This window comes from Haliotis rubra, unplaced genomic scaffold (assembly GCF_003918875.1).
Source record: "Haliotis rubra isolate DU_JTF1 unplaced genomic scaffold, ASM391887v1 Scf280, whole genome shotgun sequence".
In the NCBI taxonomy this organism is placed as follows: domain Eukaryota; kingdom Metazoa; phylum Mollusca; class Gastropoda; order Lepetellida; family Haliotidae; genus Haliotis; species Haliotis rubra.
In genome coordinates, this window is record NW_025766892.1 from 144,522 (window position 1) to 251,239 (window position 106,718).

Genomic DNA, 106,718 nt, shown 5'->3' on the forward strand with positions numbered 1-106,718 from the left:
AATGAACTCTAGCGATTTGAAACAACATAATGTGTATATACATCTCACAAATCTGAACCCACTATTTGATCTTAGTGCCACGATGACTGTAACTCTCATATGTTCTATATTTGCAGCATAAGATCATTTTCTGTTACCGTTTCCTCACCAGGTGCACATTCCACAAAGAAATCTTAGCACTAAGATCAACACTGGCTTATGTCAGTTTAGTATTAAAATCAGTTTGTGGAATGGGTCTAGATTTTGAAGTTGTACAGATGCTTTACAGAATAGACTTGTTTCCTGCAGCAAGTTTGTTCTCAGGAATGTCTGGAAGTAACACCAGATCTTCGGGTTGATATCTCCGACTGTGCGATCACATCTAGTTTCAGAAGATTGGATCACCATGATCAGATGCACTATCGAAGCCTGTTCTGTGTTGTGTTTGGAGGAAGTCAAGACCACTGAGTGATGTTTATCAAACTTTGTTTCATCATCTGTCATCAATGTATTTATAATACATATTTAAGCAGTTATAGGTCAGTAGTATTTTATTCAAAACCAATATGTTTCTATTTTGACATTGTATATGTGCATCTCATAACTTGGTCATCACCCAGATGGTCATCTCTACTGGGGGAGCTGAATGAACTTCACTTGTCAACATTCACACTATGGCACCAAACTCACAGTGTCAAGGTCATCAAATCATTTAGACTTTTATGCCAAAATGTAAAGCGTTTATACTTGTATTAAGAATAGTAGACAAAAGCTTATGTGATTAATGGACAAATACTGTATTGAGGTTGAAACAGGTAAACCCATATTTAAGAACATGTCTTTTATACAAGGAATATTTAATGATATCTGTCAGTTGAGGTCTCACATATTCTCAGTAAAGTCTGAGGGGCGGTGGGGTAGCCTAGTGGTTAAAGCGTTCGATCGTCACACTGAAGACTCGGGTTTGATTCCCCACATTGGTACAATGTGTGAAGCCCATTTCTGGTGTCCCCCACCATGATATTGCTGGAATATTGCTAAAAGCGGCGTAAAACCCATCTCACTCAGTAATGTCTGATCTTTAGTGCTAAAATGTAAGTAAATATGCTGTACTACACATTTTAACTTCAGACCTCACAGATATTGTAAGGTTACACGATAGTTATATAGACCATTTGTCTCATTCATGTAGTCCCAGGAATGTCTGTAGATCTACTGTGGCGTGTTACACAAAGACACCCTAGTGCAATGACTCTCTGGTATCATAGGCAGTGTTAAAGTATGGGGATTTCCTTAGCCCTAAGATCTTTTTATGGAACAACTCCAATATCTACTTCAGTGTAGATTGTCTGGAGCGATTTTCCCCTTGTCTATGAACAAAACTTCCATTAAGGTGAACAATGTTTTCATTTGACTTAAATGTACAAAATGGAAATGTATTATTGGTTATTCCAGTGACTGTTCAGACCTTACCTTGAATATATACAAGTTGTTGTGAAGTAACTGGAATATATGGATGTGAGTGTAACCATAGTAACTGAAAAGAATGAACAGTATTTCCCACCCTTTCTTGCGTCAGTATGAGATTCTGCTTGGGGTATTGTGAAAGTGTTAGGGATGTACCATCCGTATGTGATGTGGCTGAGTAAATATGCAAATTACTGTGTGTTGCTGCCAAAGAATATGGTTGTGCTCTCATATTTTCATGCTTGAATATACTCAAAAAATAATATATTTAGTTTTATATTATAAGTTTCTATATCAAAATATCTTGGTCAAACCAAAAATGTATTTTATTTGCTATATAAATCATACATTCCTATTTCTACTTATCAAACCCTATTAACTTTGTTTTATATTTATCAATGGAAGTGAAATTATATGTGCTTAATCAGATCCCGATCATTTCCAGACACACATGCAAGGTCTCAAAAATATTTTATGTATTTGAGTGTAACACCAAAAATAGGTATTACGGTATACATCACAGTATATATATTGAGATGTACTTAGTGTACATGAATTTGTAGTGTACTGGAGAGGAGAAATACCTGTGTGACCTGTGATGAGAAGAGAATCACGTGAATCTGAAATGGTTGTGAGATTGAATATATTCCTGAACTATACATATCAGGTCACAATATCATGGAGAAATATTGATTGAACAGGGCTTAAAGTTTTAACTGTTCAACCTTGGAAAGAAGGAGCAGATTGCCTACAAAATAACTTATCATTATATGGAACAATCAGTGGATGATATCATTGGAAGGATTTTGAGCAGACAGTTCTTCAAGAATGTCCCGATACAATTGGTTACTAGTGCTTGCCAACACTGTGTCAATGTAGTCCAGAAACGATACAATTGGTTACTAGTGCTTGCCAACACTGTGTCAATGTAGTCCAGAAACGATACAATTGGTTACTAGTGCTTGCCAACACTGTGTCAATGTAGTCCAGAGAAACATGGTACTAAAGTATTCATGTGATGTGTATAAACCCACCGTACTTACATCTAGTGGCTGTTATGTGTGATATAACCTACTGTACATATGAGATAAGTTCACCACAATGCAGGAGTACTTCCTGTCAATACTTATGGTCAGCTACTCTCAATCTGAAATGCAATATTGGTCAAAGAAGAGGACAAAACGTATCAGTTTTGACAGACCATGTGCCTTTAAAGGTGGATAAGTTTTTTATGCTGGGTAGTTTGAGTCACTGTTAAATGTGTGCAAGCTGAAACATGTTTGCATGTTTCAATTATATACATGTATAAATATTGTCCTTAAGTGATCTAGTAATAAGAAGAGAAATTAAGTTACTAGTACCTGAAATTATGAGCTTTTCATTATTGCTACATTTTGTGGATCCATTGTATTTGGACCCAGACAGGCCATCCATGAGGTCAGCCCTTGATTTGAGAGTGCAGCAGGGTTTCACCAACTTACTGGTTTACCCAACCTGGATCTGATACTACCAACTCTCTATGGTAAGTACACATGCATGCACGTTGTCATATGAACGATGTTCTCAAGTACGACGTTAAGCCCCATTTCACCTCACCTCACCTCTATAGTAAAACAAATGTCACTGCCTCAATGTTTGTTATTCATATCTCTCTAGCAGTGTTCAGTACAACCTCAGTATGGATCTTCATCAGGTATGTGGAATAGGTCACATAAATACATAATCTCACTCTGCCCATCTTAGTATTAAGAGATTCACCAGCATTGACCATTTTGACCAGGGAGGGGTTGTACAAGGCAAACTTAGCACTAAGGTGATCACAACTACCAAACATCAATATAGACTTATGATAGTCTTCAAGTGCTAAGGTCATATTGTACAACGGCACCCAGATCTCTTGATACTGACAGCATTGGTAGGTTTTCTCAAGTATTGTGATCTTCTAATCATCTTTATATATTTATGTTTCTTTTTCAAGAATTACTTCCTAATGTCAGAGTATGAAACTCCCACATTTTTCAGCCAGACCACAGGGCTGGTTATATGTAAATGTTGCCAGCCCTGATCAAAACTTACCTGCCCACAAAATAGCTTCATGTACATATCTAAATTTTAACCCGACTGTCTGGCAGGTGAATTTGAGAATCTGTCAGTCCGTGTTGATAATGAGTTGGGCAGGCAGGACCATTTCAAACGCTGCTAATGTATTTCTCATCAAGCCATGAGGTGCCCTGGTTTAGCCCTAAGGTCCCTGGTCTCATGATGTTGCTGACTAGAACAAGAATAGAAGCTAGCAGTATCTGATAGTTACTGTTGGCATTAACAGCATTAAAACCACTTTGTTACGTCTTTTCTTAAGCTCTCCCATGTATAGGGTGCATGGTGGGTCTGACAGGGCCATAATTGTATTAACCACAAGTTTCCGTGTTGATGATGATGATGATGATGATGATGATGATGATGATGATGATGATGATCATGATGATTGCAGCTGTAAAAGGATTTTAGAGCAGTGAGGCAACTGGCTGCATATTTATGCCTATGCTTACTGTTATTTCCTTTTTGAGCCAATAGGTGAAAATTAACTTGGAGGTAAAATGCTCTTTGTCGTTTTTGCTCATTAAAGAGATTGTAAATAATGTAATTCTGTATGAATTTCCTTCCAATTAGATAGGAAGTAAGTATTAACAATATTTCGTCCTCAGATAATCAATACATGAAGTATGAGTGACCTTGACAGCAAGGTTATGTACAAAAGTAATCAGTGTGTTTTTACATTCCAAACCTTTACAACTGTTTATTTTATTTTTGTTCATATTTTGCAATGTTTTGTATTTTCACTTTTGCAAGATGTTTGTTCATGTATTACATGATGACTTTCTGTGTTACCTTGAAGACACCCCTCATGTAACGGATGTAGAATGTCAGGGGGACCTATTTCTGTCCCACCAGTTTGTGATCGTGTTGTTCTTGTACCGGTATTGTTGTGTGTCATGTCTTATCTGTCCTAGAAATGTTAAAATGTAGGAAAATGTCTGACATGATTGTTGATTAAATGTGTCTCAATACTTACATGGTATTACAGTTTGTGTTGAAACTATTGGTTGTAGTTTGTTGCGTCTCAGATATCTGTTTTTGTGATGTGGAATCCGTCTGACAATATATTTGTACTTAATTTGCCATTCTGACAGATATTTTGTTTGAATGTTGAATAGATAGTTTAATGTCTTTGTTATTTGTTGTTTCTTCTTACAATGCCTGCAGCTCATGTTTACCTTGTTTCTTTTTGAAAAACATCGATATGCCATTTACATTCATTCAGAAAGTGGTTTTGTAATGTTGATTACTGGTCTACATAGCTTTTGCATTTGTCTTCAAATAGCAAGACTGGCATTCAACTTAAATCATGTAAATAATTATTTGTGATGCGATTTTGACACACAGTGTATATGTATTTGTGCAGACTGGTGACATTTTTCAGTATTTGTTGATCACCTTTCCACACTGATTTGAAGCCATGTTTGTTGAAATGAAATTTGTTCACTTGTATATCATATGACCAGAGATGCCAACCACAAAGTGTTGCAATAGTAGTTTCAAGGATCAACATTAGTAGTCAACTAAATACTTCAAATCATGATGGATTCTGAGAAAGATAATATGACACTAATCATGAGTGAATCTTAAATTTCACATACCTCCAACAGCAGATTTCCAAATTATCAGCATTACATTTCTTTTTGTAGTCTCTTTTTGGCGAAAATGTTCTATATCGACGAAAATATATGTTTTTGTCTTTATATCTGAATTTTAATTAATTTTCTTAAAATTTCTTAGAATTTCTAGTGAAATCGTATTGGTGTAGTGTAAGTCCAAAATTTGTAGCGACTACGATAGAATCATAGAAGTTGGCATCTCTGTATGACCTTCACACAAGACAATGTTTCTATATGGTTTCTGCTAGCACCAATGTAATGGAAGCTGGGATGCTGGAGAGATATATGTCTGAAAGAGTCCGTTTTTTGTTTGTATCTGAGTGCAAACTAAGGTGTTCACCACAAAGAGTGCACACACACCAAAACCAAAGAGACACGTTACTGAAACTGCTCACATGAAACAATATTCAGACTTAGAAGGAGCGGAAATATATCTGATTTCTTTTTTTACTTCTGTCTCGCAGGAATTTCCCAAAATTAATGGACCAATAATTCCAAAAGGTCAAAATCCCAATCCACAAAACATTTGCAACATTACAACCTATCGTAACTCTGTACTATATACCTGGCTTACGAATGACGTAGTGCAACAAACACTTTGCGGAACTGGACCCTGAGATTGTTGTCGGGACTTCCATACACACTGTGTTAAACTCTGATTCTGGAGACCCTGTCATAACAATGGTGATGGGCACTTATAACCAAGAACTAACCAATAACCAGACAATTATGTAACTATGTACATGATGTGAGATTTAGTTTCTGTTTGTGTGTAGGACACTGAGTATATAATACATGTGCATTTGTGGACTATGCATCAATATTGCCTATACCAAACAGCTGACTATATTATTATAAATGCTGAGTTTTTGCAAATTATGTGCCAAAATAGCAATCATGCTAATGAAAACATATTGTCTTTCAGGTGTGTTCTTATTGATTTAAATTAGACTGGTATACTTAGCAACCACTTTTTGATATCTTAGAAAAAATGTAATCTTAGAAACTCCTAGACTCATTTAGAACTTAGAGACTTAGGTTTCTACGCCATGACATTCGATTTGTTATGTCTTCTATCTAAATACATTCTCTTGACAATCAATGAAATGTATTTTTCATATATTTCAAGACTGATTATATGCAACATGTAATATGTTGATTTGACTTGCTAAAGTTTCAGCCTAGAAATGCACATTAGGGACCGTTTATGATTCATGGCTAGGGGAGGTGACGATGATTTTGAGGGGGGGTCACCAATTTTTTGTTTTGGGAGGTGGGAGGGTCAGCAATTTTGTACACGTTACTTGGTGGGGAGGGCAGCAATTTTGTATATAAAAAAAATATAAAATCGTGTTTAAAAATTGGGGGGGGGGTCATTGATTTTGTACTTGAAATCATGGGTCACTTACCCTGTACATAAATTTTAGGGAGGGGGGGGTTCATTCACATTGTACATTATTCTCCATTATTCTCCATAAAAAGCATCATTGCACCCCACCCCTAGCCATAGATTATGAACGTTTCTTAGAATGACATTGCACTTAAGAAGTATGTAAAGTATAACAGTCATGTAGGATAAGAAGTTGAGTCTCTAAGGTTTGAGACAATCACCGACCCTATAAACAACATCAATACATACCTACAGACTTTTTGTCAGGCAAACCATCAAGGCAACTATTTGTGGAAGTGTTGGTGGTGGTATGTCAAGCCTGCTTTTTCAGTCAACTAAATTCATGCTTACGAGATGCTTTTAGTTTTCAAAGTAGAGCTGTAATTTATTGACTTCACTTGTATTAATTCCCTGAAAAAGAAATGTAAACCCCAGCATCAAATGCAAATGAAAAGCTTATCAGAGTTTGGTGTGAAGTCCATTTCTGGTGTCCCCCGTCATGATATTGCTGGAATATTGCCAAAAGTGGTATAAAAATTAAACTCCCTCAGTTATCAGACTTTAAATTGTCTTGATCTTCTGCCTTCATCCCTATCCTCAATGCCCCTTACTGCGCACCTGGATATCACCTGTAACGATGTGTAGCTAAAGACAAAGTCTGTTAAGTAGTGTGTAGTGTGTATACATTGTACTTGTTTATTGTTACATATCACTGACTAACCTAGATCACTGTACAGGGGTATGGAGAACCAGCACTTCACTTATTACAAGAGACCTTAGGACTTCTTCTGTGAGAGGCATTTAGAAGCTGGATCAATAAGGAAGGATGACAATATATGGATAAACAACTTCTGTATTACAGTGAGACCGACATTTCGGTGTAGGTTCTAACACGGTTATAAAGCAAGTTCAAGGACTTGTTTGGTTTAAGTCTTTCAAGGTCCACTTTGTCCAATAACTTGGATCAATCAGTTTGTATTTCCAACATAACACACAATGGCTCATTTATATGTTTAGTGTCAGATAGCCTTGTGGTTAAACTGTTAGCTTGCGACGCTGAAGACACGTTTCATTTCCGAGGTGTAATATGTAAAGCTCAATTCTTTTGTGTCCAATTATGCAATCTATAAGAGATTACTCGCTCAATTTTGAGATATCAGTTGTCAAATTTCACCATCTTTTAGTGTATTATTGCATTTAATTATTACAATATTCCATGTAACTGTATTAAGCAGTGTGACAAGTTAAACCAAGCGTGTACCTTTCAGCTAGACATTTCTACAGACCAAACATAGGACCTGAGCTTCATGGAGACGAGTTGGGTTGTCTGTACATTGAAATACTATTTCCCCATCCACTGATGTCCATGTAAACCCTGAAGATCTGTGTTAGAATTGATCTTCTGCAATTCATGGTTTTCTTAATAGGCCACTAACTGGATTGGGTGGTCTGCCTTGGTGACTTGGTTGATACATGTCACCATATCCCAGTTGACTAAATCAATCCTTTTGCTGTCATTCACTGGATTGTTCGGTCCAGATCTGATTGTATACCCACTGCTATCTTAATATTATTACAAAACTATGTCCATGTAGTCATCCAGTTCCTGTACTGTATAATGTGCTGTTCAAGGCTTTAGTGCTAATGCTGTATTGGAAGCTTTCAGCTAGACAGTTGCTAATTTGTTTATTGTGAAATAAAATTTGTTGCAACCATTTTTGTCTTTTAATCTTCTGGTTTAAGTAAGTGGTCCCATCTATTGTTTGTTACTGATCCCATGTACTTAGAAATCATGAGAGACCAAGTACCAGTATATATATATGTTGTTGTTTCAGTAGTTGGCATACAATGTAGGTGACTGGTACAAATATCTATAAGGTTCAAAGTACTGATTAGGAACTGTTCATAATTTATGGCCAGGGGGGTGATGAGTTTTATGGAAGAGCATGTACAATGTGAATGCTGCCTCTTCCCCCAAATTTATGTACAAAGTAAGTGACACCCACTCAACCACCCTACCCTTTAACCCCTCAATTATGAAGTTTTAAGGATCGATCATTTGGTGTTCATTGTATTTGCACTTGATCAGAAATATTGCATGTATACAGTTGAACACAACTACTGCAACTTTGACAACTCATAAGAAGTCTGACACATCCAATGAAAGAATGGGATTGTATGACTTACCAAAAGTCAAATGATAAAAAGACTTGACTTTCTCAGGGCAAAAAGACACAAAAGATTTCTCAGGGCAAATAATTTGACACAAATGAATTGTAGAGTTGGATTTCATCATCTAACAAACCTAAATCAAGAACTATTTTAACAGATACGGCTGTGTATTCATGACTGATGAACCTATCTTATTACCTGTCTTATTGTGTCCGTCAGATACCAATTACCAGATACCATTACCTATCTTTACTCTATCTTATTGTGTGTCAGATACCAATTACCGATCTTATTGTGTCCGTCAGATACCATTTACCTATCTTATTGTGTCCGTCAGATACCAATTACCTATCTTATTGTGTCCGTCAGATACCAATTACCTATCTTATTGTGTCCGTCAGATACCACAATTACCTATCTTATTGTGGCTTGGCCTCCCTGCAGCAACTTCTGTAGCTGATGACAGAAGGAAAGGAAAAGAAACATTTAAACAAATTACTATTTAGTTTTACTTATGTTTAAAACGATTATGATGCAATTGCGAAAATAACAAGTAGATATCCAGGGCCACAAGTTACAGGTCTGCATTTGATTGAAGCACGAGTAACTTATGAATGAATTATTATCAGAAAAGTAGTCTGTCATAGTCTGCCCAAATCTGCCATACAGAGCCTGAAACCATTATATCCAATAAAGTCCATGCAAGTCTAGAATATGTGGAAAGTCTTGAAAATGAAGAATGTATTTTCATTATGTTTTTTTATATTATTATGAACTGGGGTTTTTTCTGTAAAATATGTTCATTTCAGAGACTAGTCAGTCTAAGTCTGACCTATTTCATCACTATGGATTTGCCAATCATGGACCTGGAAGTCTATCTCACACATGTGTCATACCAGTTATCTCCAATGGGTGTGTTATAATAAAGTGTACACAAACTCATGAAGTACTAACGAGACAAAGCTTCATGATCTACCATCATGGTAAACCAGGTGTCTTGTCAGATCGAAGTAGAACCACCCCAAAGAACGACAGAACAAAGCCACAAAATAATAAATTAATTTATTATGAAAATACATTTCATTTTGTAGAGTGTCCATGTACACATCAATCAACACACAGGAAATAATAAATACTAGAACCACAGTAACCATGGAAACAGAAAGTAACAAAAAGCCCATTGTCAAATGGTAAAGCATGTTCTCAAAATCAGGTAGTTGGATTATCAAGATCAACATTATTCAACCACAGACAGCAGGGATAAGAAAAACAGGGAGACCACACACACAAACACTAGCAGCTCGAGAAGCTGTTCCAGTCAATATCTGGCACTGAATGTAGTTCTCCATTTATACACCCGGAAAAAAAGCATAGCATCACCTTTTCTTTATTTACACATTTCCCAAAATTCCAGGTACCTTTAAGAAGAATCAGGTGAAATTGATCTCAGTCGATACCTCCCGGTAAATTGGTACCAGAAAAACAGATGTTTCATTGATGATAAGAAGAAGATGAGGACTTAATTGAAAGAGTAAGGAAGTAACTGTTCCGTTGAAAAGTTCTAAAACATTGGACATCAGTTAATCAGTTTCACATTCTGCACAAATATGGTTCAAATATTGTTGGAGTAATGTTAATTTTTAAATTTTAAATCACTTGTACACAAACTTGTACACATATTATAAGATTTCATAAAATGGCTATTTTATATTGAAATTTACATTATTTATAAGGAAAAACTTACAATAAGCTGTCTTTAACTCTTAACCAGGTGTATAGCAGCTATCAGTATGACAAAGAGCTTATTATCAATGTAATTTGACAAGGATGCACTCTGCAATATTCTAGCTACATGCCGCAGCCTGTAAATAATGAAGTCTGAATCAGACAAACCAGTGATAAATATTGAGAGAAAATGTCTCAGGACACTGAGGTGCCCAAGGTTGGGTTGCCAAACCATGTCGCCTCTAACAACCAGTATAAGTTCTTGCTGACCACTTCTCATATAATGCCCTCAGGGATCCTCCTCAATAACACTGACAGCAAATGCTAATGTGTTTGACCACTGACACAAAACCGTGTATTAGCAAAGGTTAAAAGTGGAATATATATAAATATAAACTACCCATTAATTAACTTCTCTGAGGAAAGTAGACACTTCCCATTGCTTGAGACCATATCAGGTTGCCATGGAAACAGGATGACGATGACAATGGCATGACACATGATTTAGCATCAGGACCGAGCATCATCAAGTCATATGACACTGTATCATTAGACTTCCAGAACTATCACAGATAACACTGTGACAAATCCTTACTTCCTGTCTGGCAGACGCAGTTGGTGATTATCTTTGTAACTGTCCTTTCTAAGAAAAAGACAGCATAGACATAAGAATTTAGTGAGAATGACTGTCTCAAACAAACAAAAACAATGCACTTATGAAAAAAGGAAAGTAAGCCCGTGAAAACTTGAGTATTTGTTCACGCACCACTTTAACATTTTTTTCTAATGATTAGGGAAATATCATGGCCAAAAAATGTGTAAAAAATCCAAAAGTGTCCTCTACATTGTCAAGAAACAAAATTCAAAAATCATAAATCTGGAATGGCCTCCGCACAAATCTGCTGTATGTACAATTTATGTCTGTAATATTTCGTGAATAACTACATAGTAAAAACTTGTAAACATATTAGAATATCATACATAGATTTTCTTCCAAATATGTTCCACAAATCTTGATACAACCAAGAATATGTCACTATGACAGAATGCAACTTTATTAACATCTTCCCGTTTATTTGTTGAACAAATTAGTAGAGGGAAACATCAGTATGTAAACCTGGTGGGAGACATGGTCAATGCTGACCATCTTGCCAGAAATGACATGCAGTCTGTGTGACTATTCAGTCCATGTTATCCAGAGTGAGTGAGTTGGGTTTTACGCCGCTTTTAGTAATATTCCAGCAATATCACGGCAGAAGACACCAGAAATGGGCTTCACACAATGTACCCATGTGGGGAATTGAACCCAGGTCTTCGGCATGATGAGTGAACGCTTTAACCACTGGGCTACCCCACCAACCCTGTCGATCCAGAAGCAACCAAGACATAAATTATTTGTAAAACACTGATTTGGGATATCACTTTCATACTTCAACCAGGAAATAGAATCTTGAGACTTTTTTAATTTTATGGGCTGAATTTCTCATCTAAATCCTGAACTTTTCCACTGTCATGTTTGTGGGTTTTACATTTGAGTTTGAGGTTTAATGCCACATTCTACCATGACATTTAAGTATGTTCTTTTTGATAAGCTGTTACTAACAAATTAGAAGTGAAAAACGTGTTAGGTTTTAAATGACATTTAGCAGCATTCAACCAACTATAATCACTTCCAAAATGTAAACACAATAGGATTATCTCCTAATTGAACAATATTTCAGTTATGGCATAGCATGATTGATAGTTCATGCCTATGTGAGAGGAAAGTCCAGGCTGTTTATACACGATGTTGACCGGGGGAATTCCGATATTAAAAACCATGATCAGGATTCTTGCACACCCAAAGGATCCACATGTTCACTTTGACTAATGTACCAACATGAAAGACAACTACAGACACTGAACCTATTCTACGAACTTCCACACAGTTGGTTTGATGGGATGGGCAGAATAGTAACCATGGTGACATTCTACAACATCCTGACAACATTAATCTGGCTGGATGTCCTATATCACAAAGCAGGAAAGATAAAAATAACAAATGTAAAATGTTAACATTGAAAATTGAAGTATTATTGTAACATTACAGATAAACCCAATATGTTGGCATTGATCAAGCACAGACATGATAGAAAACAAACACATGAATGAAGATTTCATTGTCATTCACGTCACAAACTCACATTAATAATGTTAATTTATAAAAGATGGATATTGTTCTTATAAAGGTGTAAATTGATGTGAAAAAGATGGCCCTTCCATAAGTCTGTGTGATTTATCATCATCACATCAGTATCCATAGAACAGTGTTGTACATCACATCATACAAGAAGCATCATCATTATGTTCAAAGTTGGCTTGAGTCACAATATTCAAATTAACACTATCAGTGTTTGAATTTAATGTAACCTTAATGACGACCAGGATCCCTCAAATTCCTGCTAAGCATCTGACTTGTGAAAGGTCTTTAAAAGGTCGATGCACAGGTAACAGTCTTGTTAAATCTTTTGAGATATTTCTGTGAGATCTTGGAGCAATATACAATGTACACCTTCAGGATCTCTCCGTTCTGACAGCAAACCTTTGCTTACAATTCTGATCAGAGACCTCTAGTTTTGTCCAAAACACTCTGGAACAAACTGCCAACAGAATTGTGACTGTCATCCACTGTTCCCTTTTTTAAGAAAGGACAATAGCATTAACATCTTTTCCAGTAATACTATGGCCAAACATGAATTGTCTTCATCATCTTGACATCTCCACTTAACATCTCTAGTGCTATGAGCATCCACTTGTGAATGGGAGTGAGTGAGATAATTTTTAACGTCACATCGGCAATATCTCAGCCATATCGTGACGAAACTTGTGAATGGAATTAAGCCCAATACAAATGTACTTACTACAATGAAAATTCAAAATGCATCACTTAATCAAATGTCAATCATTCATGAAACCAAATAATTTTGGGTGGAAAATGGATCCCAACACAGCATACTGAATGTGAAAATGTGCAAGTCAAGAACTGTCAGTGACTTCAAATCTGTGACAAAGGTTACAGCAAGAGTCAACTCAGCTGAGTTTAAGCCTGTTTTCAAGAGTACTTCAGCCACTGAGTGACAGCTCATGTGGTCCGACTGCCAAGAAGCAAAAAGCAAGATTCACATGCCTGGATGTGGTGCCGATAGTCTAAGGATCATAATCCTGTTAAAACTGATACATGAAACCCACAACCTGGTGATTTGGCACAACAGATGACTGGAAGCCAGGACGGGAAGGTCTGGCACCTTGGACCACACAACAATCTAAGTAGGAGTCTCTTATGTCTCTGATCACCTATATTTTATTCCTGGCAAACTGTTCTTCCAGATACTCCTAATTTATTTACCAACTCTCTCCCTTAATGTCCCAAACATGTTTTGTTTAGTTTGGTAATAACATAGAACAGTTCTCACACCATAGTTTTCTAGAATAATCACTGATAAAGAGGCTGTTAGGGGCATGAGCAACTATTATTTTGAATTAGGAGTCAGAATGCTGAAGTTTCCTGTGCATGATAGAGAATCTTAAAGGAAATACTGCTTTAATCATATAGATAGAATGCATGTCAAGGGGAAAAAAAGTAGCTGCTGTGCCAGAGAGAAGGTGGGATGGAGAGACTCGGGGAAGGTTAGGCGTGCATCTGGGAATCAACATGGTGAAAAAGAAACATTCAAAATTATGACTTTCTTAAAAAGTCCTTATTTTCATAAATTCATGGGTATTTAATATTTGTTTTAATGTAAAACTACTCTTTAAGCCTTTTCTTGTTTATTGGTCTTGTGATTAATGATTAACTGGTGATTAATGCAAGTCACCCCTGGTAGACCTGACATCAGTTACTACTATAACACCACATGGCTAATTCTTTTAATTCTGTTATTGAATATGTACTGACAATTGCATCAGAACTCTGTCAAATGCTGTCCTCCATGCATGACAGAATGAATCCTTGGCAGGGGCAGCTTCAGAATATTCAAGGGATCTCCAAATCTCCATAGAAGATGGTCAAATACAACAGTAAACCTTGAGCATTGTATAGTGAGTGAGTGAGAAGAACATGACATATCCAGAAATAACCCTGAAGCCTTCCTACTAAAGGAAGCATGTTATTGCTGTTCATTCGACTGTAGCATCATTTAGTTACCATGGTCATCGCAGACAAAAGAATTGTTGGGTGAGTCAGTGAGAGTAGAGGAGTAAGATATGATGGCAGGGAAAACCACAATCATATATTCTATTTGTATGCAGCATCAAACATGAGCGTTGTCCTTAGGAAGTAAACCATACCCACGGTGCAACATGTAGACTGAGGAGGGATATTCTAAACCAACTCTCAATTAATATGGTCCAGTAAATGAATTTCTACTTCATGCAAATGAGGTCAATGCCATAAGGGAATTTCTGAAATCACACTTGTACTTGTAGAACATGCATATTATCAGTTCAATCCAAATCTGACCGTGTCTTCAACAAAACTGCCAACTAACCAGAAAGACTTGGCTTTATGAACTCTTCAGGGAGAGTCACTGACTTTGATATTATCATTGTGTATGAAGCTAATTGAAGACAATAGACAAATTCTATTATGCAGACATGGTTGAGTAAGATGGCTCAGCCATAATGTTGAATCTTGATTGGAATTTGAACATTCAAAGATCACTATACAATAAGTATCACTTTTACAGGAGACTGGCAAATAGATATTCTATATCTACACAACCAACCAGTATACTATCTATACAGAAATGTCACTTGGTATCATTCGTTTACTTGCAAATTCTCCATCTCCCTTGAAACTTGTTCTAAAGCTTGTTTCTCTTCTGGACTTGGCTCGCTTTCAAACAGTTCAACAAGCTTTAATCTAGCACTTTCAAGGTTATCTAAAGACCTGGACCTTGTTAAACATGTACCAGCATTTGGTTTTGTGGGAGACGTAGCGTTTGATTTTGAATGTCGACTTTCACTTCCTTCCTCTAAACTAAAGTCACTTTCCTGCATGGAATGATACAGACGACCAGGAACGTTGTATGGTTTCCGGAAACGTCTTTGTCGTGCAAGTTTAATTCGAGATAATCGATTTTTCCTGGCCTCAACTTCTAAACTGTCCTCGACATCACGATACCCTGAGTTAAACCTAAGACGCTCTTGGTTTTCTTGCCGCTGTATCAAGGAACCGCTTGCAGGTGAGGATGCCACAGGGGAAACTGCAGAAAAACCTGTTACATAGTTGGTGTCAATTTGAAGAATCTGAAACCCGTTTGCAATACTTGGACTACTTCGTGATACATGCACAGATCCCTCACTTTTGGTTCGACTTCGTTCCCGAAGAAATTGTCGGCGGCTCTCTGTGACCGAACTCAGCATGCCCAGTTCATTGAGGGCAGAGTCAATGTCCATCATGTTGCTAGATGTTTGACAACAACAGTAACAACTGTTTTTCATCTCTCCTCTCTTGCAACACGACCTCCTTGTTGACACAGAGAGATCTGCAAAGTGAAAAAAGACAATTTGAAGAAATATATATATAAAAACATATGCCCCTATTGATAGCAAATAACCTTGAAGTGAATTCCACACAAGGTGGTCCACTGACACTGACAGAAAACTTCTTCAAACACACTCTGGATTACTGTTGAATGATTAGAAAATATAGATAACAAAAATCACAGCCTACTTCAGATGTCTGCCCCAAAATAAGCAAAAGGTAATTATGGCAAATAACGGGGCACAATGGGAAACTGAGCCCCAAGGTCCAGTGGCTAATTCCAGATCTAGTCACTTTAACATCTAATTGTGCCAAAGAATTATGACACTGTACATCGAGAATTAGGGTATTGCATGCTCATAAGAATTGTCTTTGCAGGCAAGTAAAATCTTGTTGTTTGTCAAACTTGCACCTTCAATTTCTTTGTAATGAATTAAATAGGTTCATAAAAACTTGAAAAATGGTTTAGAAATGTAAGTGAAAGGCATTCTTTTTAAGCCCAGAAAGTGGCAGTGGAGGATGAAAGCCACTCCTGACTGGGGTAGGCCTAAATGTTAATATCTCAATTCACAAATGAAATGGCTGAAAATATCTCCAAGCGGAATTTATTGTGACATGTATTTCCATATCATTAACTAGTCTTTAAAGTGTGATCTATCACAATCTCTTATCTGTAAAAGTTTATACGGGGATGTACTTCATTATTTTTGTGTGTAGAGCTATCAAGTGAAAATAGTCACTGTCACAAACCGCATAAAATCGTGTAGCTATGATCAAAATCGAGGTTTGTTGGATTTAAATGGAAAATCAACAGGTAAGGAATCGGCGCGTAGACAAAGCAGACTACGAAAGGGATGAGTCATGTTTTCTCTTAGTTATGCGACACTTGGACATCGATAGTGCCAGCCAGCCGAAGTGTTTGGCGCCTTCCTCCACTGGCAATGACACGTCAGGGTGGAATTCAAACCCCCCTACTGTACATAATTACTACAATTTAGCACCACAGTAAACTCATGAGCCACCAACCGTTAACGTGTACCGTTCAAACTCTGTGGTTAAAACATACCTGTTTATTTCGGACTGTTATCCATTTCAATCAAAACCAAAACAAACGAGCTCCCGTTTACCCACAATTCAACTGGGATGTGGTTTCTATAAATGTATTCCCGGAATATAAACGAAACAAGTGCGCGAGTCACACTTATCGCCTTTCAGCATTAGGTGGCGCACGAAATTATGATATGATACAGTTACTAACAATGTAACATGCCGTATGGTCTTTATATTCTGTAAACTGCATGTTCTCATATCATACTATGTCAAAGGATAATAAATGTAAACAACACCAAGTATTTGATTGGCAATGTGAGAAATAGTAGGTGCATTGGCAGATCCATTTGGGGTGTGGTGTTCAGGGGGTTCGACACGCCCTTTTGACTTTTCTTTGGCCCGTTTGACGCTTCCAGTTTTGTCCGTTTTGTCCCCTGGCCCCTTTGACCTGTTCCCTATTCAAGGATTTTGACGTATCCTGCTTTGATGAAAAGCGAACGTTATGCGCTGAAAAGGTCTAATATCATACTCAGAGCGAATCCTGAATTGGATCACACGGGCACCGATACTGGTGTGCTCCACAAATACGTGTCAGCTGAATATATGTCTTCATCTTGCATGTTTAAACATTGCTCAACGGGCGACCCCCCGCAGGTGTGACACGAGTTTTATCTCTGTAGTCATCGGCAAATCTGTCAAGTATAGAGAGTGAGTGAGTGGTGAGTAAGGTTTTACGCCGCTTTTAGCAATATTCCAGCAATGTCACGACCGGGGACACCAGAAATGGGCTCCACACATTGCATCCATATGGGGAATCGAACCCGGGACCGGAAAATCCAGTTCGAATTTCGACTGTCTCAAAATGTGAACGATTATTCAACTGAATTAGAGTGATCTTTCTCTGTTAATCAGCTGGGAGTGGCCATAATACAAAATATCAAGTCTAAGTGAAAGATTACAAATAAAATGGACGGCGTTTGGTTTGTCCAATTTAAAAAGTAATGTTTACATATATGTAAATTAGTTAAATGGGTTCGAAAGAAAGGTTTTCATAGCTAACAGGAGAAACCAATTGTGGAAGAAAGGGTGTTTGGTTATTTAATTGTCGTTGAGTTAATTTCTTTGTCGGTTTATTTGAAACGCACAACCACAACCGACTAAATTAAAGCTGGTCGACAAAATCATCAACACCACCTTCCACTAGGGCTTTAGAATTGCAGAAAGGGTTGGGTAATATAATGCGGTTTGAACAGTGGCTATGAGGCAGACTATGGGACAATGTCCAGTTCCTATAGAAGTCCACGACCTACTCGAACAAAACCTTGCAGAAACAATTCAAATCCGCCGACTTGTGGTGGAATCCTCAATCAACAGAGATCAAGGACACCTCATCGCATCTGTCTACAATGAATAAAAGAAAACAGCACCCAGCTACCATACCATATTAATCGATGTTTAGTTGCCTTTTATATAATATTTTCAACGTCTTTTCTAAATAGCAATTTCCGGTGTAAAGTCCGATCCATAATTTCAAAAACATACTTTCAACCGGAAGTGCCCATGCTGTCAACAAACTTTACTAATTTATACTTAGGCTCGGTGTGCTAAAAGTAATGCTATCATGGATTAGTCTAATTTTACACATGGTTTGATTTGATTTAAGAATATACTTGAAGTACGTTGTACATATTTGATGGCTGTCAATTTACTTTTGAGATCGGCAACCGGCTAGTCGGCGACTGGATGTGGTCATGGCGCGCTGGAGAGGGAATTTCGAAAATTTGACGAAATCACTCATTACACATTTAACAGGACTCGAGGTAATAGAATCTTTAGTTATGCATGGCAACTTAAAAATAATAATCTCTGACGGAATTATTGTCGCGTAAGTGTAAAAGTTCGCATGTGTTTCCTTCATTTCTTGCCTGAACATCTTTCTCGCAGACTGATATATCTCTGAAATTGGGTTTACCCGATTCAGATAGATCAACAACTTGAACAAGAGGTTTATCAGAGGTTTCCAAAGAGAGACAAATCAAAGAGATGTCTGGTGTCTTTGCCTTATGGATGTTTTACTCAAACTAAAATCAGCTAGATGGGATAAGCCAGTAGTTGTCAAAGGCTAGATTACAATATAAATGCCTTGGTCATACAAAGCCAATCATGTTGCAGAACATACACCTACACATAGTTCCTAGCTGAGTTTCTCTGCCACATCATCCATTGTGCACACACCAATGATAATGTAGCACATGATTCCATCTGTTTTAACATTCATTGAGAAAATATCCTATAACATGAAAAGCTCTTTCTATCTGTGTATTTGACCTTTTTTTATATTAGTGAAGCTGTCATTAAAGCCCATTGGAGGGCCAGCAATGACATGTTTTTATTGATATTTTATGATATCTCGATTGGATATTTTGCTGTTAGGTATCAATGTGGAAAATACTTGTTCAAATGTGTGTTATTGCTCATTCTTTCTGTCACTGGTTTGCTTGGTTCAGACTTCATTATTATCCCCCGCAACTTACATGTTTTGCAGGGGGTATTAAAATGGACTTCGTCCGTGTGTCTGTCAGTCCCTCCGTGCACATTCATCTTTTCCAGAGCAGAACTTTAAAACCAATCACTATTTCTTCACCAAACTTGGAACATAGATAGGTCTGGTGGGGAACTGGTGCCTTATAGTAGTTTTGGGATTCTGAATAATTGTTTTGGTTTTTTTTGCATTTTCATGGCAACAAGTTTGACTTTGACTGAAATTGGTGTTGCTATTTTCCGGAGCAGAACTTTAAAACTGTTCGATATTTCTTCACCAAACTTGGCACATAGATAGATCTGGTGGTGTACTGGTGTCTTTTGGTTGTTTTGCATTTCTGAATAAAATACTTATTGCGTTTCCATGGCAACAAGTTTGGCTTTGACTGAATTTGGTGGTAGTGGTCTTTTCCGGAGCAGAACTTTAAAACAGTTCAACATTTCTTCACCAACTTGGCAGACAGATTGGTCTGGTGCCTTTTGGTATTTTTGGAATTCTGAATTCTGTGTAAAATATTGTTTGTGTTTCCATGGCAACAAGTTTGACTTCAGCTGAATTGGTGGTAGTGCTCCTTTCTTGAGCAGAACTTTAAAACCGTTCAATATTTGTTCTCCGAGCTGGGCACATAGATGGGTCTAGTGGTGAACAGGTGCCTTTTGGTAGTTTTGGAATACTGAATGAAATAGTTTTTGTGTTTCCATTGCAACAAGTTTGGCTTTGACTGAATTTGGTGGAAGTGCTCCTTTCTGCAGCAGGACTTTAAAACCTTTCATTACTCTTCTTCCACTTTGCTATATACATGCCAAAACATTTGACATAATCATAACTAGTAGACATGGACATATTCATGAAGAGTATTTTGCCATTGCGGGGGATATTGATGCCTTTGTCTTTTTGTTTAACCACATACCTGCGATATTGTTGACTGGGAATTAAACAACATTGTCTTATGATTATTTTCAATATGTTACTATCTCCTTTCAGGATGGAGAGGAAAACTTTCGACTCTGTCAGCAGTTTGCAACATCAAACTTTAAATTTCACCGATTTCTAGATGTGGACAGTCACAAAGTGACAAGAGCCTTAGATGGGTAATACGCCTCTAAACATGCTGTATCTGACATTACAGATTGTGGCATACCTGGATTAACATGTTTCCAGGTTAAATATACTGAGGGAAAAAAATAAGGGATCACATGAAAGGACAAGTGTTCTTTTATTTTTTTAGAAACCTGGAAAAAAATAAGGGAACACTTGTGCTGTCATGTGATCCCTTATTTTTTTTCCTCATTATATTATTGTATGGATTAATGTTACTTGCTATCAATAGTTCTCTGGATTAATATTTCTTACCAGCTGTCATGGTCATGTTTTTATGTTTGATCAGTATTTCTCAGAAAGCCTTTGATTTAGTTGACAGTATGCTCAATTTGTTTTGAGGGCAATTGAGTCCATATAGAAAATGTGAATTTTATTTAGAAGATAAACATTATACAGTTCAGAGTTGTTAGTGTTATAAGTAAAAAAGGTTAGAAAATTCATTTTGAATTTGATGGTGTTAGGTCTTAAATATCATTCGCATTTTGTGTAACGTGTGTTCTAACAACAAATTCATACATCTGTGTATCAATCAATGTGCAATTGCTATATCTTCATTGATCTGGAGGGAACATATTTAAGTTGTACATGTTCAGTGAGTTCTATAATCTTCCTGATGTCATTTGTTTGTAGAATGCGTACAAAGTTTGAAGTACATTCAGAGACTGAGAAAGCTAAAGCTCTGACTCTGCTGACTGAAGATTTCTTGAATAGTCCAATATTTGAAGACAAGAATGATGGCAAGGTATTGATGTATTCGATTACCATTGATTACCATGTTACCATTGGTTACCATTGTTAGTAATATGTAACAACTCTGTACTGAAATGTACCCAAGCAACTGCCTGGCACTAAACATGCTCAAGGGTTTATATCCCAGTGGATTATACCAGTGTCACTTAGCTAATGGATGTAATTCCTAAAATACATATTGCCATGATTGATTGAGCCACAGTTTGGCATTACAGGAAGTCTGCAGAGGAACGCGCCCAGTGGCTTTAGTGCTTGACAACTGCCAACTATTACACTACATATACTTCTTGAATCTGATTTTGTCTAGGGTACATTTCCATAGTTAAGTATCTGACATTTGTTTCTGTTGCATCAGTGTTCAAACCCATGAAGATCTGGGTTTGAATTGGTGTTCAGCAACCCATGCTTGTCGTAAGAGGCGTTTTATGGGATTGGGTAGGCTGGCTCACTGACTTGGTTGACTGACACACGTCATCGTATACCAAATGCGTAGATCAATGCTTGTGATGCTGATCACTGGATTGTCTGATCCAGACTCAATTATTTACAGACCGCTGCCATATAGCTGGAATAGTGTGGCGTTAAGTAACAAACAGAATCAGTGTTTAGAATTAATCATGAAACTCAGTGGATCCTTGGCATAATGCTAATGTTAAACATATAGATGATCCTTTGATTCAAATATTACGGCAGCAGCCTTTAAGGAGCACAGAGGCCCATTTTGAACATTCCCACTGTTACTGATTGGAATGGACGTATCATTAGTCAGGGTACTTCCCCTGTCTCTGATATTGCCCATATTTGAGTCGTCATTTCTGCCAAAAGGCAAGTACTGTTTTCAACAGAAATGTGTAATCATGGTAATGAACTCTTTTTTTTGTGGCTACTAAACGGGTGTTAATGTTTTAATGTGATTTAGTAACCATGGTAACTGTTGAGTTTGCTTGCAGACTGATACACACTACTCTATCCTGTACCTGTTGTTCCTGTTGGCGGACCACCCCACGGCAGCTGACTTTAGGCTTACTCTGCCCCATCGTGAGGATGGTGAGTCCAACTTTCACTTAATGCATTCCCTCTTTAGTGGTAGGGGTGGGTATTGCAGAGAATTTTCATATTGCGATGCGAAAGCATATATTGAAAAGAGTATTTTTATACAAAAAACTACTTATAATCGAGTTAATGCTTGATTTATAAAGCATGAACACAACAAAATCACTATGGCTGATTAAGCTTTAATAAAAACTTTTAATCATGACTAAATATAAATGTAAATAATATTTGGCACAAATGAAACAAGGAAATATCCTAAGACTCCCGAGTGTTACGAAGTTTTCCAAATGCAGGTCAAAATACGTATCGCAATACATATCGCTGTCATGTCTGAACCATTAAACACCGGTAAACCGGTTATATTGCACAGCCCTATTTAGTGGATATTGTGGTCAAAGGGCAGAAGGTTGATGGTTCAATGCTTGTACACATAATACCAACAGGCATTATATGATTAATGCGTGAACATCTCTATGTATGAGCAATAATCTTGTACGCAGTGTAAACCCCATATCACCTCCCCACCTTACCTCACATAGTGTGAGTTGAGCCTAATGCAGATGTTAACAGGCTCACTCATAGTATGGCATGAGAGCTGACAGGTTGTGTACCACTTCAGTGACTCCCATGCAGCACACTATCAAAGCTCACTCCAGCAACGGGTTGGGTATTGTCATAGTCTGAGTGGTGCAATCATTAAACCAAGGATGTTTCCATGGAAAGTGAACTGTAATGTTCCTGTTTTCACAGCACCGTTATTTGCCAGTTTAGAATTGCTCTTTAGCAACCTGTGATGGTTGAAAGAGGCAACTATATGGAAACGAGACATCAGGGTCAGTGACTTGGTTCGCTGTTCGAACAGATTTGAAAAGGCCTTGAATTCTATGGTCTTTTCTTGAAGAGCCCTCATCCTTGGAAAACAAATTTCGCCTTAAACAGTATTGATTTTGTAGTGTGCTCGTGGGTCATTCCTCACATTTTAAAATATAAATATTGTCTTGTCTGGACTTGATTATTTCCAGGTCGTTGTCATATGGCTGACATATTGCTGAATGCAACTTGTGGCCAAAATGCCCCCCACATACCTATTCAGAGCCACACTCACTCAGTCATTCACTCACCTCACACTGGTGACTGGATATTGTTTGCAAGCTCTACAAAGCAACAGCTTTGCTTTGATTTCAGAACCTGTAGATGACTTTGACTGGTCTGCTCACCTGTTGGATGGAGAGGATGTGTATCGAGGATTATATGCAGATTCTCCGGTAACCATCTTTGCTTTATGCTGGGAAATAAATCGACTTCTGAATCTGTACTATGTGGAATGATAATACCAGTGAATGTCACTCACTTGATAGTGGAAACCCATTCTTGGCTGTGTTAAAATATTGGTGAAGACTTCTCATTTTCCTGGACTCATGTTCAATATGTAATGTTTAGAATGTCCCATTTGAAAAATGATGTATGTACTAGTGGTGCAATGATGTGGTGGGTATGTATCTCCGTATACTGGTCACGATATGATGCATACCTTGATACACTGGTCACAATATGATGCATATCTCCATACACTGGTCACAATATGATGCATATCTCCATGTAGGTTACGATATGATACATATCTCCACACACTGGTCACAATATGATGCATATCCATATCTCACAATATGATGCATATATACTGGTCACAATATGATGCATATCTCCATACACTGGTCACAATATGATGCATATCTCCATACACTGGTCACAATATGATGATGCATATCTCCAATATGATGCATATCTCCTACACTGGTCACAATATGATGCATATCTCCATATACTGGTCACAATATGATGCATATCTCCATACACTGGTCACAATATGATGCACATATATGGTCACGATGATGCATATCTCCACAAACTGGTCACAATATGATGCATATCTCCATACACTGGTCACAATATGATGCATATCTCCATATATGATGTCACGATATGATGCATATCTCCACAAACTGGTCACAATATGATGCATATCTCCATATATGGTCACAATATGATGCATATCTCCATACACTGGTCACAATATGATGCATATCTCCACACACTGGTCACAATATGATGCATATCTCCATACACTGGTCACAATATGATGCATATCTCCACACACTGGTCACAATATGATGCATATCTCCATACACTGGTCACAATATGATGCATATATCCATATACTGGTCACAATATGATGCACATCTCCATAAACTGGTCACAACATGATGCATACCTTGATACACTGGTCACAATATGATGCATATCTCCATATACTGGTCCTAATATGATGCATATCTCCATACACTGGTCACAATATGATGCATATCTCCATGTACTGGTCACAATATGATGCATATCTCCATATACTGGTCACAATATGATGCATATCTCCATACACTGGTCACAACATGATGCATATCTCGATGCACAGGTCATAATAAAATGCATGCCTCGATGCACTGGTCACAGTACAATGTAGTGAGTGAGTGAGTGATTTATTTAGTTTTACACCACACTCAGCAATATTCCAGCTATATGGTGGTGGTCTGTAAATAATCGAGTCTGGACCAGACAATCCAGGGATCAACAGCATGAACATCGATCTACGCATCTGGGATACAATGACATGTGTCAACCCAGTCAGCGAGACTGACCATCCGATCCCGTTAGTCACCTCTTACGACAATCATGGGTTACTGAAGATCAATTCTAACCTGGATCTTCACGGGTCAGTACAATGCATATCTTGATTCACTGTTCACAATACAATGCATATCTCAATGCACAGGTCACAATAAGATGCATATCTTGATACGCTGGTCACAGTACAATGCATATCTTGTTAAAGCTCACTGTTATCCCTATCTAGATAGGGTTAATTTTTCCTTATCCTGACTCATGCTAAATGCTTGTCTCCTTCTCCTTGCGGATGATAGTGGAACACTTGAAATCCCTTGAAGATCCCTTCTAAAAAGCGGACGTAAAATCACCACTCACCTACGAGTTACCTCCCTTGCCTCCTTGGCGCCTTTTTGGTCACCTGACCGGCCATGTTTTATCACTCTCTCCTTCTTTGCCCATGAGGATGGTTGTGAGAGCACCTGGGTCCCTATACGGCACATATCATTTTCTATTTTGGACCTTACATCAAAATTATTGTTGTATACGGCTTTTACGATTGTATTCTACTATATGGTTTGAAATTTAATCTAAATTATACGTTGTTTGACATGTTTTTTCATGGTGTTTACATTTGATGAAAACTTGTGTTCGTTGTAGGTACCGACTGTCTGCGGCTGACCCACATATATTATGTCCTGATTGCACTACTTCATGTTCTTTCAGCTCTCGTTGTAAACATTGTCTGGATTTAACCACTTTTCAATTTAACAACTACCTTTTTGTTCATTCATAGACGTGCAAAGGACTGGGTAAGAAGGTATTCACAAGTCATGTCTAAATCGAGAGATTGTGCTGATAACCGTTTGTTAACTACTGCTGCCGATGATCATAATTCCAATGAATTGCCGAGTGTTTTACGGGGGCAGGTCGCTGTGCCAGTGATGAACCCGGGGCTATTAGAGATCATGGTCAACGGAGCTGACCTCTTCGCAGACGAAGAAGACTAGATCTTCAACGCAGAAGAAGAAGGTTACTACCCCTAAGACTTCGTCGAAGTCTCTACACAGCTTTACGCAGAAGACGAGATCCTTTTCTGCCGAGATTGTACCTCCGGAAGAAGCAGATGTGTATGATGATCCCCCTATCCTCATACCTGAATTCACAGTTGTCAGCAAGAAGACGAAGCCTGCTTCTACAGCTACATCGGCAACTTTATCAGCGCAGACATTGACAGAAGACCTTCTATCAACGCAGACATCGGGTACCAGAGATAGCAGCAGCGTCAACTCTTACAAGTGCAGCGTACCTTAGGAGATGCCTCATCGTTGTCAGAAGCATCATCATCCCTGCAGCAGTTTCTTCAGACATCGCAAAACTTCAACCCGGGACTGTTCATGCAACAGTTTACAGACCAGATGATGTCGATGATGAAGCGTAAACCCGGCGCGGGAGAAAGCTGCTACTAAGACCACTCACGATGACTACTAGCCTGCGTGAAGATTCAGCAGTCTCTCCAAGCGCGGAAGAAGACTGAAGCCTGCGTGAAGGCTCACGCACCTGACGATCTTCGCCATCTGAAGTTAGGAGCCTAGACAACGTTACCAACGTCAGCTAAGCCTTAGACGTCCCTGAAGGAACCGCTAAGGATTCTCCACGCAGAAGCAGGTTGAAGCGTTCTCCCGAACCCTACAGACGTCGTAGATACGGGTCGTCATCACCATCGGACTCAGATGCACATCGGGAACCTGCGCGCAGGCACTCCACATCTTACAGAGGGGAGACTACGTCTAAGAATCAACCTTCACGAAGACCTAGAGAAAGATCTCAAGACTCCAGGAAGGATACACGATCACATCGGGATCATTCACCTGTGCGCAGTTCGTCATACAGATCTTCACACAGAGACTCACGTCGTCGTGGATCATCAGAGCGGGAGATGTCTAAATCAGAGGAAGAAGGTGAAGTCATATTCTCCGATACGGAAGTAACCTCATGGATTGCTAATGGCCTGGACCTAGCATCACCTTCCAAGGACATAGACGAAGCGTTTATATACAAGATGTCTAACGATGATTTCGACACACTCACCTTTCCGCCTATCGACCCGATCTCCCAAGTACCGGACAGCCTCAGCTCAGCCTTTGATAAGGCTACCAAGTTCCAGAATCAGCATATCCCGACGATCAACGCCAGGAAATTACCCTTACATCACATGGAACCCTTCCTGAAGGCACCAGAATGATGAGGACTACAAGATCATCAACGACTCCCGCTATAGGAATTACAAGATAGACGACAAGAAGTTAGCACAACTGGATACGACTACTAGACGTACCTTCTTCGGACTAGCCTGATCTAGGGCTATCAACGAAGCACTCATCTCGAAGTTCAAGAACTCCACCGACGAAGATGACCGGATGATATATTCTGCGCTACTGACTCAGAAAAAGGACCACCAATTTATGTCGGAGCATCTAGCATCCACATCAGCAGGCCTGACTCTCCTGAGGAGACAAGGATTATTGTCATCGTGCACCTGGAGTGAGTGGTTCACCAAGTCCTTATACAGAGCCCCATGGTCAGCATCATCCATCTTTGGAGGAGGGATTGAAGAAGTCGCCAAAGAGGTTACACATGAATCAAGGCAAGTCATTATTTGCCAGACGTCCCAGCGCTACTCCAACAAATCCAAGATTGCAGGAGTCCAGAGAGCCAGAGAAAAGAAGTATTCCAGCTCAAGAGGAGGAAGAGGTTCTTTTCGTTTCCTAACCGGAGTCCCGAGAAGTAACCCCCGAAGAGTCCGAGCACCCAGGGGTGCCGGGGAACCAAGTGCTGACGGACAGGTTTGGGAAGAGTGGAGTCTTCCATCCCCAGACGTTCCTGTACAACGTTCGACAGTGCGTGGACATCTTCAACGGTACTGGGAGAATTGGGGAAGACTATAGGACGATTACCTATCCCAGATACTATGCAGAGGGTACAAGATACAGTTGGAAGCCACCCAGCGGCTTACAAGCAACCCGATGGCCTTCAGATCGCAGCAGCCGACCAGACAGAGAAACTGGATGGCCTTAATCGAGACTCTACTCGACGAAGATGCAGTAGAAGAGATAAATCAAGATCTCATCACGCCCGGTTTTTAATTCCCAATTTTCCTGGTACCGAAGAAGAATTCCAAGGAGAAGTTTTGGCTCATCTACAACATGAGGAAGTTCAACCAGGAGTACCTTCGCAGACCAGCAAAATTCAAGATGATACATCTTCCTCAGCTCCGACATCTCGTTAAGTCCATCAGACTACCTGCGCCAGCATAGATCTACAACATGTGTACCTACACATCCCGATACATCAGACTCAAGGAAATACCTAAGATTCCTTTTCAACGGACATCACTTCCGGTGGAAGGTTCTACCGTTTGGAATATCGTCGGCCCCCTGGTTGTTTATTCGAGTGACCAAGCCCATCGTCACATATCTACATCGTCTAGGTTTATGCAGTGCTTTTTACCTGGACGAGGGAATTCAAGTTCATCAAGATCCCAGTCAACTCAGACTGCAACTATACTTCACCGTCAGGCTTCTCACTCAGTTAGGATGGCTGGTAAATCTCCTCAAGTCGGAACTGGAGCCGAAACAAGATCTTCAATTTCTAGGAATACGACTCATCACGCCGGTGAATCGCATATTCGTCCCAGAGGATTGTTGGGTCAAGATACAACATATGATATCTCAAGCAATGCTCTTTCCGTTGACACTACGTGCTTGGCAAAGCATGCTCGGTCTACTCACCTCAGATCAAGACATGACTTGCAGAGGGAGACTACAACTGCGCCCACTACAAATATTTGTGAACGCCCATCTCGACAGTCTGGATCCGCTGATTCTACCGGACAGCCTGAAACCATACCTCCTATAGTGGACTCGGAAGTCGAATGTTTGCGGAGGAACCTTTTTGTCATAGCCGATTTGCAACACTCATCTCTATGTAGATGCATCGCTACAAGGATGGGGTGCCCACCTCGACAACGAAGTGGCAACAGGGAAGTGGTCGAGTCAGGATCAGAGTCTGCACATCAACCTGTTGGAGATGAAAGCAGTGATCAATGCTTTACAACACTGGACCAGCATACTAAAGAACGCAAGGCTTATGGTCCACACGGACAACTCCACAGTGGCGTTCTACATCAACAAACAAGGATCAACAAGATCAACAAGTCTGCTACAACTCAGCTTTCTTCTGTTCAGCATCGTCGACGACCTGAACATCTACATGAAGGCATGCCACATTCCAGGAGCAAAGAATGTCATAGCAGGCGCCCTGTCATCCTCGTGGTTTGGTAGACCAGAAGTTTTACGGTTGAAGTCATGGCGGACAACAGGACTATAGAAATGACCTAAAAGTATGATCAAAGTTCAGCACTACTACCAACAAGTAATACAGAAAATCAAGCAGGCAACACAGCTTTAAGCATCTCTGACTAAGCGGCTTTTGCACTGCTACCACAAGTAATATTGGCCAGCGAGCCCTATTGGCCAGGGTATGGTTTCCTGTCCTCACACAAGAACTTCGGAAGTCCAACCCTGAAACTACCAGAGTGGTCGAACCTGCTCGTCCATCCACACACCAAGCAAGCTCATGGGAATCCGGCATTGTTCCAGCTACGCGTGGGCGTATCAAAGCTTGCCAGAAGACTAGGTAAAGCGCCAGAGCAGCTTTAAAGCGGTAACACTAGCTCTACGCAGATCAACTCGCAACTAGTACGACGACAAGTGGCAGAGATTTGAACAGTATGCAATGAGGAAAGGCTTTACAGCAGTAAAAGCAACCCATCCTCAAGTGGCGGAATACCTGTGTCATCTGCGACAAGACACTTAAAAGGTTCAACACTCTCAACGTACCTGGCTGCTCTCAGCACAGTTATCACCATGAAGACGGGTGTCAAGCTGACCAAAGTACCAGAGATACTGGCACTACTACGCTCGTTCAAGTTGGATTCAAGGCTCCTTCCTGGGATCTCAACATAGTTCTACAACATCTCACCACTGATGCCTACGAGCCTCTAGAACGGACATCCTTTGAACTACTGACTCAGAAAAAACGCTGTTCCTGGTTGCACTAGCAACAGCAGCACGGAAATACATGCTCAGAAATACATGCTCTGGACTTTGAACGAACACGATCAAGACATCGTGACATCGTACATCTAGGACTGAGATGGGATTTTATTGCCAAGAACCAACTGCCTGGCCAGCCTTACAGACAGTTCCACATCCAAGCACTCTCTACAGTCCTTGGGCCACAGGATACACAGGATCTATCCTTATGCCCTGTCAGAGCACTAAAAGTCTACCTACAAAGGACAAAAACAGGGAGCCTATTCATCCCCTTATCCACTGAGATGCCCACGAAAGTCTCACGGACAACGATATCGATATGGATGAGAGCCATTATACTAAGGCCTACAAAGCAGCAGGACTTGAGCCTCCACGAGCCTCCAATCCCCATGAAGACAGAGCCCTGGCGTCTACACTTGCTCTGCATGGAAACTGCTCGATTACAACAATAATGGAGGGCTGCTTTTGGAAATCGGACACAGTGTTTGCCAACCACTACCTCAGAGACATTGCCACCGAAGACGTCTCAGGTATTCACTTGTTGTAGCACAACAACTAACGGTTCCACAAAGGCGCTGAGGAAAATCTCACCCTTTTATCACATGACTTGTTAAAACCAACGCTCTGGAGAGCAAATGGTTAAAGTCCATGCACACGTCTAGGACAGGCTAGCATGAGTGATAGACCCTGTACTTGTATAGTACATACTCGTACATGAAGAAGGGTCGCATCTCCACTTCATGCACGCATCTAGAGATGGAGTTGCAAAAGATAACTAATGGAACATTAGTATATCTAAAAATCCACACGAAAATGTAAGGAGAAGTTTCGGAAGAAATCTGACAAGTTGTGGTTCCCCCCCAGACTCATCAGAGGAAGTTGAAAGAACAGAATCATCAGCAGTGCCGTCATAAGTTCCCATGGGGGGTAATACAGGACGTAAATCAACAGCCAGAGAATCCAAAAGTGGCCTGACCCACCACCGATTCCGACAGATTCTGCATGCATTTAGCATGAGTAAGGATAAGGAAAAATATGTAATTTTCTGACTAAAATTGATATTTTATACTTATCCTGACTCATGAGGTAAGCCCTCCCAACCTCCCCTCTTATGGCACTCTGGATTTCCCTGTAAATCTGGGTGTCGGGCATACATACGGAGAGAGTGACAAAACATGGCCGGTCAGGTGAACAAAAGGGAGCCAAGGAGGCAAGGGAGGTAACTCGTGGGTGAGTGGTGATTTTACGTCCGCTTTTAAGAAGGGAACTTCAAGGCATTTCAAGTGTTCCACTATCATTCGCAAGGAGAAGGAGACAAGCATTTAGCATGAGTCAGGATAAGTATAAAATATCAATTGTTGTCAGAAAATTACATTTATTTCCTGGAGAAAGTTCGACATAGGTGTTTTATGTCATGTAGCAGGTTACAGGTACATTTGTACATGTGTTTAGTGTTATATTCTCCTATTTTATGCAGACCCCCTCAGATGATGAGAGTTTGTCTGATTCTGATGAGGATGAACAGTCTCAACGACAAAGTAATGACGCAGTTGTCACTCAGTCTGCTGTTGTCACAGCAACACAGGACACATCTATGCTGGTTACACATGAGTCTGATGTGGTTGAAGACAAAGGATATGACTGGTTAATGAAAAATCTAGTGGTGCAATATTGGAAGGCAGGAGTAAGTGAAGAGGATACTATAGACAACCATTTCAGTTCCAACTTGGCGAGAGATTGGTAAGTTTTCCTTAGAATGGCACTGTGGCATTGGTTAGGGGTACTTCAGTCAAAGATTGTGTATTTTCCCATGCATGCTTTTGACTTACCTCAGCAGTTCTATGTTCTGTTAACCATAATAAAATGGTAGCATGTTTTACAAATTGTTTGATTTTTTCACCAGGGGCATCCCATTCCTCATCTATGATATGCTGTTGCAGAATTTTTTGGGAGAGTAATTCAGGTTTAGTTAGGTTGTTCCATTGATGAGATGAGGCAAGAAATCTGTTTTTGGATTGCACTGGTCCGTATAGTTTGTTGTTTAAATCTGTAGAAGTGTTGGGAGGATACCTCTATGACTCCTACCAGGACCCTAATGCCCTATGTGTCATAACGAGCTTTGAGTTGTTGGAATATATGGCCTGTCTGATAAAGCCCTAACTCCAGGAATCACTTTTCAGCCCCTCGTAGATTATGGTCAGTCAAAAATACCATTTGCTCACTCACTGTTTCTCTAGCCACTGGAGGGTGGAGAGGTAGTCTAGTGGTTATAGTGTTCACTTGTCATACCAACTGTCCAGGTTCTATTTCACTTATGGGTACTGTGTGAAGCCAATATCTGATGTTTCCAACCATGTGTGCTGGAATATTGCTGAAAGCAATTTGGAACTCTCTCCCATGTGCCCTTAAAAGCTCTGCCACAATTGACATTTTTAAGTCCAGACTTAAAACCCACCTTTTCTCAGTATATTATGTATAACTTCATCTGTAAATACTCCAGTGTAAATATTCTGTAGCACTTTGAGCATGCCTTAGGGTGTGGAAGGGGCGCATTATAAATATGCATTTATTATTATTATTATTATTATAAAGCAGTTACCCATAATCACTCTCACTATAGGCAATGAAATGAGCCTTTCTACAGGAATGAGCAAATATGTCCTGAATTCAGATATATAATTAGATGTCATCTTGTCTTAAGTGATGTTGCTTTTCCTTTAGCTGAAATGCAAAATATTCCTGATGTTGATTTGTTGTGTTTTGTATTTGAGGGAGTCGTACAAGTCCCGCACCAACCCCCTGTACTGTGAAGGGAGCCGCACCTTTGTCACGGAGATCCAGGTCTTGAGAGAAGTGTTGTGGTGAGTTGTAAACATGCATGTCAATAACGTGTCATGATGGATTAAGAAAATGCTATGTTACTGACATTTATATTTGTTTACAACTTGTACACTTCTACTTGTGTACATGACAATGACATCTGTCTACATGATCAAAAAATAGTAAGTCAAAACAAATTTGTTTGGAAATCCAATCGTTTTGGCATGATTGACATTGTATGATTCTCTTGACATTATTGACATTACATTGCCAACATGGACATTACATATTAAACAATGACATTATGTGATCTTTGACAGGATAGACATGAAATGTTTTGCTTTACATGTTTGACGTTTACATGGGATGTTGTTGATTTAATTGACATTTGCTATTGCGTGGTCAACTTTGTCATTACATGACTTACATAACACTGTTAACTTTGATATTACATGATTGATGTTAGATTTGTAAACATTGACACATGATTGGCATTATGTGCTTGCCATTACATCACGTGTTTGGGTTTTGTTTGATTAATTTTATTGTCCAGGATGATGTCTGGTGTAGCTGACCTGTTCATCTTCCACTACAAAGGAGGCCGCTTCATTCTCCGTGACGACATATCCGTGTCCCATCTTACTAAGGTTAGTGCATAGGTTCAAGAAGTTCTGGATATTTTCACATAAAGTGTCACCTTATTTCCATGTTTGTTCCGCCACACTTAGCATCATTCCAGCTATATCATGGCAGTTAGTACATAATTGAGTCTGGACCAAATAATCTGGTGACTGACTTCATGAGTATCTATCTATGCAACTGGGCAGTGATGACATGCCAAGTCAATGAGCTTATTTCCACAAGCATAGTCGCCTCTATTGCAAAGTATGTGACTTGTCACAGGTGTATGTCCCTGTTACCATGGCAATATCACATACAATAGCTAAACTTCTAACAGGGAGTACTAGTATTTATAATGGGGAATTAGTATCATAATATCATCAGTGTACTATAGCTATTCTCATGGATGTTTAGATAGTTACTACAAAACCTCTCGATAGTGTCTCACATCTGGATTTCTCGAGCTGACGTTGTCATCCTTTCAGGAGAGTGTAGAGAGTTTGGTTCAGCCGTTCTGCAAGCTTGGGGTCCACGTTCAGGTTCTGCAGACCTTTGTTCAGGAGATTGTGTCCCAGAGTTGCCTTGGTCAAGATCTCACCTCAGTGCCCATGACCTACCAAGCTTTCACTAAGACAGTGTCCCAGTTTCTGCAGGACTTACAAACTTATCTCTCAGGTCTAGAGAAAAGGATCATCAGGAATGGTGAGTGGACATGGTTGTGGGGATAAACTATGTAGTAGGTGATTATTATTAATTGATGACTTCCAAATCAGGATATATACTGTCGGCAGCATGAATACTAGGTTTACAATTATCCTTTTCAGAAAACAATATAGATGTGCTGTGTCTTTTTTTTAAGTGTGGGTGTTTGTGTTCGTCATCTTTTGAAGGAGTCAATTCCCTTACACCTTCTCTGGAACTCAATGAGATCATTTCAGATGAAGTACATGTCCTCTGTAACATATGTTATATTTGGGATTACACTTTCTTGAGTAAACTACAGTTTCTAGTACTTTTGATGGGTTGAGTCCCGTCCGGGATTCGGACGCACACCCTCAGAGTCAGACACCTAATCGCCAGAACACATCCTCTGATGTTAAGTGAGCGGTGAGTGAGTATGGTTTTACACCGCTTTTAGCAATATTCCAGCAATATCACGGTGGGGGACACCAGAAATGAGCTTCACACATTGTACCCATGTGAGGAATCGAACCCCGGTCTTTGGTGTGACGAGCAGACGCTTTAACCACTAGGCTACCCCACCGCCCTCTGTGATGTTAAGATTGCAATGTAAGATTGTATGGGAGTATAAAAAAAAACAAGAATGGAAAGAGATTGTGAAAGTTTGTTTTGTATTCAGAAGAGGTCATGACCCTATCAATGATGTCGGTGGAGTTACACACATGGAGTCAGAAAATCAGCTTGGTGTACTCCCTGTATATCAACGGTGTGGCAGCCGCTGCTAGTCTCCCAACCAACAGTCTCAAGGCTTCTCATCTCCTCAGTGTATTGTACAACACTGTGCTAGAGTATGACTCACTTGGAGAATTCACTCCTGACATGGTAGGTCACTGGTTGTAGGGTGTTCAATATGATGCATTAGTGGTGTTCACTCCCAGTATATGTTTCTCACCACTGTGCTGGTTGGTAAATGTCTGGGGCCTGTTTCACTACAGGCTTTCAACCCACATCTAGCTGACATGCTGTAACTTAACTGAAATTGTGAATAACTGTTTAGAGCAGCGTTAGACCAACTTGCTGTCAATCAAACGGGATATTGTTTATCTTCTAACTCATTATATGTCATCTTTGTTGTTGATTTGTGTATGGATCCATTTTGATCTGGTGATGTCTTTATTGCAGATCATGCTGTTACTGCCGATGTGGATGCAGACGTCTCAGCCCTATCTGCAGATCATTGGAGACTGGATCAACAATGGCCACTTGAATGACCCGATGAATGAGTTTGTTGTTCAGAGGTAAGTACTGGCCAAGCCTAGGTAGAACATGTTCTGACAGGTGACCACAGCCACTGTTTGTAGGTTTAATGTTTGTTCAAGCTTTGAACAGTATTGACTTTGCAAGCAAGATCTTTCAAAAGGCCAACAATTTAAGTCAGTGTTAAGCATGCCTTGAGATGGGCAGAGTGGCCTCTTATTGAAGTAACAATGCTTCGTCGTACTGGGGACAGATTGACTTAAACTATGCTGTATTTGCATCTGCATGCACAATTGGTCTAGTTCTCTGTTCAGTGTATTCGCAGCCAACCTTTGTAAACTGAAATGCTGAGACTTACATGTACTAATATTTCTTCCAGAAATGACAATGTAAAGTCAGTAGATGAGACCTTCTGGGAGAATGCTTTTGTTCTCCACATGCCCAAGAGTTCACCAAACTCCAGTGTGCTCAGCACAACTATTGCCCAGTTTCCAGAGCATGAGCAGGTTTCCGTGGCAACAGCCTGGGCTCCCAAGTTCCTTCAGCCAGTTGTCAAGGATATTGTGTTAACAGGAAAATCCATGGAAGTGCTTGAACACTTGGGACAGTTATTCCAAGTCATAGGAAATAAAGATGGTATGTGTCTAGGAAAAGGAATGTAGCTAGTTTGTTTGATTAGATATTTTCTGATTTTCTGGATGTATGCGGCGATACTTAGTTTTCATAGACTCTCAGTCTTTGACTATGTTACTCGTATACACTCACTCACGAATCGAAGTATCTATCAATATTAAAATGACATTTTATTTATTTTTCTTGAATACTATTCAATATTATTTTCATTGTATGTTATATGTTTCTTGCTGCAGGTAAACCAGAATCACTATACGACACGTTTATGAAATCATTGGAGAAGACCCTTGGGTCCAAGTCACCAGCAGCTGGTAAATCACAGAATGGGAAAAGGGAGACAACTGTGTCTACGCCAGTCCTGACTCCACAGATTGAACAACAGATGAGGGGACTTGGTGTCTATGATCCTCTGCTGAGAATTAACTTTGAGACAGTGTTCGGCTATCTGCATGTGGGCCCAGTTGAATCTGAGGAGCACAGGGAGCTGAGGTGAGGAAGACCTCTTCACAATGTGGCTGTGGGTTTGAGAAATACAGAGCAGATAGGTTATGAATGCAAAGCCATCTAGATCCCCATGTTCTGAAAGTGACTACCTGGTGGAAGTTCCAGAAACTGGCTTGAAGAATTATAGCTTTAGATATTTCAAACACAGTGCTTCAACTTTTGGAACAATCTACCAGCAGAGTTGAACCTGTTACTATGACACCCATCATTCAAGGCACATTTAAACTACCTTTTACACAATACTACACAGTGTTGATCCCACCCACACCTTCCGACAGTGGTAGCATTACCTGCTCCAACATGTATCACAATAGGCATTAACTTGGTGATTGGAGTCCGGTTTATCATATGTGGCCGGTATTATTATTATTATGATTCTGTGTAGCCTAATACCATATTGTGCACTTATGTTGAAGATTTTGTATTATTCACGATCCCAGGAATCCCTTGATTCTTTTTCAGAAGAAGTCTTCCTTGGGGTACATATAAGCATTAAAATGTCCATTTTAAATCCTACAACAGTTGTAACTATATTTTTCAATAAAATATTTACAAAACAAAAAGCTCGTTTTCTCTTGTGAGACCACCCCTACAGGGCCCCACCGGGCCCCCTACAGCCAAGAGCAGGTAACTCTTGCCGTTTACCTCGTACCTCACTTTTCATGCTGTTGTTCTGTTGAATAGACGTGCGTGGTGTTCATTTCGAGTTTGGAGCTCCTACCGATATGATGAGTGTAAAAGAGTCTCAATCTGTATGTATGGTTCCTTTCTTTACGCATGGGTATTAGATGGACTTCATATATTGATATTCTCATTCATCTTTTGTTGTAACTTTGCCGTGGGTTCTTGTGGCAGGCAAAATGGCGAACTGCGTGATCGTGGTTTCCTTGCTACATGTTCTTGGTAGCTTGTAGTAGGGAGTTCATAAATTATGTTTGCATACTTTATGGTAGGCTTGCCTAAATTCTCTCTCTTTTCAGCAAATATGTGGTAAGTTGTTGTTGAGTAATTTTGATAGGGTTTCACTCAACTTTACTCACTAGTATGTACACGCAGGTGCGGCTAGCCTTTTTTCTGCTTTGCATTTTATGTTTAGTATTTAAATGGCTGTAGCTTGTAGCATTTAAATATCGCCCGTGCGTTTATTTATGGCTATTTACTTGTGTTTATATGTTTGCTGCTTCACAGTTCCTGCTAGTAACACTGGCGTGGTTCTGTTTGTTGCAGTTTAAGCCCTGTGCATCATGCAGTGCCACACTACTGCCACAGGATGGTCATAAGGTGTGCCTCCGCTGTTTAGTCGAGGACGCTCACGACAATCAAGGATGTTCATAATAAGAGCCCTTGCGTCAATATTCCTGTTACATTATGTTGTGTTATGTTACACATATACACATTATTTACGTTTACACACAACATGGCTCATGGTGTCCGAGGTTGTGTCTTTTGCCTGGGTTTCTGTGCCTCACACGCATTCTTTCAGGCACGCAGATTTTATGTTTTTCACTAATCTGCTTCAGGCGGGGGATAATATTTGAGGAAAGGTTTCTAAGGAAATCCCTTTATTGATTTCTTACTTATAGCAGCAGCGGAGATCATCAGTGCACATGCTTATCTCAGACGTGGTTTCCAGACTCCGAGAGGAGATTGGTACCCAGTCTACGGGTAGAGATTGCACTGGCGCATCATTTGGGGGAGGTTCCGACCCGAGCTCCGGCTCCGGGAAGGGTCTGACCACCCGGGGACAATCGGACCCGAGCTCCGGCTCTGGGGACGCTCTGAACCTGGGGACTAGCACCGACCGGGCCGGCCCCGGTACGGCGCAGATCCATGGCGCCGGTAGCTCAGGTCTCGGCCTGATGTCTATTGATGCCCAGACCAGGAGGCTGCTGAGTGTGATGGAGCTACCGAGCTGCCAATCACCTCGACGCTCCGAGGTCTACCCGTGTACACCAGGGGAACCCTGCATTGCCAGGCTACACCCATGTGTATCGGGACCGGGGTCGGACTAACACCGACCTGGGCTTCGGCCCCGGTACGGAGCAGATCCCCGTCGCTGTTAGCTCAGGTCTCGGCCTGATGTCTATCGATGCCCTTGCCAAGAGGCTGTTGAGTGTGATGGAGCTACCGATCACCTCAAAGCACCGAGATCTACCCGTGTACACCAGGGGAACCCTGCATTGTCAGGCTACTCCCAGGTGTTTTGGGATCGTTGTTCGAACTGGAACCGCTGATCCGAGCACTTATATATATATATGTGTATGGGTAGTTATATAGTGCTATAGGCTATGTTTGACTATATGCTCAGTGCGCTTTTGGAGACACTACTAGGGGAACCCTGATTTATCAGGCTACTCCTACGTGTCTCAGGATCGGGGTTCGGTCTCGAACCGCCGAGCTTCGGCTCCACGGATGCTCTGAACCCCCTGAGTAGCACTGACCCGGGCTTCGGCACTGGTAGAGCACAGATTCCTGGCGCCTGTAGTTAGGTCTCGGCCTGAAGCTATCGAGTGTACCGGGTGTGTCGGTCACCTCGACGCTCCAAGGTCTGTCTGAGTGCTTGGGGCACCTTGATTTATCAGGTGCCTCTCATGTGCCTCGGAACCGGGGTTCAGGCTCGTACAGTGGACAAGTCGATTTCGGCTCTTTTCGCTACTTTGATAGAGTACTGTACTTCAAGATGGAGACACTCCGCTCGGTGATCTCATCTGTCAAGACGGGATTGGCGCACGTCAATTGACCTTGAGGTAGCGTACCTCCTTGTTCCATTGCACCCAGATTTCAAGATTTACCTTCGGTTCTTCTTCGACCGGATGTGCTACCAGTTTCGTGTGCTCCTTAGGCTACATTATGGCGCCAAGGGTGTTCACCAAATTGAGGTTTATTACAGCCCAGATAGCCAGATTGCAGTGCCGGTGTTCTCACCCGTACCTAGGCGACTGGCTCATCTGGGTTTTAGAATAACAGTTGAGTCTGGGAACCTCACGATAGTGTTGGTTATGCTTACGAAACTGGGCCGAATTGTCAGCCTCACGAAGTCAGACCTCGTCTCGAAGCAGGATCCGGTCTTTCTTGGGGGTGATGCGAGTTTGAGGATGAGACCCATGATTTAGTTCGGATATTGGAGTTACTATAACCTTGTTTTGGTTGAGAGCCTTATGACCTCCACCATTCCCGGGTACTCCATGGCTATTTCTACGTTTCACACCTCGTTCGATGGTGCTCTGCCTAGGCAACTATAACCAGGATATTTAGAGTTGAAAACATTATATGCATTTTATAAATATTTAAGGAAAATTTGAAATCAAGTTAAGAAGGGTGAATGTACTGGGAAAGTGCATTGACCAAGCTAACCGAACTGTTATTGATTCACTTTTCTTGGGGAATAACAATTTCTCTGAATTGACATAAATGAGAGTGAAAGGTTCAAACTGGTGTTTCTACACAATTGGGTGGATGGACATTTGGGATACAGATGGTCAGTTTGGTCAGTTTGTCAATAAAGGGGCACGCATAGGATCAGAAATGATTTGATTAAGTATCTTTTGGCGCCTACCAGTCTGAGATATTAGTTAGATATGTCAACGTTTGGTTGATGGATGGTTTAAGGATAACTAGCAATGTCATTTTATCACTGGAAGAATTTGATGGTACCAAATAAAGTCTCCGAAAGGGACTAATGAAAGTAACTAATTATTAAGATTGGATATGAGTCATTTTGGTATGAGGTAGGACATTATTTCGGGGGGAGGAGCCAAAATTGTCAAAGAAGACTTTTCTCACATTTTCGAGGGGAACAGAAGCGATTCTGGGCCCCACCGTTGACTTGAGAGGTTCTCTCTGTATATTGAGAGAATGGCTCAGATGAACTAGTAACTTTAGGAGTTGTGCAAGAAACCAACAAGTTCTTCCATGAAGTTTGTGCATCTGTGTTGTGTGTAGACCAGGAAAGCTAGGCAATATCTGAGGACCTTTGTGAAAGAATACATTCCAAAATAAATGGACTTGAACACCATACCGGACTTATCTTTGACTATCCATCTTAGCTACATCATCCCCAGAACCAGAGTGGCTAGACAGATTGCCTAGGGAGAAAGGGTAGAACACCCCGACACCCTCAGGTAACACAACACCCTCGTGCACAGCTCGTAGCTGGCATGAACAGGGTTTGACCGCCTTGGCGGCGACCCAGCCAACCTTGAAATTGCCAATTATTCTCAATTGGCTGTCTGGCCCTGACTTTTCAAGTATATCGTCTCTCTCACTTCACTTGTTGACGTGGAAGACGGCTTTACTTGTGGTGGTGAGCTCTGGTAGAAGGGTCGGGTACATCCATGCGATACCCACTGACCCGACACTGACAGTTTTTTATACTGATCATGTCCGTATTCGCCTCCCGGATACCTACCACTTTCAGATCGATATTGCTTTCCACGTGACTGCTCATATCGATCTTCCACCCCTTACCCAGCCTTCCACACCAGGGACCGATCTTTCGATTGCTCACCCGTTGGAGTGACTATAACGAACGAAAGGGATCTGTACGGGTACCCATGTGTTCTGTTTGGTGGCGGGAAGACTGGGGAGTCTGCTAGCAAGTGGACTTTATCTCGTTGGCTTGTTTCCGTAATTGTTCGGTTACAATGCTATGGTTTTCCTTCCCCCAAGGGGTTGAAAGCAGACTTGGTAGGGCAGATGCCGCTTTGTTGGCAATACACAGCGGGACTGCTCAATGAAGAGATCGGTTATGTTGCTCTTTGGAGCCGACAGAACACCTTCATTCGACATTACCGACTTGATACGCATTCTAAGGATCGTGCTCGGTTTGGTTTACACTTACCCTCCTCGCGCCGAGTGCGTTTGGTGGGGGTGTTTTATCCTGCTTTTCACTCATACAATGGCGTTTGTACTTGTTCGATTTCCTCAGAAAGTTTTAGCGAGGCTAATAATTTCTCTGGGTTTTATTGAGATCCTGGCAAAGCCCTCTTCCAAACAGGGGTGCATTCGAGCATTAGTTTGCAGTACTTATTAGCTCGACTCCTGGGTTATTGGCTTTTAAGCTTTTTTACGCTTTCCCTACCCTTATACCTCTCGCCTCGCTTCGCTGGTTCAGGCTACATTAGGCTTGGGAGTAGTTTCGGCATGTCCCCATACATTCCTTTCCATTGTAATGGTTGGGGGTGGGGTTTTATGTCATAATTGAATTGAGCCAATTGACGTATAAGCTTGGGCTCTCTATTTCCCGCCCTAGTCACGCCCCCGCCTGATTGACATCAGCTGTCAGGTGGCTCGGTAAGTGTGTTTTTTCTATTTCCGTATCGGTTGTAGATTTCACTCCACCACGGGTTTAGTTGTTGCCAGACAGAATGCCACACCCGGCTCAAATATCTTTGGGAGTCTGTCTTATGCTTATATGTACCCCAAGGAGGACTTCTTCTGAAAAAGAATTATACAAACCTGTAGAGGTTATGAATTCTTTGAAGAAAGTCCTCCTTGAAGTCTGACTCCCACCACCTCCCCTCATTCTGTCTGATACGTTCAGCATTAAAAGTGAGGTACGAGGTAGACGGCGAGAGTTACCTGCTTTTGGCTGTAGGGGGTGGTCTCACAAGACAAAACAAGTTTTTGTTTTGTGAATATATTTTGAAAAATATAGTTACAACTGTAAGTAGGATTTAAGATGGACATTTTAATGCTTATATGTACCCCAAGGAGGACTTTCTTCAAAGAATTCATAACCTCTACAGGTTTGTATAAATCCTATAGTATTTATATAGGTTATTTAATGTCATAATTGGGTATTGTCATGTTAAGAAATAAAGTCGACTGCTTGTGATCATTTGCTACTCTTACGGCATAATTTTAGACTATACCCTTGGCTGTGATAGGTTACTGCGGGGGCTAAAGTCTGAGAACCTACAACCAGTTGAGATGCTGCTCCAGGAGTGTCTGTACCCACACATACTTCGCAGATATCATGTGGTGTGTGCAGAACTGGTCCGCATCCTTAAGGAGAAGTATCGCCTGATGGACTTCCTTACTGCCATGAGGGTGAGTACTGACTGGCAGGGGTGGAAGACTACTGTCTTGGGGGATGCTGATGACAAGAGTTAATTGATAGGGGACTAATATACCAGATGGCTGTTGGTCCTGGTGTGGGAGTCAGATGGCTGTTGTTTCTGGTGGGAGTGAGTCAGATGTCTGTTGGTCCAGGTGGACGTAGGAAGATGGCTGTTGTTTCTGGTGGGAGTGAGTCAGATGGCTGCTGTTTTGAGGTAGATGGCTGTTGGTCCTGGTGGGGGAGTCAGATAGCTGTTGGTCCTGGTGGGAGTAAGGCAGATGGCTGTTGGTCCTGGTGGGGAGTCAGATAGCTGTTGGTCCTGTTGGTCCTGATGGCTGTTGGTGGGGAGAGTCAGATAGCTGTTGGTCCTGGTGGGGTGGGAGTCTGTTGGCTGTTGGGTCCTGTGGGAGTGAGTCCAGATAGCTGTTGGTCCTGGTGGGAGTGAGGGAGATGGCTGTTGGTCCTGGTAGGGAGAGGGGAGGGAGTCAGATAGCTGTTGGTTTTGGTGGGGAGTAGGGAGATGGCTGTTGGTCCTGGTGGGGAGAGGGAGATGGCTGTTGGTCCTGGTGGGGAGTCAGATAGCTCTTTGTTTTGGTGGGAGTAGGGAGATGGCTGTTGGTCCTGAGTCGGAATAGGGAGATAGCTGTTGGTCCTGGTAGGGGAGTCAGATAGCTGTTGGTCCTGGTGGGAGTGAGGTAGATAGCTGTTGGTCCTGATCGGAGGAGGGAGATGGCTGTTGGTCCTGGTAGGGGAGTCAGATAGCTGTTGGTCCTGGTGGGAGTAGGGAGATGGCTGTTGATTGGGTCCTGTTGGTCCTGGGGGAGTCAGATAGCTGTTGGTCCTGGTGGGGGAGTCAGATAGCTGTTGGTCCTGGTAGGGGAGGGAGATAGCTGTTGGTCCTGGTAGGGGAGTCAGATAGCTGTCGGTCCTGGTGGGAGTGAGGTAGATGGCTGCTGGTCCTGATCGGAGTAGGGAGATGGCTGTTGGTCCTGGTAGGGGAGTCAGATAGCTGTTGGTCCTGGTGGGAGTAGGTCAGATAGCTGTTGGTCCTGGTTGGGGAGGAGATGGCTGCTGGTCCTGGTAGGGAGTCAGATGGCTGTTGGTCCTGGTGGGAGGAGTCAGATAGCTGTTGGTCCTGGTGGGAGTAGAGAGATGGCTGTTGGTCCTGGTGGGAGAGTCAGATAGCTGTTGGTCCTGGTAGGGGAGTCAGATAGCTGTTGGTCCTGGTGGGAGTGAGGTAGATGGCTGTTGGTCCTGGTGATAGGTTGGAGTGGGGAGAGATGGCTGTTGGTCCTGGTGGAGGAGGTCAGATGGCTGTTGGTCCTGGTGGGGGAGTCAGATGGCTGTTGGTCCTGGTGGGAGTCAGATGGCTGTTGGTCCTGGTGGGAGTAAGGGAGATGGCTGTTGGTCCTGGTAGGGGAGTCAGATAGCTGTCGGTCCTGGTGGGAGTGAGGTAGATGGCTGCTGGTCCTGATCGGAGTAGGGAGATGGCTGTTGGTCCTGGTAGGGGAGTCAGATAGCTCTTGGTTCTGGTGGGAGTGAGGTAGATGGCTGTTGGTCCTGGTGGGAGTAGGGAGATGGCTGTGGTAGGGGAGTCCTGGTAGGAGGGAGATAGCTGTTGGTCCTGGTGGGAGGAGGTAGATTGCTGTTGGTCCTGGTGGGGAGTCAGATAGCTGTTGGTCCTGGTAGGGGAGTCAGATAGCTGTTGGTCCTGGTGGAGGGGAGTCAGATGGCTGTTGGTCCTGAGTAGGGGGAGTCAGATAGCTGTTGGTCCTGGTGGGAGTGAGGTAGGGAGATGGCTGTTGGTCCTGGTAGGAGTGAGTCAGATGGCTGTTGGTCCTGGTAGGGGGGAGTCAGATAGCTGTTGGTCCTGGTGGGGGGAGTCAGATGGCTGTTGGTCCTGGTGGGGGAGTCAGATAGCTGTTGGTCCTGGTGGGAGTGAGTCAGATGGCTGTTGGTCCTCCAGGATCAGATGGCTGTTGGTCTGGTGGGAGAGGAGATGGCTGTTGGTCCTGGTGGGAGAGTCAGATAGCTGTTGGTCCCCTGGTGGGAGTAGGAGATGGCTGTTGGTCCTGATCGGAGTAGGGAGATGGCTGTTGGTCCTGGTAGGGGAGTCAGATAGCTGTTGGTTCTGGTGGGAGTGAGGTAGATGGCTGTTGGTCCTGGTCGGAGTAGGGAGATGGCTGTTGGTCCTGGTAGGGAGTCAGATAGCTGGTGGGAGTAGGGAGATGGCTGGGAGTGAGGTGGATAGATGGCTCCTGTCCTGGTAGTAGGGAGATAGCTGTTGGTCCTGGTGGGAGTCAGATAGCTGTTGGTCCTGGTGGGGGAGTCAGATAGCTGTTGGTCCTGGTGGGGGAGTCAGATAGCTGTTGGTCCTGGTAGGGGAGTCAGATAGCTGTTGGTCCTGGTGGGGGAGTCAGATAGCTGTTGGTTCTGGTGGGAGTGAGGTAGATGGCTGTTGGTCCTGGTAGGGGAGTCAGATAGCTCTTTGGTCCTGGTGGGAGTGAGGAGATGGCTGTTGGTCCTGATAGGGGTGAGGAGATGGGTGTTGGTCCTGGTAGGAGTCAGATAGCTCTTTGTTTTGGTGGGAGTAGGGAGATGGCTGTTGGTCCTGGTGGGAGTAGGGAGATGGCTGTTGGTCCTGGTAGGAGTCAGATAGCTGTTGGTCCTGGTGGGAGAGTCAGATGGCTGTTGGTCCTAGGAGATGGGGAGTCAGATAGCTGTTGGTCCTGGTGGGAGTGAGGTAGATGGCTGTTGGTCCTGGTAGGAGTAGGAGATAGCTGTTGGTCCTGGTGGGGAGTCAGATAGCTATTGGTCCTAGAGATGGCTGTTGGTCCTGAGGGGAGTCAGATGGCTGTTGGTCCTGAGTGGGAGTAGAGTCAGATGGCTGTTGGTCCTGGTAGGGGAGTCAGATAGCTGTTTGGTTCTGGTGGGAGTGAGGGAGATGGCTGTTGGTCCTGGTGGGAGGAGGGAGATGGCTGTTGGTCCTGGTAGGGAGGAGCTCAGATGGGAGCTCTTTGTGTTGGTGGGGAGTAGGGGAGATGGCTGTTGGTCCTGAGTGGGAGTGAGGTAGATGGGCTGTTGGTCCTGGGAGGAGTCAGATAGCTCAGAGATAGCTGTTGGTCCTGGTGGGAGTGAGTCAGATGGCTGTTGGTCCTGGTGGGAGTCAGATAGCTGTTGGTCCTGGTGGGAGTGAGGTAGATGGCTGTTGGTCCTGGTAGGGGAGTCAGATAGCTCTTGGTCCTGGTGGGAGTAGGGAGATGGCTGTTGGTCCTGATGGTAGGGAGATGGCTGTTGGTCCTGGTAGGAGTCAGATAGCTCTTTGTTTTGGTGGGAGTAGTGAGAGATGGCTGTTGGTCCTGATGGGAGTGAGGTAGATGGCTGTTGGTCCTGGTAGGGGAGTCAGATAGCTGTTGGTCCTGGTAGGAGTCAGCTAGATAGCTGTTGGTCCTGGTGGGGGAGCCAGATAGCTGTTGGTCCTGGTGGGAGTGAGAGTAGATGGCTGTTGGTCCTGGTAGGAGAGTCAGATAGCTGTTGGTCCTGGTGGGAGTGGAGTCAGATGGCTGTTGGTCCTGGTGGGAGTAGAGGTAGATGGCTGTTGGTCCTGGTAGGAGTCAGATAGCTCTTTGTTTTGGTGGGAGTAGGGAGATGGCTGTTGGTCCTGGAGGGGAGGCTGGTCCTGGTAGGAGAGATGGGTGTTGGTCCTGGTAGGGAGTCAGATAGCTCTTTGTTTTGGTGGGAAGAGATGCTGGGGAGATGGCTGTTGGTCCTGGTTGGAGAGTAGGGAGATGGCTGTTGGTCCTGGTAGGGGAGTCAGATAGCTCTTTGTTTTGGTGGGAGTAGGGAGATGGCTGTTGGTCGTGATCGGAGTGAGGTAGATTGCTGTTGGTCCTGGTAGGGGAGTCAGAAAGCTGTTGGTCCTGGTGGGGGAGTCAGATAGCTGTTGGTTCTAGTGGGAGTGAGGTAGATGGGTGTTGGTCCTGGTAGGGGAGTCAGATAGCTCTTTGTTTTGGTGGGAGTAGGGAGATGGCTGTTGGTCCTGATCGGAGTAGGGAGATGGCTGTTGGTCCTGGTAGGGGAGTCAGATAGCTCTTTGTTTTGGTGGGAGTAGGGAGATGGCTGTTGGTCCTGATCGGAGTAGTAGGAGATGTTGGCTGTTGGTCCTGGTAGGAGTCAGATAGCTGTTGGTCCTGGTGGGAGTGAGGGAGATGGCTGTTGGTCCTGGTGAGAGTAGGGAGATGGCTGTTGGTCCTGGTAGGGGAGTCAGATAGCTGTTGGTCCTGGTGGGAGTAGGAGTCAGATGGCTGTTGGTCCTGGTGATGGGAGAGTAGATAGCTGTTGGTTCCTGGTGGGAGTGAGTCAGATGGCTGTTGGTCCTGGTGAGGGGAGTCAGATAGATGGCTGTTGGTCCTGGTAGTGAGTCAGATAGCTGTTGGTCCTGGTGGGGGGAGTCAGATAGCTGTTGGTCCTGGTGGGGAGTCAGATAGCTGTTGGTCCTGGTGGGAGTAGGGAGATGGCTGTTGGTCCTGGTAGGGGAGTCAGATAGCTCTTTGTTTTGGTGGGAGTAGGAGATGGCTGTTGGTCCTGGTGGGAGTAGGGAGATGGCTGTTGGTCCTGGTAGGAAGTGAGTCAGATAGCTCTTTGTTTTGGTGGGAGGAGGAGATGGCTGTTGGTCCTGATGGGAGTAGAGGGAGATGGCTGTTGGTCCTGGTAGGGGGGAGTCAGATAGCTCTTTGTTTTGGTGGGAGTAGGGAGATGGCTGTTGGTCCTGGTCGAAGTAGGGAGTGGTAGATTGCTGTTGGTCCTGGTAGGGAGTCAGATAGCTGTTGGTCCTGGTGGGAGTGAGGTAGATGGCTGTTGGTCCTGGTGGGGTGAGTCAGATAGCTCTTTGGTTTTGGTGGGAGTAGGGAGATGGCTGTTGGTCCTGATCGGAGTGAGGTAGATGGCTGTTGGTCCTGGTAGGGGAGTCAGATAGCTCTTTGTTTTGGTGGGAGTAGGGAGATGGCTGTTGGTCCTGGTAGGGGAGTCAGATAGCTGTTGGTCCTGGTGGGAGTGAGTGTAGATAGCTGTTGGTCCTGGTGGGAGTGGGGTAGATGGCTGCTGGTCCTGATCGGAGTAGGGAGATGGCTGTTGGTCCTGGTAGGGGAGTCAGATAGCTGTTGGTCCTGGTGGGAGGGGAGTCAGATAGCTGTTGGTCCTGGTGGGAGTGAGGGAGATAGCTGTTGGTCCTGGTGGGAGAGTCAGAGCTGTTGGTCCAGGTGGGAGTGAGGGTCAGATAGCTGTTGGTTCCTGGTAGTGAGTCAGATGGCTGTTGGTCCAGGTGGGAGTAGGGAGATAGCTGTTGGTCCTGGTAGGGAGTCAGATAGCTGTTGGTTCAGGGTGGGAGTGAGGTAGATGGCTGTTGGTCCTGGTAGGGGAGTCAGATAGCTGTTGGTCCAGGTGAGGAGTGAGGGAGATGGCTGTTGGTCCTGGTAGGGGAGGTCAGATAGCTGTTTGTCCTGGTAGGGAGTAGTAGAGATGGCTGTTGGTCCTGGTGGGAGTGAGGTAGATGGCTGTTGGTCCTGGTAGGGGAGTCAGATAGCTCTTGGTTTTGGTGGGAGTAGTGAGATGGCTGTTGTTGGTCCTGGTGGGAGTGAGAGTCAGATGGCTGTTGGTCCTGGTAGGGGTGAGTCAGATGGCTGTTGGTCCTGGTGGGAGTGAATCAGATGGCTGTTGGTCCTGGTGGGAGGTGAGTCAGATGGCTGTTGGTCCTGGTGGGGGTGAGTCAGATGGCTGTTGGTCTTCATGGGATGGCTGGTGGGAGAGTCAGATGGCTGTTGGTCCTGGTGGGAGTGAGTCAGATGGCTGGTGGGAGTGAGTCAGATGGCTGTTGGTCTTTGGGTGGGGAGTGAGTCAGATGGCTGTGGCTGGTGGGAGTGAGTCAGATGGCTGTTGGTCCTGGTGGGAGTGAGTCAGATGGCTGTTGGTCCTGGTAGGGAGTCAGAGGCTGTTGGCTGGTGGGAGTGAGTCAGATGGCTGTTGGTCCTGGTGGGAGTGAGTCAGATGGCTGTTGGTCCTGGTGGGGGTGAGTCAGATGGCTGTTGGTCTTCGTGGGGGTGAGTAGTGGTGTTCCGATGATCGAAAATAATCGAAAAATCAATCGAAAGATGGATTAAAAAAATGATTATCAATTGTAAAAAAACCATATTTTCGATTAATTGGAATTTTGTTGTTTTGGTTTTAACACACTTGAATGAAGTAAACTAGTAAAAAATTTAACTACTTTTATTGTTTAATTACAATTCCAGTGTCTCTTTCTTGCATGCATGCATTTCATTGCATGGCAGTATTAGTTATAAGAAAAAACTGGGGAAAAACCCTTCAAATTGGTGATTTCATTAAAGATGTATATATTTCAATTATAATCGATAATCGTTCACCACAATCCTCCGATAATCGATAGTGGATTTGGTTTCCAATTCCCAACACTAGGGTGAGATAGATGGCTGTTGGTCCTGACTGGGGGATGAAGCAAATGGCAGTGGTCCTGGGTTTGGAGTAGGGTATGTGTGGTGGTGAAGGTAAAAGTAGAGCAATACATGACTACAATAGCTGATAGCTAATGGTAATTCACTACCTTTACAGAGTGTTGAAATGCTTTTAAAAAAATGTCTTTACTTGTTGGACAGTTGTGATGTTGTCTTGCTCCTTGTTGCATGCGTATGTCTTTGTACTTGCAGAAGTTTTTCTTGATGGAGGCAGGTGACACTATGTTCAACTTTTACACAGACATATTTGACAGGGTGAGTATTCCACCTCACATTGATATACTAACTCATTAGGGGTGGCATGGGAGTCCTAGTGGTCCATGTCATAGCAACTCTTTCAGCAGGGTTGTGATGAGGGAACTCATCGCTGGAGTTATGTCCTGTGCTTGAGGATGGGGGGTGAAACGTTATGCTCTTACCACGGTTTGGTATGTACTACGGTTCGGCATATGAGATATGATCATAATGCAGAAAATTGACAACAAGAGCCAAACCTTACAATGTTTAATAACATGGGGAAAAAAATAACCAGAATCTTTGTTATTTTGAATGAACAAAACTGTCATTTCATTACTAGATAGAAAAACGGTACGAAATCTGAAAATACCGAATTTTTAGATTGCATTTCGATATATCGAACCGAAGGCAAAATACTGCAATTCTACTAAACACTGTGGTATACAGTTTCACCCCTACTTGAAGAATACTCTATCAGTTTTGGTATTTAATGTTCATGTATTACAAGAGCATGTCATCTGTGTCTGTGATGTTTGTGAACTCTTTTAAAAGAGCCTTACGAACCCTTTGCCTTGACTAGTATTTCAGTGTTGTCGTTTTTTGGTCTGGCAATGAAAAGTTCACAGTTTACACTATGCATTCATCTGGATAAAAAGTCAACGCTTCCATTTGAAATGAATTCTTCTGTTGTGCTGTGGATAGAGTGTCTGTCCAGAGAGTGGAAAAACTGTTGTTTAATCCTCTAGCCGCGCTATGCCTAAAAAACCGATTCAACTTTGATAATTGTTACCCTGGGGATGAGTCAGATGGGTGTTGGTCTTCGTGGGGATGAGTCAGATGGCTGTTGGTCCTGGTGGGGGATGAGGCAAATGGCAGTGGTCCTGGGTTTGGAGTAGGGTATGTGTGGTGGTGAAAGTAAAAGTAGAGCAATACATGACTACAATAGCTGATAGCTAACGGTGCTCAGCACAAAGGGTATGAAACAAGGACTGGTTGGTTTTGGGGTCAGTGTCATATGTCTGAGTGAGGTCTCCATGTGAAACTGGCGGAATGGTATTACATGGGCACATGATGAACTAGTCACTATTAAACAGGCATACGTGAAAGCTAGTCATTATTAGACAGGCACAGTACAAGCAGACAGACACACATGTGCAGGGATGCTGCCTCTATACACATGAACTATACTTTATGTGATGTTAAACCATTATACCTCATTTTGACTGGCTGGTTTAACTTGTTGCTGACAGATGAAGAACATGGAACAGTGGAGGGACCTCTCTGTGCTGAATCTGGTCCTACACGAGGCCATGTACGCACTCTACCCTGACGAGACAAGCAGGTCAGACCCAGGGCAATGTAGTCTCCTTATGAAGAATCCATTCATATCAAACATGTTAATTTGTGATTGTCATATAGGTTATGATGAAAATAATATCAGGGGAAATATGTCTGCTGTCTAGAAAATGTTAGTTGTTGAACAAAAAGATCGGATATATGTTCACAATATTTTAAGTTATGTTGACCCGTGAAGGTCTGGGTTAGAACGAACCTTCAGTAACCCATGCAAGTCGTGAAGAGGTGACTAACGGGATCAAGTGGTCAGGCTCGCTGGCTTTGGTTGACACGCGGTCATCAGTTCCCAATTGGCGCAGATCGATGCTCATACTGTTGATCACTGGATTGTCCGTCCAGACCTCGATTATTTTTACATACTCGCTGCCATATAGCTGGAATATTGCTGATTGGTGGTGTAAAACTAAACCACCTCACTCAATTATGTTGAGTTGGTCAAACTTTTAGGTTAAAATTAAGAATAACTCAATTAGACATACTAAGTTATTGAACATTCAGCTATATGTAGATCTTACTTGAAGTCCAAACCTACTGTAATACACAGTGAATGTGTTTGTATTAAATTGTCTTTCACGGATCGACTTTTCATGTTTGGACAAACTGGAGAGTCTTTGGAATAAATCAGAAATATAATTTCAAAATGTATGTTTTGTAGACTCTTTGCATCCATACTTTTTGCTGTGAGTCTTCACAACATACTGTGTATACTATGACTTAATATCAGCCTGAACCGGTGAGTCAGTTTTGTGATATTTCATGGAATGTACTTGAATACTACATTGCTTTGCATCTAAGGACAGCTTTGACAAGGCAAGGAGGCCATGCCCCATCTGTGTATAGGTTTGAACCCTGGCCTTTAACTATCTGTCCAATCAGTGTTAAAACTTCTAAATCATTGGCACAGGTGAGTGAAGTTGTAGACAAGTAATCTGCTTCTTAAAAATAGGTATGATCAGGGACATCTGCATGCTATTATATTGTTTTGAAGCATGGACACTCAAAAGGTATTACAATCAGGAATATTCTGGGTCAGTTCCCTGACAAATCAAACAAAGGTGGTGAAGTTTTGAAGTCGCATAATATCATTAAGATGACATTTGATTGGCTCAAAAGCTTATGCATCCTATATTTTGATTAGGAAGTCATTGTTCACTCTTGGTTCATATGATTCATTGTTCTATGGAGATTTCCTCTGACTATTATTCAGGGAGGTATTAATGTTGTATTTTATTCAGGTTGATTTTATTTTATGTGTCATGTTTCAGATTGAGCGTTACTTTAGAGACTCCTAATGTCAAGGAGAAGTTCCCTATAAGTGTCACTGACTGTATCAAGCTGTCATATGCGGTAAGATGTCCAATATGGCTGATGAAGGTCTAGATTCACCTTACCCTGCTCAATGCTGGTTTTAAACAGTAGGGCTGCAACGATTCGGTTTGATTAATCGAAAATCGAATCTGACACCTTAATTTCGATTTTTTATAACCATGTAATTTTGATTCCCAACTCGAGCAGTTTCGAGCGCTGAAATAAGGCGAAGTTTGATTGGTTGACGCCAGGCTAATTATCCAATGAGAATTGTTGTTAGAAGACATCGCCAAGTTCATTATTGATTTCACTAGTGGTGTGCCCATGATCGAAAATAGATCGAAAGAAGGATTAAAAATGATTATCGATTATAAAAATCATACTTTCGATTAATTGGAATTTTGTTGTTTTAGTTTAACAATTTTATAAAGTAAACTAGCGATTACATTTGACAAATATTCACGAGCAAACATGCACTCAACAGAGTAAAGCTATGCGCATTGTAAAATTTTAACCACTTTTATTGTTTGATTACAATTCCAGTGTCTTTCTTGCATGCGTGCATTTCATTGCATGACAGTATTAGTTATAAGAAACATTTATTAGAAAAAACCTGGTGAAAAACCCTTCAAATTGGTGATTTCATGAAAGATGTATATATTTCGATTATAATCGATAATCGTTCACCACAATCCTCCGATAATTGATAGTGGATTTGGTTTCCGATCCCCAACACTAGATTTCACGCTTAAAAAGCTGACTCTGAGAGTTAAATGAAAACTGATGTTTTTCCTTGTATGAAAAATCGATTTGAAAATGATCGAACCAAAGGCCCAATATCGAAAATCGAATCAAATCAAGGTCTGCGTGAATCCTTGCAGCCTTATTAAACAGCACATAGACTGAACATGGATTGGTCGTCACATAAGCAGTATACTTACTGTAACTGAGAGTGAGTGAGTGAGTTTAGCTTTACACCGCACTCAGCAATATTCCAGCTATATGGCGGTGGTCTGTAAATAATTGAGTCTGGTCCAGACTATCCAGTGATCGACAGCATGAGCATCGATCTGCAGTCATGGGATGGTTACTTATAATGGGATTGTTATGGTTGAAATTCTAGTGTTATTATCGATTGTATTTATTCAGGTTCCCTGGCCAGTAGACCTGGTAATAAGCTCTCGGAGTCAGGATATCTACAACCAGATCTTCTCCTTCCTCCTGCAAGTGAAGAGAGCGAAGTACTGCCTGGAGCAGCTCCGCTTCTTTGGTATGTAATTAGTGCATGCTGGTGGTATCTTCTGTGTGTGATGATCCGTAGTATCTCAGCACCTGTGATATGCACAGTTCTTGGTGCACAGTTTGGGGTGATGGGAGGATAGTCTTGTGGTTGAAGCTTTCGCTTGTCACGCTGAAGACCCAGGTTTGATTCCCCACATGGGTACAATGTGTGAAGCCTTTTTCTGGTGTAATATTTTCTGGAATATTGCTAAAAGCGGCGTAAAACTAAACTAACTCACTCATTTACTAGTGCTCAGGTTATGTGCAATTCAATGCTGAGAACCAGATTGTATACTATTATGTAACTAATTTTCCTTCTAAGTAATCTCGGGCAGTGGGGTAGCCTCGTATTTAAGGTTCGATTCCCCACATAGGTACAATGTGTGAAGCCCATTTCTCGAGGCCCCGGTCGTGATATTGCTGGAATATTGCTAACAGCGACATAAAACTCTTCTCACTCTCTCTAATTAATCTCCACAAAAGACTATCTTCCTGTTATTATTGCACTCTGTCATTGGGACTGAGTACCCTGCAGCTGGTTGTAAGAGGCAACTCACTGGACATGATGGTCAGGCTGACTGAGGTGTTTTCATGTCATAGATTACATCGGACATCATGCAACAATACAGTCAGTTGTTTGCCCAGACTCTTTCACATTGAACAGATTCTTGAAAATAGTCAGATATATTACACACTGTAGCATTAAACACCAAGACAAATATTATTCCAGATCTGCAGAAGGAGGACATCTTGAAGAGCATCCATTTGTCTCAGTACGAGGAAGAGGATACCACGCGTAACACTCGCATACATCGCATGCAGTTGCTGAGGTTCCGCCTGCTCTACTTCGTCAACAGCCTCCACAACTACATCATGACCAGGGTCAGTATTCTTCTGCAGTCACCTGTTTAAGGGTGTCAGGGGAACCTACGGGTTATTTCAGCAACACTTGGTGGGGTAACCATGGAAGTTATTTTGTCAACAGTTGGTATGGTTGTGTGGAGGTTATTTTGTTAATAGTTGATGGGTTAGCCGCAAGGATGTTTCATCAACAGTTGGTGGGAGTAACCTTGAGGATATTTCATTAACACTCAGTGGGGTAGCCTATAAGTTATTACACCAACAGTCTACATACTCGTCATTACAAGGATCAGGCAGATGCACTATTTGTGGTGTTGAAGCCTAGGTGTTCAAGTCTTGTCTTGTTGACTCGCAGACTAGGGACTATGTCTTACTCTGAGACTCCCACAAACTCCATAGTACATATATTTTATCTTACAGTGACTGTGTTATACAGTACAAGTCATGTATGGACTCCTAATATTGTTTGATTGCTCTTCCGGCAGATCTTGCAGAGTACCGGGCTTGAGTTCCAGAGTGATATTGAGGCCAGCGTGGACCTTGACCAGATCATCGCTGCCCACAACAGCTACGTGAGCAAGATACACGAGCGCTGCCTGCTGCATCCCAAGGTGGCCTTCCTCAGGGAGGCTGTGCTCAAAGTCCTCAACCTCATCCTCAGCTTCCACAAGGTCTGGGACCAGGGTGTGGATGAAGTCAGGTCAGAAACAATACAGACAGTGTTCTAGGATGTAGATTTTAAGCACAGACAGCGTTCTGAAAGGAGGGATGCACCTTGTGATCATGAGTTACATGTTATGTTGACTAACGCAAACAATCCACAGAGCAAAATTCATTTGATGTTCATGATATTTACTTTGAGATAAAATAAAGTTGTATGTGTGTTTGAGTATGGGTTTAAGCTGCTTTAAGCAATATTCAGCTGAAGCTCAAGATGTGGGATTAAAAAATTGTAGCCATACAGGAAATTCAACATGATGAATGAATGCTTTAACCTCAAGGCCGCAAGGCTTGATTCCCAGCATGGTTTCATGGTTTCCCCGACCTGTTATTGCTGGATAGTTGGAAAAGATCTAAATCCATTCTCACTCTTTAACTGCAGAAATTACTTTCTTACTTCAAAGTATTTTGTCCTCTGAGATGTGATTCAACAGAGAAAGCAAAAAAACAAACGCAAATATATTTGGAGGAGGTAACTATCAACATAAACATATGATTCTTTTTCATGAGAGATCCTCCTTGGGGTACATATAAGCATTAAAATGTCCATTTTAGAACCCTCTGACAGTTTCGACATCCCTCCTTCGCTCCCTTTCCTCTCTCCGTCTCTCTACTCCTCCCTCTCTCTTTCCTCCCTCCCTCCTCCTCTTCTTCTCTCTTCTTCTTCCCAACCAACCAAAAACAGTACTGTTGGGTACCCGGTCCTGCTTTGATCTGCCCGATCTTAGCAGACGTTACCCGATTGAGGAGGAGACACTCTTTGAGCCACCAGTGGTGGACGAGTGTGTGTACACTTCAGTCACCCTAGGTGGGTTGTCTTCCTCCCTAGCCTCAGCGAGGCAGGGCCGGCGGCTGCCCCCTTTCCCTAACAATGCCCTGGCGCAGAAGTCTGCCTACCATTTGAAGAGCAGTATCGTAGCAGAGCTCAGCAGCTGCATGTGGCTGTCTACTCGGCGTACCTGTCTGCCTGTCAAGTTTGTAGACCAGGGGTCGAGTGGGGATGACGCATCATCCCCCTCATTGGCTAGGCAGCTGACAGACGTCCATTCTCATCTGGCAAAGGACAGCATCCGTTGTGCCAGTCAGATGATGGGCGCTGTCATGGGCCTGCGTCATTTGTGGCTGTCAGTTGTATATCCATAATAATTGTCATTATTCTTCATCAACTCACAACTTCTAAAATGCCCATCAAAGAAGTTGCATGCTACTCGCCAACCACACAGTAGGCACTACTTTCTTTGCCTTACACCATGGGTTCCTCCCTGTTTCCTTGGGACTGAAAGTAGTCCGAGAGGCTGCGGAGGCGGTTAGTACTTTTGACTCCAAGCCCTTACTAGAACAACCCCTCACTTTTTGCCAGCAGCCCTCGCCTCTTGCCTCTTGGTATCCTTCTGCGCCAGCAAAGGAGCCTGCAAAGTGGACTGCTCCATTGCAGGTTAAGACGGGCACGAGGCAAGGGTAAGGCAGCTCCTTCGCAGCAGCCTTCTCGGGGGAAGGGGAAGCCTGCCCCGGCCGACTGTGGGGTGCACTGCCTCATGCCAAACGTCCCTTTTGGCGGACGGCTCATGCTCTTCCTCTCGGAATGGGTGAAAGCCACTTCAAATCCTTGGGTCCTGTCCACACTCAGGGATGGCAACATGCCACAGTGGAGGTGAGGTCCACCGCCATTCACCAGAGTGCGACACACACCAGTGCCAGCCTCCCGGGGTGGACATTCTCTGTGCCGAAGTTCAGTCTTTGCTGGACAAGGCAGCCATCAAGGTGGTTCCGGAAAGGTCACTACAACGCGGGATTTTACTCCACGTATTTCATCGTGACCAAGAAGGACGGAGGGTTCAGACCCATTCTAAATCTCAATGGGCTGAACAAAATAAAAGAAGTGCTGTCTTTCGTATACTAGCATACGAATGGATGCTCAACCAGGGTATCTGTTTGCCTATGGGGCAATGAACCACATTCCAGTGTTCTGCTCTCGGATTCCGGATCTGAGGGCATTAACCAACGATGCCTTCCAGCTCGATTGGACAGACAGAATACTGTGGGCGTTTCCACCGATACCACTGATTTCCAAAGTCCGGTCGCGGTTGGCCACTCAAACAGCTCAACTACTTGTGCTCCTGGCACCTCTTTGGGTACCTTTCTTCGAAATGCTCACGTCTTAGATGTGCGTACGACTCTCAAGACTTATATCAAGCGAACATTGGCTATCCGCAGAGATAACCAATTGTTCTGCTGTTATGGTGGGGGTAAGGCTGGTCTACCAGCAAACAAGCAAACCATTTCCAGGTGGCTTGTCTCTGCCATTTGTATGAGCTATACACACAAAGAGCTCATTCGGTTAGAGCAGTAGCCATATCAATGGCGTATGCTGCGGCTTAGTGGGCAGAGTCGTAATTTTTACTGGTGGCGGATAAGTATACAACTCTCTTTCCCTACCCTTGTTTGGTGTCGGGTTATTCAGGGTTTCCACAGGTCAGGGAAAAGTCAGGGAAGAAATTATTTTTTCAAGATCAGGGAAAAGTCAGGGAATTTTGTTACCAGTCAGTGAAAATTGAAGTTTTGGGGAAAAAGTCAGGGAAAATTGCCTTTGGTCAGGGAAAACTAGTTCTTTTCAGACTTCACAGAGGCAACAATTGTATGATTTTGAGTTCCATGTCTGTATTAAATGTGTTTTTGTATAGAGATTGGTATTATAAACTTTAGTTTACTTGTTTTGGCAGTGTCCATTTGTAGACATATTTTGGAATAACTTCAATGGATGGTTGACACAGAAATGTGACCACATGTTCAATATCAAGCTCTCTGCGGAACTTTTTATATTTGGGTGTGAAAATATATTATAATTGAAAAGCAGACACAGAGAAAGATTTCATACTGTACAAATGAGAGTCACCCTTTTCCTGGAGGCGATCCTCAATCTTGTAACAGGGACTTTCTGACAATAAAAACTTTGAAATTGAAAAAAAAAAAAAATCAAAACTCTTATGTCAGTGTTACCAGAGGTAATATTTCTGTGTCATATAACTCATCTGGATGTTAGATGGATCTCTGTATTTGTTTGATTACATCTGATTACTTTGTCTTAAGATTTCACTTTGTCTTTAGTAAAATGGGTGGAAAGGTCGGCTGTAGGGGAGTTTGGAGGACGAAATTTTAATTGTTTTCTTCTAATATTGATCAATGAAAAATCAAATTGGTCAGGGAAAAGTCAGGGAATTTGAACTTTCGTCATCTGTGGCAACCCTGTTATTGTTGTTGGCTTGTTCTCCCCGTCTGGAATATTGCCTGTATGCACGCCATTTTCTCCATTGAAAATCTCCGCTTTGCCGCAGTTTCATGGAAGTTATTTGCCACTGCCTCCATAGTTAGATTACAAAAGCAGGGATTGGGGTGGACATTTTTCTAGGTGTGTAACATACATTGCAATATTTGCATATGACCTAAATATGTAACCCTTGACCCTGGGCCACTCCCTCGCCCAATTGGCTGAAGAGGTCACTTGGCCAAAGCTTCTTATTCTATTCATAGTTTGGGAAATTCCACTGGTATAGTGCTTATATTTACCAACATAATGCCACTCCCAGGACACTTGTCTTTAGGAGTCTGTCTTATGCTTATATGTACCCCAAGGAGGATCTCTCATGAAAAAGAATCGAACAAACCTGAAGAGGTTGCTGATTCTTTGATGAGAGTCCTCCTTAGGGTACGGCCACCCACCTCCCCACATACTGTCAGTCATGGTTCAGCAGTGAAAGTGAGGTATGAGGTTAGCCCTTAGAGTTACCAGTTCTTGGTGGACGGTTCCATTCTGGGCACCGTAGGGGTGCTCAAACAAGACAAGTACGTAGGTTTTTGTTTTGTAATATATTTTATTCAAAATATAGTTACAACTGTCGTTGGGTTTAAAAATGGATATTTTAATGCACCCCAAGGAGGACTCTCATCAAAGAATCAGCAACCTCTACAGGTTTGTTTGAATTTCTGCAATCCTTTCATGATGATAGATATCTGGGCCCCGTTTCACAAAGCTCTCATTGCGCTGCGACTATCTTAAGTCAGTTTTCAGTATAGGAATAACAAATGCTTTGAGAAAAGTTACCAGATGTAGGCTTACGAGAGCTTTGAGATCTTAATTTTTAAGATAATCTTATCCAGAAATTATTGTAATGTTATCACAAGGAAATCGTAGACTACCCGGTACTATTATTTTAGGGTTGTCATGGCATCTCTTAGCATAGAAACAGAACATGTATATGTGGGATCATGTGGAAAGTCACTCACATAATTGCGTATTTAACACAGTCGCCCAACAATGTGTTACTTCACGTCACTGACAGCGGCGGGAAATCCCGATTGGAAGGCACATTGCTTTGCAGTCTGTAACACTAGTGAGTTCTCTGTCAGAGTTAAGATAGATATCGAAGCTTTGTATAATCTGTGAATGGTTAAAGACTGTCTCGAAAAAGCATTTCATCTTCAACTTTAGATATTTTATCTATGAAATAAGTTTTTAAGATTAACCATGACTAAGATCGTTTTGAAAATCTGGACCCTGTTTCAACATGGATGAGTTTTGGGCTGAAGTGTGTAACACGTTTTCATGCGTTGACAGCATGAAGATTATTGAAGACATGGAGCTGGAGTTTTCACGCTGTATACAGTTCTTGGCCTCTTTCCTCAACAACGTCATCAAGCGAGGATCCTTCCCTCACTGTACGTGTACACGTTATATCAATGTTGGGTCAGCGTCCACAGAATGGATGGGACATACTCAGTGCAGTAGCAAACAGCCCTGTGTCATATCAGAATTAAAATGGAGACTAGCTGTGCCTGATACAAAGTCTAAATGGCAGCTTCATCGACAATCTATGATATATATTCATCCAGCGTTTATAATTCTCTAAATTTACAGACAGTGTCTCAGTTACGACATTGTACTAACATCATGACCGTGGAGCAATGTATCATCTGTATTTATACAGATCCATTGGAAACACAATATAGTGAGGATAAAGTTATCATTTGTTTTACCATTTCTTGTTTATTCCATTTAAATGCAAATTTTGTTGTTTTACAGTGGAATCTCTAGCGTTCTCGCTCATCACGTCAATGGAATACAAGGGGAGGTAACTCTTGACGGAACATTAGAGGAGTTGGCCACAGTGAAAAAAGTGCTATGCAATGACTGTTTGAACTAAAATCTCTGTGATGGTTGTTATGCATGAAGAGTGACAAGGTCTTACAACATGTATGTATGTATATAGATAGAGTTTTGGAGACCTATTTGTTTTGTATATTAATACAATGTGAATGCGTTTGTATAAAATGTATAATAAAATTTATCAAGTATGAAACAATTTGTATTTATGTATGTCAGTGATTGTTTACTTTCATTATGCAGCCATCAGACATCTAACAACCTGTGTTGAGATCATGTGTTGGGAGGAATGTAAGTCAGACTGAATGTATGAGTTGACTTGAGACTTGATTGTCTGTAATCATTAACTGTAGCACTGTACACAACTCTCATCTACTCTTCTGAAGCTTCAGTAGTTGCTGCGTGTGGGAAATGACAACGTGTTGTGATGATCTCTTGTCAGAGAGGACATTTTTTAGCTCAACTGACAAAAAGTAAGCTCATGTATTGGGCCCCTTTTCACAAAGCTCTTGTAGCGCTACGACTATGGTAAGGCCTAAAAAAAAAGAGCTTGTGGTTCCTCTTTCCCGACCGACCCTAAATATTCCCGCTGAACCTAACAGTTTTCTCACCACATAATAAATTAAATTTATTTTCTGACACATGAGTAATGTAAAAATATTTTGCAAAAACAACAACAACCCTACCTACCTACTCTAGTTCTGAAATGTAGGAAATCGGAACGACAACATTTATTTTTTGGGGCCTAAGTCAATGATTCAGTATAGGAAGAACGAATGCTACGAGAAATGTTACGAGATCTTAGGCTTACGAGAGCCTTGTGAGACGGGGCCCTGGCCTGATATCCAGCATTCAGCATTCATTGTAATCATCTCCTCAGAAATCACTGGACAAATGAAGCTGAAAGTTCACATGATCTTTCCTACCAGTGAAGGGACCATATTATTTTTAGTGTTTCAAATCCAATTTTCAATATTGCTGCCGTGGCTGCCTACCTGAAAGGCCATCGCTAACCATTTGCTTCAAGTGGAATGAAATTTGGTACATTTGTCGTAAGTTGTAAGATGGAATAAATGACACATATAAACTGGCATCTAAGAAAAGTCCATTTATTGTGTTTTCATTTTTCTGTTGCAGAACATAAACAAAAAATGTATGTTCCTATTGAAGACACTAAAACCTGTAGTGCACTTCACTGCTAAATATATCTCTTAAGGCAATATCACGCTTATCAAAAACACACAGACCTGACTGATAACTGAAGTAAAGGTTTGCGAGTTCTTTTGCCCAGATGTTTTCATTGTCTCAATTCTCTGTGCAGAGTTGTGTCCCTTGGGCAGGTCAGACACATGATTGTGGGATCAAATCCCAGTCTGCCCCGATTATGTTTCTAGGTTGTCAGCAATCATTATCATAGGTTTCACCAAGGTCACCATCTGAGACCTGCATCAGTGTAGGCTTTTTCTCCAGATTGAACTCGTGAAGATCCGGGTTAGAACTGATCTTCAGTAACCCATACTTCAGTAACCCTACGTAAGAGGCTACTAACAGGATCGGGTGGTCAGGCTCGCTGACTTGGTTGACACATGTCATCGGATCCCAATTGCGTAGTTTGATGCTCATACTGTTGATCACTAGATTGTCTGACTCCATTATTAACAGACCGCCGCCATATAGCTTGAATATTGCTGACTGCGGAGTAATGCTAGACTCACCCACTCACTCACTCATGAACCTGAGATGTTGTGATACAAGTGGAATCCTGTTAAAGCGGCATCAAGTTTGCCACGATTATGTTTCTAGGTGTGTCAGCACCGTACCCATTATCATTGGCATCACTTAGAGATTTCCTCACACATGGCGCTGTGATGCAACTGGAATCCTGTTCAAAGCAGCATTAGATCCAACTAGCTCACATTCAACTTGTTCAAGTAACTAGTAAACTGTAAACAATAAATCCACGACAACAGTAGTTTTCATTTGTTTTATTTCACATCCTGCATTTTGGCATCTTGACACAGACAATGTTTCCAAACAATTTGCCTGTCCTTACCCTGAGATGTATATCAGAGTCCTGAGATTCAGGAAACATGCAGGGCTAAGCTCAAAGTGTTCCCAGTGCAGTAGATAACAAAGGTAACGTATCAAATAACTTTCAACAATCTGTATACTATAAACCACAAGATAATTCATTTGTGTAAATTGTAGTTAGAAAAATATAATATGATCTTGTTTTGCTTACTCATGAGATCTATATAAAAGCTAAACCAACCAACCTAAGTCAAATATACAACCACATTCTAGTATGAACTAAAATATATACATTAATATACTGATATATTTGTTGTTAGCAACTTGACACAAATACAGTCTTTTTGCAAGGAAAGTGAAGGTGTCCCCACCTTGAGTGTTATATTTAATGTGACATAGTTTTATAATTCATTGGTCCCAGAAAATGTGTTCAAGCAGAAACAATTTGGTCCCAGAAAATGTGTTCAAGCAGATAACGGGTCATTCTCAAAAAGGCCAAATTTGTGCTATGCAAAATATGAAAATACAAAACATCATACTGAATTATCTCATTATTGTTTTGAATGGTCAACACCTTAAAGAATGCGGTCATGATAATTTGCACACAGGAAAGTAATAAAATATTTTTAAAATAAACTTTTTAAAGTATCCACTGAAAAAAAACCGTCAGTGGTGTAACAAGCATAAAAGTATTCTTTTTCAAACTTTGATGTCAGATAAGGAATTTTTCACATTTGTCGTTATTTACAAACTTTTTCTATTTTCAAGTATAAATTAAATCGTTTCATTATTCTCACATATTTAATTGTAAATTTGGCAAAAAGGGCTTGGTGTGAGAAGAATGTAATGGTAACATATGATATTTTTTCTGAAATAACTTGTATACTTAAGACTGATCATGTTTTATGTATACAGTGCTATTAAAGCTGTTTTCAGTTATCATAAAATATCAGTCTAACTGTTAAATTATTCTTTTGAAATAATTAAATGTTAGCAAATATGCATGTTACACCACTGATATTTTTTGATATCCTGCCTGTTACACCACTGAACTTTCTGCAACTTACTGGAACAGTAAACCAAATCAACAGCCATATGATGCTTTGGATTACTTAATAATCATCATTGGAGAACAGCTTTCCAACATGTGGCGGGAAAACAAATGATATCAACAGTTAAGATTAAAATGTACAAATTCAAAGAATACTGTGACACCAATGACATTTTGTGTTACACCACTGATTTTTCTTTACCTCACTCTAAATATAAATCCAAATTAATTGCCTTTAATTGATAATTAACAGATTTAAACAGCTCAACGGCAAATTCGAACACTCAGATTTTAAAAGGTTTTAAAAACTACTATACAAAAGCAATAAAATGAACAAATAGTAGTAATATTGTTACACCAATGACATTTTTGTTACACCACTGATTTTTATTGAATTAACTTCAACGATAAATTCAAATTAATTGCCTTTAATTGATCATTAATAGAATTGAACAGCTCAATAGCAACTTTTGAACACGCAGATTTTAAAAGGTTTATCAAAAATAATATTAAAACAATAAAATGAACATATTGTAGTAATGCTGTTACACCAATGACATTATTTGTTACACCACTGATTTTTCTGAACTTTATATACTAATATACCAGAACAAATTACCTTCACAGACTTTACATGAGTTAATGGTCATAAAATAAACTGGATAAATACAATGCAAAGCAGTTGAGTTTTGTGAACAAGTGACTTAAATGAACATTTTGTCAGTGGTGTAACAAAAATTGTCAGTGGCGTAACATTTGCCCATGTTATACCACTGACAGTTACACCACTGACCTATTCCCACTTTTATGAACTTTATAACAATTAATGCTCCCTAAACCACACACCACCTGGCATAAATGTGGATGTTTTAGCAACTTTGATGTACTTTAAATAAACATTGTTATGAAAAAGAACACATGAATAAGAAATCAGCGCTACACCACTGACGCGATAAAAAGTTATGATATGAAGTAGACTCACCAACTGAATCAAACTTCAACATCAAAATAAAATTTGGCCTCCACAAAACTTCTGCCACAAGAAGAAAGTCATCAGCAAAGGGACCATTTAGTGTTTCATATTTTTACTCAAACGAGATAATTATTAATGTCACATGTTTATATTCGTTACACCACTGACTGTGACATTTTGGACAGTCATTGTTTTCATTGTAAATATGTGATTTTCATTTTGTTTTCAATATTTCATGCAGGAATGTGTTTTTAATATTGATTTTTCATTATAAATCTTTAAAAATATGTATAAATACCCTGGAATTTAAACTTTATGGTACTGCAAAGTAATGTCGCTGTCCACTGACAGTGGTTTTCTTTCAAAATGATGATAAAACCCAATTTTGTCCCAAAAATAACAAACAGGTACACTATTTTACATCATTATGAGGAACAAAATACATTTTTCTTTCATAATATGATTTTTGAAAAAAAATTGAAACAATATTTTCAGAGCAATGTGTTACTGACCAAAAGTTGGGCAAATTTTGAGAATGACCCATACAATCTGGTCCCAGAAAATGTGTTCAAGCAGAAACAATTTGGTCCCAGTAAAGGTGTTCAAGCAGATACAATCTGGTCCCAGAAAATGTGTTCAAGCAGAAACAATTTGGTCCCAGTAAATGTGTTCAAGCAGATACAATCTGGTCCCAGAAAATGTGTTCAAGCAGATACAATCTGGTCCCAGAAAATGTGTTCAAGCAGATACAATCTGGTCTGCCCACAAACGTCTGAAAACACAGCATGACAGAAGCTACTAACACAAATACTGCTCTCCATAGATGACTTTGATATTGCCTCCTGCACATGACCATAGGATGTCCCATCACGTCTTCCTGACAGATTCTCTATATCCTGCATCAGAGCAGTTATATTAGCTTGTTTTAAATAAACCTTTTATCATGGATACTGTTTCCTGTTCATGTAATAAAAATAAGATCATATGTATTCATTTAAAAAAAATTTACGATCCAAGTAAAATATCCAATGATGTTTGATCAAGTGCTGCATTGACAGGATTGTCAACTTTGGACATAAGTTTGGTCACTTTGATATACATAATCTCAACAATGCATACGGGGAAGTGTGCTGGGTTTTAGTGGAGTATTTCAGTTGCTTAATAACAGTGTTAGCATCTATGTTGCATCTAGTGCAAGAAGTTGTCTATCCATCGAATTTGTTCGTCTTCATCACAGTATGTCAACTTGGATGAAACCTGGATGTAATCCTCTCATCCATGGATACTGAAACTCACATACTGGTGAGGTCAGACCAAACATCATGTCGGGAGAAATCCAAGAAACTATGATCCACGGATCCTGACGGAGATAAGGCACATAACTATGGAGATATACATATGGAGACCATGATGTTAGTTGACTGTTATATACAAGTTAGCCATTATTAGGTTACAAAGTACCAACTTCTCAGGTTCTCTAGCATCAGAAAGTGCCTTTGTTCTTTTCTACTGTTAGCCCCAGATAGCATAATTTGGACCCCCAGGTAGCAGAAATCTACATGAAAACCATTTGTTTCATATTTCAGAAGTAGCCATTTGAGAACAATAAGTACTTATTACCATCCTACATTATCCCAGTGTTAATCTACATTCAGTTTCTTGAAGGTTCCGGGTAAGTTCTCCATTGCATCTTGACTTTTCTTGCTTTGGTGTTGTATCGTCATGGAAACAAAACCAAACTTGGCATCATCTTCAAATTCCTGATCACGTGCTACCAGTCTGTCAATAAACTCCTGTAACAAAATAACAGCAACAAAATGAATACAATTTTTGACATGTCTCAGCACTTACATGATTTTGGATTTTGCCTTGTAGTTTGAGGTTGTCATACCTTCAATTTCACTACCATGCCATATCAACATTCTGTCATAAACAAATATATATATGCAATATATACTCTGTCATTAATGAAGGGTCAAGCTATTGGTAAAACTATTTCTTTAAAGTTGTAAAATCTTTGTTTTTGTTTGAAATATATACAACTGAATGTTTTACAAACTTTCTTAACAGTATGGAAAAACACATCAGGCCATTGAAATGTCATTATTACGTTCTTTAACGTACGATACATTCTGTTACAAATTTCACATTTATTATTCAAATTGTCAATATGGAAATCCACCTGCCACTTATTGTTTGAAATTGCAGCTCAAAATGAGACTCTCTTTTTTTACACTTGCTGAAAGGGGTCAGGCTATAGCCTTTTGGAATCTGGTCAAACTCAGCGGCAGGTTTCTGTCCGCTTTAATGTGAGTCAGAGTGCTATTGGTAGACTGTGGCAGAGATTTCATTGTTTGGGCAGGGATAACTCCTACTGGACGTACTCTGCTGCACGTGGTCGAAGGTAATCTTACTGGACAGCATTATTGGGACAAGATTCTGGCTCTTATAGCAGTACCATTCCTGCAAGCTATGTATGGCCTTTATGGTCGACCCTCTTTACTGCAAGACGACAATGCTATGCCTCATAGGGCCAGGATTGTCACGTAATTCCTTAGGCAGCAGGGTGTAGAGCGGATAGAGTGGCCAGCATGCTCACCAGACCTCAACCCAATTGAACTATGCCTGGGATGAACTCGGTCGACGTGTATACACCTGTCACTCAGCACCAGAGGATCTCAAGGATCCGCGGAGCTCTAGTGGAGGAATGGAATGTGATTCCGCAAGCTTTCTTCTATGAACTTGATAAGGAGCATGAGAACAAGGTGCATCTTTCAGCCTCAATAGGTTCCTGGACAACTACTCTTACCTTTGACCCTTTGTAGCTCATGAGGCTGTAGAACAAAACCTTAGTGCTACGCCTTCTATTATGTCTATGTTACGATTTTCTTAGCACTACGATTGGTTTGTACAACAGGACCCTGTCAGTATAAGGAAGTGAAATGTTTGTGAAGTGAGTATCCTGGCAATCATACCGGTGAATCTAGCGATGGAAGTTTTCCTGCATACTCTTCTGGTAAGTTCTCAGGGTCAATATACTCATGCAGACCTTCAACTTTGTCTCCAAGAAAATGTAGCTGAAAGAAAAAATGCAGTTGTAAATATTTTCTTAAGAAACTGCATATAAAGATGAATCATTTGAAATTATTAAAATATGTCTACCAAGCATAACTATATCACAGATATCAACTATGATCTATCAATCGTGTACACAGGTATCAGAGGTTTTCCTTGCATGCCTTTAGCTTTCTATCGATAATCCCACCTGATTGTAATGTCCTGTGGTAAACTACCTTGAAGGTCTTTTTACCTGATATGGACCTGTGAAGATCTGGGTTAGAATTGGTCTTCAGTAATCCATGCTTGTCGTAATAGGCAGGTGAAGGTCTGGGTTAGAATTGCTATTTAGTAACATGCTTGTCATAAGAGGCGACTAATTGGATCGGGTGGTCAGGCTTGATGACGTGGTTGACACATGTCATTGTATCTCATTTGCGTAGATCGGTGCGCATGCTGGTGATCACTGGATTGTCTGGTCCAGACCCGATTATTTACAGACCACCGCCATTCAGCTGAAATATTGCTGAGTGTGGCGTAAAACTAAACTCACTCCCTTCTACTGTGGTAAACTACCGTATTAGAGGTCAGTTTACCTGATATGGTCATTTCAGCAACAGAAATACTCTATCCAACTATATAAACTCACTCCCTTCTACTGTGGTAAACTACCGTATTAGAGGTCAGTTTACCTGATATGGTCAGCAACAGAAATACTCTATCCAACTATATAAACTCACTCCCTTCTACTGTGGTAAACTACCGTATTAGAGGTCAGTTTACCTGATATGGTCAGCAACAGAAATACTCTATCCAACTATATAAACTCACTCCCTTCTACTGTGGTAAACTACCGTGATTAGAGGTCAGTTTACCTGATATGGTCAGCAACAGAAATACTCTATCCAACTATATAAACTTACTCCCTTCTACTGTGGTAAACTACCGTATTAGAGGTCAGTTTACCTGATATGGTCAGCAACAGAAATACTCTATCCAACTATATAAACTCACTCCCTTCTACTGTGGTAAACTACCGTATTAGAGGTCAGTTTACCTGATATGGTCAGCAACAGAAATACTCTATCCAACTATATAAACTCACTCCCTTCTACTGTGGTAAACTACAGTATTAGAGGTCAGTTTACCTGATATGGTCAGCAACAGAAATACTCTATCCAACTATATAAACTCACTCCTTCTACTGTGGTAAACTACCGTATTAGAGGTCAGTTTACCTGATATGGTCAGCAACAGAAATACTCTATCCAACTATATAAACTCACTCCTTCTACTGTGGTAAACTACCGTATTAGAGGTCAGTTTACCTGATATGGTCAGCAACAGAAATACTCTATCCAACTATATAAACTCACTCCTTCTACTGTGGTAAACTACCGTATTAGAGGTCAGTTTACCTGATATGGTCAGCAACAGAAATACTCTATCCAACTATATAAACTCACTCCCTTCTACTGTGGTAAACTACCGTATTAGAGGTCAGTTTACCTGATATGGTCAGCAACAGAAATACTCTATCCAACTATATAAACTCACTCCCTTCTACTGTGGTAAACTACCGTATTAGAGGTCAGTTTACCTGATATGGTCAGCAACAGAAATACTCTATCCAACTATATAAACTCACTCCCTTCTACTGTGGTAAACTACCGTATTAGAGGTCAGTTTACCTGATATGGTCAGCAACAGAAATACTCTATCCAACTATATAAACTCACTCCCTTCTACTGTGGTAAACTACCGTATTAGAGGTCAGTTTACCTGATATGGTCAGCAACAGAAATACTCTATCCAACTATATAAACTCACTCCCTTCTACTGTGGTAAACTACCGTATTAGAGGTCAGTTTACCTGATATGGTCAGCAACAGAAATACTCTATCCAACTATATAAACTTACCCGTTTTCTCAGCTTTTCCTTCAAGAATGGCTTGATCATAGAAAAGACATATTCAAACACGCTGGGTTGATGCAGGTAATGGATACCCTTCACTCGCATCGGGAAGGCGTCCTGGAACGAGGAGGCATTTCAACAAAGATTTCTGTAACTGGTGACACTTCTTACATGACATAAACTAGTCAGGAGTAGAGTCACAAGATGAGGCGATCAGGTTATTGAACCAAATATGCCACATTTCTGTTTAGTTTTAAGGTAATTTCTTTTGCTTAGATATTTTAGCTTTGACATTTGCTTAAGAGGCAGATGATGTAGACTGAAATGACCATGAAAACTCAGGGAAATTATTTAAAGAATACTTTCCCATGTCAAAAATACCATTTTTACCACTGTGGAGAAGGTTGGAATGACATGTTTGGCTGCAGGTATTGGAACTGAGAGGTTAGAATACAGTTGAGTGTGGATACTGCATCCAGATCGCTTACCTGGATCATGGTGGAGAACTTTTTGGCGAACGTTGGAGTGAAATTTTTAGCATGTACCCATCCAAAGTCTGAGAGGTCATTGATGTAACGTACACCATTCACCTGTGCTTCCTCCGACTGACCGAAAATGGAAATGAGATAACAACTATGAGTGAGTGAGGGAGTATTGTTTTTCAGTCAGCAATATTCTAGCTAAATCCCTTCATTGGTTTTGATAGATATATTTACCTGTGTAAATGAACATTCAAATATATACTAGTAACTATTGTAGACAAATGTTTTTAGGTAAAAATATTATAAGATGAACTAAATTGAATACTTCTACATGTAATGTAATAATATGTTGCTTTTCATAGAAGTGACTAAACAGAGACGGGCCTTGAAACAGACATGGTGTTAGTAGCTGTAGGTATTGTTCCTTGATGTTGTTAGTAACACCAGTTTAACTCCCCTATCCCGCTAAAATGAATGGAATTTGTGTTGAAAAAAAAAAAAACAATATAATAAATTAATTGTAAGTTCAAACAACTTGCACGCAACAGGCTGTTGACCCAACACTGGTAGATCATGAAACAAAATTTATGACAGAACAGATAGTGGCCCTTAGTTGAGGAATCACCGTGCCATTATCATTTGCAGCGACCCGCTCATTTCTGACAACTAGAGGGCAGTTTCATGACAATTCCATCCATTTTAGCTATAACACTATAATTTATTCATCATTGTCAGATTTAGTCAATGTGCACATAATAAACATGTTGAAGTTTGAAAAGGAACTTGTTTTCTGGCTATGGTGTAAATTCAAGGAGTGATATGATTTACCTTTGACCTTGAAACACTTTGACTTATTTTAAATAATAAATTTCTTTCACGAAAAAACAGCGTAAAACGAGTTGAATTAGAATGGGGATAACTGTACTGTGTTTGATGAATTGGGGACGTATACCGGTGGTTATATAGCCACAAATTTAACGTTATATCGGCTCCGCTTACGTGTCGCAGATAACCTAAATTTGCGGCTATATAACCACTGGTATACGTCCCTAATTCATCAAACACAGTACAGTTATCCCCTAATTGATGACTGGTCCATTACAACTGATCAATCATCGAAAATAATTGGTTAACATCATTTATCAAATGTTCCTGTTGTCTTTGTAAAAAATAAAGACAAAACATGTAGTACTTTGGGTTTTTAAAGGATGATTTGTATGTTAGGAACACAGATTTTCTGGATTCTTTAAGATAAATTCAATCATGACTTGGAACGAGCTTGTTGTGTTTATGAAATGTAAATTTAATGACACAGACAAAAGCAACCTTGTGAAAAATATTGTTGATGCAAACAAGTGTTCCAAGTGTTGTGTTCGATTATGAGAAACATGTTCGATTGCTGTCACGTGTCACTGCGACCAATCTTCGATTATTCCAATTGATTGGACCACCACTAGTTCTGATTACAAAATATTATGGCCTACTTACAAATGACTACCCTAATGCATTAAACCACTGAACTCTCTCCCAGGGAATTCTTCATAAACTACTTGGCAATTCATATCTGACAATACAAGACCCTTTCAAAATCTTGGTTTATCAGTCTTCCCACTCCAAAATATGGAATGTTAGAAAATAATTTTATAAAATGACAAGCAGTGTTTCTTTGTTTTATTCCACTGACTCTAAATAAGAAAAAATGTTGAAAATGTCACCCAACTCATTTGTTGCTCCCAGCAATATTAATGAAACGATTGATACATTCACATCTTGAAAACCAAGAAGGGTGAAACTCCAAACAAGCCATGTGATCTATGTACACTAATTACACTCTCATACACAAATACAGAGACAGATCTAGACACAGTTCTCATTTTTCACTGGAAATAAAAAAAAATATTTTAAATTGTTTTTCAGGTGTGTTTTTTTTTCTCCATTTTTTCAACTTAATTAATATGAAGTTAGGTTGGTATCTACTGTGAGGTAATGATTGCAGCCACTTAGTTCAATGCTACAGTTAGAACTTAAGTCCTGTCAGAAATGTCAACATCATACCTCTACTACAGCACTGTTGATGAGGAAGGATGCTCTGTAAATGTCTTCCATAGGATATTTCTCAGGATCCCATCGCCCTGGAAGTAAGACAAAGTACCTGTGTTACTTCTCACACTGACCTGCAGGGTTATCGCATAATATGGTTTTATGCCGCTTTTTGCAATATTCCAGCAATATCAGATTTTATTGCAGAAGTATGCTGATGAGCAGTAAGGCATGGAAACTTCTCAATTCTAAAACTAATAAATTTGTCTGAAAAAAACCCTCCAGGACAAGTGATGACAATGGACCATTTTGGCCCATGTCACAAGCATAATCTAGGAGATTGCCCAAACACTGAGAAGTCGTTATGCAAGTGTCAAATGGCTTCACAGGAAAGAGAGCTCAAATAATTAATTGCATATTTTGGGCTTAGAACACAAAATATACAGCTAATATTTGAATATGGGCGTCTTGGAGAAGTCCCAAACTCATAGGTGTAATAATATAAAAGGCAGATTAATTATCCACTACGTCATATTTGGCCAGGAATGGCCCTTATTCTACCATAAAAAATCAGAATAATATCTTTTTTCAATTTGTACAAATACATCCCTTGAGCAGTATTTGAGAAACAATGTTACCAATATTACAACTTAAGTTTTGCTTTGGTAGCAGACCCTGCAAATAGAGCCTATAAGTAGGTCACGGCGCTCCGCAAGACCGGTGACAAACAACGTACACTTGGTCTGGTCTAGTAAAGTCATATGGCGGTCGTGCAATTTGGAACCAGAACTTGTTCTTGAATAAACGCTTGTCACCGGAAATCTTGTACCGGAAGTAAGCTGGGCCCCATCTCACATATCGCAAGTTTGCATGTGTAAAGGGAGCCGGGAATCAGCTTAGTACCGGAAGTAGGACCTTGCGAGACTTACAGGCCCTATTGCGACAATCTAGTGTTAATAAACTGTAATACAACTGGAATTACCTGGCCTGAAGACAATGACCGTTTCCCCAAGCTTGCTTGGTTTAGGTAACACAGTCACTAACTGAGTATCCAGGAGTGGTTTAATACACTTTGGGGTCATATTGGTATAGATGTCCTCATTTTCTTTCTTCATCGTGTAGTAATTGATAATAAGAGAATATGTCCTCTCCTGGTCAAACTTGCGTGCACGTAGAAACTTGATAAGAAACCGATCATCCACGCGGGGCTTCAAACCTGGAAGCATCCATTATTGACAAAGTCACGTACTTCATAATGGTGTTAGCATCTACACTGAAACGTCAGATCGAGTGCAATAAAGAAGTAGACAATGCATAAAATTAGTTCCTTTTCAAAATTAACATTATTGAGCGGGTATGCTACAGAGCCATGGCTCTTGTGATCTGGTGACTATTGTTGTACCATGTAGATACTTGTATTTTATAGCTATTTGTTTGTCTTACCTTTGTTGTCTTATCAAATGCATAAATATTAGTACTCTGAACAGATGTTTATCAAAACGTCATGATTTCCAGGTCTGGGTCTAAATCCCATATTGATGTTTGCAGTTAGCAGAATATTAAGCTCATGGTGTTGTATGCTCCCTGGGGAGTTGAGATTGATAATATGATGTGCCGTTGAGATTGACATCGAGTGATCGAGGGAAATAACAGCGCCTTGAGCATGTACTAGTTGCCTGGATATGTGCGCTATATAAATATCATGTAATAATAATAATAATAATAATAATAATAATAATAATGGTTGATAACTTTATACAGGGACATACCTCTGGAACATTGATAAAAGGCTGTTAAACTCTACTTGCTCACTCAAACACTGACCTGGGCATCGCAGAATCCTTTCTCGGATTGTCTGTATTTCCTGTTTGAGGGTGTCGTGGTCTTCAGTCAGCTCCTTCTTGGCCTTCTCCAGGAGCTCTGGACTAAGAGTGCACTTATAGTTGTGGATCTCTTGCTGTGTCATTCTGGATGAAGGTCTCTGGAAAACAGTGTCGACTATTGATGAATTTACAGATAGTCCCCAACATACATCTGTGTTGTTGGTACAATCATCATTCAACACTTTGTTATGAACTTCAGTTGTTCCATCAGGGCAAATTGAATATTTTTCATCTGTTCCATTCTCTGCTGCTTGTTAGAGGACATTTAATTATTTGAGTCATCAGGTTTGGTGACTTACATGTCACCTGAATGTGGAGGTCGTTACTCATATATCAGTCACTGGCTACAGGCTGCCATCTTGTGACTGGATCATTGCTGATCGTAGCCTGGTACAACAAACACACTAGGGATGCCACAATACATCGATACAGCGATACATCGATACCTTTTCTAAGATGATACAATTATCGATACATTCAAAACTGTATCCATATTTAGTTTTGAAAGTATCGGTTTAAATATGTTTATGTATCATTTACATTTTGCAATTGTATCTTGTTTTTTGATGTTGTGAAAGTTATAAATGACTATTTTTCATGCACAAAGATGGGAAATTAGAACTTTTTAATCTCTGAGAATAAAACATGTTGATCTTTTCATGGACATTATAAAATATGAAATAAAAATGTTCAAAATGTAACTAAATTTACTTAATAATGCCAAGAAAATAGGTATCATGATACGATTCATGAAACATGGGTATATGTATCATGAAACTTATGTATCATGACGTCCATAAAACACACTGCCACCACATGCTATTGTCAGCAAAAAACTTTGAGCAAAGTGTGATATCTGTTAAGACTGTTATTTTGTGGACTTTGTCTCAAAAGGATTTGAAAAGTAAATATTTAGCAGTACATTTGCTATTTTGTACATGTATTGATGCTAGCAATAGAGTAGTGATGTACTGATATCAGCTATTGATACTTCCACTCATTACCTATGTTATGTTATCAGTTACAGAACCCGTGAAGATCCAGGTAAGAATTGATCTTCAGTAACCCATGCTTGTCGCAACTAACAGGATCGGGTGGTCAGGCTTGATGACTTAGTTGACACATGTCATCATATCCCAATTGCTTGGTCGATGCTCATGCTGTTGATCACTGGATTGTCTGGTCCAGACTCAATTATTTACAGACCGCTGCCATACAGCTGGAATATTTCTGCTCTGGCATAAAACTAAACTCATTCACTCACTCACTATCAGTTACAGACAGTTTTGATGAGTCAGCAGTTTGTTAACCCCTAGGCGACCCTCTGACAAATTAAAAAAGCACTGAAAAAACTAACAAGCACATTATCACTCAAAATAAATTGGACATGACATCCAATAAATCCAAAATTGGACGAAGCATTTACCTTTTTGTGAAGTCAAAACAAATACTCGTAACACATGGTCTCAGCTGCTTTCTGTAACCTAGGATTGTTCAGACAACCACCCCTGGACCAGTGCCCTCTGAGCTCTAAGGATTAATTTATATCAGCACTCTGGTGTTGCAAACTATGAATACATTTAGATAGTTTCAAAGGGTAAGCTTATTGTAACATACTACTCAACAGAAGGTAAGGACCACCTGATTCTTGCATATAACATTAATATGAAAGAATCAGGTGGTCCTTCACTTCTTTTGAGTAGAATACATAATTCTGGTTCAACTATGATGTTCTCTATAGACAGTCTGTACCTGTAATGTGACTCTCTATATCTTCACACAATAAAGTCTACACAATATACGAACTCAGTGCATGCATCATTGATGTTCAGCTGATCAATAACCTGTTCCCACCACACCGTGAATAATTTATGATAACACACATAGAACTAATAACAGTCTTGATGAGAGTAGGTGATGACATGAGACAATACGGACCAACATCGCAGTTGCTTTGAATACCCTACTTCATTGAGAAAGATCAATATCAAACATAACATATGTTACATTTGACCACTTCTAACAGCATTGTGTATACATAGCTTCGGCAATGGGAGTAGTGCCAATTTCCACTTGTCGGAGTGGTAAACAAAGTGCGCACCCTGTGAGTGTAGGTTCGAATCCCACACGGGCCTAAACCCCCAAAAGTACTAGAATCTGTACTCTTAGAGAAAGTGTAATCTCAAATACATATAATACAATACTGAGGCAGTGGGGTAGCCTACTGATTAAAGTGTCTGCTTGTCACGACGAAGAGCAGAATTCAATTCCCTACACAGATACAATGTGTGAAGCCCATATCTGGTGTCCCTCGTCATGGTATTGCTGGAATATTGCTAAAAGCGGCAACTTGCTCACTCACTCATACATTATCATAGCTGAGAACAAAACATGATTGGTGTATATTAAGTGTGTATTTACATGACAACAGGAGGAAGATGTCGAGGTTAGCCCCCAGGTAGAGATCTCTTGCAGCAAACTGAAGTCTGAGGTTTAATCATATTTGAGAAAAATCAGCAAAATGCATTTATCAACATGTCATGTCATATGAAGCAACTAACGGAATTGGGTGGTCAGAGTCACTGACTTGACTGACATGTCATCATATCCAAATCGCGTCAATTGATGCTCATGCTGTTGATCATCGGACTGTCTGGTCCAGAATTGATTATTCAGAATCCCCCACCGCATAGTTACAATATTGCAGAGTGTGACGTAAACAAAACAAACAAACCAAAAACGACAAGCATGTCCTTCTCTACTTGAAGCGCCCACAATCACCAAATATGCATTATAATGCAATGTCATATTTCTTAATGATATAACCTTCCCTTAGTCCCCCGTAAATACATCCAGCTTAAGGAGAACATTGGGGGCAGTATTATAACATATTTTCAGCCTTTTTTTATTAAGTGACACATATTTTTATTTAATCAGGAAATAAATTATCTGCTGTGGCATTATTGACAAACTGTCCAAAATATGGATACTTGTAGATCATGGTAAATGATTAGCAAAGTAATCAATACAGTGAGCATTCACATGGAGGCTGTGAAAATGTCAAGTTGTATGTGTTTTTGTGTTCTGTTCGGTCGATATTCTCTATGGTCGAATGGTGGATAATTGCCTATGATAAATGAAATACCTGATTTCTTGGGAAATTTTCCACAATCCAGGTCTGAATTAATATATATTTCCTTACAAAATTTGTATATTTTGATTAAAACAAAAGAATAACAACATTTGACAGAATAAACACTTTTGTGTTACACAGTTTACTCATACAAGAAATGGTTGATCAATCTCTCTGGAACAGTTTTACCAAAGTGTCATGATCAATTTACGCTGGGCTATAGAAGCACAGTATTACAAGGGTGGCGTGCAGATGAGGGCATTTAACTCCATACATGTATTGTTTCCCCTGCGTGGATTCTAGGGTATTAGTAGCACCCAGCACATGGAGCTTGTTGTGAGAGGCAAACCAGGACCACGTGTCCTGACTGTGACTGACTGATTGCATGTCTTCAAAACTCTGAAGGTATGGATCATTATACATGCTGTAGATCACTTGTTTGCCCAGTCATGACTTAATAATTCGTCAAGACTAAAGATTAAATACGTTGTCAAGACTGAATAAGTTGTCAAGACCAAGGTTGCCGTTGTGCATGAAATATAGAAGATAAACAGTAGCATAACAAGACAGTGAGCATTTTAGTTATTTTCACTGCACTTAGATTCCACTACAAAAAAAGAAGATATTTAATGGGAAAAAAGGAAAAAGATATTTAATGAACCTAAAATGTTTCAATAGACTGTATAGATACGGATAAACATGGCACATCATGATCTTGAGATCAATAACATCACATCTAAAGGTTAAATACATCTTAAAGAAGCAAATACAATCAAACAGCTGATTGCTGCAGCAACCTATGTAATTACTTTCAGTTAGCTTGACACAACTGCAAAGTGAGGACTCAATAACAAAAACAGGGCCCAAGCTTTTACTTCGAGACATCCAGAGGCACTCAATGCTGCAACTGTAAAGACTAAAAATATATTTTTACAAGAAAGCATATGTTATTGATACATGAAATATCAACTGGGGTGGGAGTGGTGAGTAGTCTAATTATATATTTGTCCTGAATTGCATTTTATGTCACTTTAACATTTTAAAGTCAAGTGCAATCTTAGCACTATGATTGTAAGTGCTTTACTCTAACACAGACTTAAGACAGTCTTAGCACTAAGATCACTTTGGGCAAGATGGCCCTGGTGAAACAACAGAACTATGATACATTTCACAGCAAGCTAGTCACATGACAGCATTCAGCAAAATAATAAACATGTTTTAACCATTGTGTTTCGTTCTGAAAGGACTGAAACATATCTCACAAAAAATCATCATTTATTGTGTCATTGTGTACCTAGGCATCTGTAATAGGACGCAGATGTTACTACGTCATGTACAAATGTTGCTGCATAATAATCAAATTTAATCCAGGTTATATAAATTTATTTTCTGTGTAAAATAAATTACCATAATTGTTTCCTTTCACTGTTCTTGCTGTTAAATGACTTGTTTCCACACTGTATGATGTTGCAAATGAAACATATCATTATTGACACAATCAACAAGAAATTTAAGATTTGGATTTTATGTATTGCCATTTTCATGCCCTTCAAAGACCAATGTATCCCCAGCAATAAATGCGTGTTGCTGGCTTCATCTTGAGAACAGGGACGGTGGGGTAGCCTAGTGGTTAAAGCGTTGGCTCGTCACACCAAAGACCCGGGTTCGATGCCCCACATGGGTACAATGTGTGAAACCCATTTCTGGTGTCCCCCGCCATCATATTGCTGGAATATTGCTAAAATCAGTGTAAAACCATACTCACTCACTCACTCATCTTGAGAACACAGTTGTAGATCTAAAACATGGTACTGCTAAAATATTCAAACTGACCATCATATGCCTAACTTTCAAAAACAAATCCCAATCAACAGTTAAATGTTTCCTTTTGTTTACATATGGATGTAAGCACTGCATCTCGAAAGTTACAATGAATTTTTTACCATTATGTGCCTTTTTCAGATCAAATGCCTAATATTACATACATCTGTATCTATGTTTACTGATCAAATACAGTGTTCTTCATGAACCCAACTACTCTGACTAACACTATCATGATATGCACCACTTGCTGTAAATTAGACATATCATGCACATACTGTTCTGAGGTTATGTAGCAGGTGGCACATGGACAGATGCTGATTAGAAAATCACTGAAACTGTACTTTAACCTGAAAAATGTTTACTAAATACTTCAAAACAATCATACCAAACACTGGACCAAGGGGTATATACTAAACACACCCACCCACCCCTACACACCCACCCACCCACCCCTACACACCCAAAACTAAATGTATCAATACCTGATACAAATGATAACATTACAGAGCTCCAGATAAGATTTAGCTCATGTGGGTACTGTACCCACTGTATTTTTTTGGAGTTGGTATTATGAATGTTGAGTGGGTATTTCATTTTCCGTTACCCACTGCTTTCAAGTATGTGCGTATTTCAGTCACTTTACTCACCTAAGTATATGTCATTGAGTAAGTTTACTAAGCAGGTATGTTCTGCCTTATGTCATAACTAATCAAAACCAACTTTAATATAATGGAAATTATTTCATAAAAAATCACTCATCCTATACTGACCGTACAACACTTGTAACAGTACAACTTGATAGCAATCGATGTCTTTTTCATTATGCAAGCGATTTTTATAAATATATTCCGTACGCATTTGTTTTAAACTTTTTGCGTATCTAACATTTTAAATGCGTAATTGGTACGCAACAATTATTTTTCAATGCGTAATTCTATGCGTATTTTACCCGGATACGCAGCTTATCAGGGCCTCTGACATTATACTCAATGGCTGGCTGCCCTGGTCATTTTGGGTTAGAGCTTTTTTCCAGCAATCTATGCTAGTTTTGAGAGCTGACACGTTGGTAATGTGGTGATAGCATGTCATCTGTGGTGTTTTGGGGTTAGAACTGGCCTCCAGCAACCTGTGATAGTCTTGAGAGCATGGGTTATTGCTCATAATACAGCCATCCCTTGCAATAATGCTGTGGGGTAATCTGTGGCTCCCATGAAGAAAAAGAGGTTACATATCTTCAAGTCATCGGGAATAGCATATCACCAAATCCGTATCATATATATCAACATTTGTTATATAAATAAAGGTTTAAAACTCCTAAGCAAGTGTCAACATCTTAAACCAGAGACCATATAATATTATTATATAATCTATTATATGGTCTCTGCATAAACTCTTCACTGTTGATATATTGGCCATGCTAAGACACAGTTGTGAGATTCTCTATACATGTATTTCTTTAGAAGGTTGCACATATCATTGAACTAATCTTGATTGTTGTTGTGAAGCAATTGTTGTTTTATGGTCAGTTGGTTGATATGTGAAGACATATGTGAAGACATATGTGAAGACATGGTGACCAAAGCAAGTTGACCCTGTGACCCATGAAAGTCTCTGTTTGATGTGTTATCATGGAAAAATAATTCATATGAAAATTTATTATTAATTATTACCACTACAAGCCATATATTAGGATTCCAATATTAGGAAAATATAAATATAGAATATTAGTTTCACCATGATCAGTAATAGCTTAGATAAAGACTCCAGTCAAAAGTAATAAAACTCATCTCACAGACATACCATTGAAAAAGGTATAAGTTACGACTTCACAGATGCTTCTAGATAAATCCTAGCCTAAGGTATGAAGGACTCAACTGTTAGACAAACCTTTCAGTAAGACAAAAGCTATGTCTACACTGTTGTCTACACTACAGAATTCTACAAAAATGTATGAATACAATGAATAAGGGCTGTGTGAAAGGAAAGTATAAAGTTCCAGGGCAGTGAGACCCTAAGTGTAACAGATGACCTACAAACCTTGAAAGCTCCCCTGGTGAAATGTGATCTGTATGTGATATACCTAACAATGGGAATTCTAATTGAAAACAGGGTTGTTGGTATCAAGAACTCCATGCTGTATGTCACCTGGATATGGGTGAGTGATATTCAACTTTCAGATAATATGACTTGTGGTTAGAGGTTCAATATTTCATGTGTGGTGAGGGGTAATAGGGAAAATAATGTTGCATGCTTTAAAAAGGTCATAGGTCATGTGTGGTAGGATTTATCGGTCAAATAATGTGTCAGGTGTGGAAGGATTTATAGGTCAAATAATGTGTCAGGTGTAAGATCTATTGGTCAAATAATGTGTCAGGTGTGAGATTTATAGGTCAAATATTATGTCAGGTGTGGCAGGATTTATAGGTCAAATAATGTGTCAGGTGTGAGATTTATAGGTCAAATAATGTGTCAGGTGGCAGGATTTATAGGTCAATAATGTGTCAGGTGTGGAAGCATAGGTCAAATAATGTGTCAGGTGTGGCAGGATTTATAGGTCAAATAATGTGTCAGGTGTGAGACTTATAAGTCAATAATGTGTCAGGTGTGGCAGGATTTATAGGACAAATAATGTGTCAGGTGTGAGATTTATAGGTCAAATAATGTGTCAGGTCTGGCAGGATTTATCGGTCAAATAATGTGTCAGTTTTGAGACTTATGGGTCAAATGATGTGTCAGGTGTGAGATTTATTGGTCAAATAATGTGTCAGATGTGTGATTTATTGGTCAAATAATGTGTCGGATCTGGCCGGATTTATAGGTGAAATAATGTGTTTGGTTTAAGATTTATAGGACAAATAATGTTGCAAGTATGGTATGAGCTTGAGTGAAAACATGTTTCATGTGTGAAAGAGGTTATAGGTCAAATATTGTGTTATTCTTGATAGGGGTCATATATGTCTACTGACTGTGAGTGCTGTGATATAAGCAGGTATTTGATATTCCCTTGAAGGTTGACAGATTCACAGAACTGCTTCAAAAGCATGTCCTTTTTTACATTTAAATAAAAAGACATATTCATCAATATCCATAATGTAACGAAAAAATAAAAACCTTTACCTGTCTCAACAAGTTTGTTCACAAAATATGACTGAAGCATTCTTCTCCCTTAAAAAGCTTAGAAAAACATTCCATTTGTTGCAGCCTTTAGGGTGTCAACAGAGCATGATCTGAAGCAATAAACGAGCCTCAAGTTCAGGGACCGGCCTCGATCTCTTCCCTCCATTGCTCATACACAATGTGACAGGCAGCCAGTCATATCAGGACAGTCCTAGTATACGTTGTGTGAGGTTACTGCTGTGTATGACAAGCACTAGGCATGATACATTCTTGCAGATACCCGGGGATATCTGTGAAAGTCTTTCATGGGTCTCTCAACATCTCTTATATTTGAAAAGACTAATTCGATAACCTGATATCAGTAACTAATAACTTTGATTATGTGTTTGACAGAAGTATGCCTGATCTATAATTGTGCTTGTCTATAAACTGTTAATTCAACATTTGTGAACATTAGCCTGAAATAGCCGTAAATTCTCCTACATTAGTACTATTTGCTTCCTTAACATTCATATTTAGGATAAATTAGGACTGGTACATTTCGGCTTTTCGAATCCACATAATCGCCTTCGGACTTGACATGGAGCCAAGCAAGTCGAGGACCACAGCAGCATATACCAGGGACCTTAAGGAACGACTCACTCAAGCCTACGACATTGCCTCCTCCAGAGCTAAGAAGTCACAGAAGAGGTAGAAGACTCACTATGATCAGAGAGCCAGGGCAGCTGTGTTAGAGGAAGAAGACAGAGTCTTGGTGAAGATCCTTGCATTTGACGGACGGCACAAGCTTGCGGACCGATGGGAGGAGGATTTGTATGTGATTCTGGAGCAGCCTAATCCATCCATACCAGTATACACCATTGGTAAGGAGAATGGTGACTGCAGGAAGAAGACACTGCACAGGAACCTATTGCTTCCAATAGGATTTCTTCCCCATCAGGATGAAGTGCCAACACCGAAGCAAAGGAAACGGAAGTCATTGCCACCACCAAGTGCCACAGGATATCCAAGACATACCAGACAACACCACAGCTAGCATCTCCAAGGACGGACTTTCAGAAGAAGGAGAGGAGGAAGTAGTGATTGTCTCCACCGACCCATCCGACAGTTCAGGATCAGCTACTGCACCAGCTGACAGGCGACCTGAAGAGGAACCAGCTGAGGATGTTCTGGATGTGGTTCAAGTCGATGGAGAGGAAAGGACAGGAGACACTACTCAGGAGGCTGAGCAGGAGCAACCGATAGAAGACCGTCCCGATGAGCATGTGGATGTTCCACCTGACAGAGAAGTTGCTGAGCCAAGGGCAGCACTGACGCCACAACCGCGGAGATCCCTCAGGGAACGATGGCCACCGGAGAGTTCACCCTATCGGCGCAGACAACAGCACAGACTACGACACCACTGGATTGGCTCATCAGAGCTAACTTCCTGTCTGCAGTTCTACAAGACGGGATGATCGAGAACCAGCCAGCCAACATTAGAGAAGCAATGATTGAGCTCATCACTAGCCAGAAATGACTAGGACGTCATTTCATAGTTGGGGAAAGTATGTGGCAGGTGTATTTAGTGTAAATATATTATTTCAATCTTATTATTCTTCTCTCCTTTTAGCTATATTATTTCTAGGCAGTTTAAGGGTTAAGCTTTAGAGCTTGGCCTCTCTCACTAATTTGCTCAAGCCATGAGCTGATTGGTCTCACTAACTCCATGCACAATTTCACTCATTCTGCACTGACTCTTTGCCACGTGAAGACAGCTTGGACAGACACACAGTGTAACATTAAGGTTAGTATTCATTTAATTAAAGTAATATTGCATTTAATCCTTGCAGTATACTAGTATATATATGATAAAGTATATCTATTTCTATCATTTAAATAGGTATTATATTGTATAGCATGTAAGTGTGCTATATGTATTTATGCTAGCTTTCCAAACCTAAGCTATAAACGTAAATAAGTATCTTTACTATCCCTTTCACTGAATGTGTGAGATGAGAGAATGTGTTTTAATATAAGTTGCTATGTTTTAACTATGATAACTATAAGTGTAATTATCAATGTGGGGATGTAATTTTATGTTCATGAATGTAGCCCTAAATCTACTCCACATTACATTGTATATTATTTATCATTTAATATTATTTACAGCAGATAAGTCCCCGTCCATACGACTGGTGCTGTGCCCGATTGGTGTACACCCTTGTACCACCCACAGGGTATGTGTATATGTATAATTTATATATCCATGTATTTGTATATAGTGCCATCACGTAACGTAATGCGTGGTGATGAATCATGTGTACATTATCATTACGACTAATGTGTAATAGTGTATTATTATCTATCTTGTGTGTATTACATTGTATGCATGTATTGTCATAACGTTATTCGTAATGATGTAATATCATAATTCCAATATTTCATATGTGTCTTAAGTAATGGTATTCATGCTTTGAGTAACTACAGTATTAATGGTAATTGTCCATATGTATTAACCCGTGTATGGAATTATATGTACCTTGCATGAATTGTGTGAGATGTATATTATATTATTATATTTATTGTTACAGGGTGTTGTTTATTGTTTATCAATATCACATCCACCAAAATAAACAACCTCACACCCAGCAGAGTGTTGGTGATCTATGTCCACATAGACTCTGCTATACTTGCAGCAAAGTCTTTACCCCAGGTGATTTTCATAAAAGATATTCATGTCATATGTAAAAAATAATAATTGTTTTCCCTTTGATAGCCGATCATGTCTAAAGTTCAAAAGTTGCTTGTGTAAGGGGAAAAAGTCTTACTATCAGCCATTTGAATATGTCTGATGATCTCCATTCAATATTCCAATTTTCCCCCACTACTTTAAAATTAACATTTCCAGTGGGCAAAACAAGTAATCAGTCATGAAGCAAACAACATAAGGGGAGACAACTGCTGATGTTGAAAACAACAAAAGAACAGTTACCTCCCCTTTGTGCAAGCTATTAAATTCTAAGATATATTTATGACATTGGACATGTATTTAAAAATGTCAGGTTACATGATGCCATTATTACAGACATGGTCACTGTGCACAATAGACTAGCTTTCAACTCTGACAGCCAGGATCTACAAAACAGTGGTTCCAGGGTGCCATTGTGACCATAACTCCCATATCTTAACATAGACTGACGGTAGTCTTAGCGCTAAGGTTGCTCTGTACAACGGCACCCAGAGCTGTACAGTAGGTACTAGTTGGAGAGAGCCATATATCCTGAAACCCTGAGTGGCTGTATGGGTCAATAAAAATATGTTTATTTGTGTACGGCTATGCATACCAGTGGTTAGTGAATACCTACATAACATTCAAACATCAAAGATTTCACAGCTGCCGCCTGGCCACTTGCCTTCCTATCGATCAACCAAGTCACTTCATTATCGTGGTCGACATACTATGTACACATGATCTCTAGACGACACACGGTGTCGTATAAACCGTAGATGTCGTATACCGTTGATGTCGCACATGTCCATGGCCGTACCATCTTTCACCAGTTCACCGAACGATGTTACCCAATGACTATCACACCAGTAATCTCAAGATTGACAACATATAACCCGTGTTGATTTACATTGACAAACTCATTGCATGATCATCTTTAAGATTGTATGAGTACTCAACATTTCTGGCGTTATTGTTTTAAAATGTAAGTGTTGTAGAATAAGAAATATATAGCAACTTACTTGGTGTCAGTAAGCTCTCTGTGACGTCTGCCTCCAATGTGGACTCGCTACTATTCAGGACAGGACATGACACACAAACTATTTGAGTAATAAAACACTCAATGCCTGGCTGCCTGGCCGTGGATCTATTGACGACATCTGGTGCGTGAAGGAACGCACGAGTTGTAGAGTTGTCCCCCTTGGGTACGCCTTATCTCTGATGCATTAAAAGCTCGTTATCTCACAAGCGTCTGTTTATATCTCACCTAATTCGTGTTGAAGGTTAGGAAAATGAATACCTAAGTACATTAGGACAATTTTTTCAAACTCTAACAAAAGGAATATTTTGTTGTGCATAAATTGAACCATAGCAGAGAAGAGAACGCATGATACGTTTTGTGGGAAGTGGAGTTCATACCGCGATTCGTCGTTATCAGAGTTTACATACACACACTGTGGACTTTGCCCATATCAAGGGGTGGTGATCGCTCAGCAGGAGAAGGCGCTGTTGGTCACCTCGGACTAATTTTTTTATCTTATCATTAAATTCTGAGACGAAACAGTTAGCCCCTCCGACTTTTCATTTGTCTCGGACTTACAGACTATAGTGGCCGTGCCTATCCGTGTTTAGACAGAAGTCAGTTTGTTATACATTGTCCTCATGTCGATACATACATATTAGCATTCGAAGGGCAAGGAAGAGTATCAGGAAAGTTTAAGTGAATGTCGATTATGAAATATGTCACGATTTCACTTTTTTCGTTTACAAAAAAGTTTATTTGTCACATTACTGTTCATAGGTGATGATAGCGAATGTTAAAACTTCATTACAGACCGGATAATACGTCGCGAATTCATGTTTCTTCGCATCCATATACTAGTACCATCTCAATGTGACTGCCAGTCTAAATACACTAACCTGTAATATACACAGAAGAAAGCAGTAACGTGTAATATACACAGAAGAAAGCAGTAACGTGTAATATACACAGAAGAAAGCAGTAACGTGTAATATACACAGAAGAAAGCAGTAACATGTAATATACACAGAAGAAAGCAGTAACATATAATATACACAGAGGTAAGCATTAACGTGTAATAAACACAGAAGAAAGCAGTAACATGTAATAAACACAGAAGAAAGCAGTAACGTGTAATATACACAGAAGAAAGCAGTAACGTGTAATATACACAGATGAAAGCAGTAACGTGTAATATACACAGAAGAAAGCACTAACGTGTAATATACACAGATGAAAGCAGTAACATGTAAAATACACAGAAGAAAGCACTAACGTGTAATGTACACAGAAGAAAGCAGTAACGTGTACTATACACAGAAGAAAGCAGTAACGTGTAATATACACAGAAGAAAGCAGTAACGTGTAATATACACAGAAGAAAGCAGTAACATGTAATATACACAGATGAAAGCAGTAACATGTAATATACACAGATGAAAGCAGTAACGTGTAATATACACAGAAGAAAGCAGTAACGTGTAATATACACAGAGGTAAGCAGTAACATGTAATATACACAGAAGAAAGCAGTAACATGTAATATACACAGGGGAAAGCAGTAACATGTAATATACACAGAAGAAAGCATTAACGTGTAATATACACAGAAGAAAGCAGTAACGTGTAATATACACAGAAGAAAGCAGTAACGTGTAATATACACAGAAGAAAGCAGTAACATGTAATATACACAGAAGAAAGCAGTAACGTCTTACATACACAGAAGAAAGCAGTAACGTGTTATATACACAGAAGAAAGCAGTAACGTGTAATATACACAGAGGAAAGCAGTAACATGTAATATACACAGAGGAAAGCAGTAACATGTAATATACACAGAGAAAAGCAGTAACATGAAACATACACAGATGAAAGCAGTAGCGTGTACATGTAATGAACACAGAGGAAAGCAGTGACATGTAATATACACAGAGGAAAGCAGTAACATGTAATATACACAGATGAAAGCAGTAGCGTGTACATGTAATATACACAGAGAAAAGCAGTAACATGTAATATACACAGAGGAAAGCAGTAGCGTGTACATGTAATAAACACAGAGGAAAGCAGTGACATGTAATTCAGTGTATGAAATAAGCCAAAAATCCAGCCAGACATCAGGGCTGGTTACTTCAAAATGTTACCAGCCTAAAATGGATTTAACCAGACCAAATATGGCGAATCAACTCAGATATATGGAACATCTAACAATTTTATCAGACCATCTGGCTGGCTAGCTGTAAATTTAGACCGTCCGTCAGAAATCTAGACCGTCACGGGCAGTCGGACGGGCCTTATTTCATACACTGGTGATATACACAGAGGACATGGACAACCCCCAGTAAAATATTGCATAAAATCTAAACCGGTTTCCAAACGTTTACTTGAACTCACCACCCAGGCATGTATCGGCTATGATACTTTCACTCACCACCCAGGCACGTATGGGCTATTATACGATCATTGTAACAGCACTGCTATGCAATAAAAGCACATATCCAAAGGAAAGAACAAAGCAAATGCGCGATAAAATATTCGAGAAGACGCCTAAACATGCCCCATCTACGCGTTAAACAGTTTATCAATGCGCTATCGCAGTGCTTGGTTTCCTGAAGATAACCTAAACACAAGTTGGGTTTAACAGAGCGTCCCGTGTCATTCAATACCGTTTGCCTTAGTCACCGTCGATACATGACGCCCATGCCCTACAAAACAGCCATGTACGTTTACACCCCATTAACCCCACCCCTCAAGGGGTCCAGTCATACTGATTTCATACTGATGTACTCTTAATATATTTAGCTCTTAATATCAGAATTAAACGTTCCTAGACGGATACTCTATTATCAACTGTGTTATGTCTCCATTCTGATCTAATGACTACCTACACTAAGGTCTTGTATACCCTGTACCTCTCCTCATATGGGGGCGTGGGGTAGCCTAGTGGTTAAGCGTTCGTCACGCCGAAGATCCTGGTTCGATTCCCCACATGGGTACAATGTGTGAAGCCCATTTCTGGTGTCTCCCGCCGTGATATTACTGGCGACGTCATTTCTGAAAAGAAGCCTTGGCAACGAACTAATCCAGGGTGTTTGTCACAACGGGAGGGTATAATTATAATACACTGGATATTCGATTTTTCATAATTGTCACCCCAATTTGAATGCTATACAAATGTTTTAGGTATTTCTTTGTTTAATGTTTAACGCCGCCCTCGGTAATATTCTAGATATATGACGGCGGTCTGTAAAAATCGAGTCCGGACCAGACAATCAAGTGATTGACATTACGAAGATCGACGTAATTTGCATACACTGACATACATCCACCAGGTCAGCGAGTCTGACTTCCGGTTCCGTTAGTCGCCTCTTACAAGTATTGGTTGCTGAAGACCCGGCTCTTAACTGGCCAGTGGAATACAGACAAATGGTTAATGTAAGTCACCTTGGCTCTTATCATGACGCGAAACTGCATTCTATTGCAGGTACGACCTTGAATGCTGTCATACTAACGCACTGGACTTGAGACTCGCGCATTCACCACTCATGTCACGTTCTCACGCCAAAACTGATAAATCTCACGCCAAACTGGGTTCATGTGAAAAATAAAAATAAAAATCTGTTAAAAATCTCACAAAAATGTCTGAATACAGGCCCGCAGCAACAGGAGCAAATGTGATAAATTGAAACAAAAACTGATTCTTTATAACGATGTGTGGGTGCCAAATAAGAAACTATTAATAATTTCTTAAATTATGAAACATCATTAATTGTTACAAGTCATTTATCACCCTTTCATGCAGAAAATTCAGTGTAAGTGAGGTCTTTTAGAGGTTTCATCATAGCTATTTATAGAAAGTGACAGTGAGTTTGTTGGCACCGGAGTGTCACATGTCCATCAAGCATTACTTTGATAGTGCAGTGCAAGTACAGTAATGGACATGGAGGAAAATGTTTGCAGACGTGACGAAATGTTTATTGTATATACTCAGAGGAAAGAAGAAAACTTTCTGAACAGAAATGTTATGTTGAATGCTGAAAAATCATCTTTGATTATTGATGAAGTTTCCACCTCATTAATTCCTCCTGATTTCTCAGTTCATTCTGAAAATTACAGAGGATACAAAAGTACAGGAGATGGAAATTGTCTGTATAATTCAGTATGGATCTCTTTCCAAATGTCTTCGCATTTTAGTTAGTGCAGAACTTTATTTGAAACGGGGGTCTTATACTCTCCCTGGTCCAACTATCACCAGTATGATGTCAAGGTGCAAAGACAAAGGATACTGGGCTTATATAAACTTGTTGCTTTCAGATGAGAGTTGGGGAATATTTGATGAAGCTAACGATTTTGAGAGAGCAATATTATTTGAAGCTCAGAACTGCCGTGACAGGCAATGTTACTCATTTCTACATATGTGTGCTTTAGGAGATGTGCTGAAGGAGTACTGTGAGATTGTGTCTGTATACCCTGGTGTCCAATATGTAACGAGGACAGTTTTGAATGGAACTTTAATGTGTTCAGAACCTCGTAGTATGGATCGACATCCGTACAGTTTATGGACTCGAGCATGCTTGACAACAGACCTGGAGATATCTTCCAGCCAAATCATTTTGTCCGCTGGTTCATTTGCTTGCAAGTACAAGATAAAAGCAGTGGTAAAGTAGATGAACAACATGTTGAGAAAAAGAGAAAGAAAAGCATTTTTGACTATTTTCAACGAGGTGTCAAGAAACATTCCACTGCTCTGCAAGGAAAAGATAGTGAAAATGAATCAATGAATGAAAACAATTGTACACCATCTGTTTCTGATTTCAATGTCAGTGAAGACTTATAGGAAGCAATCAAAAGTGACGCATTTAAAAGTGTAAAGCATGTTGATGCAAAGGAAACAAACATTCCAGATGTTGGTAACCAACCACATCATTCACAGGAACTATTTCCTAAACGTAAGATTGGTACCCACAAGAGAACATGCCAGACTGGGTGGTTCCAGAAATGGAAGTGACTTCATTATGATGAACACTCAGATAGTGTATCTTGGTTCACTTGCATTAACACAATCAAAGAAAATAAACTCTCTAACTCTTTCACAGAGAAAGCTTTCATTTTTGACCGATACAACTGGGAAAAGGCTACTGAGAAAATTGGGAAATATGAAAAAAAGTAAAATCATCAAGAAGCAGTGGAAAGAGTAGTTGTATTGCCTCTGCATACAAAAGACAATGTCTTCTAAAAATCCTGTCATGTCTACAGTTTCTTGCTCGTCAAGGACTAGCTCTCAGAGGTGACAAATCTGAGACTCATTCAAACTTTCTTCCGTTACTTGTCTTCCAAGCCAAAGATGATCCTATTCTGAGTAATTGCTTGAAAAGGAAAACCGATAGGTATACCTCGCCTGAGATACAAAAATCTCCTTGATATTATGGCAAACACAGTCTTGCCAGAGGTGATACAACCTGTAAAGAAAATACTTTCTTTTCAATGTGTCTAATAAAGAGCAACTTGTAGTCTGCATCAGATGGATTGATGTGAACTTTGATGGACATGAAGACTTTGTTGGATTCTACGAGGTAGCAAACATTGAAGCTATTGAGGCAATCAATGATGTTCTCCGCAGGTTGACTCTGAATTGGTTAGAGGGCAATGTTATGATATGGCAGCAAATATGGCAAGGTGAAAAAATGAGTAGCTTTTATGCTATTTTAATAGCATGGGTATTGAACCACTCATTGCTATGGTCATACACTTAATCTTGCATGCTCAGATATCATACAAAATTGCAACCTTCATCGGGACACACTGGACATCATACACGAGATCACCAAACTGATGAAAGAATCTCCAAGACGTTCTTTTCAAAAAGATCAAGGAAAATGTGAATGTGCTACATTCTTTGGGCATCTGTGTATTATGTCCAACAAAGTGGAATGTGAAAGCAGACACCATCTAAAGTGTTATGGCTAACTACGATGTGCTGTTAAAAGTATGGGATGAAGCTATCCAATATGTCAAAGATTCGGAGATGAAAAGTCGAATTAGAGGAGTGTCTGCATACATGGGAACATTTAACTTCACAATCAGTTACAATCTCAGCAAATCTCTCCAGTGAAACATATCAGCTGCGTGTGGACAGAAGATGGCTTCTGCAACCGTAGCTGTCTGAGAAAGCCTCAGAAATGATGAACACTTCTCTCTCTTCTGGCAAAACCAGAAAATCAAAGCCACACAACTTGATGTGCCTAAGCCAGTTCTACCAAGGGAGAAAAGGCCACCGAAGAGAATAGATGATGGAGCACCTCCTCGTGTACCTCAGAGAGTAGAGGAGTATTACAGACAAGTATATTTCATGGCTCTACATTTGGTCACCAGCTGCATCAGAGACAGGTTTAGTCAACCTGGATATTAGCTCTACCCTGGAGACTCTACTCCTTAATGATGCTGCAGGAAAAGACTACACAAGCGAATGTGACTTTGTTTCCAAACTCTATGGATCAGATATTGATAGTTCCGTTTTTGCAACACAGTGGATTATTCTGTCAACGAATATGTCGAAAAGCAAAGAGTCGGATGTCTCAGGCGTGATGGCCCACGTGAAGGAGACAAGTGTCAGTCTCTTCACGGGAGTTGTCACTGTTATAACGCTCATCCAAGTAATGCCCTCAACAAACTCAACGAGTGAAAGGTCCTTCGGTAGCCTTAGGAGGTTGAAGACATATCTGAGATCCACCATGACCCAAAGGCGTCTGAACAACTCGATGGTTCTTCATGTGCACAGGGACCAAACAGACAACCTCAACCCGAGAGAAACAGCAAATCACTTTGTGAGAAGAAGTGATCACAGGATGTTCACATTTGGAAAAGTCTGATGTTTTATGCATGAATGAATCTAAATAAACCATGTTATCTGTAGTATAGTAAGTATTTTCTGACACTAAACTTACTTTACTTTTAACACACACACACACACACACACACACACACACACGCGCGCTGAGCTACTAAAATGCAAAAAATGAATACGGAAGTTTTCATATACCACACAGGTTAAATGTCACACTGATCTCGCACCTATTTCTCTCAGAAGAAAATTTGTCCAATATATAAAATCGTCACCGAAAGAAAGTAAAAGTCTTTTCTTCATAGCCATATAATACTAATTTCCCAGATCTTTTTACAAACTCTTATAACTCTAAACACATTTCCTCCTCCACATCCATCAGGCCTCTTTGGTACAGCATGTAAAACATTTTGCACATATCACTGACACATCAGAGCCGACATTGAGGATATTACTGCCGTTTCGTTTAACTGATACTTTTCTCCTCGCGCGAAGGCTACTTGATTTTCAACTACTTATTAAAAGAAGATTTTAAGACAACTCGAAACGTGTTTTGGACATGAATAACACAGATAGTGTTCGCCCAAAACTCTAAGAGATTAAAAGAAGATACAAAGACATATTCTCGTATAGTATTGATGATAAAACTATTCGACTTTTATTCATACATTTTCTCACTGATGTTACACATCAGAATACTATAGCATCAATCAGTCAGAGTGAAAGTAGTTCCGGCCAAACGTGTTCCTGATGTGTCGAGCTTACGGTTGCGACGAAATGAAAGCTTGGTTTCGCATATTCCTTCTTCAGTCACCATTTTGCAGTTGTATCGAGTCTCGGATCACACGAAGTATAAACATAGGTCCCTTCAGCTTCGAGACAACGGTGTTTGACTGTGTACTTTTATAGTTCCGGATAAGTGTAGTATTTCATCTATAAATATATAATGAAGACTTTTTCACATGCAACGTAAAACACAACTTTGCAGATTCTGATACCTTTCGGTATGGACTTACCGAAACAAATCATCAAAAATGCAAATTCAACTTATAAAGTTGAAAAATAACGCGATGAAAAAAACCGCGCGAAATCGGAGTTCAAACGATTCACTAATTTTCCCCCGACTTGTCTGGGGAAAACTGGTTTCAACAGCTGTGCTGCGCTCATAGCACGTGCGCAGTGAAATAGGTTCGCGCAACTTGGAAGCGGGCTGTCTGGTGAATACTCGGTGAAGGCTTTGGTGTGAGCTATTTTCCTCATGTTTTGTTGATATCTCACAGGCGCTAGCTTTTTATATGTTATGACAGTAAATAAACTGTTTATATAATTTCATTTGTCTATTTCACCACACGTTCTTCTTACCGAGTCACTTTCTCAGTTCGATACTTAAAAGCAATGTCATCATTTAGCGTTGACAGAATTTCTAACTGTGATATAAATATGTCGTTGTCACAGACAAAACTCAATGGTGTTGTTTTATTGACACCTATGTGTCTGCCTGCCTGTCTGCTAATGACAATATTCAAAACACAACTGCGATCACTGTCCACATGCAATTTGAACTTAACACCAATCAGGCTATTCACCATAAACAAAACGCATTGATTTATGGCCCGAGTTCGGTCTCTGTCACATTATGTAATTACACAGACAGGTAGGTGTGATACTTGAACACATGACATGTTATGATGTCTGTCGATTGCAAAATGTTATACACAAAAAATGAGCATGTATTTACAAAACCCAACATCTCTATATATACACACACAATGAGCCGTGAGGGCATCTGCAAATGAACCAGCCGTTACACTTGAGTGCACACCCGCCCGCTCTGACTGGGTTCGGTATCCCGGGTGCTTCGTTTCTTGGGAAGTAAACCCAAGTACACAATATTGCACTTTTGATTTGCGATTGTACGCTTATAATTTTGTTTATATGTTTTTTCATAACCAGCAATATATATTATATGTCATGAATAAGTGATAATTGTGTTTTAATTATGTTTGATTTTTTGGTTGCATGTGACCTTTAAGCAATGTAAAAATGACCCCGCGTCCAAACTAGAACTATCCGCCCCAGCATTGCTGAATGTGGTGTTGAGCATTGGAGTGTCTGAAGCATTCGTACAATAATTTGCAACGGAAACAAATGTTTTATAACTCTTCAAGCAGCTCGTTAACGCACGAAGGACTGACTGACTGACTGACTGAGTTTTGTTTTACGCTGCTTTTAGCATTATTCCAGCAACATCACGGCGGGGGACACCAGAAATGGGTTTCACACATTGTACCCATGTGAGGATTCGAACTCGGGATCTGGCGTCGTGAGCCAACGCTTTAACCACTAGGCTACCCCACCGCCCCTAACGCACGAAGGAAGGGCGATGGCTCTGAAATATATGTACTGAATATATTATAATTTTTCCATTCTTCGTCGCCTATTCAATCAGCAAGAGACCAAGGTGTGTGGAAATATGTCAATACTGAGTAGTAGAGAAGGGCCGTCATTTATATTTAGTAACGTTTCAAAAGAATACTGGAACGGGTTACTTTTTATCAAAGTTGGTGTATGCATATTTATCTGCTCGACAATATGTTGTGAAAGCCTGTGCCCCAGGCCACAACGCCTGTGTCGAGACGGGAGCAGGACGGGAGCAGCCTCGGGCTGGGAAGTTGATGTGGCAGGACGGAATCGCTCATCAAGTACATGCATAGCGTGTGCACCCGTGGGTAAATACCGTCCCTCCCATTTAATGCACACACGGCGTACAGTTCGTGCAAGCAATGTACACTTGTACACAATGCACATATTTGTTATCATAATATTCAGCTTGGTGCTAATTGTGGCGATAACGAATGTCAAGAAGTGTCTTCTTACAAGCTTGCTTTTCTACAGTGAGTCAAACTTGTATGAAATCCCCTGAGGGTGCCTGTGAAGTAGAAGCTACCCCGTGACTTTTAGCAATATTCCAGCAATATCGCGGCGGGGGACACCAGAAATGGGCTTCACACATTGTACCCATGTGGGAATATTATATCGAACCCGTGTCTTCGGCGTGACGAGCGAACACTTAAACCACGAGGCTAGCCTGAATGAGTGGGTTCTAGGGTTATCATTAGTAAGTGTGTTATGGGGTTATCCTGAATGAGTGAGTTCTAGGGTTATCCTGAATGAGTCTGTTATTGGAAATGGGCTTCACACATTGTACCCATGAGGGAATATTATATCGAATTCGGCGTGACGAGTGTTAAACCACGAGGCTAGCCTGAATGAGTGGGTTCTAGGGTAATCATTAGTAAGTGTGTTATGGGGTTATCTTGAATGAGTCTGTTATTGGGTTATCCTGAATGAGTGAGTTCTAGGGTTATCCTGAATGAGTGGGTTATGGGGTTATCCTGAATGAGTGGGTTATAGGGTTATCCTGAATGAGTGGGTTATTGGGTTATAATGAGTGAGTGGCTATAGGGTTATCTTGAGTGAGTGGGTTATTGGGTTATAATGAGTGAGTGGGCTATATGGTTATCATAAAAGAGTGGAATATAGGGTTATCTTGAGTGAGTGGGTTATTGGGTTATATTGAGAGAGTGGGCTATAGGGTCATAAATGAGTGGGCTATGGGGTTATCGTGAATGAGGTGAGGTGAAATTGGGTTTAACGTCGTGCTTGAGGATATTTCGCTCATATGACGACGTGCATGCGTGTGTATGTGTATGTGCGGCTGCTTGTACTAGCCCAGACTTAAGCTGGTTTTATAGTGCTAGCCCATTGAGATACCATGCCGCAGTGAAGCATGAATATCCCACTCAGACACATTATACTGACTCCGAGCCGACCAGTCCTTGTTGTACCCATGAATGCCGAGCGCCAGGCAGGGACCAACAAGTACCATATTTTAACGTATTTTGGTTTGACGCGGTCGGGGATCGAACCCGCGACCTTCCGCTCTCCGGGCGGACGCTCTAACCACTACACCACGGAGGCGGTCCTATCGTGAATGAGTGGGTTATAACGTTATCCTGAATGAGTGGTTTATAGCGTTATCTTGAGTGAGTGGGTTATTGGGTTATCATGAGTGAGTGGGCTATAGGGTTATCATGAATGAGTGTTATAGTTTTCCTGAATGAGTGGTTTATAGTGTTATCCTGAATGAGTGGTTTATAGGGTTATCCTGAATGAGTTTATAGGGTTATCCTGAATGAGTGGGTTCTTAGGTTACTCTGATAGAGTTGGATAATTCTTGAGTAACTATTTCAAAATATTTTAATATCTAAAAGCTCAGTAAATAATATGTATGATGTGTTACATTATGCTACACGAAACTTCTGTCAAATTCTTGAAGTGAAATGGTATTACAATGGATAAGCTTCTTGTCTCTACTCTCCCAATTATCCTGCAAAGCTTGTGTCTACACGTGATTTATACAATACTCGTGTGGGATCCTGTTGAGAAATGAACAACCTTGTTCAGTGGATTGTAAAGATCAACCTGCAATGGAGCGTGCGTGTAGCACGTGCATAATGATCATCTACACATTTCTCGTGCATTTTGGTCAACGCCTGCTGAGATGGGGTGTACTTCAAATTTGATAAAGTATTTATGCGTTACAAAACTTAATCGTAACCGTTGGCTCGTGAATAAGAACCATAAACATATTTACAATACGGGTTCTCGTACGTTCTTATTAATGAAAAGGTAGGGTTATTCCCGTGTGTAATGTTCAATAGACAACAAGATGCAAACGCGCATATCATCTTTCGAATAATCTATAACAACAGCATATTTTGTTCTATTCGCTTCCACTCGCCATTTGAATGTGGCCATTTCTTGTTCAGCCCCGTCTGTTTTAATATAATCGTTTCGTAAAACAAAACAGATGACTTAAATTGGTTCTAAAGTGAGTTGAATTCGGTCTTAATGAACTCTTGAAACAAATCCGGTATAGATCGGAATATATAAGTGTTTGCAAGCGATTTTCTTCATATAAATTGCCTCATACAACACGGGTGTATCTGCAAGGCCGCGGTGTTTGTTGCGTCAGCTCTGGAAAAGCACTGATGCTGTGAGACTGACAAATAATTCTCCGTATGATTCCAGGTGTGAGCGGCGATCTGTCAATAAAGGAGTTAGTTTGGGTATTACATTTTACAATGTGATTCCAGGTATACTAAAAGGAGATACTGCACAAACAGTTTAATACTTTCGGTATGTTTAAATACCTGGTGTCGTGGAGGACGCGATGAAGAATTGTTGAGGACGACCCCTTCCTCTTGCAGATTATCACCTCTGTGTAATTGCGGGATGAAAAACAGTAGGGGCATTCTCAAAATGTTTTAATGGATTACATGCATGGCAATTATTTGATTGGAGTTGTGGAATTATGTGCTTATATCATTGGACACATCAAAGGAGGTGTGTTATTTAGAACGGTCTAACTTTAGAAAGGGGTTCTGTGTACACAGTATGTGAACTCGTTATTTGGGAAACAATGATTTCTATTTGTCTTGAGATGAATAGTTTTAAAAATGAAAACTAAATTTGACAGCACCCCCGATGGCGGCCCTTGTGTGAGCGAGTGCTGACTGAACCCCGGCTTAAGGCAGTTTGCACGGGGATTTGTACAACACAGGGTCGACCGGAGAAGTGTTGGGAAACAAATTCAACGACATCGTCAGCCATACTTAATCATTTCGGTAATCTTTGCAAGATTATCACTTTATATAGCTAAGCCAGTGTGCTGATAGAGCTGTTCCGCAAATAATCAGCTAGAGTCAGCGGGGCGCATTTCAAGGGTACTCGAGAGAACCCACGTCACATTCCGTGTGGCTAGTCGTACTGGAAACCTCTAAGCCATTGTATAAAATGGACACCAAAATGATATTTTCATTACAATCACGTTTTTGGAAAAAAGATTCTGGGAATAAGTGTCCTCAGAGTCATCTCGTGTCCGTTGTTACGTTTGTGATTGCATGATTGATGTTATTTGGAGAATCTCAGTACTGATTCCATGTCATGTTATAAACGTTATTGGCTGGGCGACTGTCTCCTACAATCGACAGTGTATTTGTAAGAGGCTTTTCTTGGTATTTTCCTTACACAGTGAGAATGAATTATTCAAACAACGTTTAAATGACAGAATGTAAAAAAACGTTTTACAAAATAACCGAAACAGACATAGAGCAATGTGTCGAAGTTCCGACATCATCATCATCGTCATCATCGTCATCATCAAGACCACCAGCACCACCACCATCATCATCATCATCATCATCATCATCATCATCACCAACACACCACCAACACCACCACCAACACCACCATCATCATCATCATCATCACCACCATCATCATCATCATCATCATCATCACCAACACCAACACCATCATCATCATCATCATCATCATCATCATCATCATCATCATCATCATCATCATCATCATCATCATCATCATCATGACATAAAGCATCGTATATTGGTGTATACCCTCTCTCAAGTCACCACTCACTCACAATGACATAAAGCATGCTCTCAAGTCACTCACTCCACTCACTCACAATGACATAAAATGACATCATACATAATGACACAGCATTCTCTCAAGTCACTCGCAATGACATAAAGCATTCTCTCAAGTCACTCACTCACAATGACATAAAGCATGCTCTCAAGTCACTCCACTCACTCACAATGACATAAAGCATGCTCTCAAGTCACCCACTCACTCACAATGACATAAAGCATGCTCTCAAGTCACCCACTCACTCACAATGACATAAAGCATGCTCTCAAATGACACAATGAAAGCATGTTCTCAAGTCTCAAGTCACCCACTCACTCACAATGACATAAAGCATGCTCTCAAGTCACCCACTCACTCACAATGACATAAAGCATGCTCTCTCACTCATAATGACATAAAGCATGCTCTCAAGTCACCCACTCACTCACAATGACATAAAGCATGCTCTCAAGTCACCCACTCACAATGACATAAAGCATGCTCTCAAGTCACCCACTCACTCACAATGACATAAAGCATGACATAAAGCATGCTCTCAAGTCACCCACTCACTCACAATGACATAAAGCATGCTCTCAAGTCACCTCACTCACACAATGACATAAAGCATGCTCTCAAGTCACCCACTCACTCACAATGACATAAAGCATGCTCTCAAGTCACCCACTCACTCACAATGACATAAAGCATGCTCTCAAGTCACCCACTCACTCACAATGACATAAAGCATGCTCTCAAGTCACCCACTCACTCACTCACTCTCAAGTCACCCACTCACTCACAATGACATAAAGCATGCTCTCAAGTCACCCACTCACTCACAATGACATAAAGCATGCTCTCAAGTCACCCACTCACTCACAATGACATAAAGCATGCTCTCAAGTCAACCACTCACTCACAATGACATAAAGCATGCTCTCAAGTCACCCACTCACTCACAATGACATAAAGCATGCTCTCAAGTCACCCACTCACTCACAATGACATAAAGCATGCTCTCTCACCCACTCTCAAGTCACCCACTCACAATGACATAAAGCATGCTCTCACTCACACTCACAATGACACAAAGCATGCTCTCAAGTCACCCACTCACTCACAATGACATAAAGCATGCTCTCAAGTCACCCACTCACTCACAATGACATAAAGCATCAAGCTCAATGACATCAAAAGCATAAAGCTCTCAAGTCACCCACTCACTCACAATGACATAAAGCATGCTCTCAAGTCACCCACTCACTCACAATGACATAAAGCATGCTCTCAAGTCACTCACTCACTCACAATGACATAAAGCATAAAGCATGCTCTCTCTCACTCACTCACTCAAATGACATAAAGCATGCTCTCAAGTCACCCACTCACTCACAATGACATAAAGCATGTTCTCAAGTCACACTCACTCACAATGACTCAAGTCATAAAGCATGCTCTCAAGTCACCCACTCACTCACAATGACATAAAGCATGCTCTCAAGTCACTCACTCACTCACTCACAAGTCACAATGACATAAAGCATGCTCTCAAGTCACCCACTCACTCACAATGACATAAAGCATGCTCTCAAGTCACCCACACTCACTCACAATGACATAAAGCATGCTCTCAAGTCACCCACTCACTCACTCACAATGACATAAAGCATGCTCTCAAGTCACCCACTCACTCACAATGACATAAAGCATGCTCTCAAGTCACCCACTCACATGTCATCGTATCCCAGTATCGTAGATTGATGCTCATGCTTTTGATCACTGGATTGTCTCGTCCAGACTCGATTATTTACAGACCGCAGCCATATAGCTGGAATATTGCTGAGTGTGGCGTTAAACAACAATGCACAGAAAAAGGATTAGCTGGGAACTAATATGGATTGGTTGGCTACATGTACAACCCAATGTACACTGTCAGCGTGGATCATCGCCCATACTGACAGATACTGACTCACAGCTCAAGACGCTAATATTTTCCTCCCGCTTATGACATCAGGCGCGACATTTACACACTTCTGCACATTCATGTAAACAGACACACTGGCATACACAGGGTCGCGTTCCAAGAGGTGTCCTCCCAAAAGTTAGACGTCCCAAAAGTTAGACGCGTTAAAACAACAAAGGTTATGGTTGGTTGGTTGGTCACTACACTCTTACCTTCGTTAATTAATGGACCAGTCTAAATGTACTAATCCAAACACAAAGCGAAGAGATTATGGATAATGACACTGACTTTATTTTATATTGTTTATGTTGGAAAAACAATGTTAAGAAGGAAGCAACTCCATTAGGTTAATGAAAACTCAAAAACATAAAACATCTAGAATCCTGTTTTGATCAAAGTGAACATCGTAAAAACATGCGTGCAAAATCTCTGATCCTAGTAAGAATATTTCTGTGTTTCTTATTTGTTAACATATCTAAATATTTTTCTGACTCTAAAAGGGTTTTAAATTGTCTGTACAGCTTATACCTTGAACTTTCTTCAATTATACTATTCCATGAGTATATACATGTCAACTGCAACCTTACATTTGAAGAAACTGGGATTCATTACCAACACCTTGAAATAACCAAACATAACCAAATCCATATGAAAACAATAAATTACGCACATATGAAACATAGTTATCATAACCACAATTATCGTAATGCATTAGCATATCATAAGCTTTTTTTGGAATTCTTTGTTGATGTAATTTTACAAGTTTAAGCCAGTATTTTATGAAACGCCGTTGTGCATTTATTTACATTGGGTAACGTCCACATTCACCATAAACAATTACATTTGGTGTTTGGGGACCAACATTTAAGAACTTCTTAAATACAGTTAAATGTACATTTTCAATCAATCAATAATACCCCATACGTCGGCACCATACAAACGGATTGGTTGAATTTGGGTATCAAATATTTTGAAAAATACAGAATAGTCAACATTATCATATTTATAAGTGGTGTAGTAATTCTAGAAGTGCCCTTATACCCTGAGATGATAAATATAATATACATTTATTGAACTTACAAGAAGATGAAAAAGGAATACCTAGATATCTATATGAATCAACTGTTAAGACACGTTCCCCTTTATAAAATCATTTCTCATTTCTCACTAAGGGTCCACCTCTTCTAAAAACAACAATTTGAGTTTTCTCTAGATTAACTGTCAACATTAGTATTCTGATCAAAGTATTTCTGTACAAATGTGAAAACCATCTCGTTAGTGTATGGGACAGGTTCATTATATCAGTGGGTAAGACTAGGTTGTGATCACAGTCACGCCTGATTGATTTGTCTGACAAATGGGATGTATGACTTTTGGGACGTCTAACTTTAGGGAGTAAACCTTCCGAGATATCCTCTGCACATTCATGTACACAGACACACTGACATACACAGGGTCGCGTTCCGAGATATCCTCTGGTGTCCCCCGCCGTCATATTGCTTGAAAATTACTATAAGCGGCGTAAAACATATTCACTCACTCACTTACTCCGAGATGTCATGCAGTATCTACAAGCTATACATGACATCTTTAAAACGTCTGTTCTCATGACATTCAAATACAGCAGTCGCCATCATTATGTTACATAAATAGGCAAAACTCTTGTGAACACATTGCAAAACTACCAAGTTCTCTATCAATGCGGAATTAATATGAACATAACAATGTCCCTTTTAATTTTCAGGGTACTCTAAATACTTCAGGATCTATGTAATACGTATCAAAGTACATGACGAGGCTCAATTTTTATCAAATCTAAACACGGGCAAAAGGCACAAAAAATAATGCTTTGAAATATTTGCGTAGTGCAAAACAAGGTTATATTTAAGTTGTCGGTTTATGCCTAACCACGCATTCTACATTCAGGTTGAGAGAGTGCATTTAACATATTTCTGTATGCGTTCAAACCTCTTTTGTTGTACGGGTATGCACAAGTGTGTTGTATTGACGAAAACTGGGGATTATACAATCACGTTAAATAACATGATATATTTCACTTTTGTGATGTTTTTGTGAAGCAAATTACAGAGGAACATTTCAGAAAGCCTCTCGCCAAAGTACAAGGCACGTTGCCCACATATTAGCGTCAATAAGATATGTTTCAGTAATGACTGTAAATACACGGTTACGTTCGCCTACCCTACACTCACTATCCATCCGATATCAATCACGACGATAACGATATACATAATAGGAATTGTTAATTCCTATATCTGCTGCACGGTAGTGTGTTATTCGACAGCGAAGTGTGTAATGTTTCCTATACTGAAAGGCAAAAGAAACGCAATGTTTTAAAGGAAATTGTCAAACTTCAGTCTGAGATATTTAGTATGAAGTAAACATTGCGAATACATTTCCTGGGCTTAAACGTTTAATTTTATGAATTGTTCCATTAATGTTGCCTCATTTAAGGTTGCTAGTCACTTTTAAAACATATCGCTAAAACACACCATGGTACGGAGAAATCGAAGTTTCAAGGTGAAATGAACATGCACGTGCATTTGCTGACTGAAATGGCTATACAATGGTGCAGATTGTTGGTCTCTGTCACTATTCGATAGCTGACTTCAAGATGCCAAGATTAAATGCATGTCAAAGGGATCAAGCTATTGGTAGACTAAATGCAGGCCAAAGTGCGGATGACGTTGCCCGTACTTTTAACGTCCATGTTACGACCATTTATCTCCTTAAACTTCGTTATGCAGCCACGCAGACCACAGCTGACCGTCCAAGAAGTGGTAAGCCAAAAGTGACCACGCCCAGACAAGACCGGTTCTTCTGTCGTCAACATCAGGCAGATTCATTTCTCTGTGCCAGTGAAACAGCACAAAGGACCATTGGAGCTCACCAATAACCTTTAATGGCCGTACCGTACGACGTCGACTGAAGGTCAACAACCTGAAATATTGCCGCCCAGCTTCGTGACCCCACGTCACTGTCAGGTTCATCTTCCGTGGGCAACACAGCATCTGAACTGGCGTCACAGACAGTGGAACCGTGTGAGCTTCTCAGACGAGAGTCGATTTTGTCTTCCCCATGCTGACGGACGTGTCAGGATATGGCAAAGACGAGGTCATTGTTATGCTGATGAGAGTGTGATGGAAAGGAACGGATTTGGCGGCCCATGTGTAATGGCAGGTATTGGCTACAACCAGAGACTAGGACCAGTTGTGTTTCAGAATATTGGTCCTGGAAGGGGGAATGATGTAAATGCTCAGCGGCACATTGATCAGGCTCTCCAACCCCATGTTGTGCCATTTTTTGCCAGACATCAGAACCACAGGGTAACACAACAACATCTGCAACATCACAACATTGCTGTTCTGCCCTGGCTATCCATGAGTCCCGACTAAACCCAACTGAACATTTGTGGGACGAAACTCAAAGACGATTAAACCAAGTTCGTCCAAGGCCAACAAATGCTGTTGAACCATGAGCAGCAGTGCTACAGACAGTTACCAACATCCCACTGAACGTTACCAACAATTTGGTGCATTCCATGTACAGGCGTTGTGCCGCAGTGGTAAATGCAAATGGCGGTCATACACGGTATTTTGTGACCTTGTGACCTTGATGTCTGATCATCCAAGTCCATGTTACGGCACTATCCCAAACATTTGTCAACCAAATGATCTGTGCAACAGTTAACCTGTATGCATGTAGGAGGGAGGTAGACAGACAGACAGACAGACAGACTAACAGACAGTCAGACAGACAGTAGGACAGACAAAAACAGCGACAGAGAAAGGCAAACGGATTGAGAGAGAGAGAGAGAGAGAGAGAGAGAGAGAGAGTGTGTGTGTGTGTGTGTGTGTCTGTGGGAGGCGTACGGATGGATAATAATAGTATTATACCCAGATACCCGACGTACACATTACCTATGTAGCCCAGATACCCAGCTGTCATCCACATAGTGACGGCATGGTACCCACGATGTACCAAGCGTCCATTTGGCCTTTATTGATAGCAGGGTACCCAGACATCCGACATACAATGTGCTTACAGCGGCAACAGAGATGTGATGACATTCATACACTCAGCGTGTGTTAAACAGAAGGTTAAAAGATTAAATGTCATGTACGTTGAAATATTCACCTTTACGAACACTCACTTCCTATAGGACAATAGCCGATTTATTAAACCAGGTAGGAATTGTCCTAGACGCGTCTCTCTTTGTATGCCTTTTCAGTTACAAAGCAGCTCGTCTTGTCCTCGTGCTAAGTCTTCCGCGAGATGTTCAAAGTCGGAGGCGAATGTTGCATGGGTGTAAGACATTGTTGACGTTTAGCAGCTGACATTTTAAGGAAGATATCAAGGATGTTGAAAGGCCACACAGGGTGCTAAGCATGACTAAGATTTATGTAACACTTCAGTTGTGGAACGACAAACGGTCAGGCGAACACAGAAAATACATAGCGAGATCGCCAACACGGATCGATAACATTCTTCCCCGGGCAAGGAACTTGTAAGTACCGATTCTCGCTGTTTGCTTATAGTCGGTGTGTTGGTTTCCAGTCTTACTACGTAGCTAGACTGCTTGAGTTGTTGGTGTAACTAGAGATACGTGTGTCCAGCATCCGGTCAGTGACCCAGCTTGCTGAGATGTAACGGGTGAGACGGGTGAGGACACAGGGTTTTAACAAAGAGATGCGCTGAAAATACCCAGGTCACGAAATAGGCTTGTCGAGGGTGCAGCTGACATGTAAAGTGTTGTAAAAACTTGGGATGTCTTGTTTAGAGATGTTACCTCTCCAGCTTGCCTGTAGACGTGGCTGTGCACATGTAATCTTTGTCTATTAGGTAAACATTTAGACAACTTAAACTATTTTCGGGGGCGGTGGGGTAGTGGTTCAAGCGTTTGTCATGCCGATGATCCTGGTTCCATTCCCTACAATCGTAAATGTGTGATTAGGACGATGTGTGAAGCTAACTTCTGGTGTCCTCCGCCGTGATATTGCTGTAATATTGTTGAAAGCGACGTAAAACCCAACTCACTCACTGAAATATTTTTTGTTGATATCCATTTCCTAAAGGAAGCAATTTTATTACTTTGCAATTAGTTATGACTGTAAATCAAACCGAACCAATTTATATGTGTCCATCGTCTCATTCTACCTATAGGAAACCCTTTTCTTTCACTCAACTGGAAATTTGGTATGTCGTGATTAATCGTGTTCTCGACACCCAACGCCCCGCGCAGGTCAGATCGTCTGGTGTTCGATTTGCTGATCATTTTAACAAACATACTCACTAAACCCTTTGGTATGCTTAGACACAGGTTTATATCGATCTGCTCTTGCCTCTTGACAGTGAGTGAAGACATACGTGTCCTGCCATTCAAAATATATGTTGACAATAGAACATACTCCAGTCAATATTACATCAGTACAGCACAGCACTAGCTCAGTTTCGTGACAACATGCCAGCTTCATGTAGTAGAACAACAAGGTTCAGGTCTGCCACTATGGTGAAATCTGCAAGTACAGATGTGATAATCAAGAATAACAATCAGGACAACTATTGGATCCGAACCCACAATTGTAGGGTTCTGCTGCAGCTAAGGGACGTAACTGAGAACAGCGAATTGCAGCACCTTGGACGAATGGTGACTCCTGCCCTATAATTCAAATATATCAAATTGTGAAAACACATTGCTTTTCCATGTTTTAAAACATGCAAAAATGTCATTTTGGTGTGACACAACACAGACCATATCAAATAAACATCACTGATACTTCGGGGGTAATTTTAGTGTGACATCTTATTCACACGTGGTGGTTGTGGCGAGGCGTGTGTGGGCCAACATCGTGCCATGTCATGTTTACCAGGCAAACCTCCTTTGAA

General features: G+C 40.7%; 3 protein-coding genes and 2 long non-coding RNA genes across 6 annotated transcripts; 2 read left to right on the forward strand and 3 right to left on the reverse strand.

The window, feature by feature from the left end:
• Positions 1–9,769: 9,769 nt before the first annotated feature.
• On the reverse strand, positions 9,770–17,112 carry LOC124281204. The gene is made up of 2 exons (XM_046717224.1): positions 17,040–17,112; positions 9,770–15,974 (listed from the first exon to the last, which is right to left on the reverse strand). The coding sequence occupies exon 2, from the start codon at positions 15,928–15,930 to the stop codon at positions 15,247–15,249; it is 684 nt and encodes a 227-aa protein (XP_046573180.1). The 5' UTR covers positions 15,931–15,974; positions 17,040–17,112; the 3' UTR covers positions 9,770–15,246.
• Positions 17,113–18,577: 1,465 nt separating this feature from the next.
• On the forward strand, positions 18,578–60,465 carry LOC124281205 (gamma-tubulin complex component 5-like). Its single transcript, XM_046717225.1, has 22 exons — positions 18,578–18,843; positions 20,550–20,656; positions 21,297–21,408; positions 22,367–22,463; positions 23,655–23,734; positions 31,722–31,984; positions 33,016–33,105; positions 33,618–33,711; positions 34,171–34,387; positions 35,046–35,248; positions 35,549–35,664; positions 36,003–36,259; positions 36,493–36,745; positions 42,649–42,811; positions 49,541–49,603; positions 50,836–50,927; positions 52,207–52,288; positions 53,399–53,519; positions 54,261–54,412; positions 54,877–55,091; positions 59,724–59,824; positions 60,189–60,465. The coding sequence occupies exons 1-22, from the start codon at positions 18,775–18,777 to the stop codon at positions 60,239–60,241; spliced, it is 3,000 nt and encodes a 999-aa protein (XP_046573181.1). The 5' UTR covers positions 18,578–18,774; the 3' UTR covers positions 60,242–60,465.
• Positions 60,466–62,624: 2,159 nt separating this feature from the next.
• On the forward strand, positions 62,625–64,999 carry LOC124281208. The gene is made up of 2 exons (XR_006899875.1): positions 62,625–62,760; positions 64,923–64,999. It is a non-coding gene; the product is annotated as an uncharacterized LOC124281208 (long non-coding RNA).
• A 334-nt stretch (positions 65,000–65,333) lies between these two features.
• On the reverse strand, positions 65,334–85,661 carry LOC124281206 (alpha-tocopherol transfer protein-like). Of its 2 annotated transcripts, none has more exons than XM_046717226.1 (8): positions 85,508–85,661; positions 73,643–73,799; positions 72,801–73,034; positions 71,834–71,910; positions 69,785–69,901; positions 69,303–69,413; positions 67,300–67,401; positions 65,334–66,117 (listed from the first exon to the last, which is right to left on the reverse strand). In XM_046717226.1, the coding sequence occupies exons 2-8, from the start codon at positions 73,782–73,784 to the stop codon at positions 65,965–65,967; spliced, it is 936 nt and encodes a 311-aa protein (XP_046573182.1). In that variant the 5' UTR covers positions 73,785–73,799; positions 85,508–85,661; the 3' UTR covers positions 65,334–65,964. The 2 variants fall into 2 exon arrangements, with proteins under 2 accessions (XP_046573182.1, XP_046573183.1); XM_046717227.1 differs by having other exon boundaries at positions 73,643–73,816; positions 85,508–85,655.
• Positions 85,662–92,977: 7,316 nt separating this feature from the next.
• LOC124281232 lies at positions 92,978–97,628 on the reverse strand. The gene is made up of 2 exons (XR_006899880.1): positions 97,567–97,628; positions 92,978–93,283 (listed from the first exon to the last, which is right to left on the reverse strand). It is a non-coding gene; the product is annotated as an uncharacterized LOC124281232 (long non-coding RNA).
• Positions 97,629–106,718: the final 9,090 nt, after the last annotated feature.

What these genes read in the sequence shown, in the direction of transcription:
- LOC124281204 (XM_046717224.1), bottom strand. Translation starts at nt 15,930, where the DNA reads ATGAAAAACAGTTGTTACTGTTGTTGTCAAACATCTAGCAACATGATG.
- LOC124281206 (XM_046717226.1), bottom strand. Translation starts at nt 73,784, where the DNA reads ATGACACAGCAAGAGATCCACAACTATAAGTGCACTCTTAGTCCAGAG. An exon ending in AGTTCTCCACCATGATCCAG is followed by an intron (nt 69,414 to 69,784) that starts GTAAGCGATCTG and finishes TCCTCGTTCCAG; the next exon opens with GACGCCTTCCCGATGCGAGT. An exon ending in TTCCATCGCTAGATTCACCG is followed by an intron (nt 66,118 to 67,299) that starts GTATGATTGCCA and finishes ATTTTGTTACAG; the next exon opens with GAGTTTATTGACAGACTGGT.
- LOC124281205 (XM_046717225.1), top strand. Translation starts at nt 18,775, where the DNA reads ATGGCGCGCTGGAGAGGGAATTTCGAAAATTTGACGAAATCACTCATT. An exon ending in GTGACAAGAGCCTTAGATGG is followed by an intron (nt 20,657 to 21,296) that starts GTAATACGCCTC and finishes ATTTGTTTGTAG; the next exon opens with AATGCGTACAAAGTTTGAAG. An exon ending in GATTATATGCAGATTCTCCG is followed by an intron (nt 23,735 to 31,721) that starts GTAACCATCTTT and finishes TATTTTATGCAG; the next exon opens with ACCCCCTCAGATGATGAGAG.